Here is a 144,179-nt window from a genome sequence, read left to right on the forward strand (position 1 = left end):
CGAGTTTAATTGCCAGACGGAAGGGTTCAGAGGGCTGCGGGCTGCGCAGAGCGGAGGAGAACCGCAGGACAAGATAGTGCACCTCAGGATTATCCCTGTTTCACCTATCCCGCAGTGCCCTCACTGCATTAGCCCTACCTGCGGACAGTGCACAGCTGAACGCCCCGTCCGATGGCCGCATCCTTCCCCTGGAGGCTGCAGGACAGAGAGGGAAGTGCGGAAGCCCACATACTCCTGATCCCACTTCCCGCTCCCCCCCGCCCCGCCATGGCTGCAGGGAATTGTCAGCTCGGGGTCGGGCAATGAGGAACCCCGGTGTTGGGGGCATCTCAGTCATTTCCGCCTCCTCTTCCTCCCCAGAGTACTTGGATTTACCTATTCTCGTGACGTGCACTGGCATTTCCATGAGCACTGTGTTTGCTGAAACCCCAACCTGTACATTCTGTCACAGTCCACGTACTGGGAGCAACACATAGATACCAAACACAGCACAACGGCCCATGAACACTGAGTTGAGAGCATTTGGCCAAAGAGACTCTTTCCATGACACCACCAGCTCTGGGATCCTCCTTCCCATTTCCTTGTGTGTTGAAGCGATAGCATGATGCTGACTGATAGCAGCTTTACATCCATTCACAAAAAGCGATTGTTCCGCTCACACCGGCTGTGGTCTGAGTGTCTTGTAAAATAATCCCAAACTATAAACTAGACTTTACAAACTAATGAAACCAGGCAGACTGGGGAAGGGAAATAAGCCCCCGAGGGGTGGATAGCTCCTCTAAAAGCTGCTCAGTGGATTAACAGAGAGCTAAGAACAGTGCTTGGGCCACCCAAGCCCCCATCAGCATCAGTGCCGCTGGTCCCCATCCTTCCCGGGACTAGGCAAAGCAGACTGGGGGACGAAGCAAGGAGATGTTTTGTGCTTCAGCTCCAGAGTCAAACAGCCAACAACGCCAAAGCAGTTCTCTGCTATTAGATAAATGGCACTGCTGGGCTCTCTGTGGTGTGAAGGGTGATACCAACCAAGCAGAGATGAAATGCAGGAGGAGTTGCTTTCTAGTTTCCCTCTGTGTGTGCTGGTAGAGCTCTGCCAGCTGGCCCAGACTGGTAATTGTGAAGGGAATTAAAGAGGACACTTCCAGGCAATGCATGAATCACAGTTGCAGGCAGCGATCACTCCACAAGGGACACAGGCTGTCTCTCCCAGACCCAGGTTTACTCACCCCTTTACTCAGTGTTCTGTACCACTCAAACCCTGCTGCTTCCACGCACGGGTTGCACCACTGGAAGTTTCTACACCCATGAGGTAAGAGGAAAACCCTTCAGATGGAATAATTCTCCTTGTTCCTTATATCCACCAGCACCAGCCAGGATAACATCAACAAAATGTCACAGAAAGTTTGGCTTAAGCCCTTAATGTATGTCAGCTGTAGGTTGTAAAAGTTGGACTGGCTTTAAGAAAAATAGCCCCAAGACAGGTTTTACTGGAACTGTATCTTCAACAGTTGGATTTTTTCCCCTAGCAATGGCAAATGGGTAAGTGATCAGAAACAGCATCCGAGCAACGGTGGGTCAGGAGGAGGGATGAGCCCACTCTGAGCTCTCCCTGGAGCAGGGGGTGCAGGTTTGGATAAGTGGGTTGAGAACCAGTTGTGGCTCCATCCTCCATTCTGACCCACAGGTCTCCTCTGTACCTGCTGCCACCTCAAGAGCAGGGCTCCAGCTTGCTTTTTCCTCTTGCAATTAGTTAAACAGCAGTTACGGCAGGAGCACCACGTGTGTTGTGCCCCACTGATGAGGGCAACAGAGCAATGGGGGCTACACAGTGAAGAACCTGGGGTTGGAAAGAAATGGGCACAAACAGGAACGCAAGGATGGGTTTGCTCCATGCTGCTGCTGCAGAGCTTTTGAATCATAACAGTGGCTGTCTTGCTGGCTGGCTAATCAATAAACTAATTGAGCTGCATCAGTACAGCCTCTGGATGCTGTTTCTTGATGATTGTTTTATTACACAGACGGAACTGGGAAACTCCTGATGGTGGCACTCAGTGGAGCACCACTGCGATGGAAGTGCCCAGCTCTGCAGAACAGGGCAGAAAGCAGAGGACCAGAACACCTTCAAGCTGAGATGATCAAAGAACCCAGGAAGGACAGAGGAAGGGTCAGGTCTGCAGGCTAACCTCACCAGCATCCACCCTGGATGGCTCTTCCCAGCCCACATGCCCTGTGTCATGTGCTTTCCAGAATCTTCTTGGAGTCTGACACAAGGCAGCATCTCCCAGTGCTGATCCCACCCTGCTGGCATGATGCTGAGTTTCACCTGGTTGCTTTATCTCTTCCCAACTAGAAAATCCAGGTTCCCTTCCATTTACATCCCACTGAACAGGCCAGTTCTGAAATGCTCAGCATCTTCCTTTCTTCCAAAGACTTGTATGTCAGTGACGGGGCACATAGAGCTCTTTACAGAGCTGCAGGAGCCAATCCTGCTGGCGCAATAAATAGGAGCAGGTACCCAAAATCAGGTCAGGGTACTCTTGGTCCCAGTCCAGACAGGATGCCATTTCCCTAGCACAGTCACAGTTCAGTGGGGAGAAACGTAATTCATGATGTTAATCAAGTGCATGTTCATGGGAAAACAAGGCATTCTGGAGCATAACCCTGCAGTGCAGTGACCAACCAACACCACCTCTTTCTTGGGAACACACAGCACCTCGCACACTGAGATGCTGGGCTTTGGCGTGGGGCTTCTGCACACTGTTGTGTGTCCTCTTCTGTACATACGTATCTGTAGTGGGGCTTTTTGTCCTTATTGGTCTTTTGCAGTACTTGGAGATGTTTCTCAGTCATGGGTCCCAGGAAGAGAGATCCTTCATGTCTCTATTCCACTTCTTCCACCCTATGAAGTCCTCAGTGCTGTCCCCTCTCTTCCTCTCTGCCATGCATGTCCTTTGCAGTGCACCCTGGGCTGCTGGGAGCAGAGGGGAGCTGAGGATTGCTGACGTAAAGATCTTGTGCACCTTATCCTCCTCTCCTTGTGTACTGCAGCGGCTCCATCACTGCACACATCTGCTGGACTCATATTAATGTCATGATAGTGAGGTCAGAGCCAAGGGAAAGGGCCCAGGGAATTTGGGATTTTGTCCTGAGAAATGCAGAACAGCACTAACAGCCTGCAGCATTACATGGATTGGGATTGCTGGACCAGCTCAGGCACCATCCCAGTGACAGCCAAACGGGCCACCCTGGACTGAAAGGCAGGAGGGTGACTGTATAGCATCACTGGGCCTCAAACCAGGTCAGCCACCAGCAAGGGAAGTGCCCAGAGCTTTATGCAACACATGAGTCCCAGTGCCACGTACGGCCCCTGAGCCCTCAGATGTGGCTTTGTAACCACACCAGTGCTCAGGGACATCCCAGGGACATCATTGCCTCTCACAGCATCTTGCTGCCGAGTCCCGGTCGTGCTCCCAGCGGGGCAGCACCGCTGTACAGATGTAAGAGGAGATCTTGTTTCTCTCAACCTGAAACCATTTCCTTTCCCCCACTGCCCTCCCTCCCCTCGCCCCCTAATTCATCCCTGGGGGTTTAATATCTATTTCTCCAAGTGCCACAGGCCAAATTTACTGCTCGCATAACTTCACCGACTTCAATGGCGAAGAGCGTTTAGGGTGCTCCAAGGAGGCGTAAGTAGGAGTGATGTGATGGAATTGAGTAAAGGAAAATATAGTCTGACTGTCAAGAAGAGTTTCCTACCAGCGAAATCTATAGACTGTGGAAGTTTCCCATGGGAACGAGCAGAGACCAAGTTGCTGAAGTCATTTTAAAGCAGCACAAGAGGATAGGAAATCAGGCCAGTGACTGGCCAGAAGGAAAGGTGAGATGACATAATGCTACTTCTCCTTCTCTAATTTCTGTGGCTGCATTCGCTTTGTCCATGGAATTATTTTCAAGCAACTGGATTTCTCCTTGTTTCTCAAGCGAGGCGATGGCCCTTGCTGCTTCTGGGGAGGTTTCAATTCCTCCACTAAATTCTGTCCTGGGTTAAAGCCATACCCACTGCAGCCCCCATCGGTCCTCCTGTTACTCCTGCCGCTCGCAAACCTCTTCTGGGGTCTTTTCAAGCTTCTTCCCTGAGCCTTTGGCTCCAGTTCTGTACTTAAGGAGCTGCACAAAATGAGTCAGCCTCATTTGGGAGTAGTGGCAGGGCTCATCTAGGTTAATGCAGAGGTGTGCCAGGCTACGGATGTTATCAGATATGGATCTGTAACTTACTGGCAAGCAGGAGAGAGAACCGGAGATGGAAATCTTCCTGTCTCCAGGCATCCTTCAGGTAGATTCCTGGTACATCATCTGCTGGAAAACCATATAGGGAAATCCCTGGTGACTTCTGGTTCTGGTAGCTCCTGCCTGCTTTGGGCTTGGTACGTAGAGCCAGGTCTGCACACGCCGGGGGCATCCCCAGCTACCACCTGCCAGCCTTCACAACCTCTTGCCCAGGGACCTTCCTAATGCCTTTCTGACTGACTTCACGTGCGCTCACCGTCCCCACAGCAGCAAGCCAAAGCTCGGCTGTTAGAACCTCCTACCTCGCACAGTTCCCAGATAATTACAGATTAGAAGCGGCTAATTTCTATTTTTGTCAAGCTGTCAGAGATCTGTGTTTGTTATTATTGTCTCCTAGGTTGCCAGTTGCATAAATACATATGTAAAACCCCCTTTGATCTCTAAGGATAATGACACAGATTTATCAAATGTTTGCCTTTTTCTGTCTCTTTGAAAAGGCTGATTTATGGAGTGCAGTCCCTACCTCCCTTCCTCTCTTGAAATATGAAGTGTTTGTGAGCAGCCAAGGTAATATTTAATATCCTGCCAAGAATCCTTTGCACTTCCTAACAAATGAACTACAACCTAACCAAATGGTTCACATCTGTTTAGCCTCTTCTCCTTTTTAACTAAACAAATTAGCATTAGAATACCTGGGAGGCACACAAAGTCCCTTTCTAGATGACAGAACACAGACAATTATTAGCAAGGGGAGTAACTGTACTGAAAAGAGCAGGCATGGACCTAGCAGATGTTTTCACATCTCCTGTAGTGTCCATGAATGACCCGCGCCGCAGCGGACACGCTGCCATGGCCTTTTGAAGTGGCTGAGGAGTCCATTCACAGCCCCCTTCTGAATGAAACTAAAGGCAGCGGCCTCACTTAGTTAAATGTTGCATTTAAAACACTTCCAGCACAGATGAGTTTTGCTGGGTGGGTTCCCCCCCCCCTTATAAGTGGCTAAAATAGAGAGCATCACCCCTCTCCTCCTCACCCACTTGCCAAGCTTGGTGATAGCATCCTCAGAGGAGGCAACAACGCAGCTCTGGGTTTATGCTTGTTGTCACCAGTGGCTTTTTGTCCCCAGAGCATCAAACCACCCAGCCTTATCGTCCTTTCCCTCTGTCACATAAGCTATAAGGGGTTATTTGGGTTTTAGGGGATCCACAAGGCGCAAACAAACATCTGCAAAGTGTACTTTGGATTATTATGGGCTTCTACAGCCTGCGCAGATGCAATTACAAACTCACACCCCTCCAACCACATGGGGCCTTTCGAGCACCCCTGCTCCCAGTGGAGTCTCAAACACCTTTTGATCAGAGGGTCAGGAGCAGGTTTTGGGGCTGAGGATGGGATGGGGTAAGACGGGCCCTGCACTGAGCCCTCATTTAATTGAGGGAGCCAACAAAGCCCATGTTTTATTAGGGCAAACACTTAGCTTTTGTTGTAAGTGTTCTGGAGAAGAAAACACCCTCACAGAGATACTGCTATTAATGCATCATCCAAATAACAAGTGATTAAAACCAACAACAGCTACTGTAAGAATGCGGCTTTGTAGCCCTGGACCGCATGGGATGCAGCAGGGAAAATCATTCTGAACACACCAGCGGGGTGCAATTATAACTAAAACCAGCTCTGTAAAGGCCACAAAAGCAACAATAATCAGCCCAGCCTGTGGTTTAGTGAGGGCTAAAGACATGTACGGAAGGTGCTATTTATTACCAGAGGCAGGGACACCGCTGGATGGAGGGGTGCAACTTCAGGATAAGTCAACAGAGGGAGTTCACTGCCATCGCGGCCAGGCGAGGCACAGCCAGCGCATCCCTGCGAGCGGCCCGACCGCTGCGTGTCCGTGTGTCCGTCCAGCCAGCACGGCCTTCCTGCAGTCCTCACTATAAGCAAAGCATACGAGAGGCCAGCAGCGCTGGAGCAGGCTCATCCGCTCCAAGCTGTGGAGTGTGTCTCTGGCACAGGGCATAGCTCCAAACACAGACCCCAGTTAGGCTGAGCCCTGCACTAGTTCACACAATGCTACTTCCAGTGTGGTGGCTCCTCATCTCACCCACGAACATCCTTGTGGAGCAGGAAGCCCGGCGAGCCTGCTCCCAAGCAATGCAAATGCCATTGGAGATGCCGGATGACTCCCAGCACCAGCCCTGCGGGGCAGCAGAGTGGCAGTGCAGGGCACAGACCCCTTCCCATTCCCAAATGGAAGTGTTTGGCATCTATTGCCAAGTCCTGAAGACAGCACTGGGCTGACTGAGGTTGCTGGGGGTCCCCTGGGATAGGGGGACACCTGCACCCCATGCTGTGCTGTGAGTGAGGAGCACAGGGCAGAGCTGCTGTGGGAACATGACTGCACATGCCTCTGCTACACCCATCCCACTGCTCATCCTGGCAATGATGGGGGTTAACCAGCCCCACTCCCAACATACAGCCAGCTCCTGCCAGTCCCTGTTCCTGCTGAAAGCCAAGTGCACGTAACAAGCAGACAGCGGCCCTAAGCAGCAGGCCAGGGGCATCAGAAAGGGGAGATCTAAACAATACTCCCCTCCCTGTTGCTGGTGGTGTTCTTCCCCTTGGCGTGCCTCAGTTTCCCTTCTGTACCGGCTCAGACAGCCAAGGTGCAGGATAAGGGTCATGGCCCTTCGGCTGCTCTGCAGTGTGTGTCCCTGCAGAGTCTCCCTACAAACCTCCGGGTGCAGCTGATAAACTCAGGCTGTTCCCATCCCGGCTTGGATGCGGTCCAGCGGCTCCCCTGGAAGCGCAGCGGAAATGCCTTAATCACCTCACCTGCATCTCTGTTTCAAGTCTAATTTGATGCAGGGCCTCCTCTGCCTGGCCAGGAAAACAACCCAGACATCTCCCAACCTTTCTCAGCAGCACTAATGTTAATCTTCCTCGTTACTCAGCAAGCAAAAGACGAGCCCCTGTGCCAGCAAGAGAGCTCTGACTGCCATGTGCCTGTCTGTATCTGTGTGCGTGTCTTGTCCCATGCGTTGGGATAAGAGGGTCAGCGTTGGAGTCCGTCGTGCCTGGCTGGGAGGAAGTTCTGTCCTCCCACACGGATGCCTCTTTCTCTCTTCCCTCTTCTTGCTTTTTGGAGGAGGAAGATGGTCATGATGCCCGTACTGGTCCCAGTTTGGTCAGTGTGGGAGGTCAGAGCCTCCTGCTTCCAGTCACTCAGGGTGATTCCCCAAAGCTTGTGTTTCTGTTTAAGAAAAGACATCCTGTTACAGCAGCAGTTCAGATGGGTACAAGCAATGTCCATGTATCTGACAGAACATACTGAATGAAAAAGATGGATCAAAGGGAAGCTGTAGTTGCAACAGGAAGTGTTAAAAAGGGGAGCAGGGGACAGAATGGACCTTGGAATGCATCTTGGACAGCAAAACCAGGGGGAAAAACTCAACCACCGAACAGCCCCACTGTGGAGAGATGTGAAACCTGGGTATAGAATCACAGAATGCCTCGTTTAATGGGCAGGCCTGAAGCAGGGCCCCTAGGAAAAGTGATACAGGTATGAATTTAGGGCAGCTTTTCCAGCTCTAGCAGGGACAAGCAGGCATCCTCCTTTCCATGCACCTCTCTTTTAGTTCCGGTGCTCCCCTACAGCAGCAGCAGCCCCCCACCAGCTCCCCACTATGGTCAGAGGTGTCAGCAGTGATGCTCAAACAAGCATTTGGGAGCAGTAACCCTGCAGGGACTCAGGGAAACACACGGTACCTCCCCAGACCGGATGAGTGCACCAAGCTGAACCCGCTGCCAAATCATCTGTTCTCGCTCCAAGGCCCAGAGGTGCCAGCACTGGTTCGGAGCAGAAGGAAAAGCGTCTCCGCATTGTGGGAAACTGGCTGGCTGTGCCAGCCTCGCTCTGTGAAACAGCTGAACTGTGCCTTTCTGCAACACTGGAAACCAAAGCCCAGCCCGAGGCACTGACCCGCTGGAAAACCTTCAGTACAAACAGTTTGGGTCTGGAAGTAGGAAAGCAGAGGTGACGGAAAGTGTACGAGGCAGAGCTGATGAGAGAGGTTAATGCCAGCTCTCTGAAGCACTTGTACTTCTGGTGGAGGTCTGAATGGCTTCAGGACGCTGTATATGTGCTCAAAAGACCTTTTCTTTGGGTCAGGGAGAACTTGAGTCCCCTGGTCCTGACTGCAGTCTTTAGGAGGGGCTGGCATCCTTGTGATAATGGCAATCAGACCATGCAAGCACCAACAGCACAGGAACCGTCTCACGTTCGATACTGCAAGCTCAGTTGACAGAGGCATTGGGAAGGCAGCTCCAAAGCTTGCTAAATGTTGTGTTGAAGCCCTAAAAGCCTGTAGTACATTTATTTCAGAGGGGACTAAAAGCCATCAATGGAAGCACCCAGTAAGTCATAGTCTGAGGGACTCTCACAGAAGAAGGTCTGACCTTCTGCGACACCTCTGACCCCACAACTCAGTTGTCATCCTTGATCCCTGAACTAACAACACGCTGCTTGGGAGATGATGAACATTAGAACCAGAGGAGTTCTCTCTGGCAGGGCCATGTGTTGGACATGCACTTATAGGGGACAAGCCCTGTTCTGCAGGACCAACCTTCTCCTTGACTTGAAACAGCAGCACCAAGAGGCAAACAACCTACCTGAGGCCATGCCACCAGCACGAATAGCATCCTGCACCCCTTTCTGGGGCCAGCTCTTTGCCTGGTTAGGAAATACCATGACTAGAAATGCCACTGGGGACAGCCTGTGATGGAGTGTCTAGTGTTACCACCTCCAGCAGAGCTGCTTGGTAAGAAAACAGTGCTGATAGTTCTGTTTTAAAAGCAAAGTGTTCTGTAGACAGCCTGTATTTCCAAGGAAGGGGGGATGGATATCTAATCACCTCTGGAGAGCAACGAGGACAACATGCTTTCTATCTGTAATGATAATGATTTCTAATAGTATCACTCTGTTTCCATTCCCAGTCTCCTGGGACCGTCAGGACTGAAAAGGACGTGTGTGTTTTGTGTAAAGCCTTGAAATGCTGTGGCCTGGCTGAGTGGGAAACGCTGCTGGAGCCAGAGGAGTGTGAATGTGTTACTCTGCTGGGGCAGATTATATCAGAGATTGATACAGGAAGCGAGAAAAAACCAAAGCCCAGTGGGGGAAACGAGAAGGGAAAGAGCTGTGTGTGCGCGGGGATTGGGTTTCCTCATTCATGCTGAACGAAGTGCAGAGCCCCACCAAGATCCCAGCTCGCTGAGATGCTGCCATGGTGCTTCCCACAGGACATGGGGCTCCTGGAAGAGCTTGGGGCAACTCAGCATCTCATGGCTCAGCTCCCTGCACCGTCCTGCAAAGCAAGTGCTGTGTTGAGATCAAGCGACCTGATGGTCACAGCAGAGAAGAAATGCAGAAGGAATCACAGAATCAGACTGGTTTGGGCTGAAGAGACTAAAGCTCACCCAGTTCCAACCCCCTGCCAGAGGCAGGGACACCTTCCACTAGACCAGGTTGCTAATCCTGTGACAGCTCTCTGCAATGCTCCTCAAACCATTACCCAGTGCTCTCTTTACTGAAGAGAAGAAGGGGTATGGGCTGACAAAAACATGGGCTGCTCACTTGTCCAACAAGGTGAAACATCATCACCCCTGTTTTATGGATGGAGCGCATTTCTTCAGCAGAGATCTGGAAAGAATGAATATCCCCTAAGCCTCAGGGCTGCTGTTTTATCCTCAAAACCACACAAAAGGTTTTAAGTCCAAATAGACGAAAAAACCAGCTTCATTCTCAAGTCACTGCTCAGATTCCTCTGTGAGCTTCAGTACAGGCTTCTGTTGGCGCAGAGCTGCCTGCTGTCACAGCAGCACATGGATGGGACCCTCTCACCTACCAGCAGACCCAGGGCTAGGAGGTCCATTGCACATTGCTGCTGGCTTTTCTCACTACCACATAACTAGCAGGTATCCTCCCAGTTCATGGGGAGATCCTGAGTAACCAGGATAATGGGATGACAACCAACCTATATTCAAGCTCTCCAGATGGACTAAGGAAACAAAACACTGCAATCCTACACAGGAACTGCTGGTTCAGATTCAAGGAGCCCTGCAAAGCCCGATGCTTGCCCAAGTTTCACTCCCCGTTGTGCAAAGTGACCACATCAAGACACTTCAATGCACCTCACCTGCAGGATTTGGGCAGCCATAGTGCTGGACTGGGGATGGCTGACATTAATCCTCCATGTAGGGCCACAGCGACCACAGACACCCCTGGTTGAGGACAGGAGATTCATTTGTTTTGTTTCCACACTGGCACCAGCAACCAAGATCTCTGATTGGCAATGTGCTTATTTTCAAAGCACATGCATCAGCAACGATTCCTAAAGGTGGAATACGACAGTAGATGCTTTCACTCACACCTGACACATTTGGTACCAAAGCAGAGAACACCTTCTAGGTGAAAAAAAGCTTCTTTTTAACAAAATAAGGTAATTCTTACCTTTAAATCCCACGTCCACTCATTCTAAACCCAGGCTTTCTCTCCTGCCAAACAGACTGGGTGTGGAGATGCTGGTGCAACCCGGTGACCTGCACTTGGCAGACACTCAGTGATGATTATAAAGCTCCTGTCTAGCCCTAAACCCTGCTAATGTCACACATTTAGGCCTAAGAAACGAAGATGACTGCTCCTCAACGTGAAACCACAGGCATGTCCTTGGGACCTCTCATCAGAGCTGAGTTTGTCAGGACAGCACTGACAGGCAGCCCCGAAGCCTGGCTCTGTAATGATTTAGGAGAAAACCACAACCCTCCTGCCTCAGCACAACTCGCTGCCTCTGGGAGCAAAAGCTGTGGGTTTTGGGAGCCTTCGGCTCTTTTCAGGTTCCTCCCCCAGCTAAAGGTTGACCAAATTCCTTGGCTTTGCACAAACCCTTTCCCCTCACATGCAATCTGGTTTCGGTGTGCTTTTTGCACAAGAAACCAGGATTGCACAAGCTCTCCTTGCGCTTGCAGTGACCAAGAGGAATACTGTTGCTGTGAGAAACGCCACAAAACTACCAAATCCCTTTGCAATTAAGCAGAGTCTCAGTAAGTGAATAGTTCAGAATGGATTTGAGGCATTCATCTCTCTTGTTTTGTACAGTATGTACTTTATTGCAGAGAAGACTGGATGCACTTTTAAAACCAATTCAGGAGTTGCACAGTTTCCAGATATTTCTACCAAGTGCTGCCCGCAGAAACTCGAGTACAACAGACACACAGTAAGAGGGAACTCAATCCTGTCATCTGCAATCACTTGAGAGAGGCACAAAACCTTGCGGCTGATTCAGGAGCCACGTCCAAGAGGTGGCTCTGCTCCTGGAGCACCTCCACCAGCCCAGGAGAGGTTAACCATGTCGCTCCTCATGCCCACCAGGGTAACCGAGACCAGACGTTGGTGTGGTGCATGGTGAAAGCAGGTTTTATGTCTGTGTGATACGCACGTGGTGGCAGATTTGTGACGCTTCCTTATTCGGGATCAGATGAGAGACAGTGTCTCCTGGTGCTGTATCTTTGGATTGATGCACGGCCGTGCTGCCCAGTCCCTCTCCACGTGGGAAAGAAATCTTGGCGTGAAAACACATCAAGTCGTAACAGGCATTAATTACCACAATAACACAGTCTTTGTCTACCCTGGGTGCTACTGTGCTTGGAAGCATCCCAGCAGGGCACAGCCAGCACCAGGTAGGCTGAGGGTGAGCCACAGCCCTGTGCTGGGATCACAAGCACATGAGAGTGTGGCTAGAAATGTTCTTCAGTGTATCAGTTAACAAAGATAATGCATTTCTTAGTGAGACCATCCACAGTAATTGCTTTGGAGAGACAGTGGCTGCATCAGCAATTTGAACATTTTAATATTACATTCAAAAAACCCAGCTTTTTTCCTGTAAAATGTGTTTCCTTACCAATTACATACCCTCACAGTGAAGCCTTCTCTCTAAGCCACCACAGTAGGATACTGCATACAATTCAAACTCTTGATGTAAGTCCAGAGCTCATCCAAGGACACTGAGGCTGAGTGGGCTGGCACAGGACACATCAGCATAGAAAAGCCTTCAAATTATCAGACTCTCAGATCTGGTTCTTGCCTCCACCTTTTCAGAGCTTCACTGACATAAGCAGCAATGGGCATTTTTATCAGCTGAAGATCTGACACACAGGGCTCAAATTCCAATGACATAAAAGCACATGGGAGGCCGAAATTCCTGTGATGGATGTACAGCAGAATGGCTCAGAGTGTGTTAAAGGAATACGTTAGAGAAGAGCTGTTCATCTGGAGGCTGGTTAAATGCTGATGTGTGGTGTGCTGAGATTTTTCCTTACTCAGTTAGCATTGTGCCAGCTGTATGAAAGCTACAATCTACTGGGGTGAATGGGAACCTTGGGAAAAGTAACCGAATAGCCTCAGGAACTGAAGGCTTCCATGTAATATCACAGTGGGGATGGCACAGATTGAGACAAGAAGAGTTTGCCCAACCCACCACGTGCCTCAAAGCTGACTTTGGAAAGGATGCTTGGGAAGCAGGGGTAACCATTCATGTGTCGCTGCCTGATGGCTTTGCCAAGGCTGCCAGTGCTGGCCATTAGTGTGCGCATTGTGACTTGCTAAGTGAAAACCTACCCACAAGATGAGAGACCGTGACTCATGGAGGCTTTGGAAGGCCATCCCAAAGTGATGTGCTTGTGACATCGGCTAAATCATAACCCGTGATGAGTGAACGGGCCTGAGGCCCGTGAATGCTTTAAGCTCTCCTGTCTATTCCCTTTCAGAAGAAAACAAAGTTATCGCATGAAGTGGTTGCCAGGCACAAATGAGTCTTCTTCAAGCAGATCCCCTCAGGTTTCCCCCTTGTAATCACTAAAATACACTACCTGATGTGTCACAAGGACGACAAGTAATTGACATTTAAGGCAATCTGATTTCCATCGCCCTCCCATGACTCTCACCAAGCAGATCGCCTTTCTCCTCCTTCTCTAGGAACGACTTCTTGCACGTGAACATGACGAGCAGCAGCATTGGTAAATGCCACAGGCTGCAGAAGAAGAGCTTCCTGGAGCTGCTGCGGTCTGCATCCCTGTAGAACCGGAAGGCGAGGTAGGAGATGTAGAGGTTGATAGGGAGTGAAATGATGGGGAAAGTCCACGTGGTGATGTCGAGAACAGGAGCCACCGTTGAGAGTCCGATTAAGGCCAAGCAGTGGCGCAGAGCCACCCGCCTGCACAGCCCTGGGTGGGTGACGGACATCATACAGTATCCTCCTCGGGAGTAATCTTCCCGCAGACCCCAGCTCAGGGCATTGAAGTGAGGAAACTGCCAGGAGTAGAGGATTCCTCCTAACAGCAATGCACCTGCAGTGGGAGAGGGAAGGAAAGGTGCTTTAGAGGGACACTGCCAGCGAAAGAGCTCAGCCCATACAGAAGAGCAGCACTACGAACCTGTGCAGAAGACAAGGCTTGCTCTGTCAGGTAAGATGTGCTCTGTTCTTAACAGCATTTACATAGGGTTGCACGTGGTGGTTCTGCTGTTTTCAGAGCACTTAACTTGAAAAGCATTTCAACAAGTCACTTCCTCCTAACAAACCATTGCTAATTGGGTTCTGCGCCAATTCAGTCTCTACCTGAGGGAAGACTGATGGAAATGAAGCAAAGTTGGGCAAGGGATTGTTTTCCTGGGAGCCTCTACCTTTTCCTCCTGGGTTCCCGAGGTGGTGCATCCAGAGAAGAACAAAGCCAGTGGGCAGAGCTGTGTCACATTGACCAGAACCAGGCAGCCCTGCTCCACGAGCGCAGAAAAGGAGGATGAGCTGCTTCATCCTGAGAACTGAGGAAATACCAGCACCGTGTAGCCCAGAGCAAGGCTAAGCCTATGTGTGAGGGAGAAGTGAGGGAACTGCTCAGGGCACTGGAGTGCCCGGGTCACCAGGAGCTGCTAATGAGGTGACAAAGATGATGAACTTTTATTCCTTCAAACCCATTGCAGGAACCTCTAAGTAGTTTGCTCAAGTAACTCTATTCACACCAGTTAGCTACTTCTACATTTAATAAAGAACTATGGAAGCACCACATGTCCCCCAGTTATCCTTGAGACACGGTACAGGGCTTATCAAGGCAGAAGCAGCTTATATGCGGATTTCAAGGAGGCCCTCAGACTAAACTCCCTGCACTGATTTTGTCTGAAGACACAAAAAATCCCCCAAGGCTGTCACACATTATGAGCGTTCCTGGATTTTCCTTTTGTTTCCTGAGCTCCCAAATACTCTGCTCTGGCATTAACACTTTCTTTGCATCTCCCTGTCTCCATGAGCTCATTCTCTATGGAAACTACTTCTCACTCATTCTCTTAATGACCTGATAAAACAGAAACAGCAACACTTATCTGCCCACAGGTTCATGTATTTCAGTTCTTTCCCAAATGCTCTAACAAAGACCAAGTCCCTGTCTCCTTTGAACTGCTTCATGGTTCACATCTCTCTGGCTGTACATTCCTTGGGGCATGTCTAGTTCTTGTCTTAAACAGCACACCTTACACTGGTGGCGTCACGCAAATTACAACAATCTAAGTTTGCAAAAGAGCCTCTTTTTTTGCCCTAATTTATCAACCAGTGAAGGAATGGTCCATTACACTTAATGCAGGTTTTCCAGTTGCTTAGGAGATCCAGTAGTGGTATAAGAGACCCACCATTAACAAATACCCCATGAGGTGACTACCTGCCTCTGAAAGTTGATTACATGAAGCATGGAGATAGACCCTCCTATATCAGGCATGCAGCTTTCAGAACACCACTGCCTGCTATGAATCCCAGGTGACTTCCTGGAATCACCTGCAAATCCTGGCATTTGATCCTACTGAAGTTGACTTTCAGACTGTGGATGTTTTGCCCATTCTCTAAATTGGAACCTTTATGAAGGTTCACAATGGTGCACCCCAAAATTACCACTGATTTCAGAACATCACGGCAACGGAAGTCATTTTGGTCCTAATAAAATAGCATTTGATTCAGTTCTGTGGAAACCTGAGGGAGTAGCTCTTCTGAAATAAAACTGAATCAAGGAGCAACACTCCCTATATCAGGAGAAGCAATGGGGAATATGTTCTTGGAGCATGTCATCCTATAGCTTCTTCCGTGTCTTCTTAAACACAGTACTTAAGGAAAGATCCTGAAGTGATAAACCTAGGATCCTAGCATTTCAAGTTTCTCATCTGAAGCACTTTAGAGACATTAGCCTGTCACTTAGGGCAAGGTAACCTACAATTATCCACCAGCTGAGGAGCCAGGGCCAAGATCCAGAGGCTGTCCCTGCTTCCCACGGCTACGGACGAGCCGGCTTTTCATCTGGCATGTGTCGCGTCCCTGTGTTTCGGCTGTAACGCGGGCTTTGCTTATTCAATTGTTCAAATGTTGTGCGCAGCCAAGCTCAAAACAGCCTAAACCTCAAACACACAAACCTCTTTAACAGTTCTCTAACTATAACACCATTAAAATGAAAAAAGAAGTCATCTGGAGAAACTTCTAAACACAGACCAACTAAACTACTTGGGGCTGGATTCCCATTTACAAAGCTCTGGTTTTTACATGCAAGCCTTTGGAATTTAATTACTTTGATTACATTACAACCATTGAGATAATTGATATTTTACAGAGAAACTCAACAGTAAAACAATTTAATAGCCCATTATGAGGATTTTAACTGACCCGATCTTTCTGTTAGTTCCCGTGTGCCTTGGCTATCCTGCAATTTCCCCTGGCCAGGCTGAGACTGTCAGCTTGTCAGAGATCTTTAAGTGTCACGTAAGACTGATGACTTGCAAAGCACACCACATGGTACAGTACAATTCAGCATCAAACGAGCTCACAGTAGGAATCCTGTCAAACCCAGAGCACACACTGTAACACTCATTAATTACTAGATGAATGTTAACTGTGTCATAATTAAGTCAGCAGTGTTTTTAAGCAATATTACAGTGAGACTAACTCTGGAGATGAACCTGGTTCAACATAGCGCAGTCTGCTCTGCTGCTTCTGTGCAGTTCCCAACAGTTTGGGAACTCAGTCTAATCAATGCAAATCTCAGAGTTTATAATGAAGTGAGCACCAGACGAGGTCATTCGCAGCCGTAACAACTGGAGCTGGCACGGAGGCTGCAAAAGCAAAGCTGGCTATCAGAGCAGAGCGAGAGACAGGCAGCACCCAGGGATGCTGCAGATCCTGGCCCTCCTCAGCTCCTCTGCTGCACATGGAAACCTGAGCGCAGGCAGACTGATAGAAATCATAGAATCCCAGACTGATTTGGGTTGGAAGGAACCTTAAAGCTCATCCAGTTCCAACCCTCTGTCATGGACAGGGACACCTTCCACTAGAGCAGGCTGCTCCAAGCCCCGTCCAGCCTAGCCTTGATGCCCAGACTGAGCTCAGGCTACTTAACACAAGCAGCACTAGCTACATGTCAAGACCTTTATCCTTAAACTAGCAAGGAATAAAATGGATCCCACCCAGAGTGCAAGGGACTGGATTATTTTGGAGCAAAGGCAGTAGAACACGAAGAATCCACCTGGGTTAATATTGGCACAAGCATCTGCTCATCTTGCTCCTGGTCAGGTTTGTGTTGATGAATTGCAAGAAAACAAGTACCTGACTTGTGGATATCCCACACTCTTTGGCCTTTTGGGCCAGATTTTTAATAGCTGCAAGTTTCGCCCATTTCTGACCACTTCCAAACTCTTCACTTCTCCAAGTGTGAGAACCTGTGCCAGCCACAAGCAGACACTTATAAATCCTGGTAACTTGGCAGCCAAGTCTTGTTTGGTTTGGGAAAGAAACAAAGTCTATTTATGCAAACAGGACGCAGGTCTCCAGTATTCTTTCAATCTGGTGTGAAAAATAGGTATAAATGTTTTCTTGTTGATTTCCTATTGTTTAATCACTTTGTACTAGTTTAAATCATCTCACAGGTTACAGGGTTGCAGAAGACCAGGTAGGCCCTACGACATCCACAGAGTTAAAGATAAATAACAGATTTTACTGTTCATCATGAATGTTAAGGTTAAGCTATTATTTTTTTTCTTAAATTCTTTTAGAAGTATTTAAATAGTAATAGAGCTTCTTTTTAATAAACAAGGACAAGCTGAGATTTTTATTTTAATATCGAAGATAAAGCCAAAATGTCAAGAAGGTAGAGAATGGTTCTTCCTTTCCGCAGATGTATTTTTATCCAGTGAAATACTAAAGGTTTATAAATTGCACTTATCCTAAACCAAACAAGACACTAAATTCCAGAGTCATTTGGAAATTGCTTGGCAAGATGATTTAAGCTTCAATAAACTTGGGTAGGACTTGGAAATAATTATGAGATGAGACTTCCAAAAGCAACTAAGTGATTCGGGGCTTGCAAACCATAGGAGCTGACAGTCTGATTTTTACCATTACAAGAGCAAGAAGCATCCCCCTATGAAGTTATGCTCCTCATGGTGTCAAGGAGACCACGTGGCACTTCTAAAATTTGATTCATTTTCACATTTTATTCCTTTTAAAGCAATTCATTATGCTCTCCTTTGCTGGATGGTCCAAATCTCAGGCAAGGGAGCAGTGTCAGTGCCTGACCCCATTGAGTCTTTGGCCTTCTGCTAAGAACAGCACCTAAGAGCAGGGAACTGCAAGGTGGTTTTTAGGGTGTAAGCTCTTGCAGGGTGTGAGCTCTGACCACTTGTTAACACAAGGAGAGCAGAGCAATCAGGTAGCAACAGCTTCTTGCCCTGTCATCTTGGTTTTGCACTGGGATCAGTAACCCAGGGAAAAAAAGCTCCAGACCCTAATATGAGTCCCCCAAACTTCCAATGTCCTGGAAAAGGTGCAGAGTCTATATATCACCTTCTCTAGAAGGAGTTGGCACGTTCAGCTATGAGCTATCAGTGCCAACAGAAAACATGCCCGTAGCATCATTCTGAGAAAACCATTTCATTCACAGAAAGCACCCCGAGGACTGCAAACCTATTTTCTCATCCACTAAAGGGCAGAAGTAATGTTTGGCTCCTGCTCGACCGTCTTGTTCTGAGGGTGCCACTCTCTAAAGCAGCAATTTGAAATATGCCTCTTTCATGCTAGCAATACCTTTCATCATCAAAGAGCCTTATACATTGTGCAGTTGGCACACGGGGCAGTAGCTGAATCATTTCAGCTGTCTGCCTTAAGTAAGATGTGATAGTTTGGGATGATCCAATTGAAACTCGACAGAAACTTTCTGAAGGCAAGTTCTTCCAGGGCAGAAAAAAACCTTGGCTACAAGAGGGTGCAGGATGGAGCTCAGTGTGTTGGTGGAGCACAAGGCTCCTGAGCAGGGCAAGCTGGAGCCCAACCAGCCCCGGCAGGCACATGAACATGGGCCTGTCTGCACAAGTCAAGGCAAACACATCCAAGGTTATCAACAGAGACTGCTGTATCAGCATTGTGTTCCTGAAAATGCACTGGCAATGAGCAACTTATTTTCTCTTCTTATCCTTCTCATTGTTCTTTAGACGACACACAGTGCCTTCCCATTACACAGTGTCCTGCAAGCCTCTCCTATCACTTTCAAGCTCCAGACAGGACAAACTTAATCAATAAAACAAAGGAATAAGGAAGGGGGAGCTGATCTATAACAGCATCAATTCAAGAACGGACTCGCTCCTTCTGTCTTTGCTTTGGTGCTGCATATGTACAACTGGGAAGAGGCCAACCAGGCATTAAAATAAACACGGAATGGTTAAAATATCAGCTCCAAAACAGATGTTGAAATCTTTCTGCATTTCCCAAAGCTGGTGTTTACTGCCTTGGCAACCCAAGAATGCTGTTTTGCTTAAAGCACAATTTTAGTAATTCTTCTGCCTTGAATAATGTGAAGGAATTTTAAAATCATTTCCAGACCTTGGTAGCTCCAGACTTAGGAAGAGGAAAGCACCGGCCTTTTGTCTCTAGGAAACTGGTATGAGTTTGGCTGCTGTCAGGAGGGGAAGGCTTTGGTAGCCTAAGCTCAGCCTTTTAATGGCTTGTAGTCAGGAAACAACCACACACCGTTTTACTTGATAGCACACAACTGGCTCTCCTCCCTTGAAAGATGTTGAACAAATTACTCCTCTTTAATCCAGACAAGGTAGATTAGAGCTCAGAGACTTGACTTCGTCCAGCTGTATCCACCTGCCTGTGAGCAACTGTGCTGTCTCAGGCCACATTTTTCACCTTTTCTACAGGAAATCTAACATACCCAAGGCCAAACCCCTTCACTGTGGTCCTGCGTGGCTTTTACAGGATGTTCTGCTTGCAGGAAATGTACTGGATGCATCCCCAAAGCTTTTATTGTCTGCCTTTTTCTTTGTCTCATTCACAAGCTTAACACAGAAAATCAAGATTTCTAACTATGAAGCAATTACGGGAGTAAAGATTTTGAACCCTTGTCAAAGCATCGCTGCCCACTGCAGATTCAATGTGAGATTGAACACCCAAAGGATTATATGCGGGAGCTGGCACAAATATTCACAGTGGTTTGGAGTCACATCCATAACACAGATGTAGTGCTCTGATACATAAGGACTGGTTTATTAAGCTGGTAGTGGCACTTTCTATTTGTGAAGGAGGGTTGGAATGGGCAATAACTGCTGCCTCTCCTTGTTCTGGTGATGGAAAATGACTGTTAGAGGAGATCAAGTAGCCTCTGACTGAGAACTGTTCAAGGTGTTGTGGCTGCCCCATTCCTGGCAGTGCTCAAGGCCAGGTTGGATGGGGCTTGTAGCAAGCTGCTCTGGTGGAAGGTGTCCCTGCCCGCAGCAGGAGTTGGAACTGGGTGAGCTTTAAGGTCCCTTCCAACCCAAACTAGTCTGGGATTTTACGATACTGCCCTGATACAATCACTCCTGAGGAAAAAAGCCACCTAGTATTTCATTTTTCCCATTGTCTTTGGAGGTAGAAAAGGGATCAGCTCTACAAAATTTACACCTTAATTGGTGATTATGAAACCTTCTCAAGCACATTTAGGAATTTGCTAGTCACAAACCTTAACCAAACTGATGCAGCTCACTTCTGTTTTGCCACTGTGGCGTTTCCTATATGGGCACCACAGCAAGACAACAACTGGCACTTCTGCTTCCACTGGAAAACAAAAGCAGATGCTAACGCTTGTTTCAGATGCTGTGTGAGCGGCCAAGCAGCCTTGAGAGGGAAAAAAGGGAAAGTATCACTGCTAAAGCTTTGCACAAGGTCTCTGGGCTGCAAACAATGGTCCCGGCTGTCAGTGCGGGCACGCACAGCCCTGATTGCGTGCCTTCAAGGTTACACGGTCATGTAAACCAAGGGCGAGGAGGAGAGCACTGGGGAACTCAAAAGCTTCATGGTCATGGGTTTCAATAGCTGTTTCTTTTGAGGGATGGCACAAAAGGCCTGTGGAACAGGGGCTGCGATAGACTCCTCTGCTCAGCACATAAAGGGGAGGGATGTTGGCCGTGTGTACGGCTTGTCTGCAAAACAAAAGGACGATCCTCAGTGTCCCCCAGGAATGGGAAATGAAGTTGGCAGTGGGGTTCTGCACCTTGAGGGAGCATTCCTGGCCATTGCCTTCAATAGGAGGAAAGCAGATGTCCCCGGGTACACTTGCCATGCAGAGGAAAGCAGTGTGCAGATGGATACACACAGGCAGGCACACTTTTTTGTGTGACACACAACAGGTTATTACAGACAAGAGCCTCACAGGGAAACACCTTTCATTACACAGACAAGGCTGAGGAAAACAACAACACTGTACATAATTAATCTTGGGCAACCCCAGCAACAGATGCCATAAGGAAAGTGAGCCTGTTGGGTAAGATGGAAATACAATCTTTGCACAGACCATACCTTTAGGAAGTGTTTGCCAAAGGACCAGAGCACTGCAAACCTGCAGAGCCATGGAGACCTCTTCCAGGCTCCTCCAGGGCTCCCATGTAGCCCGAGGGTGGGAATCTCTGCTGAAGAGACCCCTGTAGTGCTCCTCCCCCGGGTGTTGTGTCCCACACCCTGGGGCTGCCACGCAGCTCCATCTCCTGATGCCGCAATAGCCATGCATGGGGTAGAGAACTGGGTATGGACACGCTGCCTGTGAATTCATGGGGTCGGTCCTAGGTGCTCCAGCACCAAAACTGCCATTTTATTGTCTCTTACGAAGATAGAAAGGGGAAAAGAAAAACAGTCCACTGGCTTCTGTCTTGAATTCAGACAAGCTGCTTACTAGTACTGTCCCCTGCCTTAGGTTTTACCCCCACAAAGCACACTCCTGGGCCCCCAGCTTCCAATTCTCATATGTCAGTGACATGAATATCTCTGCTTCCTCTGCAACAGACCACAAATTCTGCTGTCTTTCATCTGAGAAGTGAAACCCCAAAAGCTGAGTTTACTGGAGGGGGTTTATAGCTGAAGCCTCCTTTGCTCGCGCTGCAGGACAGAGGCCGGCAGCTCCCAGACCTGCTCCCACATCAAGGGGCTTTAAAGCTCAAAGTGCTTACCTGGAAGGGACACAAAGATCTCCAAGCTTACTTTGCATGCAATTAAGCTGTTGCTTTGCTCTCCCTGCTCCTGGCAGACAAGAGCTACACCAGGGAAGGCATGAGAGGCTCCAGCCATTGACAGGTTGGGTACAGCCCCCCCCTCACCCCTATTCTCTTTCTTGTTGTTACCGAAACATCCATCTGCCAAACGTCACTAGCTGATAAGAACTGCCCGTTTTTAAATCCCCATTTGTAAATAGATGTTGGCTGACATAATTAATGTCTACCATACAACACAATTTGAATTACAAAGTAAAGGCAATTTAAAAATCAGCCTCCACATGATTACAACTGATACCCAAGTCTATAAATTCCATAGCCCCAGGAATTATTTAAATTTCTGAAAATGAATGAAAATCAGTACAAGATGTCTTGCAGGAAAGCCAGACCAGAAGTGGAGCATCTGAGATAAACTAAATAGTCTCTTGAGATAAACATTCTTTGGTGCAGTAATACCTAGGGCTCCCAGGCCACCATGGGTCTGTAATGTCTGCTCTAGTGTCAGGGCTGTTATCTGCTATGCCATTGCCACCTACTCAGAGTAAATCCCCTTAACTGATAAGCACATTATGTTGAGGAGTCCCGCTTGTCACTTCCATCTAACTGGGTGGTTTGTATGGACACTGTGGCACTGAATTGCTCCGCTCTAAGACTGCTTGTTGGCTGGGATGGAGCCTTTGGTGCATCAGCACAGGAAGGTCGGAGGAAGGAGTGCAACATGTCTAAGGCAAAACATGGACTATGGCACTTGGAAACGTTTGCCCCAGATTTGGGTTTTCTGCTAACTAGAAATAACAAGTTTAAAATGACAGCAAACATCTCCAACAAGCAAGCTGCGGCATTAGGCTGGGGAGAGCCCAGCAACACAAGAGTAATTGAAAGCACGCACACATTGTGCCTCTCACAGGCCAAAATAAACAGCCCTGTTACTTCCTAAAGATGCCTGTGCACAGGCTCAACAGCAGCGTGGCACAGCCTGGAGCTCTCCTGTACACGCATCCTGTGCGGGAGGAGGATCCAGCACAGAACAAGACACGCTGCCAAGCTCTGCCTCTTTCTCCTGTCTGTTAGGATAAGGCTTCAGGTGATTTTCATGATTTCCCTGCCAGTCCTTCCTTTGTAAAGTCAGGAGAAACAATTTGAGGGTGTCTAGATTTACTATAGAAACAAATCCCTTCAGAAATAAACAGCACCACAAAGGAGCAACGAAGCAAAGGAAGCAAACGTGTTGCTGCAAATCACAGCCTGGCAGTTAAGTTCTGCATAAATACACCAGATACGTGGCAGTGATACCCATTTGAGAAATTACACTTATCATGCACCTTTGACCATCTCACCTGCACTCAGCTCCCCCAGTGAGGAAATGTTAACATTCCTGATCTTTCATCAGTTTCAAACAGCTGCCATTAAAAAACAACACACACACACCCCCACCCAACCCCACAACAAAGAATTCCACATCTTCCCAGAGATAACCTTATCTTTCCCTTTTGAAATGTGAGGTTTTCCCTAAATCACGTTGGCAGAAAATCCAGGGTTGGGGCAGGATGTTTAAGAGCATAGAATTAAAGTTACCTATCAGGGGTAGAAATAGAAGCAAACATCATTGGGAATCACTGTAAGAGCTGCAAAAGATGTGTACTGTAAGAAATACCAGCAACTATTTGCATCACTAGAAATACAAGGGTCCCAGATTTTTATCTGCAAATATGTGATATTTGGGTCTTGTTTCTTGTACAAGAAACTGATAAAGTATTCATCTTTGAAATAAAGTTCTAAACAAAATAAGGACAAATTAGAACAAGGCTGCTCCAATGAGACACGTTGTTATTGTCTCTGTGACACTACAAATCACAGAATCCCAGACTGGTTTGGCTTGGAAGGGACCTTAAAGCTCATCCAGCTCCAACCCCTGCCACGGGCAGGGACACCTTCCACTGGAGCAGCTTGCTCCAAGCCCCTGTGTCCAACCTGGCCTTGAACACTGCCAGGGATGGGGCAGCCACAGCTTCTCTGGGCACCCTGTGCCAGCGCCTCAGCACCCTCACAGGGAAGAGCTTCTGCCTAAGAGCTCATCTCAGTCTCCCCTCTAGCAGGTTAAAGCCACTTCCCTTGTCCTGTCCAACTCAAACAGCCACAAGCAGCCCACATCAGTGTCCATGAATGGCACCGGTGAGGTTATGGAGCTCCTGATGTGACAGAGGGGTGCAGACACGGCTGTCACCGGGTACCGCACAATACAGTTGTAACACTTGGTTACCCCCCTCAAATGCCAATAAAAGGTCTACACTTAAGCATTGTTTTCCCTACAACAGCAACATGTACAACAATGTGGCTGCTGTGAGAAGATTACAAGGAGAGAAAATCCACAGGAAAATGTAAACTCAAAAAGCCACCAGTTAAGTGGTGAGAACCTTCCTTCTCATTAGTTTCCTGCCTCCCTCCCTTCACATTCCTCTTTGTTATTGAGTGAAATGATTTTCTTTTTTTTTTTTTAAACGAGGTGCAAATGCATTTTCACACCTCTACTGAGAACTAGGTTAAGTCTCCAAGCTAATTACACATTATTAATGAGTTCAACAACTGTGGGTTGGCTGGTTAAAGGAGGGATGCAGGTCTGCACGTTGTCACACGGACGCATGCTTGTACTCTGCATGGGTCTGATGCTGCCAGGCTTGAAAACTCTAGTTTGTAATAGTAAAAAGTTTAACACTGAAAATCACAGAATCATAGCATGGTTTGGGCTGGAAGGGTTGCTCCAAACCCCATCCAAACTGGCCCTGAATGCTTCTGGGGATGGGGCAACCACAGCTTCTCTGTGCAAATCAGTCTCCAATGCAATCCTTGTCTTCTGTGTCTCTCTTCTCAAAAGAGTTTGTGTGGGATTTTTAGTTCTGTTTTTTAATACTGAAATGGACTAAATATGACATCCAGGTCACCATTTTCAGGACTCCCCTGGTATGCTTTATTACAAAGACCAGTAGCAACTCAGTAACATTTCTTTCCCTGTTAAGCAAGCTGCATGGGCTCACTGACACAGACTGGGAGGTGACCGTAAGGGTTTTAGCTACCCAGATCAAACAATACAACACCAAGTTACACACCAGTGCAGACCATCATGCTGTGATAAAGTGGTTTAAAGTTATCATCTTCCACTGATGGCATCACTACCAGGGATTATCCCCTCCAGAGCTGGCAGAGGGACACGTAACCACAACTCAGTTGCAAATTAGAGAGGAAAAGCTTACTTGGGACACCAGTGGTGCTGTCTGCTGCCTGCCCAGCTGCTGTACAGGGACAGCTTAAGCTCCTTGCAAAGCAGGTCTCCAAGAGCAAGTTGTAACTTGACAAATTGAAGATAATGAAAATCAGTGCCAGTTTACTTTAATGTGCTGGGCTTTAACTGCCATTTTAAAACCAGGGGTGAAAACCTGAGCTGTAACAGCCTCTACAGTGAGGGCACTGGTGAGATTAGAGCTCCTCCAGGCTGGACTTCGCAGGTGAAGTTCGAACATCAACTCTGCAATGAGGTGCCAAAACCAAACAGAAAGCCCTAAACAAAAGATCCAAGGTCTACGCATCATTCATTCTCTTCTCTTCTCTTTAGAAATACAGAGCTTCTAATGATAACTTATGCATTCCTTAACATGAGACACTATACATACACATGCACCATTTGTAGGTCTAAACATAAAAATAACTTTCAGAGAAGAGGATGTTTGTATAGGAGAAGTACACATTAAAAAGAAACCACCACAAAAGCTTTCATCCCAGACGCAGATTAGATCCATATCAGACCATGAGTACTCCAGGCCAATTCATACTGACTTTCATAGGAAGTACATAGCACAACTGAAGAATGGATTTTGCACAGATTCTGGTAATTTCTGGCTAAAAGCCTTGCTGTTGAAAGTATTATTCAAGACTTAAATATGCCCCTCTGTGGGATGAGCGTGAGCTAAACCAATTCTTAACAGACCTGTTAATTGAACTTCATTAGTTCCTTCAGAATGTAAGTATGTGGAGCCACTTGGATTCTTAAGTTTCTAGCTGGCAGGAAAAACAAGCCCCAATTGTGTCAGAGTTTAGCTGCTGAAGAGATCAGTGTTTTACGAGGGATGTAAAACTGGTTCACAGTTACTAAAATAGGAATCTTCGTTTGCTTTTCAAGGAGGGGAGAAGGAACATTTAGAACTTAAGACTTTCAAAATGGGCAATTAAGAAACACGTCAATAAATTTATCTTCCTAGGATATTTTCTGGCTTGTGGAAATACACTAATAAACACAACTGGGAATTTTCCATCTGAAAGCTCCTGAAGCTGGATCTTGCTGAGTATGGTTTTAATCCCCAAATTATGCAACATTTTATTCCACATGAACCCCAAAGATGTTATTCTCCTTCTAGATAATTTTTTTAAGATGGCCTCAACAAATATCCAATTGAATTCATCAGCTCCTGTTTGCCCCTGAAATGCTCTGTAAGGAGAATGTTACCATTGTGTCTACTCATTTGGTCCTCACGGTACCACACTGTAACAGATTTTGGCATTGCAAACAGCAGAATATACCTGCTTTCAAAGCAGTGTCAGGTCAACAAGCATAAAGAATGAGGTTTACTGCCTTTTCAGTAGGTCTTTTTAGTTATCCCTAACACAATGATGTTAACTGCTTGTATGACGGTTTCATACTCACCAGCATCGAGACTACCGGTAGCTGCCGTCCAGCCCATGACAGGGGGAATGGCCCCGACGACAGCTCCTACCCACGTGTTGGCGATGCTCATTCTCTTCATGGGTGTGTAGCAACACGTGTACAGGAAGATGTTGAAGGCTCCCAAGGCTCCGGTGAGAGGGTTTACTCCCAGTGTCAGCAGGGCGATTCCCGGGACTCCGCAGGAGGCAGCAAAGCAGACAGCGAGTAGAGGGCTGTGGGGAGAGACCAGAGACGCTGGTAAGAGTCTGTCCCAAAGGATGAGCGCTGTCCTGCTCCTTTGCCTCCCCCCATAAACTGAGTGGAGTTTTGTTATTGTTCTTAACCAGCCCAAATTCTCCCATTTGAATCCCCGTCCTAAGAAAAGCCTTTCTCAAAAGTTAAGGCCATCTCGCTACAGATTTCCAATAATCAGCGAGTCTCATTCTTTGTTCATCAAATAAATTCCACCTCTGCAGGTAAAAAGCCCTTATGAAGAACTGGTGCTTCCAACAGATCTTTCTCTTCCATTTAAATCTTAGTATATTTTGACCTCTGGAAAAGCACCCAGGGGTTAGAGTAAATGAGAATGGTTGTCACCCGTCAGATTTGTAACTGATTGCAATTATCCTTTGACTGAAACACAACACGGTTAGACACCAAATTAGGAAGCATTTACAAGAAAAAGAGAGTACATTCAATCCCTGTGAAATTACATCAACAGGAATAAAGTATTTTTTGGCTTTACCGTAAAAAAGGCTGAATTTTCTACATTCCTTATGCACTGCGCTAAGCAGGGCTGGCACACCAAAGCAATCCTGGCAACAGGAGCAAAATTAAAACTCTATTCTAAGTATGACTAGAATTAACTGAAGATAGTTTAGGTTTGGCTAAAAGGATCAAACAAGAAAGATGTAAATGTGATTCTTACTGCACATGAGCCAAAAGCTTGGGGAAGGTTGGAAATTCCTGTTAAAATCTGTAAGAAAGTGGCTGAAGCCCACAGTAAACATCCAAATACAATGAACAAGGATGTTTTGTCTGGCTACCAAACCCACACTTCCCAGGCAGCACTGTGATGCAACCCTTAGGAAGCTTTATTTGTGAACCCTTGCACCAAACCAATGTGTTTGCTGGTGGTGAAGATCTCATCACACATGTTTGAGGGTGTCTGGTATAATCGGAAGAGGGACCTAAATGCCACTAAGAAATAATGTGGTGTGGGAGACCTTTGGAAGGGAGGAAAATGCCATTAACTGAGTTGTATTTAATAACCCATGTGGCTAAATGCACACTCCTAGTCATCCATGAGAGCAGAAAATATGCGTGCTTGCAACAAAAGTCTCTGCTTCAAGTTTAGCTTTACACGTTTTGTCTAACTGAAAACTATGAAGCCTTTGTATTCTATGATCACTCTGCCCTCTGGCCAAACCCCCTAACCCTGAAGTATGTGTTGCAAGCACTGTTCTAACCCTCATAAGAAAAACTTGCTGGTGGGGATGAATTTTATGGGAGCTATATCAGTAAAAAATCCTACCACTTAAACTTGGATTTTTAAGACCTTTGTTGGACCAATATGGAATGGAAATCTCAAATACCTGGAAGAATTAAAATGAGCAAATCTCACATCAAAGATCTGCCTTGAAGTTAAAGTAAATTAAATCATTTTATCCAGGTTTTCAAAACCATCAACAGAATTTAGATTATGGAGCATGCACAGAGCACGTTTATGCTCCAGCACGGCCAGTATTGGTGTTACTGATGTATCAGGAATAGAGGTAGGGTTTGTCATTGCTATCCATTGATAAGGAGATGCGTTAAGTTTGTTTTCAGGAGCCATAGGGTGCTGAGCCCTCTGTTTTTGCAGCTAGTGGTGCTCTATTGCAGAAAGGCAGCAAAACACAATCTCTGCCATTGACTATAGATGCTGTAGTTCATAATGTTGCCCCTCCGTAGTGAAAGCCTGACTGGGTTTGGTTAAACAAATCGATGTTGACTGATTCCTGAATAAAATACAGTCAGACAGTAAACACCACATTTACACAATACACACTCTTGAGGTGACAAAAGACCAGCATGACCCTGCGAGCCCGCGCTACCCACGTTTGCTCCCGCGGGGCTCACAGACATAAATGAGGACACAGTTTGACCTAATGCAACGAGCACTTTTCTCACTAATCAAGAGTGAAGACTCCTGTACACGTCTCCAATTCAGATGAATGCTACACACCATGAGCCAGGCACGCAGCAGCAGACACCAGCCCTTCATGCAAAGCCCTCCTCTGTGGTTGAGCCCAGCATCACGTCACCCCATGTCGCTCCCCTGCAGCAGCGGTGCCAGCCTTGACACCAGTTGCGTGCTGCCTTCACATCGAACTGATGGACTGGAACAGCACCTTTAAGGAATGAGCCTTTATCAAAAGGGAAGAGAGAAGTTACATGGCTGAGACCGCCAAAAGAGCTGCTCTGTTCCTGGTGGATGAAACCACGTTTTTGTTTCTCAGTTTCTTCCTTTCTGCCTCTTTAAAAGGCAGGTTGGTTAGTGTCTATAATGGTTCTAACGATCTCAGCAGAGCTTATCCAGTCAATGTGGGTTGTTCTTCATAAGCAGCTAATCCGTACTACTTTCAGGCATCCTGAAAGTGTCACATTTTCCTCTTCTCTCCAGTGTCTCCTTAACAATCGAGGAACTGTGGAATTCTTCTAGAAGACTAACTGTTCTGACTTGCAAGTGCAAGTGCCTGCCCCTAACTCCAACTGAGATCAGAAACTCAAACTGTGACCTAATGATTCAGCTATGTTATTTCTGTCCCCTAAAATACTACTTGGCATTACAAAGGCACTGCAATCAGAAATTGGGACTTTGCTTTCTTGGTGAGACATGAGATAGAGAATTCAACTCACTCTCATGTAAACATGCAGTGTTTATAAGGTCTAGGAGGAGTATAAGCAACTCCTCGCTGGGAAAGAGAATAGTTGAAGAAAATTTAGAGATTTCAGTCACTGGGGCAGTTCTTTCTGCTTCAGTGACTCCCAGGATTTTAAGAAGAAAAGACTGACCCTAGGTTTAAATCACAGCAATTTAAGGGCTATTCTGATTTCCACTAGTTTATGGTCTTCAAGGGACCAGTAACAGGGACCATTACATATCTCCATGCTGACATTAAGCCTGTGAAAACTCAGACATGTAGTATGAGGCTCATTGATTTGGTGCATGCTCCTTTGCTGGGCTGCCTGTGTCTCAGTGAGGGAGCACAGGAGATCTCATTCCAGAGCAGGAGAAAGCTGTGATGCTGAGTTGTCACCGGGTTTGTCCCATCACCTAATGCCACGCAGCTCCTCCCACTACAGCCCTGTGCCACCAAGCAGTCCAGTGTGCACCAGAGGAGCATCAGCCTTGGGTAACCCAAGGCCAGGGAAGTCTCTCATGGTGCTTGAAAGTGGCTGCAGGGTCTTTGCTGGTTTCCTTCATCCTTAAACCCTGCCATGCAGTTAAGTGCAGGCTGATGACAGGCACTGGTACATAAGCCTCATTTCACTTGGGCGTTCACTTGTGCTAAGGGAATCGCTCCCATGGGAAAGAAGGGCAATCTTCCATTGGAAAATTGGCCAAGGAGCTAGCTCAGAAAGCAAACATATTGAGCAAGAAACTAGGTTTTATGATGGATTCTTGGGAGGAGTTGGTTTCAGTTATTTGGCTGATTAAAATCAGACTTTGGAAAAATACTCCAAGTGCCAAATGAGTTCTCTTCAAATTTCAACTCTAAAATACCCAGTATGTCACCACATTGGACACCTCCTAAAGGAAAACCAAAAACTGGTAGTTCTGCCTCATTCCTCTTCTCTTATATTGCGAATGCATATGCCAAATTCTGTCTAATTTTACTGCTAAAAGACATTCACATTCAAGTAAAAGCTTTTGAGAGAGCTTCAACTTGAACAGTGAATAACCAAACCTTCCCTGATCCAAAGAAAATGTGTTGATGTTTCACTCCCACAGAACTCACCCAACACAGACCCTCCCCAGTCACACTCCACTGAGAGCATCCAAGAGGAGGAGGAGCTGGAAGAAGAAAAGAGAGCCAGGTTTCTCTTCATTCAACTCAAAGGTTTTGCTGACACAGGAGTGTCTGGAGAGATGCTGTCAGTCAGGCTGGGGATGACTGCTGAAGTGCTGGGGGGAACAGGGAGCAGGCAGAAGGAATCCCATGTGGATGATACTCAGGCATCCCCTGCACGTACAACCACGAGGCATCCATGTGTATCCTCATTCACTGTATCACTGATGAAGACTCTGGACAACACAGCAACCAGCCTATTTTACTCCATGTGCAATAGCATCATATTCAAAACCAGCTGCCACTTACAGACGATGTGCTTATATGTATATAATGACCCTACACACATGTGCATAAAATACATTTATTTAATAGGCTCCAGAGTCATGGATGACACTACTTACTGACTCACAGCGTTACTTGGAAATGTTGAGAGGGGAAAACAAATTAAAGCATTTGCCCATCTGTAAAATGAATGCATTATTTTACCTATTTCACAGCAGAATCAGCAAGCTTAATGTCTATAAAGATCAATAATGTCATGACTACACATGTTTTTCTATGCTGTCTTTGGCAAAGCATTTTGTGAAGACGAATGCCAAAGTACAGTTTGAACTGGAATTTAAATGACAGTATGAAAAAGGGGAAAAAAGCTTAAAGATAATTTAGTTTGGAAAAAAACAATCAAGAAGCCAGACAAAATTCCCTCTTAAAACCTATCCATGTTTAGAAATATGGAAAAATCCTGTATCAGCATCTAATGCATCAACGCATCTCAGTGAATGTACTGATGCTCCTATGCTAAGAGAGACACAAAGCCCATATGAATCCTGAATAGACACACTCGTGCCATCAGCGGTTGCCTGCAATTCATGTTCAGATGTTATGTAAATACATGAGAAACTTCATTTGTGACCTTGTGTTAATGGGGAACTGGCACACAAAACATATTTACATAAAAGCATAAGCCTGGATGTAAGTGGCCATTTAAGGCTGCCTGTGTATTTTTCAGGTGAAGCAGGAGTGCTTAGAGTTGAAAATGAGATTCAAAGCCTAATCCAGGAGGTAATAAAACAAATTCTGTCTTCTCCCTGTCTGTCAAAAATCTTTTATAGAAACATCACCCACTTCTGAAAGGGCAAACTGAAAAAAACCAACCAAAACAACAATGCCCTTTGGCTCTGCTGCAGCATGCACTGAATACCTTAATGAACTGAAACACTGCAAGTCCTGGATGATTATTTTATGTTAGATCTTATTGCTATTGACAAGTGTCCCTCGAACCACAGGGCCAGCGATCCGTTCTGCTGGTCCCTGTCCATGGCTGGGGGTTGGAACTAGATGATCTTAAGGTCCTTTCCAACCCTAACTGTTCTATGATTGTATGATTCTATGAACACAGGGTGATGATCTGAAATGAGCAGGACAAGGATGGTGAAGTATAAACAATGATGAAGGGCAGAGGCTGGGCACAGCACAGCACCCAGCTCTGCCCCCAAGCACCTCCAGCCAGGCTGCACCTCCCCATCTGATCCTCTGCCTACAGGCATGGGCTGGTGGGGAGAGGGAAGGTGGGAAGAGCAGGATATGCATCCTCACTTTCCTCTGCTTGGGATTTTTAGTAACAGCAAATACTCTGCACAGACCATACCCTTTAATTGAATTGCAATTCTACTTAGTTTTTGATGAGACAAAACTGGTTTTGGGTTTTAGTGAGTCTTCTGTTTTGTTCAAGCCCATGTTCCCTCCCCTCACTCTGCTGCTGCTGCTGCCCACAGAAATGGTCCTAAGCTATCCCTGACTTCAGCATCTTCCACAGTGGCAGCTAAACAGTGCCAAGACAATAAAGGTGAGATGGACAGCTCGGATTAATCTCAATATTACTACTCTGGGTGCTAATTCTGTCTGTATGTAGTGTCAAAACAATCTGTAGTAAAGTAAGAAGAGAAGCATCCTGAACCCTCAACTCACAGGGCTGAAAATAGCAGGAGCTCGGAAGAAGGTATTTGGCAGACAAAGAATACAAGAGTGATTCTCATCTCTGCAATTTCATTTCAATGGGTTGAGATATGAGTCCAGTGCAGGAACACTGTTCCAAAGCCATAATTAAAATCAGATTTCAGGAGGAAGCATCATAAGTTGCTTATTATTTCTGGAATCTCTAGGTACTAAAAATGTCCCCAGACTACTCGCCAGTACAAGGCTGCTGGAGGAAGCCCCCTCCTCTCCCTAATTTTTTCCAGGTCAGCAGTAAGCTATGAAGGCTTCGGAAGCCACTTAAACTCACACAAAAGCTTCAGCCTGATGTTTTTACATTTTCCAACAGCAATGAGAGGTTATATAAACTGAAGTGCAGGTCACATCCCTCTGAAGGTTTCTTTGGCTGCAAAAGCCCACGGTCGTTTCAAGAGGAGAAGATGCCCATGGAGATCCCCAGCACAAATGCACCTAACCCCGTGCAGAAAACCATCATTCTCCCCAGCTGCTGGTTACAGTTTTGCTCATCTTCTTTTGGCATCTTCTCAATCCCTGTGGCCAGGCAACACTGAGAGTTACCAAAACCCAGTCGCAGGGTAGGAGCTGAGCATGCAATCATCATGGCTGTCATATGGTACCGAGCTATGATTCGGTCACCTCCCTCAGCCAAAGGAGGATCAGCCAAGGGATTCTTTAAAGATTTTAGTTATATCATTAAAGATCAGCACCCAAGAACTGCTGAACTCTCTCCAGCAGCTTCCAGAGATCCACCAAGAAAACACCATCAACCCCAGGAGTTACACCAGGCAATCCCATCCCACTGGGAAGAGACACAACGAGCAGAGGACATTACGCACTGCAGCACCATATGACTGTGTGGAAGCCTTCGTGCTCCTAGGACTTAGGTAATGGGGAAGAAGGGCCATCATCTCCTTCGAGCACACATCTGGAGTGCATTTGTGTGCCTTCCAGCCCTGCTTCCCCAGATGGACAGATGCCTGAAACCAGCAGTGGGGTCGTCTGCTGGTGCAAGTGCCGTCAGCTCAGCTGACTGCATAAAATGAGCTGTAAAAGGCACATTTTGCCCTGAATAGCAACGGTAGCTTCCCTGGAATTATTTTTGATGGGAGTTAAAAAAAACCCACTCATTCAGCTTCTGAGCTCAAAGTAAGGCACAGAGCATTCAAAAGCAATCAGTAATCATGGCAGAAAACTGAATGATGGCAATCTACCAACAGTGAAATTAAATGTTAACTTTCCACACAAATCCTTTTAGGCTGCATATTTATATATTTAGTAATAAAAACCATATTCATGACCATTGTCAGCTGTAAAAGTTCTACAGTAATAACAACACCACTAATGGAAACTGAAACTGGAATAACATTGCCTGGATCAGTAGTTTCATCGCTGATGACTTCTCTAAAATGATTCTATTTTTCTATGCAAAAGACATTAGATTAAACTCCAGAAGAGTCCTACAGACAGACTGAGGATGTACCTGATAGAAAAACCAGAGCCACACTTCAATCTGAGTTTTTAAATCAAAGTGCTTACATGATGCTACATTATGACCCATAATTAGTATGGTTCTGAGGCAGCATGTCTGTTTTTAAGGATTCAAAGCATGACTGACAAGGTGTTTTTATATTCAACCACAACTTTCAATTACAGATTGTCTCCAGGAGAGATCTTTCTTCCCAATTAATAGGGGAAAATAGCTTTAGCATTACCAGAAAGGACACGTTGCCAGCCCCCTTTATTTCTTTCATGTAGATCTGATTCAGCATCAGTCAGAAGCGTTAGTAAACACAAGCAATCTGTGCTCTCACTTTTGGTACCATCTTCCACAGGTACATTGTGAAAAGCCTCCAAAACCTGCTGACTGAGGTTTCATCTTGCAAAGTACCAGAATTATATTAAACAGTGTCTATCAATGAGCTAAAATGCTACTATTTTAAGGGGAAAAAAATGCAGAGAAAGATCTTAATAGATATTCATGTATTCTCTCTCAGTCATGCAGGAAAGTTCATGACTCATGACAAGGGATGAAGGATGATGTATTTTAAAGCCAGAATGTGAAACTAAATTACACTTTTAATTGGGAATTCAATTTTTCCCCATCAACTCCAAATATCAGAGTACACGCTTGTCTATCATTTACCACTGAAGACTGACAAGACGTCCTTTAGGAGGTGCAAATAAATGGGGAGCTTTGTCAAGTCTCTTAGTTTTTCCTTAATGAATTATTTAACTTTGTCTTCACAAGTTAAGCAGCAGTATCTACATTCTGTCAGCGTCTGGTATGTCATCCCCAAAAACGTGTTGCTGTGGCAGATCAGGCTCTACATGCACTACAAATATCGAATTTGAGATCAAATCCCCTTTCACTAGGTATGAAACTACCGCAAGTTTTGAGATTGCCAGAACGCGCTTGTTGCGATTCTGCCTGCTTCTGGTTCTGTAACTGGCGTTTTGTGATTTGGTTTCTGATATTATCTGTGACAAAGACGCTGACAACCTCAGATGGGGCAGTGCTTTCCCCCATATGTACAATACAATAGTGTGGAAAACAGTGGAAACTTTCCAAAGCCAACTTGTGACACAAAATCTGAGCTGTGAAGAAACCCTGTGGTAAGAGGAGGCATGAAACTTGTAGGTGCTCCCAAAAACCCTAATGAGCTAGGTTAACGGATAGCATTTAAGCACACTTAAATCAGGACTTCAACACCACAGCATTGTGCCTCGGATTAAGGGTTTACAGAGCTGAACCTCAAATAAACCTCTTTCAAATGCAAATGTTTGGGAAAGAAATCACCCCTAATACCTTTCCTCTGCCTATGGGGCTCAGCCAGGCCAGTCAGTGCTAACCTGGATGTGGAATGATAACTGGAGCATCAGCAGGGAAAAGGGGCAGGACTCCCTGTGTGATGTCTAAATGTCCCAAGGAACGGCATACAGTGAGAACTTGGCCTGTGTGGAGCTCAGTGATGGGTAAACATGGATAGCTACCTGGGTTTCCTCATGCAGTTGTCACCTTGAGATTTGGAACTAAATTGCCAATCCAGCTCTGGCTTTGCTATCTCATGTACTTGTTCAGGAATATATGCAGTGCAAATAAATACAGACTAGGATAAAATATCCCGTGTCTGTGTCAATTCACTTCCCCTCCACTGAAAACACAACCCATGTGTGGAGCCCAAGCTGCCCTGTCGTGCTGTGTATCGCTATTGTAGAACTGCATAATCAACGCTGTATTTTAACCAAACTGGAGGCAATTAGTTCCCCTCACTCCTCAAAGACCTGAGCTACAGATGTTCTGCCTCCCTTGCCAGAGCGAGGGACTTGAAAACTATCATAAACAAGCACAGCTCATTTAAAAGAATCATTTCATCTTGAAAGGGACACATCTCTCTTTTTTATGCCTGTGTAAATCAAAATGGGCTTGATCGATTCTGCTGAAAGTTCCACAAAGACGCGACGTGTGTGCTAAGATGAGGCAAGAGGAATTTTGACTTGGCTGAAAACAGAGAATTGAGTCCCACCCTCATGGAGCTTTCCTCTAAATGTATTCCTCTCTCATTTCTACCAGTCTAACTCCATGCAGATGATGCTCTTTCATTGTTCATGGGTTTCAGAGTCTGCCCAGAGAACCAAGACTGAAGCAACCACAGGTTTGGGATGAGACAGCTCACAAAGCCCTGAGGACACCTGCAGTTCACAAATATCACATTCAGACAGAAACAGAACTTATGCTGCCCCTTGTTATTAAGCAGAAGCTCCAATTGGGCCTCACAGAATCACAGAATGGTTTGGGTTGGAAAGGACCTTAAGATCATCCAGTTCCAAACCCCTGCCATGGGCAGGGATGCCTCACACTAGGCCACGTCACCCACAGCTCTGTTCAACCTGGCCTTGAACACTGCCAGGGATGGGGCAGCCACAGCTTCTCTGTGCCAGTGCCTCAACACTCTCACAGTAAAGAACTTCTTCCTTATATCCAACCTGAACTTCCCTGTCTCAGTTTGAACCCATCACCCCTTGCCCTATCACTGCAGTCCCTGATGAAGAGTCCCTCGCAGCATCCTTGTAGCTCCCTTCAGATACTGGAAGCTGCTATGAGGTCTCCATGCAGCTTCTCTTCTCCCGGCCGAACAGCCCCAGCTTTCTCACCCTGTCTCATCACTTCACTGGAAGTAAAAAATTAAAAAGACCCATACTTACAACACGTTTATGCTCTTGTTACACTTGCTGTACACACCAGAACGCTAATCATAACAGCCCTAAGCAACCCTGTAGAGCCTTAGCACGCTCCTTGCTCTATGGCTCTATTAGGTAGGAGTGAAAGGGTGAATAATAATATTCACAGCTTCCCTGCCGACAGGAAAATGTAAATATTTCTTTAAAGTGCTTACAAGACAAACGTACAGTACATCTGAAAAATGTCCCCCTCAGTATTTAAACTAAATCCTCCTTTTTCACCTGACAAACCTGACCTTACAGCATGGCAGCTAAGTGAGCCATTCATTTCACTTCAAAATCTCAGTCCTCTGCTTAAGAACCAGAGACGAGCTGACAAACAGGATGGATAATGTGGTCTCTCCAGAAACATTTTTCTCTGATTTAGCATGATTAAACCTAACATGTGCTTCTGTTGAGCCCTCGGCCAGCATGTGGAAAGCAGGGGGTAAAGAAGTCTCAAGCCAGTTCTCAGCCTCAGTAAGATGGAGAAAACTGGAATTCTAGAGTATTTATAGAATCATGGAATAATTTGGGTTGGAAAGGACCTTAAAGCTCAACCAGTTCCAACCCCAGCCACGGGCAGGGACACCTTCCACTAGAGCAGCTTGCTCCAAGCCCCTGTGTCCAACCTGGCCTTGAACACTGCCAGGGATGGGGCAGCCACAGCTTCTCTGGGCACCCTGTGCCAGCACCTCAGCACCCTCACAGGGAAGAATAGTTTCCTTATATCTAATCTAAACCTCCCCTCTTTCAGCCTAAAGTCATTTCTCCTTGTCCTGTCACTACAACAACCTGGTTTTCACCAACCTGGTTTTTACCAACCTGCTCTTCCAAGAAAAGAGGAAAGATAGTCCAGCCATTGAGACCACTGACTTGAAATACATCCCCAGGGGCAACGCAGGTGAAGGAGTTTGGCTATTCACTACAGCCACAGACAACAGGACAAGAAGCAGTGGTCTGCAGTGGAAGGAGGATCAGGCTCTCCACACCATCAAGTGGCAGAGCCATCACATAGATGAACCTGTCAAACTGCAGTTTAAATCAGATCCTTCCTATCTGCAGATTGCTCTGCAACACTGCAAGCATGCATTTGATTTGATCTGTGCAATTTTAACACTCTACAGCATGTTCTTAAGTAGGTGCTATGTTTCATCTGAGAGGTGAAGAGGATGAGAATGGTTGTATTTTGGGATGTCTGCATTATTATTCGGAAGTTTATCTACAATTAGCATCTGGAGTTGTATTTTACACTTAAAACCCAAACAAAAAAGCCCTTTTATACCATAAATGTGCACAAATACAACATAATCATTGTCACACACAAGGGCAGCAGTGTGAGCCACTGTGGCTCATGCTCCTTTACAGCATGATTTATAATTTAATATTCCCTGTGATTCTATGTGCCTAGCAAAAAAATATTAACTAAAACATAGCAAAGAGGTTCCCCACATATCTCAACCTCAGGAATGCAGCTTTCCTGGTCATAAAGACTGGAGAGCGAGCATCTGTGTTAGCACAGCTAATTAAAGTGTAAGAAAAACCTCTCCTCTATCTGACTTGTGAAGTTGATAACACGTAAGTTATAACTTGTATAAGACATGATAAACTCTGTCCTTCACCAAAAGAAATGCACTTCTAACATGACTTAGTGTAAACAGATCTCAGGGTCTAGCAGCTTCTAATCAGAGGCAGCTCCGTAATGGACTTGTTGAGCGGTGACATTTCCTACAACACTTGGCACACGTTGAATAATGATGCTGTTGTGCTTAAACCAGATAAGGTTCAATACTAACACAGGGAACAAAGTGTTGGGTTTTTGACTGCATTAAGCCACAATTTACAAACACGAACCTGAAATGTTTGACATACGAGGGAAGAAGAGCCACCAGGAGAACACTGGAAAGGATCTTGGGCTTCAAGCTTTAAGTTTTTAAGGGGAAAACTCACTTTAACATCACCTTTGAATGAAGTGACTCATCACTAGTCAGTTGAAAAAGAAAAGAGTCAATGGTTACAACTGATGGCCAAGAGGCCCCTTCAGATGGGACACAAAGATGGAAGGATTAGTGTACAATAGCTTGGTTCCCTCCAGCTCACGGGGCTCTACCCCCCGGCGAGGAGCTGACATGAGAGGATAAGACAACTCCATTAAGGAGCCCGTATCACTTCTCCGCAGCTCTCCCCACAAGCAGATGGAGCAGCTATTTAGCCAAATGCACCGTGACTCCTGGTTTATACATGAGCATCTGGGATGTTTCCTGACGTGGGGCGATGTACAACGTACTCCGATTTATCAACTGTCCCACGTGCAATTAAAGATCCAGATAAGTAATTCGGTGGTAAAGGCCCCTTGGCTGAGCTGAAAAGCACCAAGGCGTGAGGGGTCAAGTGTTTCTGCGGGATTTATATTTACCAAACAGAGCTGCCTGCAAAGGAATGTCCCCATTGAGCTGTGGCAGAATTAGGTCCGAGGAGGAGTGAGCTGAAGGCACTAGCTGGATAGCTTAGCAATTTCTTTGTTTCAACTGAAACGAATTTGAATGCAATGTCAGAGGTATTAAAACAACCCTCTTTATTGCCCTAAGAAACAAAATAGAGATGTAGTTAGAGCTGTATAATTTCCTGCTAATACACATTTTGATCTGAGGATAATGTGCAGTATCACCATTTTTCTGTGCATTGTACAAAAGGCCTCTAATACCTAGGAACCATTTAATCAACATCCTATGCAGGCAGTGAAGAGATAATTGAAATATAAGTACTGTCATCCATATCCCCTTTGGGAAAGTGACACAGTAAGCATTATATCATTCCATTAGACCATCCTTTGATGTGGGTTTTATTCTCATTAAACTATGTTTTAGCCTCAAGGTTTCTTCCTCCCCCCCCCTCCACTTCTCCATGACGTGACCATGCCAGAAAGCCCTCACCCATCCCGTTGTTCAAAGGGAAGAAGTACATTTTTACTAGCAATTGTACATGTCAGAAATATCAAGCTGCCTTCTTAATTTCTTGTTTACCAAACAGAGTCAATGACAGCTTCTGGAAAACACAGGGTGGAAAAAAAACCCAGGGAAGCCAGGGGGGTGGTGGTGGGGAAGGAATGCATTTACTTGTTTTCAAATAATAAAGCCTGAATACAAGCAGGAGAGAAAGGAAAAAAAAAGGCAGCCGTGGTGGTGTCTGCTTTGAATTGTGCCCTGTTTAAACAAGAGGAAAGCCTCCCACTGAAAAAAGAAACATTTTTATCATTCACAAAGATCTCAGGGCAGTCCCTTTAAAATGAGGTATTTTCTAAACAAAATAGTGGAATGTTTCCCTGCAGGGAACGAGCATCTGATCCCTTAAAAATGATTATTCTTGAAGAACTGTAGATTTATGGAGGTTTTGTTTTATTTGTTTTAACTTAAGTCGAATGAAACCTGTCTGAAATGACCACCCAAGGGAGCAGCCCAGCCAGCCTAAGCACAGGCTGCTCTTTAAATGGGAACCAAAGTTGTACCCAAACCCTTGGGGGGGTTTTAAACTCCTGGCTTAAAGCAGGGCTGGCTAAACGCTTAATGCAGGCTTCAGCCTAAGCCGAGGATGGACTGCTTCTCACTTACATCAGTGGAGCTCCACTAACATCAGTAGGAACCTTCCGGATTCACATTCGTGTTAGCAAGCAAAGAATCAAGCTAATTACACCGAGTTATCAACAGTGATTACAGGAGGATGTTTTTCCTTAAGATGCACACAGATTTGTTCAGCATGTTCTGGTTTTGGTACACTTGTAATTGTAAGCTCTACTACAGGTAACTGAGAGGAAAACTCAGCTTTACATAGAACTACTCTAGAGTCACGGTGTGGTTTTGAACAAATAGGGAAAGTCTGACATGTTTAAGACTGTCCAAGTTACACAGCTGCAATTATAACTACAATCAGTTAATAAAAGAGAAACATCACTAACTTAGGAGGTCTTTTTGGTCTCATTCTTCAAGAGTCTGGCTTATAGCTGAAACCGATCAAAGTCAACATTCCACTCTGAAATGTCAACAAGGAGAAAAGCATTACTGCCTCCATTAACTGCAATAACCACCAACCCCGGCCATAAGAAGCTCACATACAGAACACAGGTCCTTGTGCATTGCTAAGTGAGGAAGTTAATGGGATTCTAGGAAAAAATAGTCCCCAAACAACATGAAGATTTATTTCTTCAAAGGCATCCCAGGCATTACCTGTGTTGTGCCACCTTCTGCCACGTTAATAGACTTAAACTTCTTCACTGGGCAAGGAAAAGCAAGTTTGAGAGTGCAAATATTCCATGTAAGGAGAATTTAACTAAATCCTATAGTGCATTATTCTCACATTGAAGGTTATGAGACCAGACTGGATAAAGCCTGGAGCAACCAGGTCTGACCTAAGAGCAGATCAGTCTGCAGGACTTCTCCTAAGGTTCTGATGCAGGACCATCCTGACACTGCCTGTATAGTGCTTCACAGCCCGGGGGACACGAAACCTGGGGGTAAAGCAAGGCAGAAACCCCATCCCCACTCCCTGGCAGACCCTGCAGCTAAACCCAAAGGACTTGGCATACAAAACAGCTGCAAGACACAAAATGCTGTGGGGACAGAACTGAAAGGTGTCCACACAGCCATGACTTGGTTATTTAGAATGTGCTGGTCGAGACCTTTTTCTTTAAGATGAAAAAGCATTCCTGTACAACTATTACATTTTTTATGGGTGCTTAGCACAGCAGCTCCAGCAGTACTTGAAGTTCATAAACCTGGTCGCTTTTTAACCGGAGCATGTGCAGTTCTGTGTAGTGGGGCAATCAAAACTGTCACTTGGTACAATATAATGGAGCAGGACACTTGTCATCGTCGAGGCTAAGCTCACTCAGCTACTGCAGCTAATACTAGAGATTTATTTAAACTCACCTGCAGGAATATTAAATCCATTACCTTAAAAAGCAATAGGAATAAATCAGACCCAACAGGAAACCAGGCAAAGCTGCTGCCATTTCAGTCCAAACTTTGTCTGAGCCCATGACATTTTTCCTTGTCAATGACATTAATAGCAGGAAAAATAATATCAGCTGTTGTTACAATGCAAAACACAAACACACTCAACGGGTCTAACACTGCAGCCCAAGTATGACGAACATCTCAAGCTGTTTGGATTTCCAAACAAGACTTGAGGGGTCAGAGGAGGGAAGGAGGACATGTGGGCAGGCTGGAATGATGGATGGCATTTAGTGGCATGCTGTGTTTGGGTCTCCTCTTGTTATTTTTCCAACAGGATGTCTCTGATTACTCTCTGAATAGAGAGTAAGGATGGTTACATCTCGTTGCTCAAAGGAACCATTTTTTCCAGAGCCTTACAAATTAAATAGGCCATTGTAAAGCAAAGCAGTCAATGATCTATCAGGTGCTGTTTGTCATAAATCTAGCAACAGTGTCAGAAGATTCCCCTGGGGCATCACAGTAGATTTGGGGCTGGCAAATAAGGTGCGTGTACTCTTGTGCCTATGCACTGCAGACCCCAGCTCTGCAGTCCTCTGTCATTGCCTGTATGGTTTGATCCAGACCAAAAGGTATAAAATATACACAGCAGAGGCACACAGAGGCTCTAACTATTTCGGTCTTAAAGTTGATGCGGTATGGAGAGGACTTCACAAAGGATGGAGAACAACTGCTTTTCCAAACCCCATCCTTACAGAACTGGCTCCTGGCTCACAGGGTGCAGACCAAAGCTGCCAAACTTAAACACTTCTTGAGTGTCACCAGTAAGATAAAGACACTCTGTCCCCAGCCAAACCTCTGATTCACACTCCACACTGCAGCCCTGGCCACAGAGCATTTCTTTGGAAGCTACTGAGGCTCCTCACTGATGCCAAAGGAAACTACAAGTCCTCAGCAACTTGTAGAAAAGGCTGAGATGAAGGGAACTGGGAACCATGTGATTGTGTATGCAGGGAAATGAGCACACACAAGTGTTGCCATAAAGGACAGGACGTGTTGTTTTTCAAACAAACCCAGGTTTCAAATAAAGTGAAGGCTTCAGGCAGAAAGGAAGGGGAGACATGTTGGAAGAAGGGGCAGTCAGAACTGCCAGTTGATCTTAAACCTAAATAAACTTGGGGCTGAAGCTGCAAATGGAGGCCATGCAGTGAAACACACGGGAATCATTTCTCCACACCAGCACAGCATAACATTTCCTAATGAGCCAGCTCCATGAATTAGCTTATCTAAACTAAAGGCGCCAGCTCATCCAGGGACTGGATGACTCAGGAACACCAAGGACCTCTCACTGGGGGTTACCAGCTTGATTCTGGCCCAAGCTCAAAGCGTCTAAGAACTGTCCTCGTGATGCCACAACCTCTATTAAGAATGCCACTGGTCTCAGTGCAGTTTCTCAGTGGGCAGAAGTTCATATCAAAGCCATCACCAAAAGGCTTTCCAAGGACCTGCAGTGAGCCAGTGTGATGGAGAGTTAACAACCTTCTCACTCTTTCAAAGGGACCTTAGGACTGGACCATGCAAAAACTGCAACCCCACCTGGCCAGTTCTGTAACAAGGACGACGTGGAATAACTAAAAAGGAAGGAAAGAAATTAAAAGCCACAGGAAATCACAATGTATTTACAAACAGAGTAGACGAAGACGGATCAGAAAATGATGCCTCATTTGCGCTGGATATCACAGATGTTGCAACACAGCACAGTTAAAAAAGCAGCAAGCATTTTATGACATGAAGTAGCTAAAGAGAAGAAAATGTCAGAACTTAAATGTCACACAAATGTGGGGCAAGAGCTCTAGCCATACCCCAAGCTCTCTGCATGCCTTCCCAGAGCCAAGACACCAGACTCTTACACACAGCTTATCCATCTTGGTCTGGTCAGGTTTTGACTAGTTTTAGCAGAACCATTTAAGGGTTTTATTTAATCAGCCAGGAAGGAAAGCGTTCAAGGAACACCAGGGAATATGTGGCAAAATATAACAAGGTTAGATCACTTGCACTGGATTATTCTCCTCTGGCACACCGCAGAAGAAATAACCCCAGTCAAGGTCTGCATGTTCATGTCTACAGGGAACGAGAGCGGCATTATTCAAGGTAAGTGACATTTTAAAGAACTTTAAATTAGCTGTTGACAGTCAGGTAGATAGATTGATGAGTGATTACACAAAGTCCCCAACATTACCATTTTGTGGTGAAAGCAAATATGAAGGGAGGGGGAAGTAAGAAAATCCATTAAATATGGGTTTGCCAATCCGTGGTGCATTCGGATGACAGTGGAGTTCATTTAAGGACACCAGGAACTTGTAACACAAATTGCTTTCTCCGAATCCAAAGTTGGCAGAAAGTTTCCTAGCTGTGTTTTTGACTCCGGAAACACTGCAATGCTAGTGCACTATGATAAAAACAAACACGAGAACACCCCCCATCATCTTTCTTCCTAATGAGCGTTGCTTCTTCCAAAGCTAAAGGACCACATGCAAGTGGAGCAGCAGTGCAGCTCCCCTGTACAGCACGGTTAGGGCTGCCTTAGTGTATCTACAACAGCTGCCCTCACTGCAGTGGTCCCTAAAATATGTTTTTAAGTAAAATTAACTCAACTCAGGCATCTGTAATTAGCACCATCCTCGAGAACAAATGGGACCAAGTTTATTGAAGCACTCTAGCTATTTACAATGAGAGTGAATTTACCCCGAGGTTCACTTGACTATTTTGTCTCAATTTTCTTGTAATTTCATCCATCACGTTTTTTTCAGCCCTCCAAAGGTGATGGATAAAACACAGAAATAAATAGGACCAACTGTTCGCAGAAGCCTAAGGGAAAACATAATTTTGTTATAAATAATCCTTGGCACAAATCATGGAAATGCAATACTAAAATTGTTTGTTGAATCATTTATGAATCGGGCCTTCAGTTTTAGTTTGCAAATAAGCTGGAGGTTTCTGGTGATGTTCTTTTTCACTTTGCTTTTTTAGCTGGGAAACAGCCTTTGAGAAACTGAACTGATATATAATCCAGAAAACAGAGTGAATCAAGGATTTTTGCTTTATCCAAGGGATTCCCTATGCTAATAAAAGGCTTTTTTTTTGGGAGGTGGAGAGGGAAGGATTTACTTACGGATGATAATAAACTAAATGATGTAAAAATTCTACTTTCTTTTCGTAAGATGCCACCATTGAAAGCATTCACCACATGCAAAAAAAGGCAAAGACAAGATGGTGACTTACAAAGCCACTATAAAAATGAGTTGCAGCTACCTCTGCTGGGAGATTCCAATGGATGTTCATGTTCTAACAGATATATGTGACTACTACAACCAATCTATGCATTTGTGTTTGTTCTTCGACGGGAAATATAGAAGATTTCATAGAATCATAGAATGGCTTGGGTTAGAAAGGACCTTAAGATCATCCAGTTCCAACCCCCTGCCATGGGCAGGGACACCTCCCACTAAACCCAAGGCTCTGTCCAACCTGGATTTGAACACTGCCAGGGATGGAGCATTCACAACCTCTCTGGACAGCCCGTTCCAGGGCCTCACCACCCTCACAGTAAAGAACTTCTTCATTATATCTAACCTGAACTTCCCTTGTGATAAACTAATGCAGAAGCTCAGTGGAACATAACCATGTGCTCCCACACGGTTCACGCAGATGTCACACATGAGGAAATACACAACATGACTGGAGATCCTGATGTCTTGACCAATTCAGTGTTTTAGAGCACAGCTGATGACCCAAACTCCCCCCATGAAAGTGATGAACACACAGAACTATGGCAAACCAGCAAGGCGCTAAGTTCTTTCGTCTGAGTTTGCTATTTTTTGTCATCTGAACAGAAAAAGAAGCTTGGAGATAGATAAAAGCAACGTGAAGACTCATTCCTCATTAGGCAGAGCAGGTGTGCAGAGCCTTACCTGATCTGTCCTCGCACCAGTGGTCTGTTTTTTGTCCTGTTCATATTTGAGTCAAACGGAACCTCAAAGAACTGTAATTAAAAAAAGAGAGAAGAGGAAGAATCAAAATGAAAGGATGCCGGAAAGGATGCCATGCGTGGAATGCGCTGTCTGCGTCTGCAGGTGCTTTCATCTCTAGGTTTGAAGGTTCAGAAATACAACAAAAATGGCAAATGCCTCTAAGGGAGCTTTGATAGTTTCTTGCATGAATGCTTTTGGCATCCCCTTAGAAAGAAAATCACCTGGAGGACACAAACAGTTTGTGCAAGTCCCCAAAAGTGAATCATTTGAAGTAGAGTTTGATTCCATGTTCTGTTCTCAACAGGCTTGACACAGCTTTTATATGTACATCGTTACATATACACATCCACACAGCCCCCAGTTTTATAGTAATACAAACAGCCCTTGCAAATATTGTGCTTCTGGTATTTAAAAGACAAACACTAATGTGTTTTTCAAGGCCATCTAACTTCTGAGAACCTATAACCCAGCCCAAAATCAATCAACTCTTGTAAAACGCTACTGAAACTGCACCAAGCGTCTAGTTCTAGCAGCAGGGAATGAACACACCATATGGTGTTATTTAATGTCACAACCCAATTTGACTTTAAACACCGCCTGTGGGAAAATTCAGGCAGCACTAGGTTCATGCTAGGAATTCCTGCAGGCTTTTGTATGATCCCTTTTATAAAGGATGCTCCTGGAAATGCACTTTGCCATACAGCAAAGTGTAAAGCCATTTAGGTTTATGTGTGCAAAATAGTAATAAGAATAATAAGCATATATTTTCTTATAGACAGAGTGGGATGTATTTATAGAAAGACTGTTTTCTACTGACGTTATGTCTGAGGTTTTGGGGCAGGATCCCAATTATGGTGGATACATAGGAAAAGTACCAGAAGAAATCATCATTTCAGACAATCAGCCTGACAGCTCAGCACAGTCACACCGCAGACAGATTTAAGGTGACGTGGTGATAAATGACTACATGATAAAATCTCTGTTATTCCAGAAAGCTGATGTAGCCTTTTACGCAACACAAGACAAAATTAAGAAACATCTTCATTCTGACAGTGACAAGTTACTGGTCTTGCTACTCACTGGGGCTGCATTCCCAAGGGAATGCCTGCAGACAGGGATGTTGGGAGCAGCAGGGACCCATCAGAACCCTTATGGGTGCACAGCAGGGGAAAGATGCTTCGTTTACAGGCACACAGAGATTACAGGAACCACGCTTCCCATCTATTATTTGAAATAATGACTAGATAACAATTTGGGAACCTCTGCTGTTGCTTCTACGTATCACAAGCATGGCAAGGATTGGATGCCCATGGATCATCCTGCCTAAACTAGCCCACAATATTCTCCATTCCTGGTGATATTTTTAACCTCAGGTTGAATCACCTTCCTGATGGATTTAATCATACCCAAGAATAAGGTTATAAGAAAGTCCTGCATGCGTATGAGTGAGCGTGAGTGCCTGTGCTCAAGCCCACATGCTAAAGTTATCCTGCTTAAACAAAACTTGCTAACAATAAGCTCTAAAGCCAAGAAATTCGACAGCAGGCATCATCTTCATGTTTTGCCATGCTTGTGAAGCTGTCCAAACCTGGGAAGCAACAAAGGGAGAGTGAAGAAGGTCAAGGAAGCAGCAGCAGAGCCAGCAAGGGGGACCCCAAACCTGCATTGCCCTATTGCCATCCAAGAGTAAAACTCCCTGGAAAAGTGTCTGCCTTGTCCCTGTCCAGGGGCTGGCCAACACACATTAATGGATAATTACTGTCTGTACTGTGTATTGAAGGCCTCAGTTTGCCCATGATGGATCCAAACCCTACTGCAATTCTGCAGGGGAGGAATCCTGCATTTGTTACTTTGCATTAAAGCCCGCAGATAAAATGCTTGGCAGTTAAGAGATGTAAAAGCAGGGAATTGGTACCATCAAGGCAGCTTTTATTTAGTAGTTTCACAGCTAATTCACTACAATTTCTTGCCTCCATCTGTGTGGCAGAGCTGGCTGGAGCTACACAGACCACAGCCCATAGATGCTCTGCTCGCAGCAAGCCTCCCTTCAGGGGCAATTGGATGGAGCACCCAACCCACTTCCAAGTCCTACCAACTCTCCAAGCCTTCCAACTTTATTGCCTATATTCCTGAAGCAAACTCAGGCTTTGCAGGAAGAAAAAGGGTCAGTTTCTGCGTCATTCACTTTGCCAGAGCATCCTGGTACAGTACCAGGCAACCCTTTTATTAATTCTTAGATAGGTAGCTAACCGGTTATCTCTCATCCTCTGTTATCTGCAGCACCAACGTTCTCTCCAGCTAAAACTGAAGTCAGCAGAGAGCCTGGTTTAGGAGAAAAGCACAGAGTCTGTGGGACAGTTACAAGCCCAAAGCATAGAGCACGAAGCTCCCACTTCAGAGGGACTGGTCAGGTCTTCGTGGCTGCATCACTGCCCTTGAAACAGTGGATGTTTCACAAAGAACCTCTATAGGAAACCACCACGAGTACCTTCGGAGAAGGGAAAGCTCCCCGTCTGGATCTGACGCCAGCAATTGCTTCTGACAGCTCAGCGTTTTGCTAATGGTTTGTTTCACTGTTACATTTCAGAGACAATTATGTTAAATGAAGAAAAAGATGTCATTTGACATCAGGCTGATAGAGCAATACAGGGAAAAATTCTATAGAGCTAAAGGCTTTTATCTTGGAAGTATTTTGGGCTCTGCTCAGTTTGGCTTTTTGTTAAGACACAATTTTTATTCATATTTGCAAAGTCTGACAGCTTTGACCTTCCTTCCAGTTTAAACTTGTGCATGTGAAGAGATTCTGGCTCCTTATTTAAGTATTTAAGCTTATGGATAAAGTTATTCCCTGTGCGATGGATAATATCAAAATAGCAAGTTTTAAACTCAACATATCTCAAACATAACTAAAATGAATAGTTGGATGCTGAGAGATTTTAAACTCCTGCGGTTATCATTATAACCCGACAATACCATAACCAATGTATGAAATCTTGCTATATATTGAATATGATAAGGACTTAACCCCTGAATAGAACATACATTTTGCACAAGAAACACTTCTCTGCTGAGTTAAGTAATGAAATAACGTCTGTCTCCACTGAATACAGACACGGCTGCTCCTGAAATTGAGATTACTGCATGACTTCAGTCTGAATGTTTCACTCTTTACAATGTGACAGTCAGGATAATCTGTAACTGTCAACCGGACGCACGAAGCTACATATCCAATTGAACTACAGTTAAGAAACCCCCTTTCATTTGCAATGCCCTGGATTCTTTCTCTGAGCTAGTTGCTATTACATGTCAGCAAGATGCTGTTTATCAAACTTTTCCCATTTTGCTCCCAGATGTTCAGCAAAATTCTCTCTCCACTTGAAATTATTTTCCCCTGATATTCTAGGAAAAATGGGAAAAATGTGCATCTCAAATATCATCCCATCGGAGGGAAAGAGTGAACTCCAACATATTATCTCGTGCTCGGCCAACACAGTACTGCTTGTTTCAGCAAACAGTAAATTCAGTAAGATGAATCCTGGATAAATAAATATTTTAGAAGCACTCAAGAGGCTTTTTCCTCAGGAAACTTGAACGCATCAGTTCAGCTGGACAAGGCACAAGATTATCTGCCCTGCCTATTTGGGAAGGTAGGCATCCAAAGGGCAGACAGAGGGTTAAACCTAGAACTCCCCGAGTGACAAAACTTGGCAACAGCTTTCAAGACCCTAACCTAAATTTTAATCGGTATGCACGAACATTTAAAACATGATGATGGCAAAAAATAAATCAGGCCAGCGAGTACTCTGTGGTTCATTTCTCTGGCAGGCTCCTCAGACTCTTTGTGCAGATCTCATCTAGTTAATATACAGTAATTATATCTTAAACATCTAACAATTCTCAGATCAGCTGCCACATTACCACTTGTAGCTGTTTACACTCAACTTTTTTATTCCTTCAGCCTCTCCATATTGGTTTGCACTTTGGTTTTAAGTGAAACATTAAGGAATGCTCAATTCCTTCAAGCTACCTCCTGAAACAGCAGGGAACACAGAAGGCAACTAATCCTTCAGAGCTCCTGGGGGACACATAGATTAATGATTTTATTTGGACTGAGCCAAGATTCCCATAGCATCACCTTGCAGATGGCATTACACTACACTGGCACTTCCAAGGACTAACACGATACGGAAAGACTGAGAAGGCAACTCGTGCCTTTCCAGGGCACCCTCTTGCTCTTTCTGTATCATCAGTTAAACACCAACACCACTGATTAAGTTTTCAAAGAAGGTGGCCTGACTATTTGCAGTTAATGAAAGCAGTGGAGCGGATGGAAAGCCCTGAGCACGTGCTGTGTTTGCCACCCGTGGTCATTCCTGCGGGAGGCATTTTAACTACTGAATTATGACAGTTCAATACCTTTACTCCTGTTCACACAGAAACATAGAGTGCATTAAGAGGAACAACATGTCATTCAGTTTATCAAACAGATCTCCCACACTTAGGCTAGTAAATGTCTCTCATATACCGCTATGGACTTAGAGCATCTCGAGCACCAGCCTGGCCCCTGGCCAGGGCCAGCTCTGATCTGTGACACATGGAAACAGCAGCGGCTGAAAGAGGCACCCAGTCTTCCCTTGTTTTGACATAACATTTTACTCTAATGCTAAACACGTATTTACATCAGAACCGATAATCCTGTGAGTCTAAAGATGGAGCGGAACCCTGCTATTAAAAGACAATTCAATTCAAAGCAACTCAGAGGTCTTCCCAATGCAAAACCACTCCCGCATCTGAGCAGGCTTCCATGTGATCTCTGGCAGCAGAACTGCTCTCTGGGTGTATGTATTTCTCTCTGAAGGGCAGTTCAGATGAATCTATGGTATTAATAAGCAGATGAGGCTGTTGGCAAGGAGCAGTCACCTCCTGTTCTGCAGCGCTGCTCGTCTCCATCATCCTCCCTCCATGCCTAGAGAGATGAGTTACAGGGATTGATGTCCCAGAGCCTTTCCTCAGCTAAAATCTCCTGCTGCAGACCCAAGGAAACATTATTAAGCACAATGCAAATAACAACCAGTACAACTGGACTCCTGCCTTGAGCACTTCCCTAAATGTCTACAGCCAAGGGTAAAACTGGGCTGGTTTTGCTGAATTAGATGTTCCTGATGTTCTTTGATTTCCCCTGAGCTACTGTAAGCTCGGATCCTCTTTAGTTCTGCCAAACAGCAAGCTATTAACCAAAAACATCATTGAAACACACACTGGAAACCAAAAAGGCACATGAATCAGGGAGGAGCGGGTAGACCAAAACCAAGTGGAGAGTGTGGTGGCAGAGCGCAGTCCAGGTAGCTGGACAGTAACTTGAGGTTTCTTGGGAAGGTGACGTCCAGAAAACCACTCCTTGCAGCTGGAAACACGGCCATTCATCAGGTTTCAGCATCAGCCTTTCACATAAAGGCTCCTGACATTCCCATGCATTCCAAGGAAAGCTGCCATAAGCAGCAGTGGAAGCCCATCAGACCACAAAGAGTTGAGTTCCTTCCTTTGTGAGTGCTCTTCCCCTCCACATTACCAAATTATTCCTACTTCTCGTGTTTTCAGTGATTTATCGTACATTGTGATAAAGTAATATATAATTACATAAAAGGAGAAGAAAAACATAACATATAATTTTGGGTAAATAAGATCAAAGTCAGATTATTATTATAGGTTTTCTTCTGCTTTCCTCGCAATCATTTTTATATGAAAGCAACAACGAATAATTAAAGTATATTACAAAAGTCTTTTCATTCAATTGTACACAGATGTGACGGAGGGAAAGGCAAAGGGAAGGATTTTCAAAAGCACTCATGTACTGATCTAACACGATTCTCACTGAAGTCAATGGCAATTTGATTTCAATGAGAGCACAGACAGACCAACAGCGGGTGATTCTGAAAATCCCACCCTAATTGTACAAACAACTGAAGGCTTTAGAGATTGCTGGCTTGGAGATTGTATATTTGAGAATCATAAAGGGCACACAGCACCTGTTTGTCTTCAAGATATGAAAATAAAGCAAGGCAAATATTTTAAGGATTAGAAATGGCTTTTTTGGTCGTCTTTTTTTTTAAGGCAGTATCTGAAAACCCTCTGGCTCTGCAGTTCCCACTCCAGCTATGGATCTGCTTTAATATTTTCCATTTCAAAGAGGATTCTAATTAAAACCAAGATTGATGCAAGCCCGAACAATGTTACTTACAGATAGAGAAGGGCAGCTAAACCCCACACTGTCATGTCACAGAGAACCCAAGGAAGGTCTGCTCCGGAAAGCATCTACCACAGTTTAATTTATTAGGTTCTTAATAAGCTTCCACAAAAGACACATTCTTATTAGCCAGTGTGCAAAGCCCATTGTTGTGTACAGGGAAGAGAACAGAAGGTCACCGCAAAGAAAATGTGGATAACCTGCCACTGCAGAGAAACATTTTCAGGATGGAGAATGCAAAGACTCATAGAGTTCAGTTAGCATCCCCACAGATGTATGACCTGCCCTGTGGGCTCTGTTTTTAAGGGGACATGCTCTTTCCTTGACCACTGTAAAAATGTGACTTTCTAGGGATTCACATCAGACGTCCACTGCCACCAAAACTGAGAACCCTTTAGGTTTCCTGCTGCGCTTGGTATTTAAGTGCACTTAACCAGCAGCAGTGCCAGAGCCTGGCCCACTGCTCTGGATTGGTTTTCAGCTCGTCTGAATCCTTTTGGTGGGTCTGACCATGAAAACAAGTGGTCACAGAATCACAGAATAGTTTGGGTTGGAAAGGACCTTAAGATCATCCAGTTCCAACCCCCTGCCATGGGCAGGGACACCTCACACTAAACCAGGGCACCCAAGGCTCTGTCCAACCTGGCCTTGAACACTGCCAGGGATGGAGCATTCACAACCTCCCTGGGCAACCCATTCCAGTGCCTTACCACCCTCACAGTAAAGAACTTCTTCCTCATAACTAACCTGAACTTCCCCTAAGTTTAAAATCATCACCCCTTGTCCTATTGCTACAGTCCCTGATGAAGAGGCCCTCTCCAGCATCCTCGTAGGCCTCCTTCAGATACTGGAAGGCTGCTCTGAGTCATTAAACTCTTGCCTCTTCATAAGCACTTCAGGCTAATGACATCCTTTGGTGATATCAGAAGTACTATTACATGGAGCTTGGGAAGTGCGGGGCCATGTTAACACTCAGGAATGTCAAAGCAACACGGTCCTAACAGAGTGCTGCTCCATGCACGGGTCCTGTCCCCACTGAGGGCTTGGGATGGAGGTGAGGATGATGCCTGTCACTACTGAAGCCCAGCTGGATGAACCCCCGTGGTTGCACTTGTGGCATTCACCTTGGGAAAAGCAGCAAGGGTGCAAGGAAAGAAGCTGCCTGCGTCCAAGCATGGAATTAATGAAGCAGGAAAAGAGAATGAAGGACTACATGTGGTCTGCAGTTGTATGAGTAGCTTCAAATGAAGTAATGGAGCATTTGTACCAAATTAATCTACTTTGCCCTTACATATGGCATTTTTCTTGTCTCCATATTTGAATCAGATTTACTAACACCGGTATGTGGGGGAATAAAAAGCTCTTTAACCTCTCTAATTTCAATGTACGCGGTGTCCATGACTTGAAATGGGAGAAGAGATGTCAATCTCCTGTTTTAGTAAACAGGACTCGGGCTGAGTGACCACCAGTGAACTCAGCTCTTCCCACTGAAATCATATTTTGCTAAGAAGATATAGCAATAAAAATGAAATGATAACAAAAATGAACCCAAGCTTTTATAAGTTGTTTCATCTTGAGAACTGCTGACATGGTGAGCCACCTAAATAGCATATTCCCGAGGCGACACAGAGGTCAGCGACAGCTTGAGGGCAAATGCAAGTTGGATACCACAGACAGGCTTTCACCTTACATGATCCACCTTGGAGAAACAGCTTTCACAGGAAAAGAAATACTGGTTTCTGGTCAGCTGCCAAAGGCTTCTAATAATATTAAATATTTACCATATCATATTTACCACAGAATATTTAAGTGCTTCTTATTTAGCACACAATCAGTGCAACCATAAACAGAGCTCCTGACTCTAGCCCCGCTTCCAGGAAGGGACTTGCCCATCCATGAACCAGGCTCCTTGAACCAAAGGGAGCAATTTCCATAGTGCAGGATGTTCCGTTCCCATTCTTTCCTTTTGGACACAGACTTTGTTACCCCTGGGCTCTTCCTTTTCATCTTAAAATGAGAATTGCTATAAAATGCATTTTGGACCTGAACCCCCAGTTAGATAAAACACCTCGTGCCCTTCTCTTGTTCTGAGCCAACTATCTGCACCCACAGAACAACCTGATCTGGCCAAAAATATAGCTGATTTCTTTCTGGATCTCACCCAGGCAAGTTTTTAATGATGACCTACAAGTAGATGTCAGATGCAGAGGTACATACTTCCTGCTCTTCAGGAACTATGGATTTCTATGTATTTTAGGACCAATTATTAGAGTTGAAGACAAAAATTACCTTTATGCCTACCAAAACACACTCTGAACCACTTTGCAAAGCCATTTTCCCAGAGATTCCTTTGCATTAAATCATACTTGTCACGAAGCCAGCATGCCATGAGTGCAACATATAATTTAAAAAGCAAACAAAACTTCAAATAACAATCTCTTCACCAAAGATAGGAATTGCACAAGGTCAGTAGCTGGTTTAAGTTACTATATGTCCTAAAATACATGAGGCCAGGTCCTCTGGACACAGTGCAGCTGCTTTGAGCAATACTGCAGATAAAATCTGATACTGAAGATGGCTTAGATAAATTCCTGTGGTGGAATAAAGTTGTTACTCAGGAGCTCTTGGGGAAGTATTTCTGCTGCCCAAAGCAAGTGCTTAAATCAAGCAGGAGATGCAGAGTCAACCAGGAGACACACATCTCCTCCAGATGGCAAGTGAGAGCAAACAGAGACAGGAGCTTCCCTAATTGAGATGCACAGCGTTTATTTCTCTCTAGTAACTACAGAAGGATGCTGAGTTCCTGGCTTTGGCCAGGGCAGTTGTAAAAGGGGCAGGTAACTACACAGTCCTCCACACTATGAGTATCAGCTGCTTTTCAGTCCCCTGTGCCTACTAAAGAGAGCTATAAAACAAAGCAGCCCCACTGCTGCTCTGTTCTTGCCCAGGAGATTAGAGCAAGGAAGTGGGAAGGTGAGATTTAAATCACTTCCACACGTCTCCCGGCTCCATCCCATGTGTCCAAGATCCAGGTCATTTTAATCAGCTTTTTAGAAATTGTCACTCAAATGATAAGAATACTAATCCACCACAACGTGCTTCCTGCCAGGCACGAGAATATGAATCCATAACCTGTTCTCTCACATCACATGTCGATGAGTTCCCTTTAACTGCTTTAACTGACACATCCTGTTAGCAACGCTCGCTTTCTTTCAAGCCAGACAAAAGCAGCAGGCTTGCCTGCTTTTGGCTATGGAAAGGTTATTTATGCACTTGCATACACAGAAAATTACTTATTCAAAACACCTTTTAGTTTCGGAATTAAATTCACTGTTTTACTTGAAAGTTCCTGGCACTTGTGAAAAATCCTTTGCTTTGGTCCATCTGTACTGGGCAAAAGAGAAATCTTCAGCTCCTCCTGGCAAAAATGTTAAGGAAAAAAAACCCCCAAACAACACAAAATGAATGAAATCTGTACAAACTGTGATCTAGTCAATAAGAAAGCCTAAATGTGAACAAGGGTGTAAAGCGGCATCAGCGTTCACAGACGTGCCTCAGAAACACAGCACAGTAACTGCCTGTCACAGAACCCATCAGCTGGACTTACCCACAGCTCAAACCTCTCACTAGAATCATTCCTCATGAGTTTTTCCTTTAAGGACTTGATCTGAGGAAGAGTTTCAAGTCACATTTTTATATATGGCACATTTAGGGCATCTACTAGGTCTATAGAAGAGAGCTCACAAGTATCCCCTCTGCACTAAAACTTAAACCCCACTTTTTCCTGTTGTTCAGATGTCTGAAAAGATCAAGGAACCTCTGCGGGGGATGTGATGATTTACCTTTGCTGGCAAGAGAACAGCCTCATCGCTTCACCCCACCATGTGCTCTTGTGCCAAGAGGAGTCTAGTTTCTAATATTCTGAAGAACTCTAAATGTTGAGAGATAGTATCAAAGGCACCTTGATGAGTGCAATATTGTAACTTCATTTGTATGACAATGGATTTGTTGGTAGTATTTTTTAATCTTGGCAATAAAGCAAATGAAGAGGAATCCCATTCTTCCTGCTCATCAAAACATGTGCAGTAGATGCTCACAAGACTATGTTTCTGGTCAAGCCTTAGGATTTTACCCATGCTAAGTTTTGGTAGGGGATTTCTCTTCATGATTTTATACAGAATGTGGAGATCTGTCAAATAAAGTAATGCATACTTTACAGGTAACAGCACAGAGGTACAACATAACAACAGATATCCAAGGTGTATTCGATCACTTAGCACCAGCTTGGCAGGAAAAGAACCCAGCAACCATCTACTTTGTTCTTTTTCAAGGCACCAACCGGGACCATTAACTGAGGAAGGCCATCATTACGCTCCTCTGCTAAGGGCTGCATGACAAACCTATATACTGAGAAGTCACATTACAAAGACATCTCAAACCAATAATTAGGTCTCACCTTTCCTTCCCCTTTGTTAAGACTGAAAGTGAAGCAAGAGTCTCCTGATGACCCATTAGAAAGCACAAACACCCAAACCTGCTGCAGGGGCATCACATCATCCATCTTTCTAAAGCTGTCAAGAAATGTTTGTCATTCCAATACTGCTTGCATCTCCCAAATGCTAAGATAACATCCCCATCAATCTCAGCTAGAGTTAAAAGAGGAGTTGAAAAATAAATAGTTCTGAGTCATGTTACTAAGAGGGATTCCACACACTATTAATTTTAGCTTGGAAACCAATTAAGATACCAAATCAGCATTACCTCCCCCTTTTTCAAGGTATAATGACCTATTCACTTGCCTGAATTTATTTATTTTGTGACAGTGATCCTTTCAAATGCATTAGAAGCTTAAACAACAATCAGTTTAGTTCTGGCTTCTGGCAACAGGAGAATTTCTGCCAAAAGGAGGTCAAAGATATGGACAAAACAGCATGATTCTCTCTCTTTTAGAAGGCCATTCTTAAAATAACAGAATAGTAACAAGAACCATGACATATAAGCAGAACTTATCCTAAGCACTGCATGAGCATCAATATGTCGGAATAAATCTGTGCTTTCCACTCAAAGCCTGAGGCAGCCTCTGTCCCCTTCAGTCTGACTGTGGCTTCTTGGTCACAAGTGACACAAGCTATGGCAGCAGTTTTCTACATCAGAGCAGCAATGGAGTGATGTGAGTGTGCAAAACTGCACAACCCTCCTACAAAAGGGCTGTTAAAGCACAAACTTGCTGCCCAACCAAAGGGCTCAACGCTCCCGCCCGGCTCCTGGAGCTCACTCGATGGATATTACCTCTACCTAGCAGTGACTTGCAGGAGCTTTTTAATATTGACAGGGAAATGCCACTCTTGTCAGATTTGTCTTCCACGTGCCTCAAATGTCACCCTTATTTGCTAAGTGCTAGTCCAATATGAAGTTTTGAGTATCTGGGGAGCGGGAGGGAAATGATCAAGCCTGCACCTCAATGACCTGATTTCCCCTGGGAGCCAGTATTCATCTGAGAGCTTTTGGGGGGACTACTTCAAATAGTGTCACCAGAGGGATCTGGAAGCTTTGACTACATAAGTCTGGGTAACGCTGGAGGGTTGGGGCTAATGCTTTATTCATCTACAAAGCAAAAAATCACCTAGATTCAACAGGGGAGTTTTGGCTGAGAATCTTTGTGCAAGGGGTTAAAACCAGACTGTGTGTTCTGGGAGATATTCTCCATGGAACTAAACCCAGAATCGGTGATAACGGAGGTGCGTTATGGTTCTAGTCTTGGACCAAACCTTTTATTTAGGAAAGTAGGAATATATACACTAGAAGTCAAAAGATCCAAAGTCCTACATCAAGGTACCACTGATCAAAGCAGTCTTTCATTGTTAGCAAGTACAGGGTAAACCACAGAGTTTAAATTGCTTGTCCCAGAGCCCAGATCAGTACACGATGCCACCCACCTCATCAATGTCTCTATGGACAAGCATACAAAATTAATACATAAAAAGCTATCAGGTCCTCTCAAGGAAGGATTGTAAAATCAAATCAGTCACTCTCACAGAAACACTTGAAATAAGGCCAATTATTACAAAGTGGAACTAAAAATGTACATTATTGTATTTGTATGACTCAAAAAATTTGTATTGAAAAGTCTGCTTTAGGGCCAGATTTCAAATTCTTCAGTGAGGAAAGTGTGTGTGTAGATACCTGCTTCTTACAAAACAAAAATACCCATAAAAGACATCCCAAGAAATAGAAAAACCTGCTTTAAAATTCACGTCCTACTAAAATTCAAATGAATTTCCCTAGGTAGGCAAGTCCTTAAATGTATACCTCCATTTAATTACGCTGCAGTTCCTGTGTAGACAAGTCCCAAGATGCTCTTAACATGATAATCATTAAATATGAAGTGGTGAAATGAATTGCAACATTTAGTAATGCTCTTTATGAACCAAGATTTATAGAGGAAGCATGAAATAAAACTAGGAGAGCACATGGTTACCATGTCTGCTGGTTGTACTGATAAAGAAAAGACAGATAGGAAAATAGCCATTGAAGATTACAAATGGTTGAGCACCAAAACCTCTGCCGAAGGTAATTCTCAGCCCACCTACTTAATCCACATAATAGAAGTATTAAAATTAGAAAGAAATCTAATTACATTTTACAAGTCATTTAAATACTGAACACATCATGAAAATAATTGACAAACTTGTGCTATTTAGTAAATACAGTTTTGTGCTTAGCACTACACTTTAGCACTTGTTTCAACCGAGTAGTGAAAAGGTGAGGTAGAACTCTTGGTTTCACTATAAAATATATATATAGATCCAGTTCTGTTCATGGCTGCAGAAAGGATACAAAGGCAAAATATCCCATAGTGTGGTTCCAGGAAAAGGGGAAAAAAAGGAAAAATAAATAATGATAATAAAAAAAGGAATAAAATAACCAGAATCAGGCAGGAGAAACTTTGAGCACAAGTGCCTCACTGCAGCAAAACGCACCTCGGCAACTCTCTCTAAACATATTCTCTTACAAATAAAGGCTTGAAATATATTTTCTACCCTAAAAAGTACACAAAGCAGGTTTGGAAGTTTGCTCAGGGGGTTTATAAGCACTTCATTTACACACAAGCATATGCGTTTGCTATCTAAATATTTACAGTTTGGCAGTTGGCTCTCCCAATCTGCATGGGTTTTCTCTGTTGGGCTTCACCGGCCCTGTTTCCTCTGAATTTCCCCATTTCCAGATGCTTTGCTCATACAGCCTTGATGGAGAACAGTTGTGCCTATTAGCAGACAAGCTGCTGACAACTAAGCTGAGCTTCTAAAAGCTGGCAGAGAGATAATCTGGCACTGAGATCTGATAAGTTGAAAGAGAAGAGGCATGGTGGCCTGCAAACACTGAGGAGTCAGAGAAAACCTAGTCAAGCCCTGAGCCTTTCCTTAGGATGCTTCTCATTTCATTCCAGAGTACTTCAGTCAAATCAAGGCAAAATTTCATCTTAGTCAACCATCCCGTTGCCCAGCACCACTCAGTTCTTACTGGGCACAGCCTTTTGTTAGAAAAAAGGAAAGAAAATGTTGTTCCATGAAGTTACAGCCTCCAAACTAAATTACCTTTACAGATATATTTAATAGAGATGTATTTTTAAAGGGTTGTTTCTCCTGCTTAATTGTTTAAAATACGGCAAAGACATTTTGCTGTATCCGCTTGTCTTTCCTTCCCACAAATAAAGAGAGTAGTAAAGTATAAACTTCATTTTATAGAAGATACTCTTTTGGGGGAGGAAGAAAAGCAAATAGCACCTGGGAGGGCAGGAGATGTGCATTCACCCCTCTGAAACTCCCTGTACACCAGTACGCCTGCTATCACCAAGCCATGGTGCAAAGGACATCAGACCAAGTCAACCCCAGTACAAACCAGCAAGGTCAGCAACGTGTCATCACTTCAACCACTGGGTTCCCTATCTTCCTTCTTGCATGGTTCTTCACACCATGCACATCACATGGTGAAGGATGTGCAGAAGAAAAGTAACCCCACGGTGCACCCCCAGCTTGTATTTTCTTTTCTTGTATTTAGGGCCATAAAAATGATCAGAGGGCTGGAGCACCTCTCCTATGAGGAAAGGCTGAGAGAGTTGGGATTGTTCAGCCTGAAGAAGGGAAGACTCTGGGGAGACTTTATTGCAGCCTTTCAGTACTTAAAGGTGGCCTATAAGAAAGATGGGGAGAGATGTTTTAGCAGGGCCTGTTGGAACAGGATGAGAGGTGATGGTTTATAAACTATAACAGGGGAGATTCAGGCTGGATGTGAGGAAAATTCTTTACAATGAGGGTGGTAAAACACTGGCACAGACTGCCCAGCAAGACAGAGACATTCAAGGCCAGGCTGGATGTGGTTCTCAGCAACCTGATCTAGTTGAAGATGTCCCTGCTCATTGCACGGGGTTGGAGTAGATGATCTTCAAAGGTCCCTTCCAACCCAAACTATTCTGCCGTTCTGCTGTCCCAGTCTCCTATTTCAAGGTAACACCAGAGATTAGAGAGAGCTTCAGTTCCATCTCAGTATAAACTTGCTGGGGCAGGTCAGTGCAACCGGTGCGGGCACACATGGAGCTTGTCCTGGTCTGGCCTCAGCAAGGACAAGTTCAGGCAACATTCTGCTTAATCTCTCCCAGCGGTAATGTCACCGCGACTTCCCAAAGGATGAGCCGGAGCAGCGCTTCCCGGTGCTGTGCCAGACCAGACAGTGGTTTTATTCAGACAGTGATTTTTCTTTAGACAGCACTGGAATCCTTCCAGGGGAGATAAAATCTGATTTCTTTTTCCATGCAAAGAACTGAAATCCTCATCAAAAATATAAGACATCATTTATATTCTGATCCTCCTCCTCAGGCAGCCAGATTTGGCCACTGTTGAGAGACAGAATTTCTTTGTTTTGACCCCAAATGACTTTCCCAATGCATCTTACAGGTGAAGGGGATTCCTCCCCTCTCCTGCTGCTGCCCTCCCACCCACTTCCTTAATTAAAGATACTAAGGTTTTACAGAAACCATGTTACAGATTAAAACTGCACTGTGATGCATGAAAATAAGCTTGGGAAAAGAGACTGATGGCAATTACTTTAGGGTTTATTTAAAATCTTTAATTTGTTTTAAAATAAATAGCAAGGAGGGTTAATGCTATTGAACAATAAAGGAGAGAACAGTGTGAGGAAATGCATTCCTCACTTGTGAAGGAACACAGGTTCACAGGCTGCTCCATGGCAGGGAATGCTGCCCTCCCATTGGAGAGCTGGCAGGGATCTCTTTCAGAATGCAGCTAATTAAAAGTACCTTTTATAAAGTGACACAGCAAATGGAGGTGCTGTTAAACCAGAACTATCCGAGTTCAAAGCCTCAAGAGGGCCAGGGCCAGCACCCTTGTTTTGACTGCGAGCGCGCGGGGGTTGCTGCTCTCCCAGACATCAAGGCATTACCAATGAGCCAAGCTGCCTCCACGGTCAGGTTCATCCAAATACCTTTTCCATGAACTAATCAAATAAGCATTTATCAGCTGAAAGAGGAATACACAAATCTAAGGGGGTTTATGTAGGAGTTTCTGCCTTCATAAAGAGTCCTGGAACTTCTAGTCCAGAAGGTCTTAGATTATCACGCCGCAGCCAGACTAGTACAAAGCATCCTTGATGTCTAGACCAAATGAAAAGATTAACAGGTCTGCCCCATGCTGATTACACCAGGCTCATAGTATTTTTCCAGTGGATGCTTTCATAATTAAATATCAAGTAACAGGAGGCACTTGAACATTTATGTCACCCTCACCTATGAAAATAATACAGATTTTGCATGGAGAAGTATTAAACATCATTCCGTGGCTGTAAAATTATAAAGGATTAAATTCGTTCTATGGCTGTAGCAGCAACCTGTCAAGCTGTAAAGAGAAATCTAGATTCCAGTGAAGAGGGTCCCCTGGGAATGCCACCTATCGGCAAAGCAGAACAGCAATCACATTATGCCTGTAACTAATATGGACAAAGTGGAATGAGTAATAAAAGCCAACAAAAACCCAACTTCCACTCTGATTAGTGATCACAGACTAATAGGCTTCAATTGCAAGTTACAATTAGGTGGCACCATCAATCCCTCAGGGTACCTCCAAGCAGCAGGCACAGCTAAGGAGCCCTCAGGGCTACTTCAAGAGAGGGATTTCTACCCTAAGCTTTGCCAGGGTCCAAGGTTCCTCCAATGCAGCAGTTATGTTGATATGGAAGAAGTGTAAACCCTGTAACACAGCCCTGAGCACAAGAAAGGGTCTCTAGGGCAGCTCCTCCAATCTCCCAGTTTTGGTATAAGGTTAACTGTCTTGGTCCGGGCAGGTCTATCAGCACTTTGGGATGAAGAAAAGTGATGGATTTTAGCTGGTGTGAATAGCTGCCTGCAGAATGCAAATACATCACACTTGAAATTCAGACAGGGCCACTCAGAGGAAAAAATACCAAACCCCAAGACTTCCAAATGGAGTATTTATTGGCGAAATAAACAGACAAATAATGGATCTATTCAACAACATTCCTACTTTCTTGGTTATGTCATTAAAACACAAGACAAGAGGCCAGACTTTCACAGGGACTTCTTGTTTTAAACAGCTGAGTGCAAACCTTGACCAAGTTACTCAACCTGCCTGTGGAAGAAAGTGCCCCCTTGCTAAATAAAGCTGATGGGGCTGTGCTGCCTCTGATACACAAGCAACCATGGCATCTGAAAGGGATTACAGCCTCATAAATTGCTAAAAGGTTCAGGATAGCTGGAAACCTTCATCTAATTTCCAGCTTAAATTTACACATAGCTAATTTATGCCCATTAGTTCTTCTGCCAACACTGCTCTATACCCTAGAACAGGTCCTCTTCCTCCCTGGTACTTCTCCCTTGATATATCTGTAAGGCAATCATAATCCCATGCAAGCCAAGCTCTTGCAGCCACCTCTTTAAGCCTGGCTCCTCATTCCCTCTCACATCCCAGCAAGTTCTTTTCAGCACCTGATCCCATTTGCATTCATTTTTCTTGCATATGGGAGCCCAGAATGTGCACAGACTTCCAGATGACTATCTGCTAATAGCATTAATAGTTCACTACCTCCATGGAAATGCCTTGCTTAAGAGAGTCAAGACTGCATTTGCCTTTTTCCAAGTACTGCACAGTCATGCTCTAAGAAAAGATATTTATTATTATTATATTATTATTCAGTATTTTCTGCCTGAGAAGCCTTCAGGCTTGATCCAAGAGTAGATAGGACTCCAAACTAGAAAGCATAAAACCTGGCTCTTAACCTAGGTCAGGTATTAATAGCCCACAGAGTGATCTTGAAGAAGTCACTTATGTTCCTTTATTTCATTCCCATGCTTGCCTATTTAAATCCAGACCTCACTGAGGACAAGAATCACCTCTAATTAACTCAGTGCCTCACAAGGATCCTGGATCCAAGGATTCCATGGCTGGAAATCTTCATGTTGGAAAGGGTCATGAAAAAGTCTAACTGCTGATTATTTAACTGGTTTGTCATCATTTGGAATAACATCCATATGAGTACACACAGAGTATGTGTGAGATGGGGTGGGATTAGAAAACGCAAGGACAGCTGCTAACAGCACACTGAGTCACAGCAAAATCCAAAGGCATTGCCGGGAACTTCCAAGTTTTCTATGATTTTGGTGAATATTCCCATAAAACATCCATTCCTGAGGTACCTTTGGGGAGGCTGCCGCGGGTGTGAAATGTACTGAAAGAAGAAAAGCTGGATTTGGGGAGACATAAATTCACTGGGCAGTTTGCAAGGTCTGCCGTAAAACCGGCACGGATGGGGTCAGCGCTGGTTAGAATTGCTCCGGGCTCCCAGCATGCTGCTCTGGTCGTAAAAGCGGGATTGTGAACAGAGGATGAATCTTCTTGGGTATTTTTCAGTAATTTTTATGAATTCTGCAACCAGACAATCAATCCTCCCTAGGAAAGAGCTAAAAACTAGGAAAAACACTCTTATCTTAAGGCTACATTCAGCAGAGGAAACCAGTCCTTCCAGATGTGTCACAGGACATGCGAGATCCAAGCATTATTATTAATATACTATCAAGTTTATCAGAGACAAACTATATACTTTATATATATATATTTGGTATATACTGTACACCAACCGATATCCAGACAGGAATTTAATGTCTCCTGGGAAGAGTGTGTTCCTATCACCACTTGTACAGGTTTCAACTTCTACACACACACTGAAAGCCCCAGAATTCAGACAACTGGAACCTAAAATAGGTCTCCACTAAATGCAGTCACTAATTCATTTTCTAATTAAAAATATAAGAGTATAAAGATGTATAATTATATTAAATAGAACTTTATAAATTCAGAAGCGACTCTAATATTGTTCTTTTTTTCCTAAGTCATTTAAAAAAACACACTGGCTGGGAATAGCTGGGAAGGAGCTGTGGCATTATCCAAGTTTTTCTGGCATTTGCATCAGCACCTAAGGATGTGAGCTGGGAAAACCTTCCCCGTTCCCAGAGCTAGGCAGGATGACTTCCAAATGGCATGTTAAAAACAGAAGGGGTGCTAAAATATCTTTCTTATCCTGTGTGATGATACTCATGCAGTGCTAACTTGCTTCTGCTGTAGTGCCTGGTTCAATCAAATCCCCAGCTCAGATGCACCAGAGGAGCTCCAGAATTGATAGGTGGGACTAACAAAATGCAGCCTCAGCTCTGCACAGGCTCTGGCAGTGTAATGCCATGTACTTGCTGTACTCGGATATGTGCAAGGTGCCTTTCTAGTGGCAAAGCAAAGCTTCTGAGGCGAGCAGGAATGCTGAGAAAGAAGCCTAAGAGGAAATTTCAACGCAGAAAGCTTTATTTGAGCGCAGGAAATGGCCGATCCTGGTCCTTCTCACTTATCACTCCCACAAAACCTCCACTTCACAGTCGTGCTGTTACACTGCCCCAGTATGGTGCCTTTGCGAAAGGCCTATTTTAAAATACACTTTGGCTTCAAGTTCTCTGCCTCAACAACACATTTGCCTGAATTATTGCTAAAAAAAGTTACCCAGCTACCCACCACTTGTCTTTATGGCTCATCTCGTCCTGAGTATTTGTAAGCAAAGCAGCCACACTCATTCACAGCTATTAATTTAAATGCCTGCAGGGAAGAAAAGCCTGGCAAGGAAACAACACCGAGTGTCTGCGGTGGAAATAACTGCAGTAAAGTCAGCAGACATGCTGATAGGTATCACCGATAGGACAAGCTGAGTACGGCAACCCAAAGCTCATCCAACCTAATTATGGGGAAAGGTTAAGAATTAATAATGCTGGGGATGATAGTTCAGTGGTTTGGGCATCAGCTCCGAAATAACTGGACTTGTTGGGAAGGCAGTGGTTGAATTCCAGCGGGGCCAGTTTAAGCTGTTCATGCCAGTGAGGTGGGCAAGCTGGGCTCCAGAAGGGAGCCTGTGGGACATCTAGGCAATGATTTAAAGCCCTAAATCTTAGTCTCAGGGTTATGGAACTGTGCAATGATCTCCCCTAAATATCCATATACTGGGCAGCACATAAGCCCCATCCCTCAGGGGGGCAGTGGCAGTATTAGCGCCTGAGGACACTCAGTGACTTGCACCCCATTAATTCAAATGTCCCCACCATGCTGCGCCCCTTCCCATGGGTAAAATCACGAGTATTCTCAGTGGTTTGGACAATATACACATATATTTTAATGGCAAATACAGTGGGCAACAGCCTATTCTTTATTCCAATGGAAAACAAAAGGTTTTTTCTAAACTGGGTTTTCCTGTCTGCTACATGACTGTCATTCACGTTAACTGCTATGCAGAGTCTAATCCTTATTCTCAAGGCATATAACAACCTGACAACCATTCCACTGTGAACTTCAGCGATGCTTTAAGGAAATTATTTCTTATTGTGGAAAATTACCCGAGTTGTTGCTGTTGCTGTTATTATATTATTATTATTAACAGCAATTAGCATTAGACAGCAATACATAATTTCCAAACCCAGATACAAACATTAGCAAAATATTTGCCAGTAGAAAGCCATGTGTTATTCCCATTGTGTGGGAAACAAATTAAGAGAATTCAAATGATTTGTGTCTTTACAACTGGATTGGGAAGCTTGCACAAGAGTTACCACGCAAATGGTACATTTGGGATAGTTTCAGTTGACTACAAATTATTCTGAGACTCTGACTCACCCTCAAACAAAGTATTCTTAGTGTGAACTCTCTTACAGGCAGACTTTACTACAAAAAAAGAAAAGCTTAAGAAACCTCTCAGAAGAAAACACTAATAAAATTTTATAAAGAAAAAAATCACTTGTAAAGCCATCATTAAGAATTCTATTTTGACTCCGGGCTGAGAACTCAGCTGATGTAAGTCTATCCTAATGCCATTTAATTGAGTTATATAGATGGAAACCACAGAAGAATCCACTCCTGAGCCTACCAGGAAAACAATCTCTGCTCATATTCCCTGCAAATGTTGGTCACTATAAATACATGTAAGGATGAGCCACACATGCAGGGTTTTGGATAGAATATTATGTACTCATAAACAACTTTAAAATGTATATATAATGCCTGGAGCAAAGGATGTATTTCTGCATGATGGGAAACCAGAGTCGCGTTTCTAACCTCCCCATGTGGCAAAGATCAGAGGACAGGAGAGGAGAGTACAGGCTTTGGGAATGCTTTGGAGGTGGAAGAAAACAGGGATCCCTCAATGCTCCACGAGAAGCTATGCTGGGGGTGAAGGTGCACCCCAGAACATCACCAGCATCAGCCAAGCAGACCCATGTGGGTTCCTTCTCTTTGCCAGGAAGTTTGGGCACTCCAGCATCACCAGTGCCAGACCCATGGAGGAGCCACTCGTGGGCTATGGATGTGTCCCATGCTCTAGGGTGGAGGCAGTGCACCAGCACCCGCTTCATCCAGTGCCTTCTGTGCCTCTCCTCTATGCCAGAAAGCAAGAGGTTACTGGGGAGGTGGGGGAAAGGGTTATTTTAACCTTAGTGTACCATAGCACTTCAAATAAGTGACAGCTTAAACAATACTTTCCAGACAGAAGCAAAACATCTGACATTTTGTCTCCTTGAACCACTAGTGAAAAGCTGAATTTTGGAGTACAGAAGAGTTACAAACCTAACAACTGAAGAATAATAAGGAAAAAAGCATGTACCAAGGGATTTCTCAGCAGAAGAAGGATATACTAGACAAAAATAAAAGGATATACCATATGTTGAGTAATAAAATTGGCAAACCTAGTAAGGTTCAAATACTGCTATTATACACATCTGGGCAAAACGGGGGGGGGAACAAAAAAAAATCATTAAGCAATCTGAGAACCCCCAAACAAAGAAACTGTAAAATTCTGAACTGTAAAGCAAAGGAAACACACTTAATCCCTCAGGAGTTTAAGTATGTATTTCAACTGGGTTATACCATCCCTCATAAGGCCATGGAAGCACACAAAAACCTTGAGACACAATATAGCCACTGTGAGCCTGCCGGCAGGAAGCCAACTGGCTGCAATACCCACCAGCCCTGGCACCTGTTGGGTTTATCATCAGCAAATGCATTACACCTCCTTGGGGCACGCAGGGAAGGAAAAGAGCCTACAAAGTGCCCCTTTTCCAGTAAAAAGTGCACGACTGTGCACTGCGAGTCCTTTAAAGCGGGATTTCCAGCTGCAAAACAAGCCTCCCTCAACGCCGGGGCTTTAGTGTGCTCCAAAGCAACGTGCAGAAATACATAACCCAAGCAGCAAAGAATATAATCCTGCCCTCATGAAAGTCTGTTTCATCTATAACCACACATGTAACCTCTTCCCCAGCCTCCCCTGGGGCTAACTTATTTATGAATGTTCCTATTAAAAATAGGACGACTTCTTTTCCAAGGTGAACAGGGGAGGCAGGATAAACGCAGTTTAATGAAGAAATGTCTTGTGACAAGACATCTCTTTTTATGGGTATGTGTAGGCTGGGTTCATGCAGCCAGACTGAAAACACCATGCTCACGGGCTGCCCGATAACAGACCCTTGCCCACACGTGCAGCACACCACGCAGGATGGGTATTTTGGGGTGCCTTTTCTTGTTTTGCTATTTTCAAATGCGATTAGAAGTCCTGGGGCTACACCATCAGTTTAGAAGGAAACTTCACGCTAGTAGCCAGTTACTAGTGATTTACAGCATAAAAACAAATAAATATCCCTAAAACTACATGAACGCAAATTGCCTTTCTTTCCAATTTTGGAGTTTTGACAGAGCGGTTTGTAAGTTAATAAAAGTCATTATAAGTTAATCTCATGAGTCCTGGCAACATGGAAAGGTTTGTTATTGCCATGACTCTACTTGTTCTTAAAAGGGAGGAGGAGACAGCTTTGCCCTAACAGGGTAGCAAATGGTACATAAACGCGACCAGGATGTGGGGGATATTTTACACACTTGAAATTGTGCTTTGAGAAAAAGGAGTTTGGGGGGATGAGGGAGAAGATGAGGAAAAGAAAAAGAGCATGGCTGTCCAACAGGACTAGGGAAGCTTTCCAGAATGTAAAAGATGGCATGCAGTAAATATTAATAAAGCAAAATGTGAGAGCACAATGCAAAGGGACACATGAAGAAGGCTTTGAACAATAGCAGGGTGTGAGCGGAGGAGAAGAAACAAGAGATGCCTTTGAATGTCGAAGGCACAGAAGGCAAAATCTCTGCCATGCTTTTCACCCCTACGAACAGTGACTTCTGTTCAGGGCTTCTGGAAAAAGCACGTGGTGGATTTGGAAAAGTCTCCAGCCATGGAGAAAGACCATGATGGAAGATCTTCATTTAGGGGGTGACCTGGCAAGATCCTGACAGCTTTCAGCAGCTGTACTCGGAGCCCCAACCGCCCGCCTGCCGCTCTGCCGACGGCTGCGGTCACCCTCGCTCCCCTGCCTGTCATTCTCAGCCCATATCAAATGAAAGAGAGATGGGGCAACCTTGGCAGCCTGTGTGATAGACGGGCAGGAGTGGGACCACAGGAGGAGCTGCTGAAAGGTCTGAAATTGCTGATGTCTCCCACAGCATGAAGGACACTTGCCATGCATAACGGATAGGATGCTGAGTATATTCCCAGTATCCCAGTTGGCCTGTGTACCACTTGCTGCCTGCTTCTCAAGAAATGAGAGAAAAAAATAGAAAAGAAAGGAAAAAACTTGCTGTGAAATTCTGTGCTATCAGAGCAGTTTCTGTGTTTTGAAAGAGTCATTTGTGTGTTGCCACCTTGCAGAATGATGCAAAATAACATGGAAGGGCAGGGAAAAGCTGTTGCGTTCGCAGTGGTACCTTCCCAGTGCCAAGGGATGTGGCCACTCTTACTGCCATGGGATGGGGCAGGTCCTGAGGCTAACATCTGAGCTGTTCAGTGCTTGAAAATAAGGCATATGCACTTCTTATTTAATACCATGTTAAGAATTAAAATACAAAGACTGCCTACAACAACCAACAGAATCACCAGCAGCAGAAAACATTTATTGCTGGAAAACCAATATTCAAACCAACTTTAAAAATACCTGTTATTACCTGAGCTATGGACTTCACTGCTTTTTCAGGTTCTTAGCCACATCAGTATAGCCATATAAAGCCTTTCTGGTACCCATTGTAGAGTGGAAAAGAAAGAAACAAATAAAAACCCCAACCAAATAAGATTGAGTTCAGCTTCTCAAGGGTAGAGCTTGCATTTACACTTCACTTCCCAACAGCCTCAAGCGAGCTGCGGCAGGCCTTTCCCTGCCATTCCCAAATTAGAGCAAATCAAGATCTGAAAAATTCAGGCACTTCTTTTTACATCCAAGATACCAGATATTTGACTCAAATAATATCTCAAATTCTATTTATCACTGGCAATGCTTTCACCCATGTGGACCTCTCCGTGTGCTATATACTCTTGTACGATGAAGACAGTAAAAAGCACCAGGGTAAAGGTTCAGTGGGGCTATAGGAAGTCTGGTTGCACACCACGGTAGTTTGAACAAGGAGCAGAAACTGCGAAGAATTGATTTTCTTCAGTTTCCTCCAGTGTGGAAACCAGGATTTTTTAAACCAAATTAAGCCCCCAAATGTAATTAAATCCATAAAAGCTATGAGGAAATTGAGTCCGTACCACATACTAACACTTACATTTATAAGCGGTGGAAAAGAAATCCACAGGAAAAAACACATTAAATTCTCTATATTAGCGTAACAAAATAAAGAAGGGAATTCTTTAATAAGTTCTGCTTTTTATGTCATCCAATTACCAAAACCCAATATTTAGGACTCCAGTGTTTCAAATCGAAAGCAATTACAAAAGACTGCAAGAGCGAGGTTTTGGCTGGATCAGTGTCACGACGTGGAAGGAAGGGAAGTTGCTTATGGAACAGCAGGAGAATAGAGCAGGTTTTGAGAGTGTTAAAACACTAAAAATAAATAAGGATTATCTGCACTGCCACAAGTTTGAAACTTTAACTAAAAAGAATATAGTAAAACAGTATCAAATATATGAGACGCTGGATTCTAATAACAATGCTTCTTGATGCAGAAGGGAAAAGCCAACTGAAGTCACCACTGCTCTGCGTGAAAGCTCATTCCTTTATGAAAACATGTAATATATGAAAGAATGTGCTATGATGTTGGATTTTTTTCCTCTTATTAGAGAGAAAAGATTTCCTATATTCTGAAATGAAGCACTGCACAGTGTCTTACACGCACTCACGTGCATGAAAGTGATCTCCATTTAAGGATAACGCATTTGTATTCAAGCCTTTCTATGATAAGGTATTTTAAGGGAAGCCTCATCAAGTGTTCAGCCAAAACAAAGATTTCTTTTGCACTTATTTGCCTAAAATGCTTCACCCGAGATGTTCGTGTCTGCATAATTTTATTGATCTCGGGAGGTTTTTCAGGAGATGACACTTCATTCCCAAAGGAAATCTCAAAGTGGAACATAAAGTTTGTATTACTTTTCTTCATGGTTTTTTTTTTTTCCATTCTCTTTCTCATTTTGAAAGACTTAAGCAAATGCAAAAAGCCACCACATGATCTTAAGCAACATGAATCTTCAGAGGATTGCTAAAAACATTTGATGATGGTGTCCAGAAGTAATGTGAGGGATTCCACTGCTGCAAATCTTTCTAGCATATTACCCGCACAAAGTGTACCGTGAGAAGAGCACTATTATTTGATTCAGACACTGAAGATCACTTAATGCACAGCTCTGTAGGTATACCATTAAAGACAACAATAAAATACAACTATTATTGTGCTCATCAGAGTCCCAGTTTTCAACTGCAGTGAAGAAAGCCTCAAAAAAATCTCACATGTAAGGACCATTTGCTCGAGATTTCTTTTTATTCCACCGAGTTTAAGGATACCGCAGCCAGCTTTCTCCTTTGCAAAGCAGCAAGGCACAGGAAACAAAGATTTGGGAATAAAGAGGGAGCACGATCCCTAAACCGAATCCCCCCTGGCATTCCCCCCAAACAAGAAGCATGTGAAAACTGAAAGAGAATCTGGTCAGTGGAGAAACTGTAGTGGCGGAGCACGCTGCAAGCGCGCATAAGGACAAACAAATGGCTATCTTACGGCTTCAGGAAAAGGAAAGTGTAGGAGGAGGAAATAATATTAGTTACCCTGCAAGTCCTGTTTCGCAATCGGAGTAGTAACGACTGTGAAAGGAAATATAGCAGCTCCAGCAGCCCCCCAAAGGATTATAAATCTTTTGGCCCTTGGGAGCAGGTAAAGAAAAAAAAAAAAAAAAAAGAGTATTTCAATCATTAAATAATAAAGAACAGTGCTGAAACCTTCCTGGTGATAGCATGTGCAATCAGGTGTTGGCCAGTCGGGCCCGAAGTGATTTACAGCCACGGCTTTGGTGGGTAAGGAGATTTCTCTTTGTAAATACAAGAAAAAGATGGATCTAATTTAGTAGTATTAAAAATCAACATGTAGATTTGGATAAATCCTCTAATCTCGCAATGAATTTTATCATGTCGGAGTTCTTGGCCAAGTCTTTGTGGTTTCTTAAATAGTTTTATGAGGCAAGGGAAAAGGATGAATGAAATTTTTCACTTGGAGGGACCGTAATAATTTTAAACCTTGGTTTCAAACTAAAAAGCAATTAGGTTAAACCCCACAGAAAAAACTGATCATTGCAATAAATAATACCTGAAAACCACAGCAGCTTCAACATTAAGAGGCTCTTTCTTTTAGTCAACTGGGAAACAGCTACAGACTGCCGGTGAAATGAGGTGGAACAAGAAGATATCAATAATATATGATCTTTTATAAAAGAATTCAAAGCTAACAGGAGACAATTAAAAGAGCACTTCAAAAGCAAATTAAAAGATCACTGTGGACTCCTTTTGGATCGGGATTTATGCCCTACAATGCTATTGCAAAACCTGGAAAACAAAACTCTCTCCACTTCTGCTCCACAAAGCACCTTCCCTGAATATTCCCTGCACCATTACAGTGAAATAAAAATATACAGATATAATCCATTATTTATAACACAGCAGAACACGTGAAATGGCCAGTGGCAGATGTTAACAGGAACAGGAGAATTCCCCATATTTTTGAGGAACGCTGCAAGTTGCTGACAGAGAAGATACAGGACAAAACAATCCTGTTGGCTAATTGAATTCCCAGAGCTCTTTCTGAACAGAAAGGGTTTAGTTAGAGAATCTTTAGCTAGAGAAACTTGTCATACGTCCATATACATAAATGCACTGATAATGTATTATAATTTAGACCAAATTATTTACAATTCTAATTAAATGTCACCACAATATAGGATTTCAAATATTGATTTAACTCATCTAAAGCTACACAGTGGCAATGAAACCGCTAACCTTGATCTCAGCAGGCTTTGTGCATTGCAAGGACTCGAGTCTTGAAATGAAACTTTGCTCCCAGTTTTTATTCACTGTTTTATTCACTATAATTTCCCCTCCCCAGTAAAATAATCTTGCTTGTAATATAGGCTTTTTTCTGGCCTGAATTGCATTGATTTCTTGCGATTTGTTAACACAGATTACGACCGTTTCAAACATCCCTGCTGTAGGCAAACACGTTTGCATACCCTTGCGTCCACACCTTCTTCCTGGAATTTCTTAAGCCGTGCCTCCATAGGAAAGGGAGAAGTAGAAAAACAGATGAAGGGAAAAGCATTGCTGAAGTTACAATACTGGGGGGTTTTTTTTGCTCTAAGATACAGAAACTGTAACTTCAAGGTTTTATGTTAGAGAAAACTACTAGAAATAATGATAAGCCAGACTGCAAAAACTTAAGCCATTATCTAGTTTCTCAAGTTTTGGGTATCAAACCTGAGAAAATAACTTTGGGCTTTCCGTATTCCCATAAAGCAGCAAAATAAACTATGGGTAGGAAAACCTCCCTTGGAAAACATGGTCACTGTGTTAAGGAGTTGTAAACCCACGATGCCTCATTAGCTTCACATCATCAGCACAACTGTTCCTCTGCACCCACCAGCCTGTTTATCACTCTGCTCATCTGCAGCCATGGAATTAAAGCAGACCATGATGCAAATGATGGACCGTTGTCATCATCCCAACACACACTTTCTGTGTGTCACAGCCAGCGTGGCCTTTATTAGAGGATTTTCTTTTCCCCCAATAAGCATTTACCAAAAGAAACCTCATATGTAAGAGCATGTGTGTGTGAGTGTAACACATATTTAACTTCTAGATGAAAACCACCAAAAATGGATGGAATCTAACAGTGGCTTCAAGACATTAAATACACAGAGGCTAGATCGCTCACATATGAGCTAGCAGAGTTGTTTTGCAGAGGCAGCAGGACTACCCTCTGCTGTGAGCTGGCTGACAAGTACTCAGCATTCAAAAGACAGTCTTAAAACGCTATGTATCATGCAAAAAACGGGGGGTGTATCTATGAAATAGCTGCACTTGCCTAAAATCTCTGTAAGATTTACTTCACTTTAAATAAAGCTTACTTGCAAAATGTTAATGCAGCCTCTCTCTGTATCAATTAGCACTATTAGAGAGGGGCTGACCTCCCACCTCTGCAGGCAGTGATTAAGGGCCAGAAATTACATTGATTTTTCTGTTAGCTTGATTTCCTCCAGCCATTCCATTGTCAGGAATTCTGCTACTCGCCTTGCTTACCGCCAAAGGAACTTCACCTTGTCGCAGGAATACTGACTGCAAAGCTGTGCCACCACTGACTACTCACAGAAATGAATTTATTCCATTCAATTTAATAAATATGAGCACCACTGCTGCCTGCAGCACACAGATGTGCAGGTTAAGGTTCTGCTGCTACAGTCTCACCGCCGAAGGCAGGACCTTCGCTGCCCTCCACACCAGAGTTATTTGGGAAGGATTTTGAAGCTAAGCAGTTAAATGTAAAAGCTTATTAGTAAAACAGATGTAAAAAGCAGGATTAATTACTATTGCAATGCTCAAAACACAGTAGGCATTTAATGAATGAATTTAATGAATTCCCTTTGGCTGATCAGAGCAAGCTTATGCCCTATCCCCAAATATCTGAGTCCAAACGCTGCATAACGCTGTTAAGGACTTTTTTCCTAGTATCTCCTATCCCAGTTGAGGATCAATTGCTCTATTGGGATGGATTTAAGTGAAAACGTGGTGGTTTCACCTCTGCACAGGAAAACACAGCTACAGCTGAAAGAGAGAAGGAGCTTACACATCTACCATCTAGAACCCTAAAATCTGAAGTTAAATCAGCAAAAAATGGACAAAGAAACTTTAACAGTAACCACTGCACTACTACCAACAAGGTCACCCGAGTGGGAGGAGTACGAGCAACCAGAGCTGTGGAACTAACTAGATCAAGGCCAACAATTATAGCTACTACATGTGTTTTCAACCAATCCTATTTTATCTTTCTCAAAGCAAAGCAAGCACGAGAGAGAAAAATATGAGAAGCTGTGTCAGGCAGATTAAGGAAAGTTTTAAGCCAAATGAAGCAAACTGACAGCAGAGGGAAAGCTTCGCCTTAAACTAATCCATATTTATTTTAAACCATATTTAAAACGTTGTGCACTACAAAATGCACTCGGCCAACCTCCACTCACAGGGATGTATTTCTGCTCTTCTGTCAAGCTTCATTTTTTCCTACTGAATCTAGATTCTGACTAAGCCAAATATTTTTCTCCAAGTTATCTCTAGCTTGCCTACATAAATACATTATTATCTGAAAAGACCCCTAATGTTCTTCGGAGGGCAAAGATGCTGAATAAACACCAGCTTGGTTTTTATTTATATTAATGCTTTAAATAGCTTTTAAAACATTCTGGGAGAGATGATTTGTATTTATAGCTGAGATTTTTGTGTGTCACATTTTTAAACAAAGGGGAGAGCAGCTCAGCCAGGCACATGAGATGTCAGCAGACATCACAAAGGTGCATCGTGTCAGAAATGGAGAGACTGAATTAGAACTAGAACATCCTATCTGCTTACGTTACTGACTTCTCTCCCTACTATTAAAGCTGAAATCCTGGGTTGCAGCACAGGTTTTTGAGAGCAACACGCACCACCAGTGAGAAACCCTCCCCAAACCTTCGTGGCATCGCAGCAGCTCTGAGAATAAGGAATTAGACAACGTGACATTTGACAGGCAGCGGATAACAAGGTGTAAAAACTGCGAAGTTCCTGTAGGTAGAAAGAAAGCAAAGCAGTGTAGTGGAAGAAAAATTCCCTGACAGCTCTGACACATGGGACCTATTTTTCTCCTCGATGCACATGTAGTTCTCCTATGAGAATAATGAGAGTTGCGCACATATGGTGAGGAGGAAAGGTTACTCCATACAGCAAACTGCACAGCTATCCCCCTTTAAAAATACTATGTCAAAGTATAAGGATGGTTTTGGTAAATTTTTGAGGCAACTGACTTGTTTGGCAAAGGCTTTGGGTCACTTCGAAGTAGAAGTAGGAAAATGCAAATGTTTATAACATCTTGGTGAATGTCTAATGCCTAAAATCAATCACTTGTCTACTCAAGAGATAACTCCACCGATTCCAGTCCCCAAAGTAACAGCTCCATCAATCCAACAGAAAGCAAGGGTAAGAGGATTGATTGCAAAAACTGAGATTTCAGTGATTATAAAATATTGCTGAATAGCTGAATTACCCAAATGCCTCCATTTAATGCCATCAATGTGTTACTGTGGGAATGGAGATGATAAAAAAAGCCCTTGTTACTCCAGACCAACAACAGGAGCTTCCAAAGAGAGTAACTGAAGCACAACAGCTGTGATTAAGATACTCGTACCTAAAACTGCACAGAGGTTTAAGCCTGAATGCGCATTACTCTAGCCATGACAAACATGCTTTGGATGACAAAGCAGGGCCTGGCACCGTAGCTCTGGGATTCAGATTCTTCTCTTTTATCCAGGTAGCAGTTACAGAGTTAACCTTTCAGATTATGAGATGCTAGCTGCTGGTGAACATGCTTCCCTGGAGTTTAAACACACCTTCTCCTCTGAATGACGAAAAAGCCCCTCTTCTCTTCCCTTTGGCTGATCAGAGCAGGCTCCTCAGCACCACACAGTTTACACCTTGGGTATGTAAAACCTCAGTCACCGAATTGTCACTGAGAATTTCCCCTGCTTAAGTTGCAGGCTATTATTTTCAGCGCTGCTTTTCAATGCATTAAATTCGTCTCTCGTTTTAAACCTGCCCCTAGGTACAACACTAACGTGTTCCGCAGCACCAGGCCCAACCTTCTCTTAGGTGCAGCTGTATCCCTTTTCTGGAGATGAAAACATCTGTGGTGCACACAAGGCAATGTCAGGCTCCCCACAGAGCCCCGCTGTGCTCTGAAACCGCTGAGGGAGGAACTGCCTTTTCATCTCCATTGCTGCAGAGCCATGAAACACTTTTCAACACCGCTCCCTCCTCAGAAGACTCTGGCTCATCCTTCCTGCAGGCACACTACGCCTCCGGGATGGGGCACGATCAAGGAGATGCTCTCCAAGACATCTGAACGAAGCCCAGCAGGATTTTCACCCCCCGTTTTCAATGGGCCACAGTCTGAGCATTAAAAACATTAACGGCTGGTCAAGGTATCCAAGATGGACATCCAACATCAAGCCAGCAAGCTAAAAACTCAGCTCAGAAGCAGTTCTGCTTAGCTGATCTTGACACGCATGCTTGATCAAGGGGAAAAATCAAGACCTGTGGCTGTTTACCATGGGAGGCCTCTTCAAAGCAGAAGGGCACCTTATGTTGAAATCTTAATTCTTATAAACCTTTAGCATGAGGCTGCAGAGGAGGCTACACCACCCAGGCAATGGCTACAGAAGAACAAAGTCTGTCCTCCAAATGTATGTTTATACAGAATATAGCTGAGGTTGATTAAATGTGATTTCTGTTCATTGTAAAGACGTCAAAACCTGAAGTCTTCATACAGCACTCCAAGTTACAGGCTGCATCCTTCCCATTAATTAAGAAATGCAACGCTGCCACCCTCTTTAAAAGAGTAACAGACACACATTTTTAAAGTTAATTCAGCCTAAATGAAATTTCATCCTTATAAATAATCTTTCCTAAACACGGGGAAAAAACCACATTCTTAAAGTAATGATTAAAATGTAAGCTAAATAAATATTAACTTCACCATTCCCTACACACCCTCTGCAGAGGTTTCCTGCAAACAGGCTGATTTTCTCACTAGAAATTACACCAAAGAGGTTTCACTGGCTGCAGCCCAGAGACATCAAGCCAAGGTGTGACGGCAACTGAAAAGGAAGAAGAGAAAATATAGGAATAGCTATTTAGAACAACAAAGGTTCCTAATGGATCTGTTTCAAAACCATCCTCGGCCAGGCTGGATTTCAGCACTGAACCATGTGCATGAAACTTCCAGGTTGTTCTGGAAAGACTGAAATGGCAAGAATCCTATTTAATATTCTCACTTTGTAAAATAGGGGGTAAGAGTTTGTGTTGTCACGACACATGAGAAGTCAGGACAGGCTCCAAACCCACCCCAGCAGAACATGGCCAAGCAGCAGGCTATGAACACATCTTCACTCAAAGCCCTTGACTGGAAAACCCAGTCCCATATAGCACACGTATGGACTTCTACCCATGCATACACAAGTATTTACACATGCACAACTCACTCCAAACTTAAAATCCCTTTTAAACCATTTTCAGAATTCCTCATCTGTGATTAAACGACTGAATTCCTAAATATTTGTACATTAAAACGCATAAGGATTGAATAAATTGAACTGACATGACACAAGAGCTTAATATGGATATAAACAAGGTGGTCTTTCTTTAATCCTCCAGCATGGCTCTTGTAAAGAACTGTGAATGAGTATCAGATCTCATCTAAAATTCAGTATTGTTCCAGCAAGCATCCAGCAGCAGCAAAACCGTAGCAGCCTACATGATAAATATTTAGGTGCATCTTTTATGCATTGCAATGCTATCTCTCACATAAGAAAATGTGCTTCATAAATGAGTCAGAGCACAGAGGAAGGAACTTTCTCTTGTGAAGCTGATATTGAATGCTGTTACTTGCAGCCATGCACCCCATTCTGCATGTGGCTGGCTATTATTTAAGGTTTTGGTGTTAATCTCTCCCTCCCAGCACACTCAGAAACACCCACTAAGAGTGTTCACATTAACCACTCAAAAAATAGCCAGTCAGTGCAGAAATCCTGTCTGTGTAGCTGGCTCCTATGAAAAGTACAGACTAATACGTAATACATAATATCCTGTATAATGTAACAGTCAAAACTGTTACTTTACTGGAAAATGAGAAAACGTTACCAGATGTGAAGATGAGCGCTTCTATAAATTAAAAATAGAAAAATAAAGTCCTGCAAGCAATATATGCCAGCATGCTCTAAATATAACTGCAAGTGTCATGCGGTCCCCCTGTTAACTTGAATTAAGAGTTGACACCAGCCAACAGCAAAGACATCCATCCCCAGCAGCTCACGTGCCTCGCTCACGTTTCCTCCCTCACCCGCAGCGCTCCCTCAGGTACAGGCTTTGGGATTCCAACCCAGCCAACCCATGATTTTCCTCCTTTAGTGTTCACTTAAAGATTTAAATCAGGGATTTCAAACAGTAAGGGGATTAGAAAGCCAAACACTGGTTTGCACATTCAGCATCACTGAGGGTTGCAGTCTGTGTCTTCTTCCAGCACCGTGGGGCTCACAGCAGTGCTGGCATCAGGTACCAGCGTTAGCAGCAACAGCAAAGGAATGAGAAAGCTCATCTGTTAAGCACAGCCCTGCAATAGCTTTCACAGCAGCAGTCTTAACAAGTCACTTTATGTGTTCATCACAGTCACTTTTTAAACTAAGTTATTAATAAAAAACCATTTAATATTAAAAAAAATAATCTTCAGGTGAGTGTTCTGAGGGTGTTTATGTCCTGTGTGCCAAGTTCTTCTGCTCAGGTAACAATTCATACTTAGCTTTGCTGGAACAATACAGGCATGCTACCTGCTCAGCATGCAGAGGGTTTCAGCAGCACAGAATGAAGTTTAAGCAGGGAAAATAGGTTTTCCCTGTAACAGCAACTGCTCATTTCAAAACAGCAATCTGGAAACGTACCTTTAGCTTTAAAAGCATATTGAAAAGAAAAGACATGAAATACTCAGAAGATTGTTTCTTGCAGTGTGTCTGGGTCCATGGTTCCCATGCCATAAGCACTGATTTTTTTCCCCACTTCTCTGGGCTTGAAACAAGCTGGATCCAGCTTTTGCAAGTGCAATATGCACCCCCCCCCACCAGCTCCACTGGTGCAAAAAGCCACTGCATGGACAAAACCATGAGGCCGGAAGCATCCCAAGCCCTCAGCACAGGGCATGTATGAGCTGCTGCAAACATTTGCTAGCCCTACCTTAGAGGGAATAAAAGTTAAAACCCACCAAAAACCCAAACAAACCAGCGCCTTACAACATTTATTTAACCAAGATCTCCAAACTATTCAGGAAATCATTTCTCACTCCACCACACTCCGCAACCTAGATTGTGATCCTAAGTTATTTTGACAGCCTCCTTTTAAAGTTCTCCATAGCAGAAAACGGGGGAAGCCAGTCAGCTTTACATCCAGAAACTGCAAAATCTGGGCTCTGGGCTTTTTGTCTTTGCGGTTTGCTGCTATAATTTAAAACCCACACACAGCGCTGCAGTCTTAGACCACTATTAGAAATGCGACTTTGGAATAAATTAAGAACACTCGTGGGAAGGGGAACTGAACTTTCATGTGGCTTCCTGGAGGCTGTTTTGGCACTGGAGAAAAATCAGACACTGCACAGTAGTGGATTGGTAATAAACTGACCTGTAGCAGGACTTACAGCCACTGTCAGGCGCTCGGTGACGTGGACAGAAAACATATGTAGAGTGAAATCACAGTCCTGTGTCATTCCAAAGTGCACTGTGAATTTTTCAGTGTGGGCATAAATACGTGTACAATACACAGACACTGATGTCCACGCTACTGAGAATGAAAACGGTGACAGCTTTAGAGTGGGTCTTTCCTTTGCAACTTTCTTCCTATTCTTATTTACTGCATTAAAGAAAACTGTTTATGTTACAGGACTCTATATTCCCTACAATAAATGGATCATTATGCAGGGTTTATGCATAAAGCAAATCGTAAATCTGTGAGCTAAAGCAGAACTGTTCAGGTTTTCCAAGCGAGAAAGAGGCTGGTGTTTACTAGGCATAAAAATACATGCACTGCAAAATACTCTTTTTGTAATTAAAAGGTCTATTTCTAGCAATTACCACACAGTTTTCTCAAGTCTTCCATCTTCTTGGACAGACAATGATTTAATTCATGTTTTAATTCATGTTACACAGAGATTATTATTCCGTAACAGATAAATAGCATTAAGTCACTTAGAAGTTATTCCAGGCATTACAAAGTTACTGAGACTCCCTGCTAATACGGTTCCTTTCTTTCCCAACATTTCTCTGTCCCTTACTAATGTAAGAAAGACCTACACAATCGAAGGGAAAATGCAGCTACATGCCTCTCAACGGGAAACCGAAACTGGCTACGCACCAAGCACATCAGTATGCAGAGATTTGAAACGGGGGGGGAGAAAAATCAAATTAAGTTGACTGTCTCCGAGCACTTTTGATGACTCCTATTATAAAATCAAAGCCATTCCCATGTTGGCAGCGATGCCAATGGGTGGATGAATTAAATGTGCTTTTACCATGAGATGCCTCCTTTTGAGGTTTGCTGCCCTCCTGTTTTCTGGTAGTATGTAATAATATTCATATTTTAGTTCTGTAAGAGAAATCCTGCTCCTGTTAAAGGCAGCGTTAAATCTGCCATTGATTTCTGTCCAAGCACACTTTCCCTAAAGAAACGCAAACACAATGAACTATACACACTATCCCATGCACAAGAATGGAGCACAAGGTACAAATATACATCAAATATCAAGAAAGCAATAATTTTCTCAGCTCTTTAAAATGATAAAATATATGGTATAACTTCTTTATTTTGCTAATCAAAGTAGTTTCTTTCCCCCCTCCCCTCTCCAAATCACTCTGAAGGGTACGTGGAAGCTCAGACATGCTTCTGTTCAAAACAGCTCAAAGCTAGAATTTACCTAACACTGTTCCTAGAATATGATCATATTTGTCGGCAGAAAGCTGTTCAAGGCATGGAGGCAATTACTTCTGAGAGCAGGCTCCAGGAAAGGAGGAAGAATCCCCCGAGATTACTTGGAAAAAATGGGACTGCTAAGGGCATGTTGTTCAATGGGATACACCCCCCACCAACCAAACACAGATGTACGATTAAAAGGCCAATTAAAGGCACATTAACCTTTAACCAAAAATATAACAGTAGTTTAAATTAGTCAAGAAAGTCCGAGCAGAATGTTATTCCAAACTCCTTTTCCTATGCAGACTTCTTTAAAGCGTTATCCATTCATTTCTGTTTTATGAGGGCAACACTACCCATAAAACTAACATTTTTGAGGTTAACACATGGCTGACTTGGAGAAACAATGTTTGCACAAGAATGTGAAGGAAAAAAAAAATCAAACAGCCAGACTGCACCACAGATCTGTGATAGACATTTTACACAGTATAAAGTTAAGGTGGCAACGTGGGTTTAAACCAAGGTTCACTTGTGATTGGAGTGGGTTTATCAGTAAAGCTTGCACATGTTTCTCTAGCACAGTTTGCTACACGTTTTTAACACTCGATATTGGAGCATTAAATTCTGACTTCAAAAACCAACCATAAATGCTCGAATACAGGGGTTATACAGAGGTTTAATGGTTAAACAGAAGGCGTTCGACAATTTAACTGCATTAGGTGACTGAAAGGCATGTTGGCATAAAGCAAACTCTGCAGTAATATTTAAATAGAGATGGAACAGTAAAATGCACTCAAGCTGCTTAAAAGAAAAACCAAAGTGGTGAGAGATGCACAAAATACAGGGCAAAAAAAGCAGCCCAGGAGTGAATCAACACAAGCGCCCGTTCTGAACAGCAGCACCCCGCTACAGGCACGTCTCTAACTGACCCTGAATTAGTATGCACTGTCCCGGGGAGAGCCCTCACTTGAATGGAGGCTGCTTGATGGCTTGGCTGCGGTGCGAGGTGGAACCAACAAGATTTCGGGAGCGGAGGGAGCAGCCACATCCCTGCTCCCATCTCATGCGGCCAGGGAGCTGAGCTGGCGGCCCTGCCCTCCGCACCCCTAAAACAATGCACTCATTACGCATTCGCCCCGAGTTTAGACACTGGGGTTAACAGGATTAGTGCTGCTGTCTACCCAACTTAAGTGCTGCCGTGTGTCTGAAACGCTGGATGTCTTCTGCTACCCAGAACATTCGATCTGAAGTCTTCTCAGAATAAAGATGGAATCTTTTCACAAGGGGCATAAAAGAAATGCCAGTACTCCTGCACATACTCCCCACTGGCACAGCTCTGCCTTGTTTGCTGCTGCCTTTTTTTGCTGGGTTGGGTATTTTTTCTCTTTACTATTACCAGCAACAACAAAAACTATTTTCCCATACAGATTTTAGCACAAATATGCAACGGTTATGGGTCTCCTAAACTCTGCTTAGCTCCTAAGTGTAGGAGCTAGCTTCCCAAGTTAGTTTGCTTGAAAACAGTTTAATAACAGTAGTGAACATATGGGTTTTTTTATACTGTATTAGCAGAAGAAAGAATAAATCATTAAATGAATGACTTGAAGATATTTAAGTGAAAGGCTAAAAGAATGTACAACATCTGCCTTGAAAATTACTCTGACAGCATTTTGGTATTTAATGGTGTACTTGCTACCGTGGCTATTTTAAATGTCTGTCAAAGGAACGTTATACTTGTGTGCATTTGCTTGCTATCAATTGCCAAAGAGACTCTAAAGACAAAGCTAAATGTTAATTAAGGTTAGCTTTCAAGAAAACAAGTCCTGCAAATGTCTCAGGAGTAAATTCATTGTCTGGTTTTTGAAGCTGTGATCTGCAGAAATGTAAAGCTGCTAACACAGCCTCTGAACTTGAAATTCAACTTCAAAGGGAAAACCTGATGTTCCAAATGGTTTTAACACAATGAAAGAAAAAGCCAGCTTCAAAAGTTAGTTCTTATTAATTGCAGCCAGGCTCCCTGAACAGATCCTGAGCTGGCACACTCTGCCCCGTGCTATCTCACAAGATAAATCTGCAGTGCTGAGCCCCGCACTGACCAGTTATGCTGTGAGCACGTTGATTACAGCTTTGGGAGGACCACCCAGAAAGACAGCCCCACGGAATAACTCTCCTCCAACAGCATCAGCTAACAGGGAATATACATATATATATGCTGAATACAGCATATGAAAAATGAAATACTTGCCAACAATGGAAAGTAGAAACCTGCATATTGTAAGACGACAAACCAAAACCACTTACTGCTCCGTAGATGGTATTGGTGGTGTTAGATGCTCACGCTACTCCAGTGCGCCAGCAAATCTGCTTCCGTCCTAGCTGACATGGTAAAACTGGTAGTCCAGAACAAGAAAGGAACTTGCCATTTACATGCAAAAAAACCATGTTCATGCCTTGAGTAGCAGTGCTTTCTAGTTGCTATGCATTTCCAAGTGCTCCTGCATCAGGCGCTGCAGGAAGGCCCTGTACGGTGAGCGCTTCCATCTCTCCACGTTATTTATGCTTTGCTTTCATTGCATCTGTTTTAAAATATCACAGAATATTCAGTGTTGAAAGCTATCAACCAGACAAGCACCCTATTCTCTCCACATTCAAGGCTTGGTTACGTTTCTAGTACAGGCTGATGCTGAAGTATCTTTAATGGCTCTTCAATCCCATAAACTCTCTAGTCTGTCTGCACTCTTCGGCATCACGCACAACTCTGCAGTCTCCCAAACTGACCCATATATCAAAGCAGAAAAGTCAAAACGGGCCATTGGACACTGACACTACCTGCAGCTGTTCCTCTGGAGCAGGAAGAGTAAAATTTCAGCAACTGGCTCTTTTCTGCATCCCACTGCTGGGTCCTGCAGGACAGTGATCCCCAAAAGCACCGAGTATGGCTGATTGGATAGCACAGGAGAAGTAGCCGTGGACCCATATGGTTTGACTTAACATCAACTGATTAAAGGTATTTTGACTAGTTCTACAGTTAAATTACATGCACCTGTTACACACATTAGTAGCACCTACATCCTATTGCAAATCCAAGGTCCCTGGCCTGCGGATGTATAACCCAAGAGGATTACATTTCACATGTTTAGCACTGGAACAGAGTAGATTTATTTATCAATTTCACAGTTTCCTTGAAATAAACCATTTACATTAAAATAATTCCACCTAATATGCCATAAAAATAACATTTAAATACTCTAATTTATACCTTTTTATATAAATTGCACTGCTAATTTTATGATCTGTCCAAAAATAATTCGTCAGCATCGAGTTTGTATTGTGCATTTGCAGGTTTTCCAGGGCCAAACTATAAGAATCATAAAAGTTCCTGCCTTTTAATACCTTTAAATTCAGTAATTAACCATACAAACAAAGCCAGTCTATGCAAGATGTATAAACCTTTTTGATGCATTAACTAGTGACATCTGGTCACTAATATATATGCTTTTTTCTGCCTAGAAAATGGCTGGTCCCTTGGTTCACACACTAGCCTGATTCAGCATCAGATTTGGGCCCATTTTAGGCAAATAGAGAGCTAAAAGAGTATTGTGAACACAAACCACATATCTGGGGCACATGAGCACAGAAGACAGGAAGCTATGATGCAAAAGTCTCTTTACTTTTAGGTTACTACCAAATAGCAGACAGGACAAAAACATTTTATCAGAGCAAGTGATATAGTTGCAGGGGGTGGGGGGGGAAAGGAACAAGTTTCTTAGCACACCAGTGATCCTCCAGATCTGAAACAGATGCAACTGCTCAGTGGAGTGGGGCAGGGGAGGAGGTACTTTCTGTTTTGAGACTAATAAGAAAAGTCAGCATGCTGGCGAGAAAGACATGGCGAGAGAAGTTGTGCTCTGGAAGGCGGCTGAAGTGTGCATATGTTTCCTCTCCGTCATATTAAACATCCTGGAGTGGGCACTAACAGCAAAGAAAAAGTGTGATTTCAGAAGCACAAACCACTCTTGTAGCCAGACACATGGAGCAAATTTTTGATGCCTTGTATGATGCATTAATCTTAAAATCACCACAGTGAAGTCCTCTGAGCCTCCCTCCATCCGCATTGCAGTTGAATCATAGAATTGTATCACAGGATGCTTTGGGTTGGAAGGGACCTTAAAGCTCACCCAATTCCAACCCTCTGCCATGGGCAGGGACACCTTCCATTAGAGCACGGTGCTCCAAGCCCCTGTGTCCAACCTGGCCTTGAACACTGCCAGGGATGGGGCAGCCACAGCTTTTCTGGGCACCCTGTGCCAGCGCCTCAGCACCCTCACATGGAAGAGCTTCTGCCTAATGTCTAATATAAAATTCTCCTCTTTCAGCTTAAAGCCATTCCCCCTTGTCCTATTTACCTCTTTTTCTCAGCATGAACAGGAGGCTGTGGTGGTTGCAGTGACCCTCCCTTTATAACAATAACTCAACACTTGAAAGCTGGGTAATTCCACCTGGGAAAGATGGTTAATGTGCTTCACAACAAGAAGATGTCACGATCCTGTTTCAGAACATGCTCAGCTGGACAGACCACTTAGGTTTCCTATCAAGCTGTTCACCCCTTTAAGGGTGAAAGCTGATAGTATGGAATTGCAGAAGTACCTTAAAATACCAGGTGAATAGGTATCAAATGAGAGGCAGAGGCCGGTATGTATGGAGACATGTAAATGTTGTGTTATGTGTGGAAAAGAAGCTAACCAGCTCAAGGCTGTTTTCTGTTAGAAAGGACACCAGTGGGTATGAACACACAGGTCTCTGGAAGAGTAAGTCACTATTCACAAACTATTTTAAGAGGAAAAGGAAGACAAAAGCTAAAGGCACCATAGCAGAGACAGCTGATTGCTGTAACTGGTTACTGTCTCAAGAGGTCTCCTTTAATTTTAATTAAATTAATTTAATTTTAATTAATTCTATATCCCTGTCTCTACCCTCAGGCCATGCAGCTTGGGTTTCCCTTTCTCAAAGGGAAACCTAGAAAGAAGAGACAAAGGCAATCACAGGTACAGAACAGCTTCCATGCAGGAGAACCAAGATGGAGCAGCTTTATCCAGCCTGGAAAAGGGCAAGCATGGGAGAAGATGAGAGAGGTCTATAAGATCATAAATGGCATGTAAACTCAACAGGGAGGTGAGTGGTCATGGCCTCTCCCATTGCTAAAAAGGGGAAAACAGACAAATTCATGGCAGAAAGTTTTCACAGATGCAAAGACACCATCCTTGTTCCAAGGAGGCTCTGACACTAAACTTGCTGGAGAATCTTCTGGAGACTTACCCCTTTATGTCTGTGCTCATCTTCACTTTAAGCATCCACTACCATATCCTTTTGTTACTGATTTTCATCCACTGAAGCAAAATACCCTTTTCCATCTCCACTCCAAACAAGCATGGCCTGGAGAGCTCAAGGGACAATGCAAAGGGGAAGGACAGTCAACAGTGCAAAGCTGGGGAAGAACAGGAGGCACTGACCAGTCTTTTCCAGGAGTGCCCACTGTCCCTGTGCTCCACAGAGGATGAGAATAAGGTCTCAGCTCCTGGGATCTCCCACATCAGGCACTCTCCTCCCAGCCAACAGGCCAGGAAGAGATTAACGAGGAGGTCCCACAACCCAATGTGTCCAAGACAAGAAGGGCATCAATGAATCTTGCTGAAGAAAGACTCCTTGCCCTTTGGCCTGACCTGGGATGGTCCTTCCTATGTGAGAAACTAAGGAAATAAAGCTTGCTTATGATTTCAGTAAGTGGGGAAGGCTGCTTTCAGTTGCTTATACATGTACTGTTTATGCTCAGAGCTGAACAAGTACTGAAAAGTTGCACTTCCCCACATTTTTCCTTATGGAATGTGGAGCAAACCAGCCCCACACCTCCCCATGTCCCACCTTGCGACAATGACAGACTGTAAGCTTCTGGGATGCTCTGTGGACCCTGGAGTTAATGCTAGTGACATCTCAAGCCATAAAAAGAGACTTATGGACATCTGGAGCATTCTGTGTCCTACCATTTTGAACAGCTCAGCAGCCTGGGATCTGTGTGCCTGCCCTCAAGTATAAAACCATATTCATAAAGAAGTCAGAACCCATCACAATTAAGCTACTTTCAGTATTCAAGATCATAATCAAAATCAAAGAGATGATTTACTCCAAAGATTTCAAGTGACATCTGCTGAAATAAAAATATAGTTTGGAAAAAGACTGTAAAAAGATGACTATGTTATTACCAATAACTTTTACATCTGTCATTAATTTGCACTTGGTTTTATCTGCTCTCCTAGTCTGCATCCAATTTCACATTGACTTGTGTTTTATTACAATCCCAATGCGGATCCCATCAACCAAAAAGACTAATAATTGCCTATGAAATGCCTATGAAACGCAGCAAATAGCAAGGATCTTGTTTCCGTTTACGCAGCAAAGCATAAGGTCTTTAAGCAACTGGCAAAAAGGAGTATCAGTAGTCTTTGAACTGTCTCTTTCTACAACATAAAGAGGCTACGACTATGTGTGTATAAGCCAGAAGTTCCCCCCAAACCTAGAAAGGGTTAAATAAGTTACACTTCTTGAAGGGGTTAGTGAATGACGTTGAAATGGCACAGAAACGTTCTCTGGCACAGCGTACCCTAGACAAACTTCCCCCAGTGACCATAATTTAAGGCTACTTTTAAAAGAGCCTTTTAAAGCTCTGTGCAGCAGAGAACTGCTGAGGCCTGTAATAGTATCTCTCTTGCCTTCCTCCCCTGAAAATACACCGAACTGAGACATATACATTTAACACCCAAGGGTCCTACCTGTCTTTAAGGAATTTTTATAAAGTAGATGGCTACCTCAGGCTATTTAAGTACTTTGTAGTAAGACATCAATGGCATGTATAGAGATATTCCTTTGATCATTATACCACTGGTAAAAAACATAAGAAAACAACCCCTAAATCTTCACCGTATAAATTTACACTTGGAACTCAGCGACGTAAGAATCATCATACTACAAAACCACAAATAGAATTCAATTTACTCGCTGTGTTCTCGCTCGTGGGATAGAGCCTTTGATATTCCTGAGGATGAAAAATGAATACATTTTAGTCCAAAGATGATCTGTGAACAAAGCCCCTTTTAATTTTGGTTTCCTATTGAAGCACAAGAAATCAGAAGTGAAAGGGGGAAATCAATAGCTAAAGCCAATTATTAACCCAAACCAACGATACACGAAGGAAATGGAGACTTTTCTCTTTTGTCATTCCTAGCAACAGAGTTCTAAACTTTTTTCACTTCTTTTCAGCTCAGAATTCAAGTTACCATTAATAAAAGGCAGAATTTGAGCCGTTTTCATTTACATTGCCTGCACTGAAGACAGAGTTCTGCCTGCCTTTAACTGTGTAACAAAAAGCCTCCACGCACACAAAAGTTAGTTTTACTTTAAGGGGTGCTCTTGAGGAGCGAGAGGATGTGAACATCTGTGAAAAACAAGTGCAGAAAGACAACTCAGATATGTAGATAAATCATTAGTTATATTAAGATATGAAACAGGCACCCAAAGAATGGCATAAAATGTAAATGAACTTTGGGATCTGGTCTCTTAATTTGACAGCTGTTTGACAACTGCAAAATGGAAAACTGACCTCGGACAACTGTGTATAAATGAGACTATTAAGCAGAAGAATTTCACATGGAATGATACAATATACACTGCAGTAACTCCTCACATGGGAATAGATAAATGCAGACTGGAATTTTTATTGTCTTTGAAGGTGGTGATGTTAAAAAGACTTGAGTTTCACAAAGAGGAGCTGTACGCATTATCACAGTTAATGCCACTTGCTGAAACGCAATGACTGTCGCCTGCAGAACTCCACTCACACGTTACTCACAGGCCTTTATAAAACATACCCAACCAAGCAGCTCTGGAGACACTGAGGAAAACATCCTCTGCACTGGGGATGCAAACGTGAAAGCATCAAAAGTAAACAGTGACCAAGCCATGGAATAACTTTGGAAGTGATGGGTAGTCACAATTACACATGGAAATACCCATCACCAAGAACAGACCCTGATCCACGGACAGAGTGGCTTAAGGAAATATGCTGCAATTCTGGCCCCTATGGAGAGGCATTCTTGGAAAGAGAGGCAAGGGACCAAAGGGGAAACATCTACCATGACTGCATGAAGCATGGTTTAAATCTGATACTCTCCTCAGCAACAGAGAATTAAACAGAAAACAGGGAGAAAGCCTACTTTTAGAGGTAACCAACCATTTCTACTTGTAGTTCTGCTCCAGATCCCACTGAAAAGGGCAGCTCTTCCAAGAGCACCCCCAAGCACTACTTCTTCACATTCTCCAGCAATGTAAAGAGCCATTTGTGATAAATATGTTTCATTCCAAAGCACTTAAGCACTTGGCTTTTTCTTTTATTTCTCTCTTTGGGACAAATAACTAAAATCAGCCTTCCCTACCTTTGCTTTTAACCACAAAAAATAAACCACAGAAGTTGCAGAACCAGCAACAGAAGAGACAAAAACCACCCAGGCACTCGCAGTGAAATCCAGAGGTTCCAGCTCTCCAAGCACAAAAGGTTAGCAGGAACAGCAGCAGAAGCAAAGCAGCTTTTAGGGGTCAAGTGAAAGCAAAGGGTGGATTTTTGGATAGAAAAGCAATTTGCTGAGCAGCTCCTTTAATTTTCAGTAGCGCTTTGGGGCTTTTTTGGTTGGTTGGGGTTTTAAATCTGGTGTTCAGTTGTATGCCTCAATGTCATTTCATTTATTGGGAACTACAATGAAACTGAAAAATAAAGGAAACACATCCCAAAGATATCAGAAAAGACATGAGCACCATCACCAAAACCTTTGTCATCCAAACCTCTTGCAGCAATGAGTCCCACTGTAACTGCAGACTCCTTCATTCTTAACTTGCCTTTTGCTAAAAGCTCATTCTTGTTTTCAAGAGACAGTAAATAACTATTTCCTAAACATCTTCTCACTGCCAGTTAAGCTTCTACAGACCTTTCTCACACTCTGTATCACTGTCATCTACTAAAAGCTATTTGGAGCCTAATTATGGCATTGTGTTAATCCCGCTGATTTATTCTTACACATACCTGGCATAAAATCAGCTCTTCGAGTCCAAGATGACTAGTCCTTACACACAACCAGAGCTATGCAACATCTGCATGACGACTTGAAGAAGGCTCGTGCTTTATAGGTTATAAGTTTTCTATGACTCTAGCAGTACTTCTAATAAACTACTTTTAACTCTCCCTACAAAAGCTGCCCCACTCACACACCTCTGCATCACCTCTTGGTCCCGCTTCAAAAGAAACTTTAGAAACATCTAGACTGGGAGGGAGTTAAAGTCAACCATCATCTTACAGAGGGGCATGAATGATTTCCACCAGGAGTGGTCCTTGCTCTGAAGACTTTAATCAAGGATGAAGAATGTGAACCCAACACACAGACCGTAGTTCAAGGTTACTGCTGAAACTGTGCCAGGTGATAGTCTGCATTTGCCCCTTCCGGACAGTGCTCTGCTATACCCACAAAGCAATGGGAACTTTCCTGGGAGTGAGAAGAACTGAACAGAAACAGCCTGGAGGAACCAGGGGCTGCCTCTGTCCCCACACCCCCACTGCTGGGAATGACAGCAGAAAGGCCTTGGAATGGAGCCGTAACTAGCCTAAGCAGCGAGTCAAACACAGCAGAGGCCTCTGCTTCACTGCAACTTTGTTTTGTATTTCCAATTCAGTTCCCTCTCTGCCTAAGGCTACTTGAGATAAACATTTTTATAAAGGATGCCCTTCAAAGATAATATTTGGCTTTTACTGCCCTTCAGTAAACACAAGGCATTGGAAGCCTTAATGCATCTTGTAAAAGATTATTTTTAAAAGTATCTCATTTCAGAACATAAAAAATGAGTTTGAAGCTGAACTCTTCAGCCTGCTTTCAAATGCCATCACCTTTATGATGCTCTCTGAAGTTAAAACAGATTGTCATGTCTCTGTTAGGAGCATCAACATAAATCTCGACTGTAATAAGAGAGAAGTCTTAAAAGGAGGATTATAGGGACTGATTTTCATCTTCTAGAAGTCTGGTTTACTTCAAAATTTACATAATCTATAGAGATCCTGACAGAGTTAGCATTTAGTGACCTGAGAACATCAAACCAGAGATTCACAAACATGTTTGGTTTCAAGTCAAGGCTTATATTATTAAGCTGCTACAACTCTTACATGTCCATCCACGTGTCTGTCCCACTTTATTTCTTGCCCTACTTTAGTGATACTTCCAACATGCCCCGTGCTTTTTTAATCTGGATGATGCTCCTCATGATTTTGGGATTGAAAACTAACCTCCTCCTTCAGTTTCCATACAGATCTCATAAAGAACAGAAGAAATGGATTACTGCCCAGAGCTGTGGTTTACTTGTTCATTAAACAGCTTACGCTTAGAATCCTCTTAAAAAGTCACTTAGTGGTAAATGGCTATTCGACACTACAAATAAAAATGTTCAAAAGAATTTACTACAGCTTTCTAGTCATACCAGTGTTAGAATCCCACTGGGGATACTGCTGAGTTTTTGGTGCAATTTGCACAACTTTTTCCCACCAGAATGCAAGCAATTGTGGAGAAATCTATATAAGTTTCTCCACCTTCCCAAGGAATGCGTCAGACGCCCATCTACTGAAAGCATGACAAATCTTAAACCAAAAAATCCAGTCATCAGCAACTGTGGGTAGAAGAGATCCTTTTAGGACAACTGACAAATGCCCCGAGAGTTGGCAGCATCGATATTGTACATGCCACATGTGCTCATCCAACCATAAATCAGGCAGATCACAGATTGGAAACCTCTTGCACAGCACAGGCACGCTTCCAAGATTCAAACAACATACCTTGCTAGTGCCTTAGAGCCAAATCCAACCCAATCCATGAGCAGAAATAGAGGGGAAAATTAAAAAGCATTTTAGGAGTGAGAATTTTAATCAGCATAAATCAACTCTCAATGACTTCCTTGTTTCTTCTGGGATGTGACGTGCTTTGACTTCTAACAAATGCTAGGCTGGTAAGTAGCCTCATCAACACACACAAGCTTTGACAAACTTTAATACTTCCTCCAGCACTTCCAAGGTTCAGTTAAGTCACGTCCAAAAAGAAGATGGATGGTCCTGGAGTTCTTACATGCTTAATGCAGCTTGTTTCCATTCAAGACTACATCTCTCATGACAATAACTACCTTCTCTGATTTCTACAGACTAATCAACTCGCCTTTCAATCTTCCCTCTATGCTCCCCTGGAAAACTAAAGTATGTAACTCAGAGAAGTGGTCTGGTTTTTAAAGGCAAACCCACATACTTTCACACTCTGTAACTTCCCAGATTGCAAACTCGGCAGGACACACATCATTAGCTTCTTATGCTGGAAAATCACCAGACTTTCGAGACACTACTGCAACACAGATACTGAATAATAAAGTTCTGTGCTCCCGCCACAGATACAAAGGGAAGGATTCTCTGTAACTTCAATCTGCTGTGATCCACAGACTCCACTTCAACGACCGGTTATGGTGCCTTCAAAAATCCAATGTTTAAATGCCATAGCACTGACATGGGAGCACATGACTGCTATTCCATGACAGGGAGCTTCCAAAACTGGAATCAAACCCACCTATTGATGCATCAGTTCTGTCAGAGAGCCCTTGGTCACACTCTCGGTGACCAGCTACCCTGACAATGCTAGAGGTGCCTCTCCAACAAACTCCTTATGGAGCTGGAAGGAAAAATCAACAGAATTATGTCACTGTGATAACTGCAACAAACTACCAAGACAGTTTAATTCTATATAAAGACAATGAAAAAGGATCAAAGTAACCAAGGAAAGAAGAGCTTCATGCTACACTGTCATCAGACCTTCTAGTATTAGTAATTGCATGGGACGCAGAGACATTCACCCAAACTCACAGCTGCACTTCATATGCATGTCACATCAGACCCCTAGAGACACCTGAAATACAGTTAACTCTGAGCTTCCCCACATGAAAAGTCCCTAGAAAACAAAGGTTTCAGTGTTAATAAATAGTGTATCTCTTCAACCTCACAGTTGCAGCAGTCTTAGCAAATACACAAGATCCTTTCCACTTCTAGTGGGGAACATCCATAGCTATTGCTCCTTCACTCACTCCCAGGAAAAGGTGTGCAAAGACCCTCCGCATCCCTCTCCTCGTAACTAAGGTATTCTCTTCTTCCTTCTTCCTATTCAGCTACAATAAAGAAAAAGCTGTTTCCCTTGGGACACCTCCCTGCCCCAAACCCACTACTGAGCTCTGAGAGATCGGGTCAGCAGAATCACCTTTGCACTAGGCTTTACTGTAAGATCTTGCAGAGAAAAAGTCAGTCAAAACCCACACCGGGTAAATGTCCATCTTGCAGCCCATACAAACCAGATTGTGAGTGCTTGCTCCAGCCCTACTTGCCTTTCCCAATGCTAGTTGCAAAGCATGACCATCACTCTGTCCTAGCTCCACTCTTCATGGCCACCGCTATTGACAACCAGAGTGCTTGACAAAGACAAAGCAGAGTAAAACTTCGTATTAACAGCAACAACAGTCATATAAGAGTAAAGAAAGAGGACTTCTACTCCATTTCACTGCACATAAATCCCATCCAATGTCACGAAAACAAAGCAGAATCTGAACTCATGGCATTTACGTAGTATTTTTTAACAATGGAAATTGGAAGAGAAAACCCTCAAATAATTCAAAAGGAAAAGGGACCGTTAGAATGCTCTGGGTTTGTGTTTCCATGAGCTATTCCCTAAAGAAATGGTATTGGTAGGCTGGTTCAGGGAACAAGGAAATCATTTTCTTTAACCCTTGTGAGTCATACTTCACTGCATGCTCAGTATTCCTCATACAGCACAGTACACAAAGCACTGGATTGCTGGGTTTGAAAGTGTCAGGAGTCTAACTCAAGGCAATAAACAGGATGAATACAAAACACCATTTAAGCTACAAAAAGAAAATGGCATTTCACTAATTACCTAATAAGATCAGGATTTAATACTTGCATTGCTGGGGAAATTCTCAGTTATTTGGAAAACGTCAAAACATGTATTTAAACACTGACAAAAAGAAAGAGTAGTTATTTTTACTCCTCCTTTTCTAAGCTTAGAAAGGCAATACCCCTATGGATCAAAAGGCCAGATAAATCTTATTAAGTACTAGGTTTTCCCTTTTGTCTAGTGCTCTCTCCACATTCCATCATTTCAGCCCTTTGAAATGCCTTTGTTCTGCTGTGATCAGGGTTTCCAGGGGAAATCTGGCATTGGATCTAAAGGGAACCCCACACCACTGAAGTATTCCTGACAATTAATCATTCAGTTAAATTATTTCTTTCTTTTCCCCCTACCTCGCTTGCCCCCAGTATTTCCAGAGAACCCTTCAGCGCCGTGCTAGTGACACAAAACTTCCTGAGCGTCAAAACACATCACCTTGAGGATTCATGTGTGCACAGTTCAGTTTCTGCAGTTGCCACCTGAAACCTCCTCTCCATCAGAATGATACTTCAGAATAACCACAGGAATGCTCTCTGCATTCACTCTCAGACCATGTCTATCACCAAGGCCCATGCAGATGAAAGGACAGTTTCAGCTGGGGAGATACCATGTGCAGGACCGCAGGGCTCTTGTGCCGTCCTGGCAGCGCAGAGGAGGCTGTGGTCCCCACAGTCACATCTGCTCCGTAATATCCCCTTTACCATCCTACCCGATTTCTCACGTTCCTTTAGCACATAAACTGGTCATCAACAAAAGCAACCAGGGAAAGAAAGTGTGCATCCAATACTTCAACTGGTTACCCTGTTAGCTAAAGAACAAACAACAGGACATACTCACTCTGTGAATCTACAGAAAAGATGTCTTTATTAAATCCAAAAGCATGATGATCCCTCAAGAAGAGGCACAACATTAAATAGTGCCTTTTATCCACTAAATTAAATATACCTTTTTATGCACACTTCATGGTTTTTGTTATATTTTAATATATACCTAATATAAGAGAAAGAATCAATTCAAAACATTTTGATTTGAACTCCTCTAAAACCTGAAGCTCTATGCTCATAATGAAACCACAGAGGGAGGCAAAGTAGTAAAAAAGGACGCTCTTTTCCTTAGTTTCATTGTCTTTGATGAACATCACATTTTGGTGACTGGGGTCTAAAGTGCCTTTTCCTCCAGGCCTATGGGAAGGCATCCAATTTCTTTCCAAGGTTCTTCACGTACTCACACAATATGCATGTATTGGAAAGAGAATTTCTTCCAACAATGGTATGCATTAATTCATAACATTTTTCCAAGATCCTTTATCAAGTTTCAGTTGTAGGCCAAATAATTGATGCTTTGCAAAGCTAATCTCTGCATTTAAAATTTATCGGTCCTTTAGAGGTTGGTTCTCATTAGTGCTCATCATTTTCACTGCTCATGAAATACATCTTCACAAGCTGAGCCAGTCCTACTTGATATCAAGGATTCCTACAGGCTAACTTGATCTAACTGTTGCAATTATGAATCATCTGACGGAGCCGTAAGTTATGATCTTCAGTGACCACTAATGAAGGTTGCCTAGCAGTTAAAATATCAAAGCAGCATATATCAGCACACTCTAGAGCACAAGATAGACTTCCAGTGTTGCACTTCTCTTGTATTTATTATATACTGTAAATTACATCCCAGGCTGCCTCCAACACTGACAGTCCTGTACTCCAGACTTAAACACCAGGTTTTAATAACCACTCCTGACAATCTTTTGATCGCTGGGGGGGGGGAGATGAAAGGCAAGGCCGCCTGCTGCAGGCAATCTGCTCAGTCAAAACAAAGGGGACTTCAGAGAGAGACAGAGATGCATCAGGTGTTAATCTCAAATGAACAACCAGGAGTGCTGGCTGATTGACTCGCTCTCCACTGCCGGCCCAAAAGGGGAAGCGCCTGCCAGTGGGCTCCTTCAGGATGCACACAGGAAGGGAAAGGTGCTATTAGCTAGGCATGAAGTATTTTGATTTGGAAACCTAAAACCTTGAAAAGTCATTTTAGGCTCTTCCTAAATCACTCTAAACGAATCATTCAACGATCCGATTTTTTCAACTATGCTGTGCGCAGCAGATCCTGTTGGCATTTAAAACCAGTTCTCCCATTCAAACACAGAAGTGGGATAATCTGCGAGGGAAAGAGGCAATGCAAAGAAAACAAGTTTCCAGAGCTTTCAAAAGAGAACAAGACAGAATCTGAGGTGATTCCTTGGCAAAAACCTCCTGCCTGGAGTGGAGGTGGGCTGGATGACCAGACAGGGCTCATCTCTTCCAACTTGGGTCTGAACGAGAGCATGTTAATAGTGTTAGCATCCAAATAAAAAGGTTCCCACTACATACTTTCAGACACTCAGTAAAACATGTATTTAGTAGGAAAAGTTTAGGTGTGATGAGATAATACCAATAAACACCCTGTGAAAGGAACACAACTCCTAATGTCACATCACTGTGTTCCACAGCCACAGAAAGCAGTTTACTTGGAGTCTGATAGTCCCCTGTAAACCATTTTTACTTCTATGCTCAAACCCCCTGCATTAAACATCTCTCAGATGGGGAAACTGAGAAAAAAAGTGGCACTGCAGGGCCTCTTACCAAGCTAAACCCAGAATATTCATAAAAGTTGCATAAACAAAAGAAGACACAAATAAAAACCCTCCATGCTCACAAGATCGATAGAACCCAACCACGTACAAAACCTCCCAGCTTCCTCCTCACTCCCAAAAGCTGTCTGATGGTGCACGGGGCAAGAAGGGTTAATACTTAAAAACTATTTCAGATGCTGCATCTCATTCGCATCAAATCATCACTGTCACTGCTTGACAACCCTGAAACAAAATGTGGGGTTGATAAGGAGAAGACTCGGCTCCACCATGGAAGCTGGCGGCATATCTCCCAAGTACCCTCCTCTTCCTCCCAGCGATGCAGGTGCTCACAGTAACTAATTCCTCATGGTGGTTTTTTCCCTTGCTTGAAAAATGAATTACAGTTTTTACTGCTTCAGCAAACTAGAACAGTTACAGCCAATATATCTTGAGAGAGGAACAAGGTGTTGGACTGACAATCAGAGCCACACATTCTTTCCTGACATTTACTTCAGAATTCAGAAAACCAGCAAACTTACTGTTTCCTACTCCTTCCATCCTATTACATGACCTTAAACATCAGGTAGTTCAGAAAGCTACAAATACACAACAACATCAAGTCATTATGGTTGAGTGCAGGAATACAAGCACAATAGCATGACTTCGACTGATGACACTTTGCTTGGTCATTATAGTACAAGCTGTTTATCCAAATTGGATCAACCTGCCCATTTTAATCCCTGGAGTCCAAGTATTGCTGATTAGCCCATATGTCCAAAAGTAACTCTAAAAATGTTGACTTGACACCATCAGTACAACAAACTACAGCTTCACCTACAGGAATGCAGGTGCAAAACGAACTGGAGGAAAAGCTGGTCTAGTAGGACTTTACTTAACCTGGTGCAAAGTAAATCACTGCAGAAGCCAAATGACCATCACAGTTTGTCTTAATACAAAAGATCACACACAGGGTCCATGGGCTGGCAACTGAACTCAAGACACTGAATTTCACTCCTTTATTTTAACACCAAATCCATCCTTCCCACCCATGACAGCTACACTTCTAAAGGGTCATCACTGGCAAGAAAGGATGACATGAAAAGGAAAATGCAGCCATCAGATCAGACCCTGAAGGCACAGGGATGTTAACTGGCCTTACATGTGCTCTCTCATTCTGGTTAACATATTTACTATCCTTCTTATTTTCAGCTAATTTCAGCTAAGATCATAGCATCATAGAATCAACTAAGCTGGAAAAGACCTTTAAGATCATCAAGTCCAAGATATTCAGGCCAGTTTGCTTCCTTTTCAAGGTACCATCAGTCAAATCCAACCACATCATTTTATCTCTCAGTTACTAAACTAAAACCATTTTAAACATCCTGCTTTCATCTTTATAGCTCTCTCCCACTTTTTAACTGTGCTGCAGCTACACAAGAATGTACTTGACATATAAAACGTGCATGTGATTCCTTTAACATTTTAATGCCGTGTATTGTGTTGTAAACATCTCTTCATGCTTTATCTCCTTCTCCATAAATCAGACTAGTATCTTAGAAGTCTCCAAAACGATGTGTTTTCTCCATAATATAAATGTAAAGCTCTACTCCTTGAAACTTGAGTCAGCTTTCAAAAATCATCAAAAACCCCATGCTATGAAAAGGATTATCAACTAAGTTAATATCATTTTCTCCCACTCCATTTCTATAACAGCAGAAGTACAGTATCAGCATGGTTACAAAATTGGTATCCACCGGTCAGAAACTCAATGTTCCATTATTCTTTTCTTGTCACTTGTAAGGAATAACACTAAGGTAAAACACCTTCTCATGTATCCATACCAATACACAACACCAAAAGAGTCAGGAGAGTGAACAGTATGAAACAGAAATGATTCCTGGCTTTGTTCAGGATCAACATGCAGTTTACACGATCAAACACCATGTTTACAAGATGAAACACAACAACATATCTCCACTTCCTTACCACAACTGCAATTAATAAGACTGATCTCTTCTAATGAGATTTTCCAGAGGTTTCGGCTAGTTTAGCAATGTTACAGTAAAGGGTGTCTTAAGTCTATTCCTTGGCAAATGCATTAAGTGATTTTAATGTTTTATTATTAAAACCCACCGTAAAATACTGGTTAGAAAAGATAGAACAGCAATAAAGAACACCTGTCCAAAAGAATTTTAAGTTCATTGATGGAAAAAAGAAAGAGTGCCATTAAAAAAAAAAAGAGGGCAAAAAAGAGGAAAGCTGTTTTAGCAGGTGGGACTGAGAAGTGGTGACATGTTGTAGTACAATACTGAAGGGCTGGAGGATGTAATGCGGTGTTGGGTGATGTGGAAGAGAACCAGGGACCACTGGCTTAGCGTGCCACTAAAATGCTAGATGAGGTGTGAAGTACAACTCTGAAGGACCGTGATACGAAGGAGTGAGGCAGAGGCAGAACTGCTGGGAGAGGACAAGAGAAATAAAACACTATCTTTGCTTTGGCACCTTCCAGCTGCATTTTACTCCCTTAGAGCCCACAGAGCCAACACGCTGTCCAGGAAAACCCAAGGACTGTCCAATATTTATCCAGATCCCCAGAATTCATAACATTTTCCACCAGCCTGAGAGATCCTGTTTCTCTCAAACTACTGTCTAACATAAATTACTCCAAGATACTTTTCTTGACGTTTGCTACACGTTTCTGGAATGACCTTACTGTAGAACAGGCACCATGTTTCTCCCTAATACAAGCCCATGCCCAAGTACTTTGTCTTTGTATTTTCCAGGATATTTTCAAACACCTTTTACTGTCATTTCCTCCCCAAAAATTAAGTCATCATCTTCCTGAAAATAGCTATCTCATTTCACAGAACTGTCATGAAAACAGATTATTTCTACTTGCATTGGAAAGCACAGCTAGAATTTACTTTACAGGTTGTGAAACTTGTTTGTAAATAGACACCTTTGGCTTTGGGACTATAGCAATAGGACAAGGGGTGATGGGTTTAAACTGAAAGAGGGGGAGTTCAGGTTAGATATAAGGGAGAAGTTCTTTACTCTGAGGGTGCTGAGGCACTGGCACAGGTTGCCCAAAAAAGTGGTAAATGCTCCATTCCTGGCAGTGTTCAAGGCCAGGCTGGACATAGCCTTGGGCAACATGGTCTAGAGTGAGGCATCCCTGCCCATTGCAGGGGGGTTGAAACTAGATGATCCCCAGGTCCTTTCTAACCCAAACCAGTCTGGGATTCTATGATTCTATAAATATCCAGATTCTACTTCTAGAAACAATGGAAAAATACAACAGTGCCAACTCACATCATTTTTTATCACTGCTTTTGCATTAAGGAGAGTGAAAGTGGGGCAAGAACTTCCACTCTGTGACTTTCTAGCTCTTGCACTTAGGAGAAATTAAAATATGTTTTGAGCATGACACAGCATCTGAAATCACGAGAGGAAGTGAGCATGAAAAGGTTATTTTAGACCAACTTTGTAAAGAAATAACCCCATGGCTTCTATGTCTCTCTGCATTACTTAGCATAGCCCTGACTCCCTCCTAGTAGCTAATTCAACTGAAACAGTTAAATTGAACTTAAATAGTTAAACTGAACTTAATTCAGTGGGGGTAAACAGACCTCAGCTCCTAACAGATTGCTAAAATAAAGTGGTTGAGAGAAGAATAAAAACCCCAAACCACAGAATTTGAACAGTTAAAAGTTTGTATCAATACATCTATGAATATCACAGAATCTCTACTACACTTTCACAGGACCAGGCTCCTCACATCCTGTCCTAAATCGTAGGGAAAGAATCTTACACAATCAACACTTTACCTTCCCACGACATATTTGAGGACTGTAAATCGTGCACACAGATTTATCAGGGAAATGAGGAGTGGGAAAGACAAGTTGCCCTTAAAGATGTACAGATTTATGGCAATATGGGAAGCGGAAAGACGGTTATCATATAAAAAGGTCCTTAAGGGATCGCAAGGAGCAACAAGGGAAACATGAGTCATGAGCTGCCAGAGAAGGGGATGCGTATGGGGAGCAATGGACAGAGCAAAGTAGCAATAAAGGAAGTTCCAAGTCAAATGTGCTCCTTCCCAAAGGTCGAGACAGATACCCAAGCTTAAACTATTTATTGAAAATGAAATTCCCATCCAATTCAGACACAGCACCACCAACAGCACTTGGAAAAGGACCCTCATGGACTGAAAAGATCCATTGATAAACAAGGTCATAGACCACAGCTCTTTTCTTTCGCTTTCTTACCAGCTCTGCTTCTTTGTTTTCCTTAGGAAGAGCTGCCTCGAAGGCCCATCTACATCAGTAAGTAGCTCAACACAAACGAGAGCACAAACTTACAGCCCTCAGTTGAGACTGTGACAGACAGTTTTACACTTTGTGAGGCTGAAGCAACCTTCTCTATTTAACAGCATACTAAACAGCTGTTCTTAGAGTGAGACAGCAATGAGGAAATGGTGAATTATGAGCCCAAGCACACAGTTATCACACTCCTAACTTTCCTTTCCCATCCCAACAAGCGTCAAAAGTGTCAAGCTCCAAATCACAGCACAGGATTCTTGGTACTCTCAAGCAGCTCATGATTTTAAATAGCAAGATTTTAAAATGGGGCTTCCAAAAGTTTAAAAAGTGGCTACTTTTGAGACAAAATACAATCCTGAGCAATACATGGAAGCTGAAGACAAAGAAAACCAGTTCCTTCTGTGCGAATATCATCTCTAGGAAGATCTATCAAACTCTCAAGAAAGACAAGTTGTACAAGAGTCTCTAAACAAGCAGTAATTAATACTCCTCTTAGAGAAGTAGTATCCACAAACATAAAACCTGCGCTTACTTCAGCCTGAGCAGGGTGTGTGCATATGGGTGCAATCTCAAAAAGCATATCAGGTGCCTACCACAGAGGGGTTACAAGGTGCAAACACCAAAGAGCCCAACTCAAAAAAAGTAACTCCAGGATGTAGAGCAAAGGAATGCCCTGTTCCATTAGTGGGGTCCCAGGACTCTGACTTCCCCATCTTCCAAGTGATAGCTGGAACCACAAAGTATTATCGAAGGCAGCACTGCTACTGCTCTTCTTTTTCCAGGCCATATTAAGCACTGAAAGTGACTGTGGATACTGTGCGTTGCAGCTCAGTTCAACACCAGAAGTGTTGGGACCTGTTGACTAGTTAGATTCTCCTTTGGGACTTAGGAACAGCCTAACAAGTTTGTTTCACAACTGGATTGCAGGATAGATCCTGCAATCAGCTCCACAGGCATGTTCACACATGCAGGGAAGCTCAAGTTAAGCACCTGGAACTTAAGGAGTCACATGGAAAAGATGAGGGGTGATGAGCACAAGTTACTCCCAGGACACAAGAGGAAAGTTTTCCCAATGAAAACAATCAGCCATTGGAATAATCTCCCCAGGGAAGTGGTGGATTCCCCAGCACTGGACATTTTAAAGATTCAGCTGGTCAGGGTGCTGGGATATGTAGGTCATGTTTTGCCTAGAAAGGTTGGGCCAGATGACCCTTGAGGTCCCTTCCAACCTGGGATTCTGTGATTCTATGATCTCTACCATGAAACATGAAACAACAGTATGTTTTATAACAGGAGATGCCCCAATTCCAGCCTGAACAGGAACACACAAACCCCACGCAATTCCCACTACAGACATCTAGAAAGGTGCACGGAGCCATTCTTTGGACAGATCTGACACGGTCATACAATAACACAACCAAAGAACCAAGCCCGTAAGGCCAGAGCCCCTGTGGCTATTCTTATATTCCAATTACACAGTTCTTCCTATGTCATTTTCAGTGACCCAGGCTTGGTATTATCAAGATAAACATTATTATTGGGAGGCTTAAAACCTCATCAACTCCACTCTGAATAAACACACTGTGCCTAGCAACTATACTTTAGCTCTCAGACATATATTCCTTTTGTGGTGTCAGTTTTAGCAGCTCAAGAGCTCAGGCAGCAGCTGAAGGCGCAGCACTCCCAGCCACACATTTACACTCCTTGGCAGCATTTCAGAAACCAGGATGACACCAGTTTGACGTACAGACGAAGAAATGGACTGACCTGATTGATGGAGTTGGCAGCACAGGATGCCAGTCCAGTTCCAAGGGATGCAAGCAGGAAGCAGGTCAGGTCAAATGGGACCGGGGCCATGGCAAAGCCAGCAGACGCTGTGCTTACAACCAGAGCTGCAACACATGGGAGAACACAGTTCAAAGCATCAACAAGAAACTGACTCCTTTGTACATATCACTAGAGTTAGTATTTTTAAACCCAAAAAGAACAGTTGAGGAGATTAACTTTTTCTTACTTTCATGGATCAAAGTAGCTCCAGGAATTGCCTGCAAGTAATACTAATACCCTACATAAAGAAGTCAAAGATGAGAAGAACTGTCAGAGATGAAATGAGAAACTCAAAAGCATCAGTACTTTAGTAGAAGAGGTGAGAATAAACCTTGTGTCTCTGTATTTCCTATTTTATGGATCTGCTACTGCATCAAACTGCCTTATACAACACATACAGGAGACACACTTGCACCAGTAACTCACATGCCACTGCCAAGTCCAACATGGAAGAACAACAATAAGAAAAACCCTGAACTGAGAGATAAGCATTATGCTTATAATTTACATCAAATTATAGCAGGAACTTAAGCAGTGCAGAGTAAAAAAGAGACTCGGGGCACGTAGGCTATCGCTGGTGAAGCCAGTCACTTAACTGTACAAGTATCCTCCTCACACTGTTCCCATCTGACAAGCCCACTTCAGGCAGAAGGCGCAAACACACCATCACATGGACCCAGCAATCCCTTAAAATTTGAGTCGATTAATAAAAATCCACTTTTGTCATCGAAAATTATAACCTTAGTACAGTACTGCAAATCACATCCTTCAAATGGAAGTTATCTGAGTTACCAATCCTGAAATTGCAATTACCCAAATAACAGGTCTTATGAACCTCACTTCTGGCTAGAAGTAGATTGACATGAAAAATTCCTTATACTATAAAGTCAGCAAACATACTGAATATCTTGCTAGGACCTTGAACCTTGCGATATGAAATTAATAGTTATAAAACAGAAAGTATTTAGACTATATTCTACACGTAATTACTGTTCCAGACATCAGCTAGCTCAAATCAAAGCAGCAGAACATTCTGATCTTCCTGATTCCTACAAAGTCTCCTGTTTGTCTGGAGTTAAATGACAAATAAATAACCTTGGCTGATGAAAATACTTGGATTATCTACTAAGCAGAGGTACTTGAGATGAAAAACTAAATGTCACAGCAAGGATGCACATGCCAAGTGCTACTTTCAAGAACTGCATAAGAACCTTAAGATTTAATCCTAAAAAGACAGTGAAGAAAACTTGCTGCTCATCAAAACTTTTCTCTAAGTATTAAATCCATTGACAACTGAATATTATTATAATAATATACATAATATTATTACAAGCCTCGTTATGGATTCGCAGGATGCTGTGCAGATGGCTGTCACACAGACTGGCTGCGAGCGCCTCTGCCTGACACCAAAGAAAGTCCCTGGGCTTTGATTCCCCATCAGAGCATCACTTAGAACTTAGGCAGAAGCTCTTCCCTGTGAGGGTGCTGAGGCGCTGGCACAGGGTGCCCAGGGAAGCTGTGGCTGCCCCATCTCTGGCAGTGTTCAAGGCCAGGTTGGACACAGGGGCTTGAAGCAACCTGGTCTAGTGGAAGGTGTCCCTGCTGGTGGCAGGCGGTTGGAAATGAATGAACTCTGAGGTCTCTTCCAATCCAAACTAGGTTGCGATTCTATGAAATAACCACAAATTCTGTAACCCCACCACACAAACTAATAAACCTGAAGGTTTCTGAAAGACTGGACCTCATTTAGAATATAAACGCAACAGCATCTTAGTTTCAAAACTAGTAGAGTGCACAAGAAAATAAGTAATTGGTTTACAACTGAGCTAAAAAACACACTGCAAAGATGACAGTGAAACAGAGGCGTCTGCATTTCTAAGAGTGATTACATTCATTTCTTCTGCATAATAAATCACACGTTCGCTTCTAGACAAGGATTTAATTAAAACTTATCTTAGAGAGCACTTTACACCAATTTATTACGGAAAAACACCAACTCATTTACTGAAGAAGAAAGGTGAAGCAGATTGGCAAACAGTCAGTGTAACATTACCATTACACTGACCTCAAAGAAATTCTAACACTGTACAGCTACAGCACTAATTAAAGTCTCCATTGATTTCTCCAGATTAATTTCAGCCACTCATTTCAGTGTGACTTATCAGGATCTCATCAAAAAAGGTTGTCATACATCCTCGCACTTACCCCATTAACCCAGGTATTTCCAGCTGTTGGGCAGTGAACACCAGGCATTCCCCACTTGCCTCACCATCCAGCAATTTCAATGCAACACGTGAAGAGTAAATAAGAAAACATTCCCTTTGGATTGGGAAGTTTATTTTCTTTTACTGTGGAAGCAATATTATACTCTTCTACTTCCCTCGTGGAGGAAAAGTATATTTAATTGAGATCACATCAAGGCAATGAGGTCATTGACTGTTTGTTTTTTAATCCCTGTTAGTTTAGTGCTTTAGGGGCCAAATTAACTTCACCTTATTGCATAATAGATGGCATTGATCCTTTCAAGATTTGTTGATGAGAGCTGGCATTATATATGCTCTTCAAAAAGAAGCCAGGACTTAAACTTATGAGCTCAGCCTAAACCTAATTTTCAGTCTTCTAAACATCATTAGCTTTAACAAAAATTAACAGGGGACATTTGTCTCCCATTTCCATGTAAATGAAAAAGAAAATGCTAATGGATTGGTGACAAAAAGAACGAATTATGATGTTTCTAGCATAAAAACACATTCATAAAGTCCACGGTGTATTCTTTACATTCCTCTTCAGCTTCATTGTAATGCATGCTGCCTTTAGAAATCCCTGTACTTGTATTTATAGCATGCCAATCACTGTGCCAGATTTTGTTTACCTCCTATTAAAGAGTAGCCAAGCCAAAATAAAAATGTAGAAAGCCAAAGCAAACCAATTCAGCTTTAGATTTCCTTCCCACTCATATACTGATGATATATTGGTACATATGGATGGACAAAAGGAAATGCATTCTACTTTTAAGACACAATTTCACTGCTTTATGTTTATATACTACTTAAAGGAAACTATCTTGCCAGAAACTGATGGAATTCTCCTTCCAGAGTTTTTACACTTTCCTTTCTGGAGATCCAAATGCAGGATTTGTATTAGTGCTATACAACTGACCAATGCTTCTTTTATGAACTCAAATTTGGTTAGGCAAAGGCATATCACAGAATCCCAGACTGGTTTGGGTTGGAGTGACCTCAAACCTCATCCAGTTCCAACCCCCTGCCACGGGCAGGGACACCTTCCACTAGACCAGACTGCTCCAAGCCCCATCCAACCTGGCCTTGAACACTGCCAGGGATGGGGCAGCCACAGCTTCTCCGGGCACCCTGTGCAAGGGCCTCACCAGCCTCACAGAGAAGAACTTCTTCCTAGTGTCTAATCTAAATCTCCCCCTCTGAGGTTAAAGCCATTCCTCCTTGTCCTGTCCCTACAGGCCCTTGCAAGAAGTCCCTCTCCAGAGCTCTCGTAGGCACCCTTCAGACACTGGAAACTGCTCTAAGGTCTCCCCAGAGCCTTCCCTCATTTGTTGCAGATTTTAACCTGCATACTAAAGATGGCCAAACTCCTGAAGCAAACTTCAGTCTGGGACAAAGACTTAAAATGAGTCTTTGCATTGTATCACATAAAATTCAAGTATAATATTACACACAGAGCAGATAATATCTTTTTCCCATTGAACAATTTTAAAATGCTTTGCAAAAATAAACTGCAATGACGGTTTACTTTTACTTCATTAGGTTTTAACTTGCCAGAAAGCTACCACTATTAAGCTTGCTTTCAATGCTAGGATAACAGTTACTGTTGTAATTACCACAAAATAAGAACTACTTTGACATGCAATTGACATATATTTAGAACTGAGAATATAGGCTAACACACAGCCCCTTCCTCAGCAGGCTGGAAAGTTACATTAAAAATTCTACAGCAGATTAGAAATTAGCTGTTAAAATTATATCTGCCCCATCTTAATACATCCACTTCTCAGACAGGCGCTACATAAGGTGCTACCTATTCATTTATTGAGGTTAGATATAAGGAAGAAGCTCTTTACTGTGAGGGTGGTGAGGCACTGGCACAGGGTGCCCAGAGAGGTGGTAAATGCCCCCATCCCTGGCAGAGTTCAAGGCCAGACTGGACAGAGCTTTAGGCAACATGGTCTAGTGTGAGGCATCCTTGCCCGTGGCAGGGGGTTGGAACTGGATGATCTTAAGGTCCTTTCCAACCTAAACCATTCTATGATTCTATCTAGCTGGTTGTCCTCACCAAGAGGCCAGCATACAAGACGTTCTTTAGTACAGGACCAACATCAAGAACATAGAATCATAGAATAGTTTGGGTTGGAAAGGGCCTCACAATCATCTAGTTCCAACCCCCTGCCATTGGCAGGGACACCACACACCAGACCAAGTCACCCAAGGTTCTGTCCAACCTGGCCTTGAACACCGCCAGGTACGGTGCATTTATCACAAACCATAGAGAAATACCCAGTGAGAATACTCAGCATTTTTTGTATCATGCCTCTATCCCACTTCCCCCAAATTAAAACCTGAAGTTTAATTTTTGTGTGGTTTTGCATCTATCTCACCTTCGTTCTCAGATGGACCACTGAGTAAAACCTTACATAAATGTAAACTTTAAGCTGCATTTAAGAAGATGAGACAACCAGAAATTCTTCTTGTGTTTACATTAGAAATTATTACAGTTTCCTCCTATTACTGCACCTTTACATGTCTCTGTTCTATTCGCATTTATACATAAACTTTATTTTCAACTTGAAAACAGTATTTATAACTCTGAAAACTTATGAGACAGAGGCATTAGCTTTCCAAGTGCCTGCATGGTAAGACACAGCTGTGCAGACAGCAGCCTACAGAGAACACTGCAGAGAAGGGAAAGGATGGAAACTGAACCCAAAAAGGTAGGTTATGTGACAAGCAATTAGAAGTTTCCTAATTGTTTTCTATGGCAAAAGAATATAAACAAAGATCTTTTCCTGTTCGTAAGGCAGAGTTTCTAATGGCAGAGGCACAAGAGCTGCAGTTTATATGAAGCAGGAGACTATGGTAATAGCTAAACTCATTTCCTTTCAAAGATGAATTACAGTTCGGAACACAAACAAACATTCTCTTTACTCCAGCAGTGGGAGAAGAAAAGGGCACAAGGAAGTCCCATTTTAGCATAATGCAGAGTTTGGTTTTTTGTTATTTCATGCTCTAAAAAGTATAAATAAAGAACCTGCCAAAAAAAACCCAAAGCACCACACCGGATATGAGATCTATCAGAACTTCATGGGTGAAAGGCATTGAGTTGTGTGTCATTTGTAACTTAAAAACTGACCTCAGAGGATTTATTTTCTTTTTTTAAAAAAAATACTAAAATCAAAAGAACTACACAACCATATCTTTAGAGAATATATCATTTGTCTAAACAATTACACAAGTTGGGGTAAAACAAAAAAGCACTAATTGTTTCCTTGCTCCCTACACTACATCCAGTATTATTCCTGCGCATCTCCTACATTATCTATGTCCAACAAAGACCAACAACAGAACTCCCCTCCTACAAACCCCTCTTCATCCAATTTATTCTTTTACACTTCCTACTTCCAATAAAGTCTTCCCTTCCCCCAAATCATTACTCATAAAGTTCACAACAAGAAGAGAGGTTGAGATTTCTTTTGTATCTCTATACCTTCTCAACAGGTACAAAGTTTACTGCAATTCCTTGGATCAAGAGCAGCACATCCACACAAAACCTGAAGGGAATGAAATCCTGCACCCTTTGCTTGCTACAGGTTTCAAGTAACAACTGAGTTTAAAATCAGAGTGCTACTCGCTTGCCTGTCAATATTGCCTTTTGCTCTTCAACCTAGCAGCTATTGAGAAGTTTCACAGCAACACTGAAACCACACAAAAAAACATATCACATAATTACTTTATCCAGAAAAATACTCTTCCACTCTGCTGCGCTTCTTGAAACTCCCATTTTAAGGAGCATCAGTAATACTCAGATGTGGTACTAACACAGAGCTTACTCATATGGAACATCAGTAAACATAAGAACATACACTTCAAGTGCTTAAAACAACAGTTCATTTTCTCTCCCTCTCTCTGGTCATTTAATCATGGCATTTTAACTTTGTATTTCTCAACCTATTGAGATATTTTAATTCAGTTCTACTTCAATAACTAGCACAGCTTTCAAGTTCATATAAAAGAGCCATTTAAACTAAATCACCTCATTGAACATGCCAGAAGATCTAATTCTCCATAAAGCACTTGCAAGTTATCCATGGTGAGCCCAACAGAAAAAAGTATTACTAAAACTGAAGAGCACTGGGGAGAAAAAGTCAAGATGTGCATTATGCAGAAAGAAGAATAGGGCAATACTGCGGCTGTACAGAGAATCATAGAATAGTTAGGGTTGGAAAGGACCTTAAGATCATCCAGTTCCAACCCACCTGACATGGGTAGGGACACCTCACACTAAACCACACCACCTAAGGCTCTGTCCAACCTGGCCTTGAACACTACCAGGGATGGAGCACTTATCACTTCTTTGGGCAACCCGTTCCAGTGTCTCACCACCCATGCCACAAAGCTGTTGCAAATCTGAATGACAATGACCCTGATATAAGATCAATGTACCAAGAAGAGTTTTATATACCTGAATTTGAAATTACCATGGCTAACATGGAGAAGTGACATGGTAAAGTACCAAAACACATGCTTCCCATCCCTCAAGCCTACTAACCCGGCTTTTTATCAGCACCAAATAAATGCTCTGAGGTTTTTAAAAACAATGAGGAAGAACACTTGGACAAGATCAGTTCTGTCAAGGCCAAAACATGAAATGTCTCATCAGCACTGGGAACTATTGCTAAATAAAAAATTAAATGACCACTGCATGCTGTATGTGGTCAGTACAATTTTGCCATGAGAAACAATGAAAATTTATATATTGCAAGACAAAGTTTCAAGAAATAAACTGAATTCAGGACATTTATTATAACAAATTGCTATGGCGAAGAACAACAGTTTTATTACCAAGGATTTATTTCATCCACCAGAGAAAGCACCGCAGTAGGGACTTCGGAAATTGTATTACTGTTCTTGGCCCTGATACAGACAAGATGTAAGGCTTTGGTCGGATCATTAGTTTCCCTAGACATAAAAGTATATATAGCACTACCTATCAGAAAGAAGTAATTTATAGTTGTTAAGTACTACTATTAGAACAAGGGAAAAGGTAGTGAGGCTACAAGGCTTAAAAAACTGCTGGTTTGAGGATACACCCCATCCTTGCCTAGAGGAGGTAATTATACATCCTTTTTTAATTGGTCACACGGAAACATTTTCCTTTATAATACAGGAAATTAATTGGATTATCTTTTCTTGGGACTTTTAATACTTATTTCACAATAAGTAGTACTTAAGTGAAAGTTCAGTTAAAAAAAGTCAGAAAATTGGTAACCTTAAGCAAGATGCTATTAAATACTTAATGCAAAGCTTGTAAATTCACTTGTAACCCAGTTTAGTGACACTTGTTTCTGATTCCCAAAAGCTAGCTGGTGGTATGATGCAAGCTCCTCCTCACTGTTTTTAAATAAAATCCATGGGAAAACTATAAAATGCTTCCATAAAACAATTTTTCCTCATGCAACAATTTTCCTTGCAATTGAGCCAGGGACTTTGTGCAGTAAAGTGGGAATTCTCACACAAAAACCTACACAGTACCAGTAACATACTAAAGAACTCTGATATATTAAACAGGAAGCACAGAAGTGAAAAAAATGACCAGGAGTACCTGTAAGCTTAATCTTGGACAAGCGTGCCAAAATTCCTGGCAAATCATCCAGCCGTAACTTCATCTCTTTCCACTGTCTGTCTCCTTTGGCTTCTGCTCTTGCTGCTGCAACTGAGCCTTCGGTTTGCGCAGTTGACTTCATTTCTCTCAGCTGCTTGCTGATTGATGCCTCAGACAAAGGTTGATGCACAGGTGAAATTGGTCTAATCTTGTGTATAACCTCTTTTTCTTGATCCAGTTGCTGAAGCTCACGAAAGGGAGATGCAACTGAATCAGACTTAGGCTTGGCTCGTTGGCTGAGGTCTTTGTTGCATTGTGTTACATACTGAATAGAAAGAGAATGAATAATTAAGAAGATATTTATGGCCACTTGAGGCTATTAATATCATCAATATTATTACTATGTTATTGTTTGGAGAATTACTTCCTATGATGACACGACTGAGTTATCCTGAATTTCAAACACTTATTTCACATGCAAAAGAGTTTCTGAGGTTGGACAAGGTATTACAAAAGCAGCTTTTCAACTCACAACTGCACCCATAATGTTTCCTTAAGGTGGAAGAATTCCTTCTGTATAAAGTTACTACCTCCTCCGTGGCTTCAACAGTAAACTACTTTGCTCATTCAAAACCTCCAGACAACATCAATTTACAACTGATCAATTCACCATCAAAGATGTACACCATGCCTGTAACAACAGCAGTCATCAAATAAAAGCACTCCACTTTTTGCATCTTTGAGACGGGTAAAAACCAGGAAAATCCCAGAAAATACAATCTACCTCCTATGACACAAAATCATCTCCCACATTAGGCTATTGCTATTTATGCCAAACTTCACGCTAATTAACTAGACAACCATTTTACATAGTGAACATGTATTGACCAGGAAGTTTGAAGCCTCATTTAGAGGCTCTTATATAATAAAAGACAATAAGGAAACGAGCATTTAACTCTTTTTAGATATAATGAACGCAACTCCTAGAGAGCAAGACACGTCTTTTAGTACCATTGTCTTACATGCAATACAACTCTTCGAAGTTAAAGATAGAATTTCAAGGGTTTGAATGATAATGAGAGCCCTTTTAAAACCTCAAATTAACAGCACACTATAGAATGTAACCCATTAAGTTACTCAGAAGCCCTGATTCAAACTGATTAACTCTTCACTCAGAACACACCTCCTCCACAAGTGAGTTCCATCTACCACTTGTGCCACTGTTAGCCAGAATTGTACTTCCTTAATAGCAATTTTATAAATAACTTCAGAAATCACTTCATTTAATTTTTTTCAACAGGACAAGGATGCCCTGATTCAAAAGCACAGAAAGCCCCTGCAGACACACCACAGCACAAGGCACTATCCTTGCTACAGCAGGTTTCCTCCAAGGTGCCAAGTGCTAAACCCTGATGCAGCATAGAAAAGGAGACACTTGGAATTGCCTGAGATTGGCTGATAAGAAAACTATCAACTAATCTCTGCTCTGACTCATCACATAGGACAAATCAAAGCATAAGAAACATGGGATAAACAGACTCACCATTCGTTTGAGAAAGTTAAAGTACTGAAATGTAATCAATCTGTCATTGGCTACATGGCATAGCTGTCCGAACTGGCATGGTACCTGCCGTATTCCAGTGTTCTTCAGACGCCAGACAAACAGTCCTATTTAAAGAAAAAGAAAAAGCACACCAGAATCCACTTCCTTCTCTGCCACCAAGTTTGCTTTCAATTGAGACTACAGCATCTCTAATCAGTTGTGACACAAAACACCCCAACAAATGGTAACCAGAGCTGTGCAGGTGAAGAACTGAAAGGTTCTGCAGGTGAAGAAATAAACGTGCAGCTTGCCCTAACGGAGTTTGCTTTCCTCTCTGCTCCCCAGAGACGCAGTTTTAGTTTATTGCTCCATTACTATCTCTACCTGCTATTGACAAAACCACCTTGGCAAATAAGGCCAAGGAAGCGGGTGACAGAGGGCAGCACCAAAGTCAAACCTCAAAGAGGATACCCCTATGTGACACCACACCGACACCCCTATGTGACACCAAACCGACACCCCTATGGGACACCACACCGACACCCCTATGTGACACCAAACCGACACCCCTATGGGACACCACACCGACACCCCTATGTGACACCAAACCGACACCCCTATGTGACACCAAACCGACACCCCTATGGGGCACCACACCGACACCCCTATGTGACACCAAACAGACACCCCTATGGGACACCACACCGACACCCCTATGTGACACCACACCGACACCCCTCTATCTGACACCAAACCGACACCCCTCTATGTGACACCACACCGACACCCCTCTATGTGACACCACACCGCCACCCCTCTATGTGAGGGGATGCACACAGCGACACACAGGCCCCGTGCCCCACCACACAGAGCAGCCCCAAAGCCTGCTCACAGCCCCAGGGCCGGCCCGGCCCCAGCCACCACCACCCCGTCCCTGCCCACCGCCCAAGCCTCACCCCCCCCCCCGCACCCCGGAGCCCGCCGGGGCCCCGCCGCCCCGCGGTACCTGCCAGCGCCCGGGGCGGGCTGCAGCGGCGGGCAGCGCTCATGGCCGCGGCGCCGCTCCCGCCGCCCTCTCCTCTCACCGCCTGGGCGCCGCCATCTTGCCCGGCGTGACCGCTAAACGCCTTCCGGGTCGGCGCTTCCTGGGGCGGGCTGAGGGGCTCCGGGGGAGGCGGGAGCCGCCGGGCCGGGGTTGTTGCAGGGATCGGGGGCTGAGGGGCTTGTGGGGAGGCTCCCAACCGAGCTCCCGTGGCTCTGCAGAGGGGAAAGCGCTTCCCGGCGCTGGGGTGTGCGTGTAGACGCGGTCCGGTGCGGGACGTGGTGGAGCGTTGGTGCTGCTGGCTCCTGGGGGGAAGCGCTCGGTGGGTGTCAGGTTATGGAGTCGTTGAGTTAACCAGGTTGGGAAAGAGCTTTAAGGTCATCAGGTCCAACCGTTCCCAGCACAGCCGAGGCCATCACTAACCCATGGCGCTGAGGGCCTCGGCTGCACCGTGTGTGAACACTTCCATGGATGGTGACTGCAGCACTGCCCTGTTCAATGCCTGAGCACCCTTTGGGGAGGGAATTGTTCCTCAGCTCCATCTAAACCTGCCCTGGTGCAGCTTGAGGCTGTTTCCTCTTGGGTTATAATGACAGATGAAGGCATGAGATGGGAGCTGAGCCTATCCTGGGCACTTCAGGGACATTAACCATGAAGAAGCAGCCCAGAGACCTGTCTCTAGCCACCATCCCTGGGCACATCATCAGTTACTGCGGCATCGGTGACAGAGGGCAAGAGGGTGCTGTGGGGTTCATGGGGAGATCTCGTGGAACAGCCGGGAGAGGTCTAATAAAAGGTAAAGGAATCCATGAGGACATGGAGTCTCATTTCCGAAAGGAGCTGAACTTTAAAGAGCCAAAGGCTTGGTAAAAAAAACCATATATATAAGTCTGTATTTAGTTCCTAAAGTAATTTCGTTTCAATACCCATTGGGTGAAGTTACGCATCATAGGAGCTCGTATTGAAGAGCTGACCCAGCTGTCATCTCATTCTCCCCTCATACAAGTACCAGATCCGCTGCTAAGCAGACTCACTTTGCTGACCTGAAGGGAAAAAACCCTGTTATTTCATTGTTTTAACTGTTTAAACTCACCCTGTGAGGGTCTGATAGGTTGAAAGCTGGTGCAAGGCACAGAGGAAGGGGCCTTGGGCTGCAGTATGAGCAAAAAGGGAAGGGAATGGTTAGGACTGCTCAAGCTGTAAAGCGTAATTGCACCCCCAGGCATCTTTAAAATGTTTTCTCTTAAGAGTTTAAGTTCAGGAGATGTAGGCTATCAGTCACTTAAATGCTTTCAAAAATCATTCTCAATATTTTAACATGGAAATCTTCCTCAGAACCATCTTCCTCCCAGGCTTTCATTTCTTTATGGTGCTTAAATTCATGCAAAAGTCATCTTAAATCATTATTAAGAAGATAAAATGAAAACACTCACTCTAATTCACCAAGAATATCCTACTTCGGAGCATTTATTTCCACTCTCTTTCTATTTGGGGAGCTGGGGAGAAATTAGGGCTTCAAATTCCTTACAGTTAATATCCTGTTTTACTCCAGGTTCTCACCACTGAGCATATATCACTTCACAGTTCCTGTTTGTGTCTCTAGTTTTTTTGTAACTTCCACAGATTTGGCCTCAGCTTCAATTTACACCTGCAAAAATGGAGCAAACATCACATAGCAAACACACACAATGGTTACACAGAGGGCTAGAATGGTTGGTTGGGTTTAGGGCAGTTTGGGTCAGAAAGGAAAAGGTTGAGGTAGCCGAGTGTTCCGTGTCAGGGCTGAGATTTAAGGTTTAATGATTTTCATTGCCTTTCACTTGGGCAATAAATTGCACCCCTGGTGAGAGGGGGTAAAACACGACTTTTCTAATTAAGGAGAATGTTATCCACAGGCCTCAAGACAGAGCAATACTTCTTTGTGGAACAATAATGATGATTTAGGGCACAGAGGATGTCACATACCCACTTGGGTTTAACCACTAAAGCTACTCCTAGAGAGAAAAAAACCCACCTTAGGATTTTTAGTGGACACAAGTATTCAAAAGAGCTGTATTTCAGCCTAAAATGATTCCACAGGCTATAAGCAAAGGTTCAGGTTTCCATGGTGTTGCTTCTGCAGAAGCTGTCTCCATGGAAGGCTCCAGAAAGTACTTGGGAAAGGGATTACAGGAGTATGGCCCTTCCAGGGCCCTTCCCCGTGCAGCTCCCACAGTTTAGTTTATACAAGCCGAGGTACCAGTGTCACAGTGCTCCATGGAAGGTTGCAGGAGCACCCTCATCTCACAATCTAGTTTACGTTGGAGATGTTACAGGGCACCATTGTGGGGCAGAGCAAGTCCTGAAGCATCTCTAACTGTTGTGCTAATTGCTAAGATGGGCAATTGCTGGGGATCTATGGATACTTCCCTGCAGTTACAAAGTAAACACTGCACCTACAGGTCTGTGTGCAGGGTGATGCAAGGGGTGTTTAACCACGCGACTCCCATTAATGTTAATTATAGAGCACATATTAACAGCATTATACGATCCTTTTTCCTATTAGCACTATCATAAATCTGACTGGTGGGGCTTAATTAGAGCTCAGCAGCAAAATGCAAGAGTTTGGTACGTGAAAGGGCAAATTTGTAGAGACAGCAAACTATTATTATACTTTAATCTCAAAATCTCGCCTTCCCTTACTCGTACCACCACCAAGATTGATTTGTTGTCAGAAAATGATTTAAAGACCGACTGTAAAAATATTATATTTTCCTTGCTTTATAGAATGTGGCATTGATGTTAGAGCTCCGCAGAGACTTGATGTACTTTCAGATAGGGAACTCTAAAAGCCAAGTGCAAAATAAATAAGATGGCATCCTGCTGTTATTGTGGTAACCTTTGCAGATCATTTCAGAACTGTGACTGTTGTATAGTTTAGTAATACACCATGGGGGTAGCTGGAGCTTAGTGCAGGTCTATCTCAGCGAGGATTTGCTTTTTGGGGGCCCAGTGTGTAACAGAAGAAACGGTGTCCAAAGTGAAGGGCACGGGGGCACATCAGAATCACAGAAATAACAGATAAAAAGAACTAAGAAAGTATTAAAAGGCCAAGCCAGACTGTACTAATAGAAAGCTGATTGACTGCCTTAGGCACCTACACTGAGCAAAAGGTCTCTCCTCAGCACTACAATTACATCCTTGCTGAGATCTCCTCGAGTCAGGGCTTGTCCCAGCTGGAAGACTCAAGGTGATCCTGATGATCATTAAGTGGTTCCAGGAGTCACTTGTAATGGCATGGGTTTGGGAGGGGGTTCTGTGATTTCCCACAAATCAGCGTTTGTGATGCACAAGCTTTATTTCAATACAAGATTGACGCATAGATATATTTTGTCCTTAAATGAAGAAACCCCCCAACCAGGAGCAAAATCTACCAGCTGAGAGGCTGAAACATTCCAATTCCATGCTATTAAACTTGCCCCCAGCAAATAACTCCAAATGGAAAGTAGCAGGTAAAAAAACCCAACACATGAAATCCCCCAAACCCTTCCCACCATCCTGATTCCAGTGTTTCGGAGTAGTCAAAGCTTCTAAGTACAAGTGAAATAGTAGTCCTGGTAGATCAGGGCTCAGTAGCTTTTCTGAAGTGGTGTGCCAGACTGATTTTGTTCCCAAAGTAGAGTTCAGATATACCATAGGAAATCAGCAGAAGCTAAAAACTTCTGTCTCTTCCCAGCTGTCAAAGGCGGCCTTGTGCTGACCCTGTGGTATGCCATTTCTTGGCAAGCCCTGTGTTGAATGCTCACCACCTGCAATGGACTGTGAGCTGTAATAGCTTCAAGAGAAAAACTTCCAGCCTTTCCTTAGGTAGAGCTTTGCTAAGTGCTGGTGTAAATTCAGCTGCAGTCAGATTTGGAGTTGACATCAAATCTGGTCCGAACATGGAGGTGATGGGGAGTAAATAGCAAGATGACTGCAGATGAACCCTGTGAAAGGCAGCATGAGAGGAATCACCCCTAATAAATGGCAAGACCTGCCTTAAGCCACATGGATTCACAAAGCAGCTATGTACCTACTGCAAGCCCCCATTGCATCAGCAATTCCTTTGTAACTCACCCTGACATTGCTGTTTCTGACAAGCAGTGATACCTCTTATCCTTTCAAGTTCTCAGCCAGAGTCAACAATAGCTATTTCCAGCAGCCCTTTGCCCTGAGAATGACATTCTGAAGAAAAGGACCTGTGTCCTGTGCTCTTTCAGCTGAGAATTGCTGCCTGAATATCTCCAGAGCCCCTTTCTATTTTTGCTTTCATACCTCCTTTCAGAGATCTTTCTTTTCCTGGAAAATCTATGTGAAATTCTCAAGCTGCCTCGGACTCAAAAGATCTAATAAAAATAAGATTTATTAAGAGCAGAGGGAGGAAATCAGATTAAAACTGAAGAAACAGCTTGCATAACTGATCTCCTATACTCAGCAACTGCTCAGGAAGTGCTCGGTCCGCACACATTAACTGTTTTGTGGAAGTGCTTTTCAGCCTGATAGCCAGAAAAGGCAGGCAGCAGTCTGCAGAGTGTGTCTTCTCTGCAGATATGGCCATTAGTTGCACAAAGCCCATCAGTGCTCAGCACCAGATGCCAAGTTGTGTTTTGCTAACCCCCTGTTAACTCAGTTTTCCTAGCGCTCAGGAGGAGCAGACTCCCCTCCAGCCACAGCAGAGGACTGCAGGCGCCAAGACCCTCCTTACCCCAAAAAGCATGAGTGCAGTGATAGCAGATCATCCTAGTCTAAATAACGCAGCCCATGGGAACTTCTCAGCAGCGTGAGACTGAATGGCTCACAGGAGAGGTGGCATTGGTGAAACAGGGTGTGCTGGGGGCAAGGCTTGCTGGGGCTGTATCTTCACCACACCGCCCATGCACTTACTGCCCTGACCTGCAGCACTCAGCTAGTCCTACCTCCTGGAGCTTCTGTCTTCTCACAGCAAACCAGTTAAGCAAAATTTGGTCTTGTTACTTGGATTGATAGCTAAGGAGAGCCCAAAGAGCTGCAAGAAGTGGTCTCAGTGACTCAGACACTGGCACTTCTGAGCCATCACTGAGCCTGTGCTCAAGCATGGTACAGGGGCAACGGCATGGCAGGAGGCTTTGCCTTTTAGGTGTGAAACATAATTGAGGTTGTAAGCAGTCATTATCTTATTCCCCTTATGCTTTCCCATCCTTGCTGGCTAGCTGCTGCCTGGCTGAGCTCTGCATCCCCTGGGAAGCTGCACTTCCTCTCAATAATTGCTTCACACCTACCTCACCAGTGAGCACAGCCCTCCCTGGCTGGGAGATGGGAGAGCTGTCTGCTTTCCCTCCTTCTCCTGGGTGTTAAGCTAGACAAGTCCCTCGTGGGAGAAGAGTGAGAAACTCCAGTGTTCCCCCTCACTATGAAGGGAGGAATATTCTGTGGTTTATATTTTTCTCATTTGTACATGAATCAATTTTGTTTCTGAGAAGAAGTATCATGGAAGAGAAACACACCAGGACATGCAACAGGAGGCGCATGAGACACCCCTCAAACTCTTAGCAATCCCCAGCATCTTCCAGCATGGGATGCTAGATGGCCAAAATAAAGGAATGCCTTGCTTGTGTTTCCAGTCGCACTTCACATCACAAAATACATCCAAGACACAGCAAGTCTCTTTTTCAGAGAAATACCATAGGTCTGCCATAGATTGCAAGCTCCACAAGATGTCTGTGGCCTGCAGGCTGCAGATCCAAGACCCTAAGCAAGCTGGTACCAGGAGAAGGCCGCCATGGTCAGGACAATTCATCTGCCTGCAGACGGTTCCTACCAGGTCCTCAGGAAGAGAAGAGCCTGTAGTTGGAATGACACATGGGGGAAGGCTGCAAGGGTGCAGGTTGAGCAGCTCTGCTCCAGGGAGCAGAGTGATGCTGGACATCTTCACCACTGACTTTGAACCTCTATGGAAGAATGTCTCATGGAGATGATGGAAGACTGTCTCATGGAGATCACAGTATCACAGTATCACAGTATGCTAGAGATTGGAAGGGACCTCAAAAGATCATCTAGTCCAATCCCCCTGCCGGAGCAGGAACACCTAGATAATGTTACACAGGAATGTGTCCAGGCGGGTTTTGAATGTCTCCAGGGAAGGAGACTCCACAACCTCCCTGGGCAGCCTGTTCCAGGGTTCCGTCACCCTCACTGAGAAGAAGTTTCTTCTCAAGTTTAAGTGGAACCTCTTGTGTTCCAGTTTGTACCCATTACCCCTTGTCCTATCATTGTTTGCCACTCAGTAGAGCCTGGCTCCATCCTCGTGACACTCCCCCTTTATATATTTATATACACTAATAAGGTCACCCCTCAGTCTCCTCTTCTCTAAACTATAGAGACCCAGCTCCCTCAGTCTTTCCTCATAAGGGAGATGCTCCACTCCCTTAATCATCTTCGTTGCCCTGCGCTGGACTCTCTCCAGCAGCTCCCTGTCCTTCTTGAACTGAGGGGCCCAGAACTGGACACAATATTCCAGAGATGCTGGCAGACTGTGAAGAAACCCCTCCACAGGGGAGGGGCCTTATTTGCCAAGCAAGTTGTGTTATTCAAAGGCTGCCTGTTTGGGTTCCTGCCTGCTGCAGTGGGTCCTGGTCCCTCCAAATTGAGCATTGCAGTGCTATTTGGCTTCAACTGGAGCATGGTGTACATCAGGTCAATGCAACCTCCTCAACTTAAACAAAGGAGACTGAGGATGTCTTGATTATAGAAGAGCAGAATACACATTCTCCTTATTTATAGACATTTAGGACAAGAGTTATTATAAATCACGCAGCCAAGCGGTCATTTCTTGCAGCTCTCACATCCCAGACCAACTAACCATGTTCATATTAGCCTCAGCAGTTGACAACCATAGCAAAGAACTTGCAGAAAGAATAACATTTATGAACATATCAAAATGATTCATAATGGGCTATCAAAAATAGCAAGAGATGAAAGAGGCAGCCTACAGATAAGCCGTTTTGAGATCCTTGGTAATTCAGAGTACTGTTTTTAAAAGTCAAGTTTTAGCTATCACAGATCTGTCCCTGCTGCTCTGCAGATAACAAGGTGGGCTGTTCTGATCAGGGTGAGAGCTCTCTTCCACCCAGGGCTCTTTATTTCACTCTGGCAGCTATCACATAGATATTGAAAAAAGCTCTGTGTAACTCCCACCCACCTTCCATCTCCTTTATGCTGCCAAAGCGACAAGGCTGAGCACACAGCAAATTCCGCCTTAGTTTCTATGGGCTGGTTCTGCTCAGCACTGCCATATTCTAAGGGTTAATTCTGGCACACAAGGGTAGTTGGTCAAGTAAAGTGTGCGCACCCCCGGGCAGTTTGCATAGTCTGTCAGGCACTTGTTAACACACTAACCCATTCATTTTTTGATGAATTTGCGGCATGTTGGACACGAGCCAGAGGCTGAGCTGGGAACAATATTTATTTCTATCTGCACACAATAATTCATGTCTGCCCAAATCACAGCCTTTCCCTAATCCACAGTATTTCCAAACATTTGCAGTCCCCTCAGCTGATTAGCATTGGCTTGGCTTGGCCCAACCTAGTGGAAAGAAACGCAAGGCAGTGAATGCAGCTGAATGCTTTGATTCACTGATAGAGGCTGACATTTCTTCCCTGCCTGTTCTATCAGTCCGTAATGTAAAGATTCTTCTGAGATGTGTTTTGTGCTGTGACAACAATATGGAATATCCAGTCCTTATTCTATGAGAGGTATCTTGCCAAATACCCATCTGAACAAGAGGACAATAGGTTTGTGTGCTACTGAAACCAAGTGAGAGCCTGCAAACATTGCTTCTTGACAATCATTGTCCACAATTTAGGAGTTGATGGAGCTGATATCATCAGCTTGATGGATCACAAAGTTTTCATAGTATAGTTTTCCAGCCACTATGTTAAGCTACAGGAAATATAAACCATGATATTTAGGTTGAGCACTGTACAGCATTATAGGAGGCTACTGAAGATTGCTTAAAAATATCCTCCATATTTCCTAAATGTATGAAGAAAAAAGAAGAAAAAAAAGAGTTAAAAATCTAGATTCAGAGGTTTGTTGGATAGGCTTGCAAAGTATTTGGAGAAAAATGGAGGTTGGGTGCAAACAGGTTTAACATTCATTAAAGCTGGAATGACACATACTGAATTTGGGTATGTCCACCACATGATGTGGTACCTAGATGGTGGGGACAGACTGGCGATTGTGGAAGGAGAAAAACAACCTCTGAAACAGCACATGCCTCTCAAAGTCCTCCCAAGATCAGTGTCATCAATCCTGTCCCATAGAGAGGTAAATTAAGCTCAGAGTCACCCAGAATACCATGAAAGAACCTCTATGCTCTGTTAGACCATTTCCCCATATTTATAACTACGCTGGTTTTAAGAACCAATAATCACAGGACTGCCCTATCTGGGCCTCTGAGAAAGAGACAGGGAGGGGATGGCCATGCTTCACAGGGTGCCATCACCCAGGTAAGAGCTGCAGCAACGAAGAGAAAGGGTTTTGCACAGGAAAAACTTTTCCACTTGTCTGTACCAAATATAGAGGCTGAGTAAAATCAGCCTGGCTAGCATTACTCTTTACCTAGTCCTACACTGGTTTGTCAAGGCTCTGTTTGTTTTCAAAACAGACCAACATGACTTATTTATATGTGGTTGTAGCCCAGGTCTTTTGGTCACATCCTCACCTTCAGGAGACCTTTGTAATTTTCCATTCAGGCCAAGCAATTTGTCTTTGGTATTTTCAACCAAATTCTTCCTTATTCCTGTAAAAATGAGTGAAGTTTAAGGCTGATTTTGTTACATGAGGAAACTTGAAGGAGTTGCATCTCTAACAGCAACTTTATCTGACCTGAATTTGGTTGCTGCATAGTTTAAACCCCTTAGGGGACCTTCATTACGACAGCATTAAGGAAGCATTCTGAGTTTTTTAAATCCTTGTAAATGGTCTTTTCAGAACTATAAATTCAGCTTTTTATCATAAACTTTCCCTTCCTAAATAAAAAACCTCTCAACTTATTTCAGTCTATTTCATGTCAGTGTTTTAGAATACCATTTAATACTCCTGAAATGCACTGCAAATCCAAGTTGGGTGTCTATGGGCTGTATCTGGGAAGGAATGCTCTGATTTTGGGGGCTGTTTCTTATTCTCATTACGTACTACTTGAATTAAGCTCACCCCCTGCTCTCACCAGGATCCAGATTGCATGGCACTAAGTGCTGTATAACAGCACAAGATACAGCCTGGGCCATAGATAAATAAAATCAAGTAGATAAAACCAAGGGAAGTGCTCTTGTCATTGCTTTACATATGGGGTGCAAGGACATGAAGAAAGGAGCTCAAGGCCAGGTTGGACACAGCAGCTTGGAGCAAGCTGCTCTAGTGGAAGGTGTCCCTGCCTGTGGCAGGGGTTGGAACTGGATGAGCTTTAAGGTCCCTTCCAACCCAAACCAGTCTGGGATTGTATGAGTATTCACACTCAGTAACTTCAGGCACCAAATGCAGAAGCCTGAGCTCAGAGGACGTTTCTCCTCCATCATTCTGGGGTTGTTTCCAGGTGTTGTTTGCATTGGTCAGAGGGGGAATGAGTGGCACAGAGGTGAGGAGCCTCAAGGAGGGGATGTGAGAGGGGAGACCGCAGCATAGGTCTGGCAGAGGTGGCAGGAGGAAGCCCACCTCCAGCCACAAAGGAGTGTCTTGGAGGGAAAACCTCTGCAGGGTGCTTCTCTGTCCTGCACAAACAAGGGTGCAAAGCACACTCAAACGGGACACAATACAGCTTTCTTTTCATTTCTTCTCCTCTGTCCTTCACACACATTTGTAATTGTTTCTCTGTTCCAAATATTATGAGTAGAAACTAATCACCCAGGCATGATTAAATACATATAACAGTAACTGCTTGTTTAACAATAGCCTCAAGGAACAGCTCTGTACCCTGCATGGGTGTGTGTTCAGTTACGTCTCTTTGTGGCACATTGTGCCGCTGATCTGGGTGCCTATCCCAGTGCTCCATCTTCCCATCTCCTGCCTGGCACTGCCATGGATGTGGTGTGACGCATGGGTGTCTGTGCGCGACATGTCCAACCTCTCTATCTGCACATGTATCTGCTAGGAGGGCACAGAGCAGGTAACACTTCTTGATTAACCTGGGTTTAAGTCAAGAATCTGGGTTTGGAGGCTCTCACCCCAGCTGCCACTTGGCTCCTGTGGTTTGTTCAATGGTTTGGAAGCTTTTTCTCCGTTAAAGAGAGGACCTGAGCCATCTGCCGAGAGCAGAGCTGGGCTGTGGTGGTCCCTATGGCATGGCCACTCTCTGAGCTGGGGCTGAGCACAGGAGGAGGATCACGGGCTCCTGCAATGGAACTCCTAATTAATTGTCCTTACAGTGCCGCTTTTCCTTATTTTTCTTGTTAACGACTGATGCTTAAGAAGGGAGCTCAGCAGCTCGGCCATTTCAGAGTCCCCATTAATTTAATCTTCCTCCTTATTTATTGATGGAGCTACTTTCTCTCCTGCCTTTTGTGTCCCCATGATGTATTTCTAAAAGCCTTTCCGATGCCTCTGGGAGCAGTCACTCATTCGCCTGCCCTTGCTGTCTCCCTGAAAGCCTCCCCTCCTCAGCAAGACTTGTGCTTGTTTCTGCATCCGCTCCTCTTTCCTGCCAGAAAACTTCATGCTCTTTCCAACTTTCCCACCATCTCCCTTTTCTGCCTCGTTTGCAGCTCCTTGGTCATTGCATTTTCCTCTTCCCATGTAAAAGCATCCTTAAGGATGGGAGCGGACTGGCACAAAGTGCCTTCCGTTTGCAGGGATTTGGGCTACCTGACAGCAGCCGTGTCCTACTTTCTCCTGGACCATCGCTCACCCTTTCATTTGGAAAGGTTGTCCTCCCCAGCACACTGTGTTCACCAGACTCCCCAGGCTCCCTTGTCTGAATTCTAATACTCCTACGCCTGTATTACAGCATTGTAACAGTTGCAGCCATTTAGCATTAATTAGCATGAATGTAATTTAGTTCAGTCCTTATGGACCTAGTGGTGGCCCAGTTCTGATACGGATGGCACAGGCACAGCAAGAAACAGTCCCTGTCCCAAAGCATTTACACTCTACAGATGAGCCAGAAGGGAAATATCTTTTCCCCATTATACCAAAGCAAGAAGAGGTTTGTGGGGGAGTTCAGAATCACCTCTAATGGCTGAGCTCCCATGCAGAGCCCAGTTCATGGCCTTGCTTCTACTAATCCTCCTTAGGAGAGTTGTCCTGGGTCACAGGGGGACAACAAGCCCTCTGCCTACGCATGGGTATGGCGCTGCCTCCGCTCCACCTCTGCCAACCCGGCTCCCTTGGCAGAGCCAGCCCTTTGTTTCTGCTTCCTGCATTTCAGAGATGCCAGGGAGGCTTCTCCGTTTGCTTGAGTTTGAGATTTCTCTCTTGGATCCGCTCCCCATCCTGCTGAGTTTTGTCCCTTCCTAATCAAACAGCCTTTCAGCACCATGACCTTCAATTAGGCCAAGGTGTCCCATGCCTTGCTCAGAAATCCCAGAAGCAAACTGATAGTCATTGAATGCCTCTTTGCTGTGTGAAGATAAGCTGTAAGCCAGAGCTGTAGAATATTAATACCTGCTCCAGAAGGAACAGAAGGTTGTTTCTTAGCTGAGTGAAAATGGGTTCAAACATGTGGGTGTGTGACCAGATGGGCTGGGTGTGTTAGGAGCACACACTTGCTATAGAAACTTCAATATTTTCTTTAAGGAGCAGCAACCATTCATCTAAAAAAATAATGCCACCAGGTTTTTGCATATAAACAGGAACAAAGAATGGTAAATAATGGTTCAGTACCTCCCAGCTGTAAGGAAGCATCTCGGCAGTGCTCACAGTCTCATACAGCATGTCCCTGGGTGAATGCCTACATCTCAGAGCCAGGACTGGGAGACCATATGTTGTTGGTGACATTTGATTTCTTCCATGTCTTTGTGAAAGAGATTTCTTTATGATACTGTTTCTATGGGGATGTAGATAACGGGTCCTGTCTGCTGGCTGGAAAACTTCCACCGTGCATGGCAGAGAAGGACTTGACCCTGCTCTAGAGCAGGCTGGGATGAGGATGGTTTCCACTTCTACCCAAGGCATTAGGAAAGCTTCCATTCCATCACAATATGAAAGAAATACAAATTCAGAGGCCTCAGAAAGCTGGGAAAGACAACCACTGCTCACCAGCACCTCCAGGCACTCAGAGTCCCTCTATGTGGCAAGGGGAGTATGTGGTTCTCTGGCCTCCTCATATACATTCATTTCCCCTTGGATGACTATGAGCAACTAACAGGGGTATAAAATGCAGTGAATTTAGGCTGGATCTGATCTCCATAGTTAGTTAGAAGCCCCTTTTGCTGAGGTCAGTAAAGCTTCAGAGGGGAAAACGCGTGTAAAGCCCTTAATGATCATTTGCACAGAGAAGATGTATGAAAGACTGTCCTGCAAACATGCCTAGTAGTGCTTTACGGCTGGTGCAGCCATTTATACCTGTGTAAGGAAGATAAAGTAAACCAGCACCGTCTCCAAGGGGTAACCTAATACACTGCAGAGAGTCAGTGTCACAAGGAGAATGCAGGAAATCTACATGGAGCCATTTATCATTGGTTTATTGCATCGTCGAGGCTGAGCTGGAGCTATAAAAACAGGGGACTTCAGAGTTCATGGCGATGCACCTTGGGAAGTGTGTGAGATTCGGACTAGCTCAGCTCCTTTGGTATCCTTTCATTGCTCAACTTGCAAATCAAGCTGTGGGTTCGGAAGCCTGACTTTGGATATTCATTTTTAAATGGACCAGCCTGAATTCCTACCAGAGGCAGAGAAAAAAAAAGAGATTGTCTGCCCTGGAAAAGAGCCATTCAGAAACAATTTCCCCTAAAATTCTCACCAGGGGTGATGAAAATCCACAGCAAAGGGGGGGAAAGAAAGAAACAAGATGAATTAATGCTCTTTTAGAAAACTTCTTACAACTGATTTCTAATGAGGCATGGCCAATGTTGTTGACACGCAATTGGATCAGCTTCAACTCCTGTGACGACTGGTTGATGAATGGACAAATTCCAGGGCTAGAGACAAACGCTGCCTTCCTCTCCCACAACTCAGCACTTCTCCCACAGACTACTTAAACCTCCACCAGAAATGGCTTGACTTTATATTAGTAGTTTAATTAAAAGTTTCCATACCGAGGTCGCCTTTGCTCTCGCCAGCCTCTGGATGGGGAAATGAAATGCACAGCGACAGTGGAAGGCTTTGAGCTGGTTTTATGGGAGAGCTGCTAACCCACTCCACTGGTGTTTACAGCACACTCACTGTGCCATAACTGGCATGGTGGAAGACTGAGGCCAATGAAGAGGCTTTGCCTACATAAAGCAGCTCTCTATAAACTCAGCTGCAAATATATGTATTTATTTATATCCTAAGATCTTGCCACAAAATATAGAAACAAGAGTGGCATTACTGGCAGGAGCCAGTAAAGTCATCTGTTTTTGCAGATTGGATGTCACTGTGCTTTCTGGGGAGAAGACTGAAGGTTTAACCCATATACATGCAAGGGATGCATCTATATGGGCTAAACCTCACTTCTTCCTAGCACCGGAGCCTGGAGTTCCTCATGCCTATACGGCTACAGGCAGGCACGGCTGCAGATCTTAGCACTCAAACCCCAGCTCTTGGCTGGAGGGAACCAAAGCCTGAGTTTAGAGCTTGCTCTTCTGAGCCAAGCCACCCAAAAGAGTGGCTGTGCAATGCTCTGCTCAGCTCCCTCTAGGAAAAACCAAACCAAACCTCATTTAGGCACTGGAACAAAAGCAAATGAAATGCAAATCTGGCTTCAAAGGAGTGTGGGAAACCGGGTTGGTTTACCAACATCTCAAGGGTTTAGGCTGCTCAGAAGGGATGTGGGCAGCCCCAGCTCAGGTGTTCTGTGTGCCAGAGGCATCTGCGCCATGTAACTCCCCTCCTGGGGCAGTCCATGACTAGTAAGCTGTAGGGTCAGTCAGATCCTTCTGGCCTTTGTCTCAGTGACCAGATACACACTTTGCAATAAGTGGAACTGGTCCCATTGATGGGATGGAAGGAGCTTGCCTGAGCATGCATTAATGCTCTCCTTGTGGAGCCCTGTTATGGGAGAAGACAGTTCAAATCTCAATCAGGCAGTCGTGGGAACTGAACCTGATCTCCCACGTTCCTGATCTGCTGCAGGGAAACAGGAGATTCCCCATCCTTCACGTAGGTTTTTGGGCACATGATATTCCTGTTCTAAGCAGGAATGTTTGAACTCTGGGAACATGGTTGAAGCCACACAGCTTTTGTAGTTTGACTGGGGCTTTTTTCCCTGATCTCTACATGGCCTAGCACTTCCCATCTGTGTTGGCAGAGGGGGAGAGGAAGATTGTGATATGGGGCTGAGGACAGGCAGCCCCAATGATACACAGCAAAGCTGCTCAGCACTGGGGGACAACTCAGCTTGCCCTCCAGTGTGAGGGGACAAGCCATCTCCAGGGCAAGGAGGTCACGGAATCATAGAATGGTCACTCTTACCTCTCCTCTCCAAAACCCCTGCTAGGGAAATGCTTTCCCCTTCCTTGCCATTCCCTGCCCCAAAGCATGGGGCTTTCTACTTTTGCAGTTGAAGCCTGTACCAGGACCCCATTGCAGGCAGCAATCAGGAAGCCCCTTGAATTACAGCTCAGGGAGCTCAGGCAAGCACCGTCCTCACAAGCTCTCCCTCTGCTCTCCTGGCGCAGCCCAGAGGAGACAATGGATGACCTGCAGATGGAGAAGTGGCTGAGCTGGAGCAGGTTGTGCCTGCGGCAGGGAGGGCTCCTCTGCTGCCCTCAGCAGTTTCTCTGCTCCAGGCCTGTCTTTGCAAGTCAGGGCTTTTTAGAGCCTTAATTTTCTAAGTGGGCAGCTGAAATGTATGTATTTTGTTGAAGTGCAGATTGCCAGTGTTCCCCAAGGGGCAGGGATCCACCTTCCCAGGATCTTATAGCAGAAACAGTGGCAATACAGTACCAGCAAAACCATGAAGCAGCAGTCTTGAATGCAGGGGAAGCCAGGGTGATGCTGGAAGGAAACTGGAATTCTGCCTTGCCTCCCTTTCCCCTTTAGAACACTGGGGACAGAGTGTTCAGCATTTTAAATAACAGCAGCTTGTCCTCATCCCAAACCAAGCAAAGCCAATGCAGGTAAGACCTCCTGGCTCTATTAGGTACCATTCTGGCCATTGACTCAGGCTGAGAGTGGCCACTAAGTGCTGCCTGGTGGTGGCCAGTCACTCTTCAAAGACATTGTGCCTGCAGTGGCTGCATCCTGCTACAAGATGAGCCCCATCTCTGGCAGAGATGGAGCTCAGTGTGATCACCGATGCTATGAGCAGAGGAAAATCAGGCTGCTTGTTTGAGCCCGTAAGGGGAGATTTAAGATTCTCATAGACAGCCCGGTTTGAAACTCCTGGCTATAGTCTGTCGTGCTATCAACCATGCACTTTTTATGAGCATTTTACTCATTTCAAAAAGCCATCTGGGAGGGAAGAAATTATATATCTATATAAACATGATCTAAGGAGTGAGCACATTACAAATGGGAGCTGGGTCGAAATAAAACCTACTGCAGCGCTTAAGGACTATTCTACATAGATTCACACAAAGGTTTGCTATTTCATAAAACATTAAAGAATTTAAATGACTTTAAATACATCTGTAGAAATACAGGCCATATTTTATTAAAGGTGTCAGGTCTGTCTAATCTCTCCTGTGTAAGATGTTCATTTTGCAGGAGCAAAGGCACAAAGATCATTAAGTCCATCTCCAGTGCTAGTGAAGACAGCCTTTGCCAGCTACCAAACTCTCTCCTCATTAATACCTTAACATTTGGGGTGATGCTGAGAAACTGTCCTTTGTCACAGACACCAAAGAGATTAGTAGTAAATCTTTTCAAAGAGAGCTGCTGCATCCTTAGCATCCAAGGATTAGAATTTAAAACTGAACTAGTTCCAGTGTGAACGGCTGAGCAAAAATAGCCATGCAGCGGGACGCAGCCACCAAATGTGTTCCCGTCACCACTGAGACCTGGGAAACGGGGGTTGCTGGCCTATAAATGTAGATTTGGGGTTTCTTGTGACTCCAAAGGCTTCAGCGGCAGACAGGATGCTGGGCTAGACAGATCCAGTCTGACCCAACATAGTAATGTTTGCACTGTGGAAAACAACAAGGTAAAGCCCTCAGGACAGGCAGGGTACAGAGGAGCCCTAAGGGCAGATTGGGAACAGTCGCCTTCTGTTAGGGATAAATCTGACCTGGTGCCCGCAAAAAGCAAACAGCAAAACCTTCAGCTTTAAAGGCAGATGCAGAAGCAAAAGGGAGTTGGAGTGTAGAGTGAAAGTGTCAAAATGTGGAGGCTAATTCAGAGGTAAAGTGATAAAACCAGCATAGCAGCCCCCGGAGCTGCAGAGGCACTGGCTCTCCTGGCATCGGTGGATGCAATGGGGCATCAGCAACAGCAAAAGGGCCCAGGGTGGGAGCGGGAGGGAAGGTAGACAAGGTCCTTGCTCCAGATAGACATTGATCTGGGCAGATGTCATAGAATCCCAGACTGGTTTGGGTTGGAAGGGACCTTAAAGCTCATCCAATTCCAACCCCTGCCACGGGCAGGGACACCTTCCACTAGAGCAGCTTGCTCCAAGCCCCTGTGTCCAACCTGGCCTTGAACACTGCCAGGGATGGGGCAGCCACAGCTTCTCTGGGCACCCTGTGCCAGCACCTGAGCACTGTCACAGGGAAGAGCTTCTTCCTTAGATCTAACCTGAACTTCCCCTGTTTCAGTTTAAACCTGTCACCCCTTGTCCTATCATTACAGTCCCTAATGAAGAGATCTCAAAATGGAACAGAAGGAGGTAACCCAGTGGCTGGTGGCAAACCCAGCGAACACTGAAGCATCACAGAGAATACCAGAGCTGCTACGACAACACAGTGCAGGATCCTCTTGAGAGACACCAAACCCACAGGAGGACAGTTAGTGATAAGACAACAGATGTTCTACCACAAGGACAACAGAGGGGGGAAAGTAACTGCGCACAAAAATGGCACTCCAGTGCTTGCGTGTGTGTCTTTAAATATAAAATCCAGATTTGAAATGTTTTGGTGTGTGATCTTACAATGGATTTCCTCCCTACATGTGTTTTATGACCCAAACCCAAGGCACACTGAAAAGCATTTGAATGAAGCAAAATATGTAAATGGGAAAGGTGAGCAAGGAAGCTTGCAGACTGCAAATGAAAGAGCTGTAGGAGGTACACAGGAAAGAGGTGGGCAAATAGAACCTACCAACAACACTAAATAGTAACAGCATTTGAAAGTGTGGCTGAGATCCTGCACTGGCTCTGCTTGAGTGAATGGCCCATGAAGGGAGATGGATGCCGTTCAGAAGGGCATAGGACTGCTCCTGCAAGACTTAGAGGAGAAAGTTATATGGCCTTATTTCCCTATCCTAGTGGGTAAGCCTGTCAGATGAATCATTTTATATTGCCCTGAAGTGAATGGTATTGGCACTTGGCCACCAATTCAGTAGCAGCCTTGAACTCTGCTTTCTCTTGCACTTAAGGCAAAGCAGATTTATTCTCAACTCGCCACAGATCTGCAATTCAGTGTTTATTTGTAGGATGCCTGGTTCATGGGCAGCAGTGCTGGGAGCGCCAGAGGTTTGTTTTGGATCCTACATTGATTGCAAAGGAAGGCTTGGTTGCGTTGGATTCCTTTTGGTCACATTTACTGCGTGGTATACACAAGAAGTGTCTGTTAGGAGTCAATGAAAATACCACTGAGGTTGCATTAACATAACTAATAGCCGTGTTAATAAATGCCATATAATAAGAAGGAACATTTTCAGCCAGGTCCGAAGCTATGTCAAAAATCCATTTGATTAATGAAATCCATTTCTGGCTGAATGGGACTTTCATAATCAATCTGTGTCCTATTCTTACTGGGGAGGTATCTGCAGCTCAGCTTTTAAAGGTGTATGTCACAACATCTGCTCTCTGCTTGGCCTTTTCCATAGCTTGCTTGGCAGGAGATGCTGGAGGTCCCTTGCAGTCCTTCATCCCCTTTGGAGATCGGAACAACAGGCTGAAGACACCCAGAAGCTGCTGCAAGGTGTGCACACAGAGGCTCACTCCACCCAGCCTAATAAGTCATTCAGCATCAGCAGAAACACACACTGTGCCAGAGTAAGCAGATTAATGCCTTCTTCTTTTCATTACAAAGAAATAGTATTTCCAGAGCCACCCACATCATGCATTTGTTGCTGCCATTTACCCAGTCTGACCCTTTTCACTAGAAACAGGAAACACTGGAGCAACTTGCATCTCCCCAATGAGCCATTGCAGTTTCCCTAACAGGGACAAGCAGGTTAAATAGAGACGCACTGATCATCCCTACCACAGGGTTTTATAGTCCTCACTAACAAAAGAGTACAAAAGTACACTTAACATCATCCACACACCTCCTTTTTTCTGTTTTCTTATGAGAATGTCAGATGCATAAATGTGTCCCAAAGCTAACTTTCATCCACGCAGACTGGCTGCTTCCCTGCCTGTACCTTTTAAGTGATGGGACTAGTTATCATGTAGCATATTTCCCATCTGACAGCTATGATTTCATCCACCAACCTGAAAGACGGATAATTTCTTTAGCATCAAATTATACTTCCTGGAATTGCCAAGGTTGGGTAGGGGTGCAGATAACAGCAAATGGACAGAAGGTCTTGGATTTAGGAAAAATACCCACTTGTTAATCAACTCTAACAGGGATAATCCGTTGAAAGTAGGTGCATGTGCCTCTTGCTAAGTTCCAGTTTGAATTCTATTGATACATATTTGGGATTCTGCAGTGACTGAATGGCCTGACCTGTCCAGTGATATAAGAATCATCCAAACTGCATTGTCCTGCAGGCAGAGGGTGCATGGAGGAGCTAATTCAGTGCTCCTGTTTAAACTTCCATGTGCTGGCCAGATGCTTTTATAGGAGCAGCAGCAAATCGGTGCTGCTGTGATCTGCTAATTGTTTTGACACCATGGGAGTTGAAAAGCGCTGGTGAACACTTGGCTCCACTGAAATGTGTGTTTTAGTTAAATGACCCCAGGGATGATCAGAGTCAATTTTCCTGCTTATGTCTGCTGCCCTGGCTCTTGAGGTGGTTCTGGTCAGTGCTATAGAAAACAAGCGAGTATTTAGTTAGTTCTTCCTGCATAACACACAAAGAATAGGAGTGCCTGTTCAAAGCCAGAGGCTCCAGCTCAAGGAGCCACTTAAACAGCTGCCCTAATCAGGACGGCACTTGAGTGTATACATGCTTATCTGTAAGCACGTGCTTGAGTTTCACTAGTCTGCATGGTGTTCACACCCAGGTTCAAGCGTCAGCACATACTGAAGTGCTTTTCCAAGATGTTTTCCAGAACCACCACCTAAGTGAGAAAAATGACTGTGTCACGTTTGACCACATTTGAATATACTGCTGCTGCTTTTACAACTGCGAGGAAATCCCAACAAACCTTGTTCCCCTTCAGGTCTGATAAATTATATTCCACTTATCCCCCTGCTCTCTCCTCAGATACCCAGGGAAGGGAAGGACTTTTGCTGTGGAAGACAACCTCCATTCACTTCTTGTTCAGGTGAGGGTTGAAGGACAGAAGAATGTTGGCTCTTGGAAAGAATGTGTTTCAGACTCATCCATTAAAATCAGTGTTTTCCTACTTCCACAGTTGACTTGTAATGACTCCCAGGAGTTTCTCTCCCAGAAGTGAGGTCAAATGTATTGACTTTTCTTTCTTTCCTCGCAGCTTTTCAACACTGGACAAATGATTGTTTTGATAATTAAACTTTCCCAAATCGAAGGCACAGCATTCATAAGCAAGGACTCTGTCTCTATGAGCTTGATGAACTTGCAGCCTGCTGGGGAGTGAGCATCCTTCATGAGCGGAAAAGGTGTTCATTAGGGATCTTTTCAGACAAAAATGGGGAATTAATGGAATTACTCTGCCTTCTTTTCTACCCTGTTTTGATTCTTGATGGGCTACTTGTTGCAGGAGGTAGAATCATGCTGTTTCTTAGACTGGCTAAGCATGGCACAGTGGAATTAGCACACAGAGAAGGCTTCCACAAGATCAAGAGTGGGTGAATTAACATTAGCCAGAGATACTACAGTAAAGACTAGGGAATACAAAGATTCAGAAGGGATATTGCTTCTTACAGTGGCAACATACATGTCAACAGATTACAGAAGCGATTAGGAAGATCTTCCCTTCAGCTGCAGCTGTGAAACACCTGGATGCAGCCAATGCGTGCATGTCCATAGCGCCCAGGGCTATTTTGCACTAAAGAAGTTCAAGAAGTTCTCTTTCTGCTCTGACCTTTGTTACTCTGCCTTTGCGGAGAAAGGCTGGTGTCAGCCCAGCATCCATCCATTCAAAGCTATGTCAGAGTCCCACAAGCCAGAAATTCCCTGATTCCCTCTCCAGGAGAGCTGCCTCCTCCTGCAGAGACTTAACCTTTTACAACCTCATCCCTCATCTTAATTAGGCCTCTCAAGTGAGGGTTACCTGACCAATATGATTCATTTCAACCTCTCTATCCTGGTAGCAGTGGAAAGGCTGCTCAACCACAGTTAACCAAAGGCATTTTTGGATGCTTTCCTCAGATGGTCTAAAAGCTGAAGCTAGAAAAACATAGACTAAACCCAAGATGCTTTTTTTATTAGTCGTATTTCTAGCAGTGACCAAAATTAATCATTGGAAGAATTTGCCAAAGTTATGGTAGATTTTTCCATCAGTGAAAGTTTTGAGGTCAGGATGGGATGCTTTTCCATGCCATGGTTCAAACGGGAATCATTCCAGAGAAGTCTTATACCCCATGAATATGAGATGATCATAACCACTTAAAGTTTACGAGACATAGAGGGGGATTCACTGAAGTCATCCAGGTTTCAATCCAGAAGTTGTGAGGTGCAGCTGCATGAGGCTCCAGAGGCAGGGGCTCCAGGGTGGACACAGAAGAACAGGTCCTCTTCAGCTCTTGGACCCTTATAATTCAATGGAGAGAAACCAGATAGAAAGAGCCTATTGTTCTTCAGTCTATCTGTTGTTAGCATTTACTGATTTACTTCAGCTCTCTCTTTTCAGAAGGTTAAAGAGGCAAAGCATTTTCTTCCCAGCCCCAAGCAGAGCTCCTATCTCCATCTTACTCTCCCTCAGCCGTACATAGAGTCTTTGGGTTTCTAGTCCCTAATTTCATGAGGAACTACTGAAAGCCTGATGTTATTGCCTGAGACTAGGAAGAATCCAAACATGCACGTGGGAGGTGATGGCTCGGTGGCTGGTTTACCAGTGGTTTCAGTAAACATGTGTTTATAGACACCCCTTTCAACCCTCTTGGCTGCTGTGGGTTTTCTTGGCATGGTGGAGGGTGACACTCTATGAAAGAGTCTCAGTTGCACAGGAAGATATCCAAGATCTTTTCTCATGCAGGGACAGATTAGAGGAAAATACCGGCATTGTCTGAGCAGGATATCCTTTACAGGGTGAGCAAACTGCTATAAATGGATGAGGACACCTTGTTCTGAATGAATCACACCTCTGTTTTCACTTTGCTGCCTCTCTGCTCCGGCCCCTTGGAAGCATTTTTCCTTCAAGACCTCTTGACATTGTCACTAACTGCAGATTGCTCGTGTTTCTTACACAGGAAAAGTCACTTTTGGAGGAGCAGTTGGGTGAAAGAAGATAGACTTTCCTACACCGAGGAATAACTTCCCATAAATCTGACCGAGCACATTCATTTGTCTTGCAAGCTTGCCTCAAGCCCCCACTATTTCTGCTCATCAAGGTCACATCTGTTTAAACGCACACAGGAAAGCTGAGCGGCCACTGGGGAAACATTGATTTGTGAACCTGTATTGCAACATCCTGAGCAATTAGTATGATCAAAACATCCCATTCCATGTCATCATTATAGACCTCATAATATTTATTTTCATTATTTAGGACTTGAAAGGGGCAGCAGTGGCTCTGGGGTGCGGCTGCAGGTGGGAGAACCCTCTCTTATCTGCCTACAAGCCCCCAAATGACAAACAGTTCTGAGAGAGGCTGATGGATATTTCAGTAAAGTCTTGAGGTCTCTGTTGTTAGTTTCCAGCTGAAATGTAGATGATGCAGGTCAGGGCTTCAGAACAGCTGCTCTTGTACAGACCAAGGAGACAGAAGCACCTCACAGGACACCTGGGTATGGTGGGATCCTGATCACCTTCTCTCTGACCATGTTTTCCCAATATTTTCAAAGTGGAGGAAGTGTTACCCGGCAAAAAGATCTGTCTTTGAGATGACAAAAAGTGTTCTCAGCCCCTTTGCTCTCCTGCAGGACTGCTGACAAAACCATCCTCTTGGGTTCAAACTTAGACAGGTGAAGTTCAGGTTAGATATAAGAAAGAAGTTCTTCACTGTGAGGGTGCTGAGGCACTGGAATCGGTTGCCCAGGGAAGCTGTGAATGTTCCATCCCTGGCAGTGTTCAAGGCCAGGCTGGACAGAGCCTTGGGTGACATGGTCTAATGTGAGGCATCCCTGCCCATGGCAGGGGTTGGACCTGGATGATCTTAAGGTCCTTTCCAACCCAAACCATTCTATGGTATCTGCACAGATCAATATCTGTCCTTCCCAGTTGTGCACAGTTGAAAAGTGCTCTTGGCAAAGTAACTCCAATAAACTTAACCCTTCGCTATTCCCGTTCCAAGCATTATCCAGATCCTGCAAATGGTCCAGCACCTCCTTTCACCCTCACGGCTTGTCTGGCCAGCTCCTTCTCTGCACTAAGCAACATGAGTGAAATATGGGAGCAGACGGAGAGGAAGCGTAGTTAGCATTCACTCATTGCTTATGTACAGGCTGTCAGAACTAATGAAATTCTATGACAGACGGGCAGCCATCAGCTCCTTGGTGTTATTTATCTTTCTCACTCCTGGCTTTACATCCCAGGTAATTCTTCATCCATCTTTACAAATGCCAAGATGACTGACTGCAGCACCCACCTACCCAGAAAACGAGCAAATAGTGTCAATGCACAGAGATTATTAATAATCACCTGGCTCCAGTGATGAGTGAATGTCAGGCAAAGCATTCCCCTTCTCTGTCACTGATTTCCCTCCACCCCACTTCCTCTCTCCCGCTGAGCTTCCAAAACCTTCAAGAACATCCATTACCGGGGGTTTTGTCCTCCCCCTTCTGCCGTCTCTCCTCACGCTACAACAGATGTTTGCAGAGACATTCCTCAGGCTGAAGGCACTCATGGATGGTGCTGTGGGCAGAGGCTGCCTTGCATGGCCCCCGATTCACATCATTTATCCTGAAAGGTGCCAGCTCGGTTTGACAGACTCATCTGTAAGAGCTTTGTAGTAGGTGATGCAAACTGATGCAAAACATATGAGTGATGTTAGCTTCATTTGCCACCTGTTAATGGCAGGAGATGTTGCGGAGGGAGGAAACGTAATCCTTTACCTTCACAGACACTGCCTGATGTGGTGAAATAGTGCTGGGTGCCCATGCTTGGGGTGCTCAATAGGAAATCAGCAGAAGGAGAAGAGGAGACACCCAGAAATGAACGCTGTGGCCTCCAAATGGAAGGATGCGCTTTTGTGTTACAGTGATACTCTGTGCACACAGGGGAATTAGCGTGTAAAGGTGTGATCTTCCAGAGCATTCAGCATTCCATCTCCTTTCCCTACATCAGTCAACTTTCAGTTGACACCATATCAAACTAATGCTGATTGCCTGTAAAATCCTTCCTTAAAATTGTCATCTTTAAGTTTCAGAGTTGAAATGAAGGAAGCATTCAACTTCCCCATGAGCTGTGGGTCCAGGCTGCCTGCAGGCTTGGGTGAGCAGTTCTGTGTCCATTATATCTGGTTCACATCCAGCCAGAAACACCAGAGCTAGAAAGACAGGTTCTGTATTTCACTCCACATGGAGATTCCAAACACTGATTTTTGGACCACACATTCAAAATCAGTCTTATTTAGTCACCAACACTGAAAAAAGCAGAAATGTACTTCTGGTTGTAGCTTCTGTGTGTGTTTGCGATGGCTCTGGTTTTGCTGTAAAGGGGATTATGATGCTGTGGACATTCACACAGGTGAAAGAGAATGACCCAAGCAGCTGTCTGCAGTTAACCATGAGGCTTCAGATTTTGGGAAGGAGAGGAATCTGAGACTTTGGAAACCAAGCCAGCCTGCTTTGAGGTATCTATGAAAGAGAAAGAAAACAAAGCAACACACCTCACTAAGGAAAAGTGCTAACTCAACCTCTATAGATCATGCAAAGATAGGAAAAGCTATAAGGAACTATGCTCAGTATAATGAAACACTGAAAAGGCCTTTGCTCTTCATGGGGTGATTCCTGAAAAGCAGTTTCTATGCTCCTGATGGAGCAGTTAAATGAGAAAGTAGAATAAGATTAAGTGAGGGGGTAAATCTGCATCTTCGCCTCTTGTCTCCTCTGAATTAAGGCTGTCTGTGCATCAACCAAATCAGTTGTACAAGGTGTAGGACCACACTATAGGTTCCCTCTCCACAGGTTTTTTCTCCCCTTTTTCACCCCCCCCCCCCCCCCCCCCCCCAACTCTATGCTGACTTTTCCCATTTTCCCTGTGGTTTCAGATCAGGGCAATAACCTGCTGACAGGATGCAAATCAAGAATCTCACTTGCATGAGCCTTATCTTTAAGGGGTATTTTCAATTAACTTAGAAATAAGGAACAGACTTAATTGCAAATCTCAGCTCCGTTTGAGCTCTCCACTGACAACAGGCAGTTGATGGAGATGCTCTGGGCTCTCCATGAATAATCAAGTGGTTTAATCCCTAAAGTCAAACAGTAACCAGGCTGTGGAGTCACAAAAGTGCCTCTGTGATAGTTTAAATGAGATTTCTTCTATGACATCTACCTCTTTAAAGTCCATTGCCCTTTTTCCTCCTCTTTCTCACTATTTGTGCTGCCAAAGAGGTACTCCAGGCACCCTGAGATGCCTCCCCATGGTGCAGTGACGAGGGCACCCCATTACCACTTCCCCTATCTCACTGTGCCCAGCCCAGCATTGGGCTGTGGCAGAAAGTCACTGGCCCTGGAGTCAGGGTGCCCGGGCATCCTTTTGCTTGACATTCTGTTTCTTGGGAATTGCAGGGGGACAGCTGGATGAGTGCCAGGGTGACCCGTGGGGAAGAAGGGCTGGAGAAGTGAAAATCCCTAGGAAAGGACACTTTGATCCCTTCCTCCCTTCAGACCTGTGGATGATGGATCTCATGGCTGCAGTCCCACGATTACTAAGTTCTCTTAGGAACAAACTGCTTTTCCAAAGTGAGTCCTGTTGCAGTGACTTCAAGGTATTCACTTGCTTCAGTACTGTGTGATCTGGGGGAGCCTTGGTCAGCTGGGCAGTCTGTGATGCAGCTCCATTGGGGAGCCAAACTCCATCACTTGTTTGCTTGTTGTTGGTGTGCCTGTGGGGCTTGTGCCTTTTCTTCTCTGACTCAGCCCACACACAGCTTCACTATTCTGTCACCCAAGGGAAAGGCTGCAGTCTGCTTCCCCGTCACTACAGGGGGTGTCTCTGATACCTCCTGAGCTAAAGCAGCACCTCAGATGGGGAGTTTCAAACCCCCTGTAACAGGTTAAAGAAAGCAGGAGTTCCCTTTGGAGCCATCCTGCCTCGAGGCCTCACTGCTTTCCCCCTCTGCTCAGTGAAACCTTTTGAGAATGGCAGATTTCTGCCTTTTCCTTCAAAAAAGCCAACAGAATGATACAACCAGAGCTCAGATTCCTTCCCTCCCCTGGGACTGAGTTACCAGCTCCCATCCCAGTTTACAGGGGAAGATGCAGTAGCACTACAGCAATTCCTAGATCCCAAGGACACTGCAGGGATTAAAACCACATTAAGAGTAGCCAAAATCAGACTTCTCAAGCTGCCCTGACCTCTCAGACTGGAATGATGGAATATGAGGAAACTGGTACTAGTTGAGGATCTAATGAGCACCCTCCAATTGACTGTAATGAATCCGGGCTCCATCACGAGTAAGAAATCTGGGTCTGGACCCCATATAAGTGTCTTCAGTCCATTTCATTTTGAACTCTGTTTCAGGGTGAGACAAGTGGACGCACAAAGCCAGTTTGCCCTGTGTTCAGTTCAACTGACATTTTTCCAGTGTGAACATTCAACCAAACCCTCTCATCCCTGGGCAGTCCCTGCCCCATCACACCCCCCTCCTTCTGCATTCATCCATGGAGCTGTGCCCATCCCTAAAATTAGATCCCAATAAGGAAACCAGCAAAGAGATCAGATGCTTAATGTGCTGCCAGCATCCTCTGCCTTCCCCCAGCTCACCACCACCCAGCACCTCCCCTTTCACACCACTGTCACAGACAGAGCTAATCCTAGGAGGGCACGAGGATGGCCAAGATACCTGAGGGATGGGTTTGGAGAGGAAGGACTTGTGTAACTCATCCTAATTGGCCACATGCACTAAACAGCAAATCCTGGCTGCCTGCACTCACAAGGCTTAATTTCCCAATTGGAATTTCATGGAAGAGCTGCACCTTTCCAATTAGACTCCCCAGCACAAGCCCTCTCTCAGCACACAGACATCTGCCCTCCGGCCTAACCTTTCTAGAAGCTGCATCAACAAAGTAATGCTAATAAAAATATCCATCTGTGCTTAAAGATAAACAAAGCATTAATACCCCAAACTGCGGCTTAGGTTATATTAGAGGCAGCTTTAATGCTATTACACATCTGCTGGGATGCATTTCCCACCCGAGCCATCTCTCTCTTGCTTTGTGAAATATCGTGGTATGAACAAACATGAGAGCGTTTCCCTGGGAGCCCTTTGCATGTGTCACACTCGAAACCAGCCCTGCTCCAAGAGCCCCTTTCCCTGGGACACCCTGCTGGGACAGGGCTTGGGGATTAGGGGCCGTAACCTAAACATTATTGTACTTGAAAGTAAATGTTCCCCAGCTCGCTCGACTTAGGTTTCAGAGCCTCTTCAAAGGGCTGTTTTCTTCCCTTCCTTGGCAGCAGGGGAAGCATTTCAACCCCTAAACAACGGACATTGAGTGCCTGCTGAAGTGTATGCCCAGGGAAGATGTGGCATCTTAATCTCCCTGCACTGCCAGGGCAGTACTGCAAGGCTTTTCAGGCTAGAGATGCTAAACTATGGGGTTTTGCTCCTGGGATATCCCCACGCGTAGTAACTGGGAGATAGTGAAGCGGGACATGCTTCAGATTTGCCCTCATTTTCTGTAATAGCCCCCCCCCCCCAAAAAAAAAAATAGGAGGAAAACTGATTAAACCTGTTGGCAATCTTAAGGGAACCGATAAATCTGTTTCTCCCAGCAATTCTTCTAAAAGGGTGGTCTTATCCTGTTATCCATGCACAGCAAAGCCGTCTGGAAGTTGGAGCCTGGAATTCACAGGATTGGGATGTAATTCTGCCTTTCCCCTTTCCTGTGCCTCCTGTCCATGTATGTGTAAAATGGGAATAGCAGCCATTGCTTGTGTCCTGGTTCCTCCAGCCCAGAGGGAAGCTTAGCTGACAAACAATGAATGTTTTCATCCTGCCAAGCTTTTAGAGCTGGGGCTTGAAAAAGCAAACCAGAAGTATCCCTATCCTCATTGCTGTCCCCTGGAGAGACAGCTGCTCATTCAACACCAGAAACCCGAGTGCTAATTACAGACAAATATCAGATAGAGCCAAATACGGGGTGAGGACACCCTGAGGTGTAACAGGTCGCTCTGTGCCTGTCCCAGCAGAGGACAAGCGTCACCATCCCCAGCAGGAAGGATGCTCCCTATTGCCTCATGCACAGGCATTGCCCCAGTGGGGTACCCCAGCGTCTGCTCCATCACCTGAAGACGTTTCCTCTTTCAGACATCAGGGTTATTTGACTTTTCACCAGCTCCATATGCAGCAGCAGAGAGCAGGAGCACATCCCTGGACCAGCGAACCACTCACTCTGGATGGCAGAGAACAGAAGGAGGTGGCTTGGGGCAACTGAGGAGCAGCCTCATGCACCAGCTGCATGCATGGGCTCAGCAGCCCACCCTCAGCACCTCTGTCCTTCTTCCACATCACTGCAGCAGCAGGGCTTTGGGACTTAGGATGGATGAGCCACTACTGCTTCTCCTTCCTCTCATCTCACCCTTATTCAGCAGCCGCACAACAAATGCATCTTAAAACGACCAACGGTGCTCTTCTGAGTAGCTTTTTTTCCTCCTTCCATCAAAGGAATGCTAAATTGCAAAGAGCTGACTCCTAGGGGTAAAATATTAGTAAAAAGCAGCATTCTCAGGGCTCCTACTTCCATTGGATGCATTCATTTGTGTCACAGGAGCACCCCGAGATGCCTGCCACACTCAGGTCCCACCATACTACAGGTTGTACCAAGACACAGAAGCAACCAACGCTTCCATGAGGTGTCAGACACTTGAACAGTCTGCCTGAGAGCTAACACACATTTAGGTGCCTTTATTTTCACCAACACCCACTTTTGGTATGAATCAGCACAACAGAGTGACTGCTCACCTCAGAGCTTAAAACCCATCTAAACAAATAGGGAAAACCAGCACAGGAAAGGGAAATAACCCCAAGCAACCAGAAATCACAGCAAATCCAATGCATTTTGGAGATACCTCAGTATCTCACATGTGTTTGCCTCGTTTACCTGCCAGCAAAGGAGTGGTTTCATGAGCTGAATTTGGGGTGCTGAGATTTTAACATTATCCGTTATTGCTCTGCATTAGTTAAAGTGCAGATGTTGAGATACCTGAGGAGTTCAATAGGTGCATGGAAAGATGCTTTAAGTATCTATATGCACTCCAGGAGGCAAGAGAGAGCTGGTAGCCAAGTCTCTTGTTTCTGCATTGCTCCTGTTAACACAATACATCCTGTTACTTTCCCATCTGGAGAGACACCACTCATGTATTTCATTTTTAGTGTGAAATGGGGTGTCATGCCACCACAGCTCAAAGGCTGCCTTTCAGAGGAGTGCTCCGGAGGGGAGAAGGCATCTCACAGGAAGCAGCAGATTAGAAAACCATAGCATCCTAGCTAAAAACACCACCTGAAATCCAGAACACTGGTTTCCATGACAGAAAATTATATTCCTCTCGCAGAGCATTGCTAATAGAGGAAATGGAGATCCTTTTGCAACATGTGGCTTACTGTAGTTTTTCAATGAGTATTAACAGTCACCAACAGTGATTTGTGTCCCGCTGCAGTGGCAGCTGAGCCACGCGTGGGGCCACAATGGCATGATGCTGGAGGAAGCCACCAAAATCTATCATGCCACATTGGGAAGTCTCTACTCCTATGGGCTCTACAGCAGGGAAAGAGTTAAAATGGAGCTGGAAGGGACAACATAGCCTAAACGTAGCTCCTGCATTGTGGGTTTGCGAGGCTCAGACAGCTAAACCCACATAGAAGAGCATCTGAACCTGGAGCGGTGTCACCCATCAGTCCTCCTGTAGTACACGAGCAGCTCCCAGCACATCCTTGTCTCCCGATAGACTGGTTAACAGGGGAGCTTTTTAAAAGCTAGGTTTCTTCAAAGGATTAATTTGTCTTTTGATGCAGTGAGCACTGACGAATGCCGCTTTCCCTATCGCATTCAAACACACACCGGTTTAGAAGTTAATAAACCCATTTGCTGCCAAATAACCGTGGGTTTTTTTTCTCTCCAATTCCACTCCGTCAGGATGATAAGAGGTTTAATGTCTTCATGGCTTCTCCTTTCAGTAGCCAAATCGGGTGTAAATATCACTGCAGAGAGCAGCACTTTTTCCCTATTACACAACCATTATTCCCATTTCCTCAATGCTGTCTTTTCCCCAGCTCATGCTGACCACAACAAACCCCTTGCTGTTACTGTGCATTATCTGAAGGGTGATATCTCCTCCTGCCATGGCCTCTAGTGAGCTGAGAGGACAGTCCAAGGCATGGAGCTTAACTGTCCTCAGCATATGCTGCAATGTCCTCATGGGGAGAGGACCGCAAGGTGCGGGAACACTCTCCTGCTCCATGAAACGTGGTAGAGCTCTGGAGGAGCACTTCTGCATGAGGAACCTCC

The 144,179-nt window shown here is 44.1% G+C and overlaps 1 protein-coding gene across 1 annotated transcript; it reads right to left on the minus strand.

Annotated features, from left to right (window-relative positions):
* Window positions 1-11,421: 11,421 nt before the first annotated feature.
* Window positions 11,422-114,085, minus strand: LOC133270383 (protoheme IX farnesyltransferase, mitochondrial). The gene is made up of 7 exons (XM_061455554.1): window positions 113,931-114,085; window positions 112,925-113,049; window positions 111,382-111,706; window positions 103,471-103,595; window positions 45,756-45,826; window positions 26,568-26,800; window positions 11,422-13,680 (listed from the first exon to the last, which is right to left on the minus strand). Exons 1-7 carry the CDS (start codon window positions 113,971-113,973, stop codon window positions 13,238-13,240), a joined length of 1,365 nt encoding a protein of 454 aa, XP_061311538.1. The 5' UTR covers window positions 113,974-114,085; the 3' UTR covers window positions 11,422-13,237.
* Window positions 114,086-144,179: the final 30,094 nt, after the last annotated feature.

Source organism: Pezoporus flaviventris, unplaced genomic scaffold (assembly GCF_033815535.1).
Source record: "Pezoporus flaviventris isolate CSIRO_AGI_PZ_B2104156 unplaced genomic scaffold, CSIRO_AGI_Pfla_v1 ptg000020l, whole genome shotgun sequence".
NCBI classification, from domain to species: Eukaryota; Metazoa; Chordata; class Aves; order Psittaciformes; family Psittacidae; genus Pezoporus; species Pezoporus flaviventris.

What these genes read in the sequence shown, in the direction of transcription:
- LOC133270383 (XM_061455554.1), bottom strand. Translation starts at nt 113,973, where the DNA reads ATGAGCGCTGCCCGCCGCTGCAGCCCGCCCCGGGCGCTGGCAG. An exon ending in TTAACTTTCTCAAACGAATG is followed by an intron (nt 111,707 to 112,924) that starts GTGAGTCTGTTT and finishes CTTTCTATTCAG; the next exon opens with TATGTAACACAATGCAACAA. An exon ending in TACCGGTAGTCTCGATGCTG is followed by an intron (nt 13,681 to 26,567) that starts GTGAGTATGAAA and finishes CTCCCACTGCAG; the next exon opens with GTGCATTGCTGTTAGGAGGA.